This window comes from Schistocerca serialis, chromosome 5 (genome assembly GCF_023864345.2).
Source record: "Schistocerca serialis cubense isolate TAMUIC-IGC-003099 chromosome 5, iqSchSeri2.2, whole genome shotgun sequence".
Taxonomy (NCBI): domain Eukaryota; kingdom Metazoa; phylum Arthropoda; class Insecta; order Orthoptera; family Acrididae; genus Schistocerca; species Schistocerca serialis.
In genome coordinates this window covers 450,582,277-450,726,455 of record NC_064642.1, presented here as the reverse complement: position 1 = coordinate 450,726,455, position 144,179 = coordinate 450,582,277, and the positions used below count along the sequence as shown (strand labels likewise).

The 144,179-nt window shown below is 42.2% G+C and overlaps 1 protein-coding gene across 1 annotated transcript; it reads right to left on the bottom strand.

Moving 5' to 3' along the window:
- Positions 1-36,713: 36,713 nt before the first annotated feature.
- On the bottom strand, positions 36,714-136,097 carry LOC126481989 (proton-coupled amino acid transporter-like protein CG1139). Its single transcript, XM_050105953.1, has 9 exons — positions 136,035-136,097; positions 110,765-110,892; positions 105,464-105,538; positions 102,411-102,683; positions 94,914-94,998; positions 70,067-70,339; positions 59,500-59,678; positions 37,203-37,378; positions 36,714-36,961 (listed from the first exon to the last, which is right to left on the bottom strand). Exons 1-9 carry the CDS (start codon positions 136,095-136,097, stop codon positions 36,714-36,716), a joined length of 1,500 nt encoding a protein of 499 aa, XP_049961910.1.
- Positions 136,098-144,179: the final 8,082 nt, after the last annotated feature.

Below are 144,179 nucleotides of genomic sequence, written 5' to 3'. Positions count from 1 at the left end.
TGGCAATTTGAAAACACCAGAATACATTGGGCAAAAGGGGAAAAAATTTAAATAGCCGGTATAGTATACACGACTGGCCATTAAAATTGCTACACCAAGAAGAAATGCAGATCAGAAACGGGTAGTGACTGGCGTATTGTGAAGAGCCAGTTGCTCGGCCACCTTTGACCAGACGTTTTCAGTTGGTGAGAGATCTGGAGAATGTGCTGGCCAGGGCAGCAGTCGAACATTTTCTGTATCCAGAAAGGCTCGTACAGGAACTGCAACATGCGGTCGTGCATTATCCTGCTGAAATGTAGGGTTTCGCTGGGATCGAATGAAGGGTAGAGCCACGGGTCGTAACACGTCTGAATTGTAACGTCCACTGTTCAAAGTGCCGTTAATGCGAACAAGACGTCACCGACACGTCTAACCAATGGCACCCCATACCATCACGCCGGGTGATACGCCAGCATGGCAATGACGAATATACGCTTCCAATGTGGGTTCACCGCGATGTCACCAAACACGGTTGCGACCATCACGACGCTGTGAAGAGAACCTGGATTCATCCGAAAAAATGACGTTTTGCTATTCGTGCACCCAGGGTAGTCGTTAAGTACACCATCGCAGGCGCTCCTGTCTGTGACGCAGCGTCAAGGGTAACCGCAGCCATGGTCTCCGAGCTGATGGTCCATGCTGCTGCAAACGTCGTCGAACTGTTCGTGCAGAAGGTTGTTGTCTTGCAAACGGCCCCATCTGTTGACTCGGGGATCGAGACATGGCTGCACGATCCGTTACAGCCATGCGGATAAGATGCCTGTCATCTCGACTGCTAGTGATACGAGGCCGTTGGGATCCAGCACGGCGTTCCGTATTACCCTCCTGAACCCACCGCTTCCATATTCTGCTAACAGTCATTAGATCTCGACCAACGCGAGCAGCAATGTCGCGATACGATAAACCGAAATCGCGATAGGCTACAATCCGACCTTTATCAAAGTCGGAAACGTGATGGAACGGATTTCTCCTCCTTACACGAGGCATCACAACAACGTTTCACAAGGCAACGCCGGTCAACTGCTGTTTGTGTATGAGAAATCGGTTGGATACTTTCCGCATGTCAGCACGTTATAGGTGTTGCCACCGGCGCCAATCTTGTGTGAATGTTCTGAAAAGATAATCATTTGCATATCACAGCATCTTCATCTACATCTACATTTACACTCCGCAAGCCACCCAACGGTGGCGGAGGGCTTCCCGTCGTTTAAATTTCGCGCCTGTAGCACGTAATCTTCGTGGTGTACCCAGTAGTGTACATATTATGAATAAACAGGAGAAATGCGTAGGGTTAGCATTCTTTGTGACCAGAGACGAGTACAATGAAAATAATGTATCTACAGGTACAAAGTTCAGGACCCATCAAGGCAATGGTGCTACATGCGACTGAGACGATAACACGAGGAAGACATTGTGCAGAACAACTATAGAAAGAGAAAATTACTAACGAAAATACTGACTGCAAGAGATGTGGCGAGAGGTTGGTGCAAAGATCTAGTGTGGAACTCTACCACAATATGAGAGCAGTATCAGAAGATATCAGACGGCAAAGGGCAAGATTTTTCTGACCTGTGTTGAAGATGAGCTATCAAAATATTATGAGAAGAAACTCATGGAGGAATGTTAGGAATTGAAGATAAATTTTGGAAGAGAAGAAAAATTTTAGAAGCATGGACACACCGATCAATATGACAGAGAAAGGATGAAGGTTCAAATGGCTCTGAGCACTATGGGACTTAACATCTGTGGTCATCAGTCCCCTAGAACTTAGAACTACTCAAACCTAACTAACCTAAGGGCATCACACACATCCATGCCCGAGGCAGGATTCTAACCTGCGATCGTAGCGGTCACGCGGTTCCAGACTGAAGCGCCTAGAACCGCACAGCCACACCGGCCGGCGAAGGATCAAGGAAAGGATACAGAATCGTCAGAGGAGAAGGAACTGAACTCGTAAGAAAAGGCTGAGTAATAAAGAGGAAGGATGGATGGAGATTCTCGGAGGAGAATAATGAAATGAAGTCGATGAAGGATTCCATCAAGGAAGATGAAGTTCCTCAGCGTTGCCGTGCGGATTGGCCGCGTGGTTAGTGGTGCTGTGTCACGGATTGCACTTCCCCTCCCGCCGGAGGTTCGAGTCCTCCCTCGATGTGTGTGTTGTTCTTAACGTAAGTTTAAGTAGTGTGAGAGTCTAGGGACCGATGACCTCAGGAGTTTGGTCCCTTAGAAATTCACACACATCTTTTTCTCAAGCGTTCTACAGGGTGAGTCACGTTAGACGTAACACCCTTTTCGTTTCGTGAAAGGTCCCAGTTACCGAAACGAGGTTTTAGGCAGATGATAGTACGCTAACGGGCACGTAATTTTCTTAGTAATACAGAACCTTACCTCTTTTACCATCGAGACACTGAAGCGAGTATGATTTTTTTAAAAAAATAGAATGCTGTACTTTTCTTCACGGCATTCTAAAGCACGAGAAGACGAGTGCAATCATATAATGCTTTTTGTTTTGAGTGTGAAACTCTTCGCAACGGATCCGAGAAATATTTTAAACTTCAAAAGCAAAACGGCCGAAGCCTGCTACTACGTTGTAAACACGCTCATGCCAGGCTATGTTCTTGTCTCGGGCCTTCGATTGTTTACTTTTCTGCCTGCGGAACTAGCAGGGAATGTGTTGTCCACCGGCAAGTCATTATTGCTTCAGCATTTCTTGCGTGCAGACGTGTACACCGATGAGGAGAAGTTACACACGCTACTTCTATACGACGAATGTCAAACAAATGCGATCGAAATGGTAATGAAAAACTCTCTGTCGAAATTGTACTTGTTCTCACAAAAACTTGAGAAGGTATGCACATTTGAAATAACGGTTGAAATGGCTCTGAGCACTATGGGACTCAACTTCTAAGGTCATTAGTCCCCTAGAACTTAGAACTAGTTAAACCTAACTAACCTAAGGACATCACACACATCCATGCCCGAGGCAGGATTCGAACCTGCGACCGTAGTGGTCGCTCGGCTCCAGACTGTAGCGCCTAGAACCGCACGACCACTCCGGCCGGCCGGACATGCATCATGTTGGAAGTACATCGCCATTCTGTCATGCAGTGAAACATCTTGTAGTAACATCGGTAGAACATTACGTAGGAAATCAGCATACATTGCACCATTTAGATTGCTATCGATAAAATGGGGGCCAATCATCCTTCCTCCCATAATGCCGCACCATACATTATCCCGCCAAGGTCGCTGATGTTCCACTTGTCGCACCCATCGTGGATTTGCCGTTGCCCAATAGTGTATATTATGCCGGTTTAGGTTACTGCTGTTGGTGAATGACGCTTCGTCGCTAAATAGAACGCGTGCAAAAAATCTGTCATTGTCCCGTAATCTCTCTTGTGCCCAGTGGCAGAAACGTACACGACGTTCAAAGTCGTCGCCATGCAATTCCTGGTGCATAGAAATATTGTAGGGGTGCAATCGATGTTTTTGAGATTCCCGATTCTCGCACAATTTGTCTGCTACTGATGTGTGGATTAGCCACAACAACAGCTAAAACACCTACTTGAGCATCATCATTTGTTGCAGGTCTTGGCTGACGTTTCACATGTGGCTGAACACTTACTGTTTCCTTAAATAACGTAACTATCTGGCGAACGGTCCGGACACTTGGATGATGTCGTCCAGGATGCCGAGCAGCATACATAGCACACGCTCGTTGGGCATTTTGATCACAATAACCATGCATCAACACGATATCGACCTTCACCGCAATTGGTAAACGGTCCATTTTAACACGGGTAATGTATCACGAAGTAAATACCGTCCTCACTGGCGAAATGTTACGTGATACCACGTACTTATACGTTTGCGACTATTACAGCGCCATCTATTACAAAGCGAAAAAGCGGTCCTACTAAAACATTTGTATTTCTTTACATACTACACGAATATGTAATGAAATGGTGGTTCCTATTTAAATAAACGCAGTTGATATCCGTTTGACCTGTGGCAGCGCCATCTAAAGGGCCAACCATAGCGCTATCTGGTTCTCACCTTCAAGCTAGACGAGTTCCGTTCTTTGTAGTTTTTTAGTTTGATGCTATTTCATGAGATATTTGGCGCGGGCACTATCAATTGACCACCCTGTGTATAAAAAAGTAAAAAGAGTTTAATTGCAGGATATCCATTGCACTTAGAGCAAAAGATCACATCCCTCAAGTATTAAGGTCGGCAGCCGGGTGTAAGTGAGAGGTAGGAGCGGAGTGGAGGTGTGTGGCAGCTGGAGTTTACGGCCGCGGCGACAGCGTGGGCAGGCAGGTCGGTAACTCTGCACCCGGGAGACGGCGCGCTGCCCTAAGTGGCTGCGAGTGGCGCGCGTCCATTACCAGCTGGCCAGCGGCGATTTGCGACCGCGACTGGCGACTAGCGAGAGGCAGCTTCTGTCGCCGCAGCAGCCGAGCTACCAGACGCCTAACAAGTGCGGCGCCGGCCGTTGTTTACTGCACAGTGCGCGGACAGTCGCGCGGCTAGAGCAGACTGCATGCGATGCGGGTAGTCGCCGCCGACGCGACAGGGGCACGTGGACCCGATACGGAGCTGCCCGGCCGTCGGGAAGGGACGGCCGTTGCCTATTCGTCATCGAGGTGCGAGCACTACCTCGGCGGCTCATGTTGACGTTAGAGTGACTAATCAGTCCAGCTGTAGTATTAAAAATTATCAAAATATTAATTTCGTTTGAGGGTTTATACAAAAATACATTTTGTAGAATCTTCATTTATTATATTAAGTTGGTGAATAATTTCGTAGCGTTTTTCCGTAAGTTCAATGAACACAACAGATACTGAGTCCGCCACTGCAGAAATAATGTGGGCTGAAAGCGAAGAAATTGTCGAGCCATGTTAAGGGCGCATTTTTACCCGGAAAGAAATTTGCTTGAAAGCTGTTCTATAGAGAGCGGGGAAGGTGAAAATCTGGGGGCGCAAGATCAGGTGAACGGTGAGGAATGACTTCCCAACCTGGTTCCAGTATAGTGTAGCCGGTCTTTGTGGCCGTGCGGTTCTAGGCGCTACAGTCTCCGCTGCGGTCGCAGGTTCGAATCCTGCCTCGGGCATGGATGTTTGTGATGTCCTTAGGTTACTTAGGCTTAAGTCGTTCTAAGTTCTAGGGGACTGATGACCTCAGAAGTTAAGTCCCATAGTGCTCAGAGCCATTTAAACCATTTTTTGACAAAATTTTTTGATGTCAATAATGGCACATAGACCAATATCGGGCATCATAAGCAAGTACAGCTGTTAATGTGCTGCCAGTGATGATTGAGACGTTTTACAATGATGTTCCAACTGTTTGATGCGATGTGCTGTTGTATTGCTGACATAATGAGTCTTGTAAACAATGCTTAAATTGACGATATAAATCTCGGGTGAACGGCCTGGTGTGAGTGTACAAAAGACACAATATTTTGGCAATCGACCTTGTTGCCATCATCAGGTGTGCTGATGTACTTCCAGGTGTGTTGATGGAAGTACATCAGTACACCTGATGATGGCAACAAGGTCGATTGCCGAAATATTGTGTCCTTTGTACGCTCACACCAGGCTGTTCACTCGAGATTTATTTCGTCATGAAATACGCCTGGAGAAATTGAAGAATCATATGCTTAAATTGTATTTATTGAGTACTGTTGGCCAGTAGGTTTTTTATACGTAATGGAAAGAAGAAGGGGTAAAATACAGGGAGCGAAAGCTCATTTACAGCTTGTACTGAAACCAGACGGCAGTTACAAGAGTCGAGAGGCTTGAAAGGGAAGTGGTTGAGAACGGAGTGAGACAGGTTTGTATCCTATTCCCGAAGTTATTCGATCTATACATTTGGTAAGCAGTAAAGGGAACCAAAGAAAAATTTGGACCAGCAATTAAAGGTCAGGGAGAAGAAATAAAATCTTTGTAATTTGCCGATGACATTGTAATTCCGTCGGAAACAGCAAAGGAGTCGGAAGAGCAGTTGGACGGAATAAACAGCGTCTTGAAAGTAGGATATAAAATTAACTTCAACAAACGCAAAACTAGGATACTGAAATGTAGTCGAATTAAATCAAGTGACACTGAGGGAATATGATTATCGAACGAGAAACTAAAACTAGTAGATTAGTTTTGCTACTTCGGCAGCGAAATAGCTGACGATAGCCTAAGTAGACGCGATATAAAATGTAGACTGGTAATGGCAAGAAAACCATTTCTAAAAAAGAATAATTTGTTAATACCGAATATGGATTCAAGTGTTCCGTCAAGCGTAGCCTTATATGGAAGTAAAATGTGGACGATATAAAGCTCAGACAAGAACAGAACAGAAGCTTTTGAAACGTGGTGCTGTAATGAATAGAATTAGGGAGAAATGAAGTTTGTGGCACAATTTAGCTAAAAGAAGGGATCAGTTGACAGGACACATTCTGAGACATACTGACATAATTCGAGGGAAGTATACGTGGTAAAAATCGTAGAGGGAGACGAAGAGACGAATAAAGTAAGCAGTCAGAAGGCAGTAGATTTCAGTAGTTAAGATCAAGAAGCTTGCAGAATGGAGTAGCATAAAGAGCGGCATAAAACCAGTCTTCGGACTGAAGACCGCAATAACAGCAACAATGGAACCTTTCGTTCGTATCCACAGAATTAAAACACTTGTAACTACTTATAAGGTTGTATAACATTTGCGGCTCACATTATTATAAATGATCTGTTCATATGTGTTACAGGAGCCGTAAGTGGTAGGGGTAGTAAACATTTGCATTCCAGCTGTTGCCGGTACATGATTTTTGACAAATGTGTGCAAGACGTTGGGCGTCAACTATCGAAAACATAGAAACGCAAGAGCCTTAAGCCGTCGTCATACGCCTATGAATTCGAATGTGAACGGGTTACGTGGCGAGTTTCTGGCATAAAAGCGTGTAAAAGGCACTTTCCGAGTCTCTCCGAACGTGCAGAGCAATATCAGGCGTATCAGATATTCTGAACGAGCATTCGAATGTGGACTAGTGAAATGTAAACACGCCATCTGCATCCCAAGTTATGGTCGCTCCTCGTTTCTACACATTAATAGTAATCTCAGACTTACTGTAGGTGATGCAGTTATCTGTGACGAAGTACTATCTGAAAGAATCTCTATATTCAGTCAGATCTTGATAAGCTTCCAAATTGTGCAAGAGCTGGCAACTTGCTTTAAATGTTTAGAAATGTAAAATCGTGCGCTTTACAAAACGAAGAATAAGGTAGTATCCTATAACTATAATATCAATGAGTCACTGTTGGCATCGTCCAACTCACACATATACCAATGTGTAACACTTTTCAGGGATATGAAATGGAATGATCACATGGGCTCAGACGTGGGTAAAGTAGTTGGGGCCGGCCGGTGTGGCCGTGCGTTTCTAGGCGCTTCAGTCTGGAACCGCGTGACCGATACGGTCGCAGGTTCGAATCCAGCCTCGGGCATGGGTGTGTGTGATGTCCTTAGGTTAGTTAAGTTTAAGTAGTTCTAAGTTCTAGGGGACTGATGACCTCAGATGTTAAGTCCCACAGTGCTCAGAGCCAGCCAAAGCAGTTGGGGCAGTGCGATTAGTCTACAAAGGGGATTGCTTACAAATCACTCGTGTCACCGGTTCTAGAATATTGATCAGATGTGTGGGACCTGTATCTAGTAGGACTAATAGGGGATATTGAACGTATACAAAGGAGGGTAGTACGAATGGGCACAGGTTTGTTTGATCCGTGGGAGAATGTCCTAGAGAGGCTGAAGGAACAGAACTGGAAGACTGTTGAAGATAGACGTAAACTATCCCTAGGAATTCTATTAACAAAGTTTAAAGAAACGACTTTAAATGATGACTCTAAGTGCCCACATAAGGATCGTGAGGTTAAGATTAGAATAATTACTGGCCGCACAGAGGCATTCAAACAATCATTCTTGCGGTGCTCCATACGTGAATGGAACGGGAATAAATCGTAATAGGTGGTACAATGGGACGTATCCTCTGCCACGCACCTCGCGGTGGTTTGCAAAGTATAGATGTAGATATAGATGTAGGTAGACAGCAGTGTCTCTGCGGCAAGAATTATGTGTTTCGTGATAGATGCATTTAAATATGAACAATGCCTGTACCACCATCATAAACATTATCGTGCAGAGTCTGTATTCCGTGTCTTTAAAACAGTGAAAAGCTAGTTTACGTTTGTTCTTTTCTGGGTACCGTATGTAGGTTACGCGTGTCAGCGACAGCAGGCAATTGCCGCTGCAGTGCGCTGCGGTCGCATATGCTCAAGTCACGATATATGTACCGTATATACGAGACGGATCGTGTCTGAGCGTTCATAAGCATGGTGAAAACCACGTCAGCGCGCTGCACACGGGGAGCCAAGTCCCGTGTAAAGGTGGTTTTGTTTTGTGAGAGAGAAATGGTTCTGAGCACTATGGGACTTAACTTCTGAGGCCATCAGTCCCCTGTAACTTAAAACTACTTAGACCTAACCAACCTAAGGACATCACACATATCCATGCCCGAGGCAGGATTCGAACCTGCGAAGTAGCGGTCGCGCGGTTCCAGACTGTAGCGCCTAGAACTGCTCGGCCACTCCGGCCGGCTGTGAGAGAGAATTATTGTGAGTAGAGGTGTCTGAGCCAATGACTTGCAGCAAAGTACATGAGCGCTTCACAGAGGAACCGCCTGCCACACTGTGAAGAGAATGGCACGGGACGAGAGGGACGCGTAGGTTGCGGTGGGGAAGCGCCCATCTTCAGGCTCGGCGTGCACCGCGGCGAGGTGTGCGGCTAATGACGGCGCACCGTTAGGGTCGCGGCCCCCGCTACACGCGCGGTCGCTCACGCAGCCACACGTCTCCCTCTGCCGCACGTTCGGCAGTCACAGTTACTTTTTTGTGACACTGCGGATGACATCCACTAGCTGCTCATTCTCTACAAAAGCTAATAGGAATGTAGAGTGTTAATAAAGATTGCGCCTCTCGAGTCGCGGCGCATCGGAAAACTAAGACGCTTGACACTAAGGAATAGCTCTTCGCAGTTCTTTGTCACTTTCTTTCCACAAAAATCTACAGTTCAGACAAATATCTTCAGTAAACACTACTCAAAACTTAAATTTATAGCAATTGTTTCATTTATTTTTGCATTTTCGTGGAGTCCACAGCTTCGATGTGGTCTGAGAATGAATACCTGATCCAAGCAGGCTGTAATCTATTGATTATCGTGCAATTAGCCAATTTTAACTGTAGGTCATTTTCTGGCACCTGCAATACATTCATAAAATGGGGACATTGGTTTATATATTAATAGTCTACGACGGAGTGAGAATGGCCGTAGCCAATCCCCGGTGTTATTCAATCTGTATTTTGAGCAAGCAGTAAAGAAAAAAAAATTGGGAGTAGGAATTAAAACCTAGGGAGAAGAAGTAAAAACCTTAAGGTTTGCCGATGACTCTGTAATTCTGTCAGAGACAGCAAAGGACTTGGAAGAATGGTTGAACGGAAAGCACAGTGTCTTGAATGGAGGATATAAGATGAACATCAACAAAAGCAAAACGAAGATAGTGGAATGTAATCGAATTAAATCAGGTGACGCTGAGCGAATTACATTAGGAAGTGAGACACTTAAAGTAGTGAAGAAGTTTCACTCTTTGGGGAGCAAAATAACTGATGATGGTCGAAGTAGAGAGGATATAAAACGTAGACTGGCAATGGCATGGAAAGCGTTTCTGAAGAAGAGAAATTTGTTAACATCGAGTACAGATTTAAATGTCAGGAATTCGTTTCTGAAAGTATTTCTATGAGGTGAAACACGAATGATAAACAGTTTAGACAAGAAGAGAACAGAGCGTTTTGAAATGTGGTGCTACAGAAGATTGCTGCAGATTAGATGGGCAGATCACGTAACTAATAAGGAGGTACTAAATAGAATTGGGAGGAGTTCGTGGCACAACTTGACTACAAGAACGGATCGGTTGGTAGGACACATTCTGAGGCGTCTACGGGAGTGGAGACTAAAAATCTTAGAGGGAAGCGAAGAGATGAATACACTAAGCAGATTCAGAAAGATGTAGGTTGCAGTAGTTACTCGGAGATGAAGAGGCTTGCACAGGATAGAGTAGCATGGAAAGCTACATCAAACCAGTTCAAAATGGTTCAAATAGCTCTGAGCACTATGGGACTTAACATCTGTGGTCATCAGTCCCCTAGAACTTAGAACTACTTAAACCTAACTAACCTAAGGACATCACACACAGCCATGCCCGAGGCAGGATTGGAACCTGCGTCCGTAGGAGTCACGCGGTTCCAGACTGAAGCGCCTAGAACCGCACGGCCACAACGGCCGGCATCAAACCAGTCTTTGGACTGAAGACCACAACAACAACACAGTCTACAAGCTCTCGTATATACATATACTTCATGAAACCAGATATATATTTCAGTCTCCACGATTCATTTCATACTTTACGACGTCGTTAGTATATGTGGACAGGTGTACAACATATTTCTATGGGTATATGGTAAAGAAACAATGAAATAGCGTACATGATTACGTCAATTCGCCAATACATGCTTACATGTACATTAAGTGTCCACAAATTCCTGTTTTTCAGAAATACTTTTCTTGCTACTGACAGTCTGCCTTATAAATCTCCACTACTTCGGGTATCGGTAGTTATTTTCTGCACAAATACCAAAACTCATCTTCTACTTTTAGTGTCACATTTTCTAATGTAATACCCTTAACATCACTTGATTTAATTCGACTGCATTCATTACCCTTGTTTTACTTTTGTTAATGTAGATAGAGGCACAGAGTTTTTAAATCATACACCGATTTTAATCACTGTAGGCTGTCAGTTTTATTCCTTTATTTTAATTGACAGCTCACGGTGTTTAAAATGGGTCCATCATTTAGACGATACATTGAAGCTGTGGACATGTACATGAAGAAATTACGGAGTTACTTGTTCGCGATTTGTATTGGCCTACGTCAGCTAATACTTCGTTGGTGAGTACCTTATTTGACTCCACCACGTGGGATGAGGTGCGTCCAGGGTGGCTTTTTAGCACTAAAATTTTTTATGTGTTTATCTACTCTCTCCGGTATGGTCATCTACGAGTTCTCTATAGTAGTTTACTAACTATCTGAAAACAAGTTAGAATACAAGTACTGTGGGGTACGTCCTTCATTAAATTTGGGGAACAAAACTGACTGCACAAACTGAATTGCACATGCATTGCCCTATTGTTTGGCGATAACGGCTCGTGTAAACTTCGCTGGTCGCGCGCGGTCTAATTGAACCATGTTTTTTTATGTTAGTAGTTTGGTTCAAAAAACGGCTCTGAGCACTATGGGACTTAACTTCTCAGGTCATCAGTCCCCTAGAACTTAGAGCTACCGAAATCTAACTAACCTAAGAACATCACACACATCCATGCCTGAGGCAGGATTCGAACCAGCGACCGTAGCGGTCGGGCGTTTCCAGATTGTAGCGCTTTGAACCGCTCGGCCACTCCGGCCGGCAGCAATTTGGAAAAAAATTATTCGCAACAATAAGACATACATGGTAACCTTGCTTCTGTCTTTCCTCAAGACACAGTGACAGTAATCTACAGGACATCCACGACCGTCCACTCTTATTACTCTTTATCAATTTCATTCGCCCTGAGAGTTTTATCATTGACACGGCTACAGCCGTTACGTCAGCTTTGGCTGTGCTGTCTAATAATCCTACAATTCTCTTAATGCTCCCTCAGCTACAGGATTTATAGCAGCTCCTCCTGTGCTGTATTCCATATGTCTTTCGAACATCAATCACATTTTCCTGCTATGTCACATATTTTGCTTGGCCACCTTTTGCTGGCAGATCTACCGCTATCATGAACATTACTTCTCGAGGGACCTGGAGCGGTAGAGATGATTACATCAAGGTAAGTAACTAGTCTCGCATCCTTTGGTATACCAGAGATTTGCTGTTCTGAGAGAATGCCACATGTTGTCAGGACAGTTGACACTAACTAAACAATTCTATCAAACTCGTTATTATTGTTCCAGTTCACTGGTCCCGTAGCACGACATAAACTTCTCTTATCGAAGTAAGTAGTACTTGTTACCTATGAGGGCAGTCAAGTGAGAACCTAACACTCACTACAGTGGTACTATGGAATGGTTCTCTTCGAAATCAGTAGCCGGCCGCTGGCTGACCCACAACCTCACCCACTCTCGCACTTCCTCCTATGACTGAAAGCGACGTCCACGCATGTCTTTCTTCAAGCTGCCAAATATGTGTAAATCACACGGTGAAAGATCCGGCTGTGTGGAGGATGTTGCAGTGTCTCCCAACCAAATTGTTGAAGCATAGTCTTCGTCAGATTGACAGAGTGAAGGCTGGCTATATTGTGCAACAGAATCATTCCGTACGATAGCATTCCGACAGCCTGAGGACAGACGGCAAATTTAAAGTGGAAACTGTGGTGTCACCGCCAGACACCACACTTGCTAGGTGGTAGCTTAAATCGGCCGCGGTCCATTTAGTACATGTCGGACCCGCGTGTCGCCACTGTGTGATCACAGACCGAGCGCCACCACAAGGCAGGTCTCGAGGTACGATATAGCACTCGCCCCAGTTGTTCGACGACTTTGCTAGCGACTACACTGACGAAGCCTTTCTCTCATTTGCCGAGAGACAGTTAGAATAGCCTTCAGCTAAGTCCATGGCTACGACCTAGCAAGGCGCCATTAGCCTTACATAGTTTGACAGTTATCGTATGAAATGTCTCATCAAGAACGTTGTAAACCAAAGAAAGATATAAAAGTTAAGTATTCGAGGAACTGCATACTTTTCTTATTAACATTCACTACTTATCCTGTTCCAGAATTCACGCCCGTCTGCGTTAGATAGCGTGCATTTCGGCCTCCTCTATCTACAAGGTGTTGGCACATTTGCCAACACATCATTGGCGACGAGGCAACGGAAAGGGTGTTGTTCTTTCTAATTGCTTACATTTACTTGTGTCATGGCTTCGCCACAATCTCCCAATGTACTGTCCGAATTTTATCGCTTGCAGAATCAGCAGACGCAGGCGTTATTGGATGCCCTTGGACAGCTCGTCCAGGGTCAACGTGCCATTCAAACCGATGCGGCAGCCGCCGCTTCACCGCTACTGCAGCCACAACTCGCAGTTGCACCGCCTCTTAGGCCCTACGACCCAGACGTGGAATCCTGGACGGAATGGTCACGCCAGTTTGGATTTCATCTCACCGCCTACAGAATTCAAGGTAACGAGCGGCAGCCTCATTTATTGGCGTGTGTAGGGGTGCAAACGTACCGTGTGATAGTGAAATTGTTTCCCCGACGCGACGTAGCAACTCTGTCCTACGAAGAAATTTTGTCGGCATTGGACGCCTATTTCAAAGAAACAGTTAATGTAGTTGCAAAAAGGTATACTTTCTTTCGTACAAAACGTACGGCTGGTCAAACTAATAGGGAGTGGGTTGCAACTTTGCAAGGCCTTACTAGGGATTGTGCGTTTGAATGTGACTGTGGCCTTCCTTATTCAGATACTATGGTGTGTGATGCAATTGCACAGAACGTTTCTGATGTTCGTATACGGGAGCAAATTTTGAAACTAGTTAATCCCTCCCTTCAACAAGTGATAGACATATTGGATAGACAAGACACGCTTGACTTTGCTCAGGAATCATTTGCAACTGCGCCGGCCGTGTGTCACATTAACCGGCCCGCCGGGCGCGCTGCGCAGCCCGGTACACTGCCCTCACGCACGTCAGCGAAGCTGCCGCCACGCTCTAAACCGGGTGTGCCGCGCCAGCGTACAACTGCAGTGAAATCACGCCCGCGGTGTGCAACTAGACATTCGCGTGACAATTGCCTGTCACGACAAACTATTGGCTTTTTCTGTAATAAGAAAGGACATGTTCAAAGTGTTTGCCAGAACAAGCTCAGATCAGACACTCTTAATCATTCCAGGCCCTTTGCTTCGCGCCGGAATCGAACCAAGGACACTCAGGCTCGTGGACCTTCCCCCATGGACATTCATGTAGTTACTTCCGCTTCGTCCAGTCCCACTTTCTCAAACAGTGATTGTGTTCGTCCCACAAAAAGTGTGCGTCGACGTCGCCGGCAATCACGTCAATTAGCGAGTGATGCTGTACCTGTATCAGTTCAAATTGCACGAGACAGTCGCTCTTGTCGTCAGCAGGACAATAAACTTTTTGTAGATTTGGACTTTAATGGCAAGGTCATACCATTCCAGCTCGATACCGGAGCTGCAGTTTCATTGCTCAATCACGACACGTACAAACAGCTGGGCAAACCTCCGTTGCGTGCCGCAAATGTTCAGTTAAAAAGTTATTCAGGACAGCAGATCCCTGTGTTAGGACAGTGTACTCTTCTTGCAACATACAAGGGACAAACAAAACTTGTGTCATTTTACGTTCTTCGTTCTTCTACTGCAGTGAACTTGTTTGGTTTAGATTTATTTCAGTTGTTTAACATGTCTATTGTAAATCAGGTCCTATCAGTGAATCAGACTGTGCCTTCAGACAGTGTTTCTCGGCTATGTGAAGAATTTGCAGACATTTTTGCACCGGGCCTTGGTTGCGCTAAAAACTATGAAGCACATTTGGAACTGAAAGTAAACGCGCAACCAAAATTTTTCCGAGCGCGCAATGTTCCCCACGCATTGCGTGATGAGGTCGCACGAACATTAAACGATTTGGAATCACAGGGTGTAATTGAACGTGTGCAAGCGTCTCTCTGGGCATCACCCTTAGTAATTTTGCCAAAACCTTCCGGAAAACTGAGACTTTGTGTGGACTTCAAGGCAACAGTGAATCCACAACTCGTGATTGCTACTTTTCCCTTACCCCGCCCGGAAGATCTTTTTGATAAACTGTGCCCGGGTCAATACTTTTCCAAGTTGGACCTAGCAGATGCGTACTTGCAAATCCCAGTGGACGCCGAATCCCAGCGCGTCTTGGTGGGTAACACGCATCTGGGTTTGTACCGATTCAAAAGACTGCCATTCGGGTGTGCATCCGCCCCTGCATTGTTTCAGCAATATTTACAAACTATTTGTGCGTCGGTCCCTACTGCTGCGAACTATCTGGACGATATAGTGATCTCCGGACAGACAGAAGAAGAACATCTTGCGAACCTACGAACATTATTTCAGGTCTTGCGACAAAATGGTCTTCGCTTGAGGAAGGACAAATGTGTGTTTTTTGCTCGTGACTTACCATACCTGGGCCATGTCATCAATGCCCAAGGCATACATCCGAGTCCAGAGCACCTCCGTGCCATACAAGATTTGCCTTCGCCACAGAATATGAAACAGCTACAGAGTGTGTTGGGTAAAATTAACTATTATCATCGCTTTCTGCGCAATGCCTCTTCTATTTCAGCTCCGCTCCATAGCTTACGCCGTAAGGGTGTTCCGTTCGTCTGGACGACGGAATGCGAACGTGCCTTTCGCCAGTTGAAATCGGCGTTGCTTTCTAATACTTGCCTTACGCCATTCGATCCCCAGAAACCCCTTTTGTTGATGGTAGATGCATCGGATTTCGGGATCAGTGCTGTGCTTGCGCACAAAGTTGGCTCGTATGATCGCCCTATTGTCTTTGCGTCAAAATTGCTCTCGTCTGCGCAAAGAAATTATTCACAGATAGAGAAAGAAGCTTTGGCTCTCGTGTTTGGTGTTACTAAGTTCCATGATTTCTTGTATGGTCGTCACTTTACCATCATCACAGACCACAAACCTTTGACGCCGCTTTTTCATCCGAACAAGCCTGTACCTCCGCGTACAGCGCAGAAATTCATTCGCTGGTCTATTTTCCTCTCGCATTACCGCTACGATATCTTGTATCGGTCCACTGCTAAGCACGGAAACGCCGATGCGTTGTCCCGTTTGCCTGTTGCTGAGGATAAAGCATTCGATTCTTCCGAACTTGCTTGCAGTTCATTGATTCGGAAACCGATGAAGTGGTCGAATCGTTTCCGATTGATTTTCGTCGTGTAGCTACAGCCACAGCTGCTGACCCTGTCCTTGCTACCGTTTTGCGTTTTGTTGCTACGCAATGGCCTTTGTCACAGTCTCGGATCGAGGATCCGTTGGTTCGCAGATTTTTTGCTCATAGGGAGAGACTTTTTGTCCGACGTGGTGTTTTGTTGTTGCGTTCTGATAATGATCAGTCCAGAGTCGTGGTCCCACGTTCGTTACAGTCCTCTGTTTTACGGCTTCTTCACCAAGGACATTGGGGTATAGTGCGAACGAAACAACTTGCTCGTCAGCACTGTACTTGGTTCGGAATCGATGCTGCGATTACGAATATGTGTTCTTCTTGCATGGCGTGTTCCGAACAACAATCTGCACCACCGCGGAAAGTCTTTGCATGGCCAAACGCCACTTCCCCTTGGCAATGCTTGCACATAGATTTTGCTGGTCCATTCTGGAATGCTAGATGGTTGGTTCTGGTAGATGCCTCCAGTAATTTTCCTTTTGTTGTCCGGATGCCTTCCACGACGTCCTCTGCCACCATCCAAGCATTGTCTGCTATCTTTTGCATTGAAGGTCTTCCGCAGACTATTGTTTCCGACAATGGCCCACAATTCATGTCCGCAGAATTTCAGTCATTCTGCCAGGCCAATGGTATTCAACATCTGACATCCGCGCCGTTTTCGCCTCAGTCAAACGGTGCCGCTGAACGATTGGTCCGGACTTTCAAGTCACAGATGTTGAAGTGAAAGAGTCGCATTCTCGGGAGGACGCCTTGTTGCTCTTTTTGTCATCGTATCGCTCTCAGCCCCGAGATGGTCGCTCGCCGGCTGAGTTGCTCCACGGTCGTCCTCATCGAACCTTGATATCTTTGCTGCATCCGCCGCATCAGGTTCCTGTGCAGCGGCAGACTCCTGCTTTTGCTCCAGGCGACGTTGTATTCTATCGCAACTATCGCGGTTCACGGCGTTGGCTCGCAGGGCGCATTCTTCGCTGCCTAGGCCGCGCGATGTATTTGGTTTTGGGGGCCTCTGGTGAGGTGCGTCGGCATCTCAATCAGCTGCGCCTCTGTCGTCGCACGGGTTCTGCCGCTCCCCGTCTGCTTTCAGCGACGGTGCCGTCCGGTCAGCGCCCTGGGGACCCATCTACTGGCTCGCCTCATCCCCAGGTGTTACTGACGATGCCTTCCATTTTGCCTCATGGCGACGCGCCGCCGCAGCCGCCGCCGCCGCCTGTTCTCCCGCCGGCGCCGCCCGCATTCGACGCTTCGCTGCAGCCGCCAAGCGCCTCCCTGGGTCACGCGCCGCCGATCGCTTCCCGTGACCAGCTGTCCTCCGCCATGGAATTCTTGCCCGCTCCGGACCACAAGACGTCTTCGCGCGTCGGCTACCCCGACGCAATGGAGGTCGACCCTTCGGATCCTCCTGTCTCTTTACGGGCGCATACACCGCATGTTGACGTGCACCCTGTACTAGGTTTTCAGGCGTTTCCTAGATCCCCTCGGATCGAATGGCGGGGTGCGGGTGGCACAGCCTCGCCTGTTGTTAGGCTCCCCACCTCATCGCATACGTCAACATGGGGTCCTCCCCACGGCGGGCGGAAGCCTTATAACACGACCGTTCGCCGATTTGCGGGGGAGGAATGTGGTGTCACCGCCAGACACCACACTTGCTAGGTGGTAGCTTAAATCGGCCGCGGTCCATTTAGTACATGTCGGACCCGCGTGTCGCCACTGTGTGATCGCAGACCGAGCGCCACCACAAGGCAGGTCTCGAGATACGATATAGCACTCGCCCCAGTTGTACGACGACTTTGCTAGCGACTACACTGACGAAGCCTTTCTCTCATTTGCCGAGAGACAGTTAGAATAGCCCTCAGCTAAGTCCATGGCTACGACCTAGCAAGGCGCCATTAGCCTTACATAGTTTGATAGTTATCGTATGAAATGTCTCATCAAGAACGTTGTAAACCAAAGGAAGACATAAAAGTTAAGTATTCGAGGAACTGCATACTTTTCTTATTAACATTCACTACTTATCCTGTTCCAGAATTCACGCCCGTCTGCGTTAGATAGCGTGCATTTCGGCCTCCTCTATCTACAAGGTGTTGGCACATTTGCCAACACATCAGAAACATCCCATATCTCTCCTGCCAATGGAATCTAAACCTTTTCACACAAGTTCCAGTAAGGTCATGATAACCTCCTTCTTCGACTGCAGGAGCCCTTGTTCTTCAAGTTCCTCGAGCCTGCAACCACAATAAAGGGCAGCGCTGTGAGAACACTTCGCAGAAACTGCGACGAGCCATAAAGTCAAAACGCCCAGGACTACTGTCGGACTGCATGGTTCTGTTGCACTATGACGCCCGCCCACACACTACCAATTAGACGAAAACTACGCTCCAGCGATTTTGTTGGAAAACACTGCAACATCTTCTGTACATCCCGAATTTTTCACTGTACGACTTTCACATCTTTGGTGAACTGAAGAAAGGCATGCATAGTGTTCGGTTTCAGTTGAAAGAGGATGTATAAGAGTGGGTGCGGTCGTGGATCAGTCAGCGGCCGAACGCGTTCTACGAAACAGGAGTTAATCGTCTCGTCTCTCAAAGGGATGAATGTCTAAACAAGTGTGGTGATTTCTTTCGAATGGTACCATTCCAAGATCCCACTGTGGAGTGTGTTCGGTTTTTGTTTGACTACCTCTTATACTTTCCCTGGGTGTCACATTGTCCCCAGATTACATGTCCTAGTGTTGCTGGCTTGGAATCAGTAGCTATGACCACAAAATCTGCGTAATACTTATCTTTAACTACTGACAAATGGTACTTATATTGTTGGTAATTATCCTAAAACATCCACACCACGGCATGAAGTGTTCAGTAAGAAAACGTAGCTATTCTGGCTTATCCTTAAAGATTACCTAAGTTTCAGGGAACCAAAGGTTTCCCTAGCCTTAGCCAAGTGATCTGTCGGCACTGGCAGGTTTAGTTCCCTTTCGGGCGATGTACACAGCACATTATTGTGTGACATTTGGTGTATGGAGTCGAGTGTCCACGTAGACTGCCCAGACTGCGTATGACAGATGTTAACTGTTCATCTATCTGTCCTGTACCGAGTACTAAAACAATACCTCACTGCGAATGCGACATTACGGAAAAATAGGCAGAGGCCAAGCCCAAGGATATAGGACCCACGAGTGGTTAGAGTCCAAGCTGCTGCTTACAGATGTTGATGTTGTACACGACGATCCTTCAGCACTCTGTACTTCTGCAGAAGACTTCGTTCACTGTACACCATTAATACTTCCTCTTCGCCGTCATCTGTATCTATCTTCATCTCCATCAATCAATCTTCTTTTCTATTCAACACATTTCTGACACCGAATATGACAGGGCGTTGGGAACGTGCGCTAGAGATTCGCTGCCAGAGCCCGTGGATACAAATACATTTTACTCTTTAATAGCTTGTTTATGCCTTCGACGCATGTACTGAGCACACCTCCTCCTTTCCTCCCTCTGTCATTAACCACATCCTCTCATCTCTGTCAACCCCTCCTCCCTGCTCGGCCTCTTCATCTCCTCCTCCCTCTCTCTTTGTCCATTTCGTCCGCTCCTCTCTCCCTGATCATATCTTCCTCCCTCTCCCTCTGGCCATATCCTCCTTGCCCACTCTCTCACAATTGCCTCATGCATCTCCCTCTCCTCCGACTCGCTCTGTCCATCTCCTCCTCTATCCATCTCAACCTGTCCCCAGCCATGCTAATTAGCACTTGTAGCCCTTGCAATACAGTTCAATAAAGCAGACCGATGCAACTACCACAAAATGCCTACCTGCAATATAGGCTGCAGATCTGGGGCTTAAAAATCATTTATACATAGTGGCTGCTATGCAAATCAGGCCGATAAAGCAGGCTGATACTACTCAAAGACAAAGTGCTTTGTCATGCAAGGCAGCCTACACGTCGGGGCCCGTACAATAATTTATTGCCCTGCAAATCAGGTTGATTTGGTAGTTCAATACTGCTTCCACACTACATGCCTGTCGTTCAGGGTTCAAAAAACACGTATTTGCCGGTATCTCTGCTCCTATTAGAACTACACTACTGGCCATTAAAATTGCTACACCATTAATATGACGTGCTACAGACGCGAAATTTAACCGACAGGAAGAAGATGCTGTGATATGCAAACGATTAGCTTTTCAGAGCATTCACACCAGGTTGGCGCCGGTGCGACACCTACAACGTGCTGACATGAGGAAAGTTTCCAACCGGTTTCTCATACACAAACAGCAGTTGACCGGCGTTGCCTGGTGTAACGTTGTTGTGATGCCTCGTGTAAGGAGGAGAAATGAGTACCATCACGTTTCCGACTTTGATAAAGGTCGGATTGTAGCCTATCGCGATTGCGGATTATCGTATCGCGACACTGCTGCTCGCGTTGGTCGAGATCCAATGACTGTTAGCAGAATATGGAAGCGGTGGGTCAGGAGGGTAATACGGAACGCCGTGCTGGATCCCAACGGCCTCGTATCACTAGCAGTCGAGATGACAGACATCCGCATGGCTGTAACGGATCGTGCAGCCACATCTCGATCCCTGAGTCAACAGATGGGGCCGTTTGCAAGACAACAACAATATGCATGAACAGTTCGACGACGTTTGCAGCAGCATGGACTATCAGCTCGGAAACTATGGCTGCAGTTACCCTTGAGGCTGCATCATAGACAGGAGCGCCTGCGATGGTGTACTCAACGACTACCCTGGATGCACGAATGGCAAAACGTCATTTTTTCGGATGAATCCAGGTTTCGTTTACAGTATCAGGATGGTCGCATCCGTGTTTGGCGACATTGCGGTGAACGAACATTGGAAGCGTGTATTCGTCATCGCCATACTGGCGTATCACCCGGCGTGATGGTATGGGGTGCCATTGGTTACACGTCTCTATCACCTCTTGTTCGCATTGACGGCACTTTGAACAGTGGCCGTTACATTTCAGATGTGTTACGACCCGTGGCTCTACCCTTCATTCGATCCCTGCCAAACCCTACATTTCAGCAGGATAATGCACGACCCCATGTTGCAGGTCCTTTACGGGCCTTTCTGGATACAGAAAATGTTCGACTGCTGCCCTGGCCAGCACATTCTCAATATCTCTCACCAATTGAAAACGTCTGGTCATTGGTGCCCGAGCAACTGGCTCGTCACAATATGCCAGTCACTACTCTTGATGAACTGTGGTATCGTGTTGAAGCTGCATGGGCAGCTGTACCTGTACACGCCATCCAAGCTCTGTTTGACTCAATGCCCAGGCATACAAGGCCGTTATTACGGCCAGAGGTGGTTGTTCTGGGTACTGATTTCACAGGATCTATGCAACCAAATTGCGTGAAAATGTAATCACATGTCATTTCTAGTATAATATATTTGTCCAATGAATACCCGTTTATCATCTGCATTTCTTCTTGGTGTAGCAATTTTAATGGCCAGTAGTGTAGAAGGTTATAAAACTCACTCGTGAGGCCTGCTGTTTCTGTGGCAAATTTGGCTGAGATCGGTCCGGAGGTTGTGGAGGAGATACTGGACATACAAAAATACATGCACTCTACTGTGTATATACAGGGTATTCCATTTATCTTGCTCATCAGAAAATAATTTTTTCTGATGCGTTAAGTAAATAATTGTTTTAAAAATGGTTTTTAACATCATTGGGAAGTTCTTAGTGAGAATATGCGTTTTATGTATCCCCGCAGATGTAGGAGATATGGGGTAGAGGCTCAATTTTTTAAATGGAAGTACGTACGCTTTATTCAAGAATATACACACCCTCTCCAAGAGCTATTCAAAAATGTATCACACTGTACCATTTTATTCATGAATCTAGTAGCTATGGATATGATAAGTAGTACATAAATTCTCTTATTTAAACATCACTTCAGTGCATTTCATCAACTAAATCATTTAACCTCTTTAAGTCGCGTTTGAACATTTTACAAATTACCAATTAACATTGAATGCAGCAGTACTGCATTATATAGTAACCGGATCTTGTTTTGTACAGTACCGTATTACAGTACATATGACGATGTAGAAGTAACATTTCCCTTTCTAGTCACTTTTACTGCGATACTACCACAACATGACAAACAGAGGGCTTACATCACATGCTCAAAATAGTGGACATTGGCATTCATACTAGGGTCACTCTGTGGATCAACGGCGCCCTGTGATGACTGTAAAAGCATCAATAATGCGTTGTTTCTCGTTATAATTGGTCACTCTCCTTTAAAATTACCTTTTTTTTTTTATAGAAATAACCGATACTAAGTAAACTCTCGATTCTTGTATAGGTGAACATTATCGGCTGTTTAACTGAATAAACTACATATGAGATTGTGTACGATGTATTATATTTGAGGCTAAAATGTATAAAAAGAAACTAATGTGTTACAGTCGATATGTACTAACAGTTAAAGTAATTCTTCTTTCGGAAAAATTTGAAATTACGAAATATCTGGTATGCTGCAAATTCATTTCATTATTGGCACAATCTAACGCGAATTACTAAATTTATTCCTGGACCGGTTTATAAAATAATGTTATATTTTGTGACGATTCTTCTGTTGACAAGAAAGTTTGTAAGCTCTTTTGTTTTGTAAACTCTTTGAAATATATTGTGACTACCGCAGGACGTAGGTAGTACTGGTCATGCCTCTAATGGAATCTGACGTGTTTTTGATTGTGTCACTAATAATGTTATTGAAGGTCTTATGAAAGTGAAAATTGTAAAGTCGGTGTGATTTAGAAGAAAGAGATAGAATAAAAAGAAATTCATAGCAACAGGCAAATATTCATCAATTTATTCCGTCTTCAGGAGCTCAGAACATTAAATCCAAATTTCAGCTACAAGAATGTACCCCTAGACAAGACTTTGAGCCAACGACAACAACAACGAGATATTGAAGATAAGTAAAAAGTTTTGCTTTTGTATATCTTACACCTCTCGAAGCTTTTGGAAATATTAAAGAGGCTAAGAGAATTTAATAGTGATGAGTGGAAGGATAAGATTACAACGTCCTGTCGTGTTGTTAGAACATTTTGGTAGACAGCATCCTCGAATGCTCCAAACAGAAAAAAACCTCCATCAGTGTAAGATCCGGAAATCGGGCAGGCCAGTTAAGTAGCCCGCCATGTCCAATACACCTACCAGGGTATTTACGGTCCAGAATTCGTCGTGCTCGTAAGGCGTTACGTGTTTTCCATCATACTGATACCACATGACAGTCCTGTGCTTCAGAGATACGGCGTCCAAGAGAACAAGAAGAGTGTGTCTTAAAAAGCGGGCATATTGTCTGCATTTTGATTGCCATTTGCCGAACCAAACATTAGCGTTCAATGAACGCCGACGCTCTACCTGTCGCAGCCATTATAGATTTTTGGTGGACCAGTAATGCATATTTCTAATATTGCTATTTGGTTGTTGGAGAATGACGTCTCGTCGGTAAAAATAACGTCTGAGAAGAAATTAGGATTAGTCAGAAGTTGTTGCTGAGCCCACTGACAAAACTGAACCCTATTGCTGATGTTATTTCCATGAAGTTCTTTGTGTAAATGAACATGAGAAGCATGGATTTTATGACGTTGCAGAATGCGATGTGTACATGTTTTCGAAACACTAATTTCTCACTGGACTCGCATTCGGGAGGACGACGGTTCAATCCCGCGTCCGGCCATCCTGATTTAGGTTTTCCGTGATTTCCCTAAATCGCTCCAGGCAAATTCCGGAATGGTTCCTTTCAAAGGGCACGGCCGACTTCCTTCCCCGTCCTTTCCTAATCCGATGAGACCGATGACCTCGCTGTCTGGTCTCCTTCCCCAAAACAACCAGCCAACCACTAATTTCTTGTTGAATTCGCCGTGTGCTGACTTGAGGATTCACAGCTACGACAGCGAACACAGTGACCTCAACAGCTTCGTCTGTTTGTGTTATAAGACGATATCGAGATCATGAATTTAAACTGCCCAGTTCACTTGTCGAGAAGTGAAGCGACAAAACATCCAGTGAGAGGGCGATGGCTCGTCAGGGAATCGTCTACTGTACAGTACTTCTGCCTGAACAGAATTTCGCCCACCTACAGCAGATTACAGTAAATATATGTATAGTAGAATACAAGATAGATATAACAACATAATAATCATAATGTATCTAACAGTACTGAACATAAAAATGATAGTTACTAAATTATTTCCTGTCAACGTACCTTCTCTGTAGATCAGCAGCGTTTCTACCTTATCGTAATGCGTGTACATCACAAACCTTTACACAACAGAAATTTTATTCATAGTGTGTACTACCGCCATGCAGTTACTAAGTTACTCTGACGCAGGACTATAGTGGTATGCAGCGTACTGTACGCTAAAGCAACATCAAATGAGAACAGTGACTCCCTGTTCTGCGCTCATACGCAGCACACTGCGCCTGGTACACGCGACGCTCGGGGATCAAAGCACAGCTACAATACCTGAGGACGGGCTTATAACAGTCCGAAACCGGTCGTATGAAAGTAAAGTAATTTACAACTGAAGCGGTATTTTCAATCTCTGCTATAATGCTCAGTTGCGGATGTTTTTCCAACAGGATTGTTTGTAGTAATTATGTCGGTGTGTGAGAGAACCTTGGAAAACTGAAAGCACGAGTTCGTCCACACCAGGTGTACCGTCTCCTTCAGTATGAAAATACCAGACCTCACACGTGCGTTGCAACATGTACAACAATCGGACGCCTTCGGTTCACAGTCATCGATCATCCTCCACACAGTCCCGACTTTGCCTCCTCCATTTTTGATCTGGAGAACACGTTTGAGGACTTTACTTTGGCAGTAATGAAGCAGTGCAAGCAGAGGTGAGGTTGTGGCTCCGTCATTAAGTCAAACATTCTACAGCGACGTTATTAACAAATTAGTCTTTCATTGGGAGAAATCTGTTCCTCACCACGGTGATTATGTTGAGGAATAAGTATGTAACCGTGAAGTATAAAGATGTAGATTGTTAATAAAGTTTGTTTTATTCAAAAAGCTTTGAGAGCTCCCACGTAAAATATTCGGAGACATTAGTTTTCAGCACGGACTCGTCACTCAGATTCACTGTCAGAAACCTGGCAAACCTAACTTTACGCGTTTAACCATCAGCCACATCATTAATACCTTCATTTATTAATACAACAGACTTCTTCAGTAGTAACAAGTGAAAGATCTTATTCAATTTCTTTCCAGTACTCTACCACAGGGCAAATATCTGTCAGAAAGAAAATGTTACTAATTATGTAAATGTGTTTTGGCACTTAAGATATACGATTTATCGGCTAATGGTGGGACAGTGTCACAGAAATTATCATGAGTGTAGCATCCAGCACTTCCAAGGCTCGTCGTTGTATCACTACATGCAGCTCAGAGATCTCCCAGCGTAGGCAATTCCTATAGCTCCTTTGTCGGCCACTCAGCATTCAACACTGGGAAATTGACTGACAGAGTGGGTATTAGACCGATAACAAAAAGCAGATAACACAGTGGCACAATCAAGACGACGATGTGACTGGTGATACCGCAAGGGGACAACAGACAACCCTTTGCCCTCACCTGCACTCTGTAACTGTGTGACTCCGGTTTGTGTTTCGATTCTCACCGATGGAACTTAATTTTTCTAGAAAATAGTAAAGAAACAATGACTCTGGAATCTCCTCCTTCGTGCAACCGGGAACAATAGTCCTATTTTCCTTGTGAAACCACCAATATTCTCAAATAGAAAGATAATTGCCAAATGTACTTACCCTGTGTGGATATGGTGAAATTTTTATTATTTAGTTTTTGGTTTGTTTATGCTGGCAAATGAAGACTGTGGTTTTCTATCTTAGTTTACAAAGAAAACATACACTGCAGATACGCTGAGGTGACAAAACGCATAGGATACCACCTAATACAGTGTCAGACCTCCTTTTTCCTGGCATAGTGCAGTAACTCGGCACGGACTCAACAAGTCATTGGAAGTCCGCTGCAGAAATATTGAGCCATGCTGTCCCTATAGCCGTCCCTATTTGCGAAATCGTTGCCAGTGCAGGATTTTGTACAAGAATTGGCCTCTCGATTATGTCCCATAAATGTTCGATGGGATTCATGTTGGGCGATCTGGGTGATCAAACCATCCTCTCGAACTTTTCAGGAAATTCTTCAAAGAAATCGCGAACAATTGCGGCCCAGTGACGTGACTTCGTTGCTATATAACACAACGTTCATGAATGGCTGCAAGTAGCCAAACATAACCACTTCCAGTCACAATCGGCTCAGTTGAACCAGAGGATCCAGTCCATTCCTTTTACACACAGCCCACACCATTATGGAGTCATCATCCTCCTTGTTGATAGCTTGGGTCCATGGATTCGTGAGGTATGCGCCACACTCGTATCCTACCTTCAGCTCTTACCGACTGAAATTGGGGCTCATCTGACCACGTCACGGATCTCCAGCAGTCTAGGGTCCAAACGATATGGTCGCGAGACGAGGAGAGACGCTATACACATATCGTGCTGTTAGCAAAGGTACTCGCCTCGGTCGTCTGCTGTCATAGCTCATTAATGGCAAATTTCGCCGCACTTTCCTAACGGATACGTTCGTCGTACGTCCCATATTGATTTCTACAGTTATTTCACTTGGTGTTGCTTATCTGTTAGCTCCAACAACTCTACGCGTGTGTCGCTGCTCTCTACATTGCCCGCAGTTAGAGATAATACCTGAAATATGCTACCTCGGCTCACTCTTGGCACTTTCTATCTCGGAATATTGAATTTCCTAACGACTTCAGAAATGGAATGACCTATGCGACTACCTCCAACTACCATTCCGCGTTCAAAGTCTGTGAATCCCCGTCGTGAGGCCACAACCACGTTGGAAACCTTTTCACATGAATCACTTGACTTCAACCGACTGCTCCGCCGTTGCACTGCCCTTTTATAATTTGTGTAGGCGACACTACACCATTTGCATTTGTGCATATTGCTTCTCCATGACTCTTGTCACGTCAGTGTAATAGCCCTATACGAAATGCTTGTCCCATAGTTACCGTAATGCAAAAATTATGAAAATCTTTAAAAAAATGAGGATTATAGAGAAAGATAAAAGGCAGAAAATGTATAAAAGCGACTAAGATAATGGGTTACAAATTCCTAAATATTAAAGTTTATGCAGTGCAAGAAATCAGTGACTGTCATGGACGATATATCATTATTTCAAGAAAAGAAAAAAGAAATTTTACGTCACGTCGATGGGGGAGATCATTAGAGACGGAGTACAAGATGAAATTGGGAAAGGATGGGAAAGAGAAAGAGCAACGCCTTTTCCAAAAATATGGACAAACACACGATGATTTGAACTCCACTGCCCTCGAATGCGAATTCAGTGTTTTAATCACTGACTGACACCCCTCGGTTTATTTCGAGAGATAAGTAATTAGTACTTTTTTGATACTGAAGAAATACTCTATTTATTAGATGTATTGAGGTAAATTATTACGCTATCAAATGTTACTTCGCATATGGATATCCGTAGACACATGACGTGCGACGAGTTTGAATGTAATGTAAACTGAAAGGCCTGCGGGTCTCTGGTATTGCTGATATTTTAACTGTAGATATTAAGTTAAATATGTGTAGTGGTTCTTACTTGGCAGATGATGGTGCAAAGATTGTATGAGGCAATCGTGCCTTCTGGTTGAATGGGTTAAAGATAGTTATTTCTGGAATCAGCAACCGCATAATGTTTTACCCTTTTACTACACGTAAGATACTTATGTTTTAGGAAGTTTAGTTTATTGTCTCATTATCATCACCAGTATCAGCAGCAGCAACAGCATCAGCAGCCGGGTGGGATTCACAGCAGGGTGCAGTTCTCTTATAGACTTTTTCGTTCGTTACGATCTTCAGCGACTGGGATTTACTGTACTGTACCGTAAAATTTCGCTAGACAATGCTACATTTTCGGACCCATACTCTTCACATTATCAGGGATTTTAAGGAAGTGACAAGAAGTAGACTAGTGGAGCACTGTGGCACACAGGATATCTACAGCAGATCGGCGAACTCTGTTAACCTTCTCTATCAGTGTGTGATTAATGAAATATCGTACAAGAGCTAGCCAATATACGAGGGTCACTCCAAAAGAAGTGCACACCATTTTTGTAAAAATACAGTTTTCATTCTGCAAGTTTTACAGCGTGTAGTTACATCTTTCCCGTTTGTTTTCAAACTTAGTTCAACCTGTTCCCGTGAGTGGCGCCGTCAAAGCCTGTCTTCAAGATGGCTGCTACGCTTGACGTTCGTAAGCAACGTGCTGTCAAAGAATTCCTGTGCAATGAAAACGAGACAGTGGGAAACATCCACAAGAGATTGAAAAAGGTGTATGGAGATGCTGCTGTAGATCGTAGTACAGTTAGTCGGTGGGCAAGCAGGTTACGTGATGAAAGCGGGCTTGACAATATTGACGATTGTCCTCGCAGCGGCTGGCCTCGTACTGCACACACTGCAGACAATGTACAGAGAGTTAACGAATTGGTGACTGCTGACAGACACATCACAGTGAACGAATTGTCAAGCTACATTGGGATAGGGGAAGGTAGTGTTTGCAGAATACTGAAAGTGTTGGCATTAAAAACGGTTTGTGCTTGGTGGGTTCCCAGGATGTTGACAGTGGCTCACAAAGAAACAAGGAAAACGGTATGCAGCAAACTTTTCGAACAGTAAGAGAATGGTAGAGATGAATTTCTTGGAAGAATTGTGACAGGTGATGAAACATGGCTCCATCATTTTTCACCAGAGACGCCAATCAATGGAGTGGCATCATGCAAATTCACCCAAGAAAAAAAAAATTCAAAACCACACCTTCTGCTGGAAAAGTTATGGCTACAGTGTTTTTCGATCCCGAAGGACTCTTGGACTCTTGCTTGTGAACATCGTGCCAAGTGGAACTACCATAAATTTTGATGCATATGTGACGACACTGAAGAAACTTAAAGCTCGACTGAATCGTGTTCGACCACATTGGCAAAAGCAGGATGTTTTGCTGTTTCACGACAATGCACGGCCACACGTCAGTCAAAAAACCATGCAAGCGGTCACAAAACTCGGACGGACAACACTGAAACACCTGCCTTGCAGTCCTGACGTGGCTCCGTGTGACTATCGTCTCTTTGGAAAACTGAAAAACTCTCTTCGTGGAACAAGGTTTGAAGATGATGACTATAATTTTACCGCGCGGGTATACAGGCGCCGGTCCCGAGATGGCGTAAGGCAGTGGAGAGGGATGGAAATTATGAGGAGAAATGAAAATATTGTTCCTAAAGGATGTATCTACACACTGTAAAACTTTCAAACATGTAGAATAAAAGATGGATTTAAAAAAAAAATAGTGTGCATTTCTTTTGAAGTGACCCTCGTATATGCAAGGGATGATTTGATAGGGTGTATAATATGGCAAATAAAACAAATAGTTGCTGGGACTTTGAAAGCTGCTTTCTCTGTCGTAGAGCTTACAGCATCTGTGAGTCATTGCCCGTCAATATAACTTAATCACTAATCTTTATATGTGTTCAGCCATATCACTGTGTAACTCAGCATACAGCTCTGGTGTTTGTTGTTTCTTAAGAAACTCTATTAACGTAAAACAAAGGCTAGTCGTGGAGTGTTTACCGAAGCTATATTATCGGCATTATCGCATCATTTTTGAAATCAGTATGTTCACCGTGACACCGTAAGTGAATCTTTCCGCTCGCGTCATGCTTCCTCTTTGTCCACCCCTGGCACTCCCCTCTCAGCAACATCAGCCAGAAAAATACTTCATGCGGCAGCTGCTGCATCATCTTCTGTAAACCAGTTTGTATCGTATGATCATGGCGACGACAGTCAATTCACCTGACGTTCTGCTTAAAGAACTGCAGTGTTATTTGAATCATATTGAGTATTTTGATTTCATGTCGATATACAACTAAATAAATGCAGTATGTACTTTGTTGTAAGCGTTTCATCTCAGTTTATTAAGAAATTTCTTCATCGCTAGCGTATGTTGATTTTGACGTTACTTAACACTGTTGGTATAACAAAAAGAAATAGTTGATTCAATTGTAATAAAATTCTTAATGCAGTTGACCTTTCGGTCATCACAGATATAAGGGCAATCATATAGTATGGCCACCTAAGGAATATATTCGATAAGAATTTGAATACTGGTAAGAACAGGCCACAACCTGACTCTCCAATTTTTTTAATGTGATGGCTTTGTCCTATGTATGGGTAAAGAGATTAAACAAGAAAACAACGAATTTTGCAACACTTCAAAGTTACTTCTGGATTGCTACAAATTTTTTCTCATCAGATAGTGCACCTCATAACAAAACCACGATTACAGTAAATTAATTAGATTTTTTTACTTTACTAATAAAGTTTATTTTTGCATAGGCCCTCGATTTAATGGTGTTCATTTTTCAGGCAACTTCAAAGTGATTTATTAGCTATCACATTTACACTGCTTATAATAATTGCAAATTAGATATCCTAGAAGGACGAAAGACATGAGGTTCATTTTCACTAACTGAACCTGTCAACCCGTCTATTGTAGCCTAACAACGTACTAAACGGGTACACAGCTCGCTGTTTCGTCTGCATGATACTTTCTGTAAGATCACAAAGAATTGGAGATTTTCGTGGTATTGGCTTTGGTAGTGAGTTCATGATTTTTACCAGTTATTGTTCATGACTTTCATAAAAGCTGCAAACAAGAGAGCAAGCTGAGCACTTGTGGTTTCATTCTTAAATCAACAACTAGCCTACGCACAGTAATTCTTGGTACGTTGTGCCATTCTGCCGAAACTTGAACGTAGATTTTTTGCTGTAAAACACGTTGTACGGCTAACTTTATGTTCGTTTCAGATCACTGACAGGCGCTTTTTCTCTCTGTTCCCTAAAAATAAAAAAATAAGAAAGATCAAATTTATAAATACAGTTCATACTATGCGAGCTATGTACGTACCATATTATCTAACCAAAGTTGCGTCGTATAAACCAATCATAAATTTTGGACATGTGTTCTAGACTTACTTATGCATGTGCTAATTTTGTTAGCTTGTTTATTTCCTACTTTTTTCCATACAATGAGTCATCAAGAGTAAGTCTGGACAACCACTTGCAAGCACAAAGGCAATGTAAATACATTACAACTTGGTTCGTAACACTGACGTCTGCTGATTGTCCACACGCAAAACACTAAAACTACTGCTACTTGCTGATTCAGTTTCCATATGTGAGCAATGTCATATACTTTCTCTACTTACAGTTGCTTAAATTTCATAAGTGATCGCAGATCGCTGTGTTTTATGAAATATTTGGCCAAGTTTTTGAGAGTATTATTTGTGATTGATTTCTAGAGTTTATAGCTGTGTCTTAGCAGATGTTAGTGATTTCAAGTTTAATTCTTTTAGGCATCTATACTTTGACTTCGATTCAGTGGTTACCTAATTACCTTTTCTACATATAACTTGAAAACTGAATAGATAACCCCTTGTCTTGATTACAAACGGAAAGTACTCCCAAGAATTTTAACGATTGATCCTGTTTTGGTCAAAGTCAGCTGCAGCTGTTCGAAATTCCTTTCATCAATTTTTAATCCTTCTAGTGCATTAAATAATGAACGTCTGTTCAACAGCTGTATGTGGAGCATGGCTTCATATGGGATAGAGACCTGGAATTTCCAAGACGAGGAAAGATGGCTGGATGTACTGAAATTGTGGTCATGGAGGAAAATAGATGATGTTTGAGAAGATAGGGCTAGGAACGAGTACATGTTCAGATGAACTTGGAAGAACAAATTCCTTTCAGACATCACTGACTACGCCACATCTCAAGAGGACAGTGACCACTCCAGCAAGAAATCAAGAAATTGAAATTAAAGGTTGTAAGCTGCCACTGCTTTCAAAACTAGCACGAGCGTTCATACAAAGTTATGAACCCGGTTATATGCCCTCAAATGTACCCTCAGACAGTGAATATGAGCCACTGATACCGCGATCTGAAGACTGAATTGCAGTGGGGAAAGTTATCCAGAAGTAATATAGCTGAACATTAAAAGAATACTGAACATGAGTATGGACTGCAAATCACATGCTAAACAGACTCAAAGTATAAAAATCACATCTTATACATACGTTTTGTGCAGTGACAAACGTTTTTGTCTTCTGTTACGTAGCCTGACTAGTAACCTGAAAACATGGAACTTGTGTAGCGAACATGATTATTTGCAATTGCGTCGTCGCAGTATGTCTGGAAGAACTGCTTTAGCGTCATTTTCCTGGACTGCTGAACATTTCTTCCGAAATATAAACGCAGGAACGGCGCGTATGTTTAATGAAATTGCTGAGCAAAATGCAGCGTAAGTGTGTGGAACACGGTTCCCATAAACCAAGTTCAAAAACTGAAATACAGAGGCAGAATTGGAAGACCAAGGAAAAAGACGTAAAGTAATGAATTTGTGAGGTCGAAGTGTATGAGAAACCCAGTATTAGCCACAAGCAGATTAGATGTACTGATTAGCCGTGGTGGTTATAAGTAAACATCGAGTCAATATATCTAAAATCGCTTTCGAACATCATATCAAAGGATTACAAATAAAGAAGATAATAAAACAACTTTACGAAAGGTTAAGAATCACAGTGGCACGATTTTGCATTATAAATAACACCCGAAAAAGATACGATTATACCTTACTTGAATGTTATCCTGAATCCCAATCATACGAACGCAACTGAAATGCTTGCTGCTTGCTGCAGTGTTACCATTAAACCAAAGGCGGCTGGTCGAATGCACCCGTTTCGGATATTAGACAAGTGCTATAGCGTGCTGGTCATGGTCAAAGATGAAACGAGAGTGCCTTTATATTTCAAACTAAAGACGGAAATAAATTAACGCAGCGGAGTCAGTGCTGCCATCAGCTAGTTCCTTCTTTTGCAAAGAAGCGTCGTCCTCACTGGCTGAGGCGACAAGTGGCTGACTGTGAATCAAAAAGTGACTTCAACAAGGTGTGGTGTAGTTTCCGATGTATGAAAGACGTTCCCTACAAACGGCTACCTTTCGAGGCAAAGAGAGGGTGAATAAGAAGAAGACGTCAAGTAACACAAACACGAAACAAACAAACAAGAAACGTAATAATTACGCAAGCCTGAAGGAAACTGCAAGGCAGGAGTGATGGAATAGTACCATGCAACTGAGTTGCTGCAAGGCCGAAAAATTGCTCATGATGTTTGCTTACAAAGTCTTTCGCGACGGAGTCCTCGAGGAAAAGTTTTCGGTAAAATTGTCGCGTCAAATTCGGATAGAATCCGAAACTTTTGAGGACTATCACCATCATCGTCGTTAGGGGCTATATCTGATACACTCGTGATATATGTCCAGACCATCTAATTTCTTGAAATTTAGAGTGTGCCTACTTTTTGTTTGGATTTACAAATTTGAAGAATTTTTTTAGATGTGGGAGCTATTGTGAATCTGATCAGCTTTGAATTGTTACCTATTCTTCTCCAGTTAGGTGGCCTACTTGCTTTTATGAGTTATTATCGTACAGAGAAGTGTTCACTATTTTTGCAGATTTTATTTGAATTAGGGTTTCAACAGACTGCCAAATTTGTTTGATAAACCACCAATTTTCGGATCTAAGGTGGAAGGCTTTCTTTTGGCACACTCCTTTTGTTCTGTGCAGGAGATACACTAGTTTAGAATGTTGTCTCTAGCACAGTTTTCACATTCATTGAATTTGTATAACACATTTTTCTTTCTCAAATTTCTTTGAATTATGTGATGACCTGAACTGTTATGTTAAACTAAAACCTGGTAATAGCAATAGCTTCGAAAGGCTCAATAGCCTGGCGCAAATCTTTCAGATGTAGCGACTTCAGTGGCTTGCATGTCCCTAACGCAACCCAGTTATGCAACCAGGGAATCAGAACCTAAAGTTTAACGTGGCATCGTTTCTGGCGAATCTTCTCGTCGCTGAGAGGTGAGAGCTAGGCTGAAAGGCAGACTGAAGAAAAAAAAAAAAAAATAACGCATAGAGTGCACAGACTTTCCGCTAGAGTTATCTACATCTGACCTCCACCATTCTTGTAAACTGGATGTATTAATGATCCTTTAAACTGTTAGAAAACTCTTTTCTGAGTATGCCAAATTTAGTATTTGGTCCAGTTTACCATTTTTACGTAGGTGATAGTATCTGTTGACGTACTTGGGTCATCCGGTAGCTGCTGCATGTAAGGTTGAGCATTTACTTTAATAGCTGAAAAGTTAAATAACAGAATAATAATGTTTAGTGTGTATTTAATACATGACATACTTTCTTCAATTCATGCAAGAAACAAAGTATGATGATTTTTTGCAGCATACTTTAGATTCAAACAGAATCCTTCTTCACATTTGATTCTGGAAGTAATACGGTGCTGATTTGTATTGTTGTATTTGTAGCAGCATCTTGAGTAGCTGTTGTGAGAGATATTTGTGTGGAGTGCAGAAAGGTATTGATGTAACTTCACAGAACAGTAATACTGGAAGAATGTAAATGGAATAAAATGATTCATAGCAAGCTATGATTTAACATGTATACAAATATCATCATAACTCGACAAACTCTCAATGACCATTGGCAGCTTTATGTGAAGCTGTATAATAAAACACAAAATTATATCAACTGTCAGTGTACCATCTTCTTACATAATGTCATTGTTGTTGCCTCAGTTTTTTCTGTTAGGTATTTTCAAACTTCCGAAAAGGGATATCTTTTGTTGTTTCGTACATATTTTCACCATTAATAGCAGTTGTCCATCTGAGTACTAAGAAAAATGCGTATGAACAGATACATATTATTCAAATCATACATTAATAATATATCAGTCACAATAATCATACAGGAATAAGACAATATATAAACATTCACAGTTACAGCATATCGATACATACTGAATAATAATAACATACAAGAGTAGATTTCTTTCTGTAGACAGACAAAAATGTATCAGACTAGCAATAAGGTAATCAAATCTATTCGAAAACATTCTACTGATAATGAAAGTTATATAGCTTTCTATGTTGACAGTCATCACTATTAATTAAAGGCAGTACATCAATTTTCACTCTAAAATGTGTAATACTGACGATGTATGCCAGTCAGTCATAATACTGGGCAGTTGCATAAATAAATTCTCCTGCAGGAAGACTAAGATTATATCCTTATCAATTAAGGGAGTTTAAAATTAACAAACATTCCTATATACTGATAGAAACATTCATTGTTACAGTCACAAACAAAGAGTAGTAATTGTAAAATATTATTTAATATGTAACAGAAATTTCACAGTTACATTGAAAGCTTGTTAACACAATGATTAGGTATTTAATACTTTCTTATTAATAGTTCTGTCATTACCATGTGTATTATTGTTAGGGCTGTAACGAAGTATTCACCTAATTACAGACTATTCATATGTTAATGGCCTTCAGTTTTCTATTAAAAATGATAGTAACTGGTAAATTTCCTGATAGGTTTCCAAGTTCTCCAGTTCAGAATTTTTATTATTGTCATTCTAAATCACAAATATCTGATGGAGCTGCAGTGTATACTTCCTTTCCAGTTAATGTGACTTGCAATGAACTTAAACAGTGGATTTTAAATTTATATTGGTGTACACTTGGTACAGTTACTTCTTCATACATTTGATAATTTATAGTGCCAAATTAGTCATTAACTTTTGATATCTTACGATTACTCCATAATGGAAGTATTTTTTAGATTCTGAGGCCATGAGCAGTTACACCTGCATACTGATCATATATCATATTGCTATCTTTGAATAAAATGGAACAAAAACATTTATTTTTGTTCATCTGAGACTTGAGAGAATATTCTATGACAATCCTGTATACATTTTATTTACAGAGGAAATTTTCATTTAGGCAGAGACTTCAGTATAAGGTTAGGGTCACTGAAAGCATTTCTTTATGACAGATCTTCAGGGAAATGTGCTCACAAGAACACAATAACTATTTTTGTGCGCTGGTGATGACTCCACTCTACATTGAAATTTTTAATTAGTGTTGACTTTATTTATCATAATGTACATTTTGAAAGTGGATCTTTTATAATCCAGTTCTCCATAAGATGTAACTGTGCTATGGTTTTTAGATTTAATTCATTATTCTTTCATAGTGCACAGGTTTTAGAACTTACTTTTATAACACCTGAAACCCATTTGTAGAAGCACCTCAGGTGTTCTATGGATATGGTAACTACTTTCTATGTGCATTTTTTGTTATATTGTCTCAGTTTGGAACCATCTTTCGATCTGTATGTGCCCCATGAACTCATACTTTCACTGCTCACTTAGCAGACTGAAACTTAAGACATGTATATGTAACTGACAATTTCTTGAACGCCATATTGCATAAGGAGAAACAATCACTGATTATTCCTGCTTAAACCTATTCACTTTCAATCACAGCCATGACAACACCTCTGCCATTGTACCTTCTTCAGTGAATTCTTCAGTGACATCAGCTGAATTCAATAACAATGTTTAAAAGTGATGTGTAAGTTCCTAAAACAAGTCCCAGCACAGCAAACAAGACTATAAAACCAGTTTTCATTATCAACAAGACAAACTTGAATTGAGTTGTTTCTTCGTTCCAGATGCTAAAGCAATATATTATGGCTGGGAAAGCAATACCAGTAGCTGACAGGCAGAGTGCACCAAACAGAGATATAAATAGCTCCAAATTTGGAACTGCCACTGCCAAAGCAACTGTGAACATAACAAAGAAAATACTGTGAATCCCACGATTTCTTCATGATATAAAAAAGAATGGCTATGATTATCTAGGTAATTACAAAATATGTTCATCTCTATGAACTGGAACAACATCATAACTTTAATTTCAGTTAGCAAGTTCATAGTTAGTATTGTACCCTCCTGCATATGTATGAAACATTATGACTTAATTTACTACAACAACTTTCTTGTGTATGAAATTTGTAATACTCACACGAAACAGTGACAAGAAAAATGCGAGTGAGATATTCAAAAACCATTTTATATGGATGTTTCTCAAACTTTTCAAGTAGGTAACCATTCCACACGATCTCAATATTCACATAGTTCTGGAGACTATGTGTTATGAAAATTGCAATAGCCAACATTATTTTAACAGACTGTGCAAGTCTGAAACAAAAAGTAAAAAAAAATGTCATTACACTTTCAGTTGGAGTATAATCGAATATATTCTAGGTTTATACTATATTTTAAGCCTTTAGTTATATGAATCTGCAATAAAAAGTAACTATTTCTTATGGTGCTGAGTAATGGTAACATTTTTGTACGAAATTCTACATTTTTGTCTTAGAATAACAAATACAGAAAATGACTGCTATCAGGTTCTACAATATACCTCTGCAAAAAACGTTGTCACATTATAAGAGCAGAATAAAGAGTAGCAGAATTAGCATAATTGGAGTCTCTAACAGAATCTGTCATACTTAAATCATCATCATCGTCATCGTCATCAGCCATCTGACATCTGCTTCTAGGTCCCTCTAGACTTCTGCATGCTGTACAAAGTTCAGCTACATGCCTCTAAGTTTTTCCTGTTTGTATAATAACCATTTACCTTCGTTTAGGCATCGTCTCGGTCTTTTCGTAGCTCTTAGAATGCAACGAACGACTTTCTTGGTTCGTCCACTATTAATTTGCTGGGCAGGATGTACCACCCACTCTCATTTGTTGTTTATTACAGTAATACATTCGTTCTTCTCTTCAGTCGTGTCCCTGCTTCAGTTATTTGTATTCCTTTCTATTATCGTTGTCCCCAAGGTGAATTTCTGGGAGCTCGCTGAGAAATTCCGTTTTCGAATCGTTTTTGCATTAAAAGTCCATCTCTCATTACTGTTAAGTCGAAACTGGCAATAAAAATTAATTGCAAACCTTTCTGTTCAGACACATTGTAAGTTTAGTTTTGGATGTAAACTGTTGATTACAAAATTGAGGGAATATTTCGTTCAGACAACAAATTGTTGTTTGAACGAAATATTCCCACAATTTAGTAATCATTTGGTAAAAATGTTCACATTGCAGATTAAATAAAACAGAAAGCCACTGACTATGGCACAGAAGTGCTGAAACACGTTTGAAAACTTGTAAAAAACGATGTTTTGCATAACTGGCGGATCTTACATCCAACAATTTTAACTGCGAATAGGTAAATACAAGGAGCTGGAAATCCAAATGATGAACATTTGAAAACATTGTTTAGTTTACAAAAAAACAGTGTGGCCATTTTTACTCTTTCTATTTATTTCTTTTCCCATCCATCCAGTTGCTCCAACTGATCAACTACCCATAGTACTATAACTACACTGTTAATGTGTGGTATTTTAGTTCTGATGTGTTCACTGAAAATGGATCTCAGTCACAATTTCGTTCCTGCTCTATTAAGTTCTTCCAATCGTTACTGAAGATTAATCATACTAGAGTCAAAGGGAATAAGCTTTTCCTTATTTATTTATTGTTGGCGTCTAGCATGACATTTCATCAATCACAAATTAAAAAGGACTGAAATATATAGCAAGGTATCATTTCAACATACATTAGTAAATTTGTCTTGAATCTGAAAAAAATTTGCACGTATTCCACTTGACTACTAGAGACATCTGACAGTTAGAGAAAAATGCTATCAGCAAAACGAAGGCTTTTGAGATATGTCCCGTTAACAGAATTTCCTTCTGTGTTTTCTCACTTTAGGGCTCTAAAACATTTCTCCAGAACTAATGATACTCTTAGCGCTATCTTATTACTTGACGCTCATTCAGTTATAACATTCCCAGTGACATGAGGAACATTAATGGAAGTTTTAGTGTTGACGAACATATGCTTCAGTATTACCGCATGGGTTCAATTAATGCCTTGTTTCTCAGAGGCTGCAATTATGGACTTCATTATAACTCAGCGAAAATCCTTCTAAAAAGCGATGAATCCCAGGAAAAGTGGTAATTCATACTCATTGATCCATTCTATAATTTAGTTGACGCATTACAAAAGCTCCTTTATACTCTATCCACCTTTGAAGCCAAGGCCTTCTTTTGCAGGATTAAGACCTTAGGTTCCGTTGTGCTTTTAGTGCATGTTTTCGGAAGGAGGCTGATATGTCAATAATATTTTTGTCTCTTATCTGTCTTGTTTCTTGTGAATCACAATAAGGACCGAGTTCTTGCAGTCATTGGGAATTGTCTGCCTCTGCAGACATTCTGTAAACAATTTTGCAACTTTATTCAAACTTTTGCTCCTGCTTTAAGCTTTTGAATTTAAACAGCGTCACCTCAAGATACTTTTCCTTTATTCATACCACGAACGGCTTCTTACACATAATCTGAAATAGCGCCTAAAATGGCATTTTTTCATTAGGTGTATTTGATTCTGATTCATCTCTTGAGGTATTCAAACATGGGCACAAAGACTTCGAAAGAACGCAACGTTTTCTCTCCATTGTTATTTGTTATGTCATCTTAACCGATGGAAATGGTATCTACGCAACATATCTTATATTGTTTTTCGTAAATACTTTTACAGTTGTTAATTGTCTTTCTGACTGAATTTTTATTACACCATCACATATCCGCACGATGACTTTTCCGAACAATTTTGTTTAACACAATATGTTTTTTTTTCTTTTGAAGTATGATGTAAACTCTCAACTCTTTAATATTTGCAATGTTCCATTAGAGATGTTCAAGTCCTTCATTTTTTTAAATATGGACAACATATTTTGCTGTTTACAAAAGTACTCTGTTTTCTCCAGTCCATGGTTCTGAAAACTGGAGGAGATACTTATACAAGCCAAGATAACCCATTAGAGAGCGTAAAAGAGCTTTAATCTTAGATGTTGGCCAAAAACACATTTCACACTGTGTTTTCTCAGAATACGACCAGTCTTGTTGGAAATGCTACCTCATATATCTTTGGAGCCCCTCGTACACACACATCACAACCTCTCTATTTTTAAGTAAACTCTCATAATCTTCGTTTCAGGCTTTCTGGCTGATGAGACTTTCTTGTCATTCTGACCTATTTTTATCCTGAATTTTAAAAACACATGACCATTTTCAGTTTGAGCAATGTTTAGACCTGACATCTTCTGTTTGATTTCTTTAGAGTTTGATAAAATATATCTGTTTTCATTTTTACTTCCATTTAGTCTTCTCCAGGTATAGCTTCTGCTACTTTTCCTGTGGAGTAACGTATTATGGACAAAGATGTTGTTTCCTTAGGTAAATTCTGTAACTTACGACCTGCATCATTTCCAGTACCATATCGGATCAATGTATACTACTAATTATTTCAGGATATGGAACATGTTCTTCTGTTCATCTAAAACAATTACTCTTACCTAAAAAAGGCCAGAGTCATTGCAGATGCAACTGATGTATTATGGGTTCACTAAGTGATGATTTTTCTGAAATATCAGCTACAAAAAAGGGTATTGCCTTCTCGTTTGTCATCTTACCTCATTCACATTTTGCATTAATGTAGTTGCATAAAAGGAATGTTATTGTTACTCAGATAAATCTGTATATTATAGCTTTCTTTTCCTGAAACACTGTTTTTACACAGGATGGCAACAAAAGTGGTCGTATAGCAGATGTCTGCCAAACGTTTGCAAGCTATTTGCAGCATTTAATCTCTCTACAAAAATAATTGATTCTGGCACTTAATTCTCTTCCTGTGGTTTTCAATGAGTTACATTACGTCACAGTGTGTCCTTGTCGACTAACATACACTTCTCCCTTCTTCTTCCCCCCCCCCCTTCTATCTCTCTCTCTCTCTCTCTCCCTCTCTCTCTCTCTCTCTCTCTCTCCGTTGTGCAGAAGTAGCTGATAATGAGATCGAAGTACAACAACTTATGATCGAGAAGCTGAAGTCGTCGAGGCCCTGGGAAAGTCACACACAATAGCTGATTATATCTGATGATTAGAATTTACGTGTAATTTTGTAGCTTGTGTTATCACAAAAGCGTTGCAAACTCTTGTGCAGTCTACTTAGTATATTTAACACGGCACTAATGCCATAAACTGCTACATTACCGTCATCCTGTGGCACTGAATTTGGTGAGTGAGAATTTCATCTTTATGCAAATTCAGTTTTGGCATTGCGAAATGTGCTTTGAGTAGAGCATCACAGAAGTCAAAACCTCACAAAGTACTATATGATGTGTGAGAAGGCTGCCCTTGCCTTGGGGCTCGGGGAGGCCACGAATCCCCTAGTTCTCAGGGACAGGAAACGATATAGTGCAACCTTGTGGTTTTCTTTCAAGCAAATGATTTAACAGTCGGCTCTATGGAGACGTGGTTCAACCTTAAAGTATTTTTACGTAGCTTTTCTTACACAGGTAATTCATTTTTTTTGTATGAGTTCAAGTGATCCCAGGGGTGCTGTACAGCGAGAAAGAGTGTACAAGCGCAACATCGCTGACGAATCATTCCCCCCTCCCCTCCCCAAACCAAACCGAGTGCACACGACAACAAAAAACAACTATGTGCATGTTCACTGATAACGTGTCAAAATCCAAGTTTTTTCACTATAAGTCTGTAGCTTCCTACTCTCATTTGGTCTTAGTATGGTGCAAGTGTAAACAACTTTTAAATAAATGCAAATAAAGAGCTGGAAAGTGCAGATAATTAAAACATAATTGTTGTTACATAGTGTTCATTATCCTTCATCTTTCGTCGCATCGCCTCAGAATATTTACACTTTTTCAGGTGACTACATTTCTTCATAAATAATGAATTTAATTGTATCTGATTAAAAAAAGACACAAAATTCGTAAGTCGGTTTACTACGTCGGGTTTGAGATCCTCTTAAGTGGTTACTGTTTAATATTTTGAAGTTAAGTTTCCTTTTATTTATTACAGGGATGGAATGAAGAATTTCTTTCGACAAAACGAAGTTTCTGCTACACTGAAAAAGATCCTCGACAATTCAATAGAAGTTCCAGATTTAACTTCGAAATTGCATCCCAAACAACTTCTAGTTTATTCTCAACACAAGCTTTCTGCTTAACAGAATCTCCACCTTTGCTAGTTATCAGAAGTGTCATTGCCATAATGTAAACCCATCAACTCCTTTCTCTGTTGTCAATAAGCCGGAGAAATTGCATCCATTAGCAGTTAATCAAAGCTTTGATTTACGAGAATGCGTAAATCATTCAGTGTCAGACGATGTCAAGTATCAGTTACTAAATAACCTATGTGCTCTAAATCAGTCTCATTATTTCAAAAAGGACACTGATGAGAAAAACCCCAGCTAGAAAATTATTCATGGCTGATGCACTCGCCCAAGTTGAAGGGATGGCTGTGTAAATTTCGTACTCTTTTCAAACCAGTTTTAAAAAGAGTAATATTTGATGCTTTTGTGATAAAAGATCACCAATGTTATAAACCCTTTCAGGAACATGTTCGAGGCCATGAAACGAGCAGTTGGCATATCGAGTTTACAAGTAAGTCCAAACGTTATTTTGAGCCCTTAAAAACGAGAAAGAAAAACGTACCTGAACAGTCAATAAGATCACAGAGCTTGTAAATACCAATAAAACAACTGAACTCAATTCTTGCTACTTTATTATTTTGTGACACCAATGACATATCTATTAGAGGAAATGATTTTGTTTAGAGTAAGTGGTGGCGACAAAGTGTTTGAGGACCACTTACAAAACCATTCTTGAGAAGTAAAATATACTTCATACAGTGCTCAAAACAATTTAATAAGTACATGTGGTTCTGTGGTTTAAAACGAGATTGCTGATGAGGTAAACAGATCACCAGTGTTTACATTACTGCCCGATGAAACGTCTGACATTAACAGGAAAGAACAGCTTTCGGTGAGAACAATTTGCAGGCAAGAAATTGAATTTTACACTAAAAGAAGAAATTTTAGGGTTTTCAGAACTAGTTTCGTTGGACGCTGAGGGTATTTATTGAACTGTTTTAAAAATGATTGGAAATTTGGGCCTTGATATGAATAAGGTGATTAGCTTGACCTTTGATGACTGTTCGATGATGGCAAGCCATGAAACTGCAGTTCAGGCTAGAATCAGAGGAACATATCCTTGATCTGTTATTTCGCCTGGACATAGTATAGACTAAACTTAGTTTTCAGTGATCTTAACAATGTCCAGGGAATTCGTAACAATGTCGCAACAATAAAAGAAGTTATTAGGTCCTTTAGAGAAAGTGTACTGCGTATGAGAACGATACCTAACATTCCAGTGTTCTGTGAAACTAGGTGTCCACACAAATATTATTATCAATCAGGGTACTCAAAGATAGCTTCTTAACAAAAAAGAACAACCTCACTCAGTTTGGGAATAACAGTGGAAACAACCAAGACACTAGATCACGTGCCAGCCAACTAGATAACGCAACGTCATCAGCTACGCTTATTATTTGTCAACATATTACATCAAGGTATCTCTCATATCTAGAATCAATAGTGAACGATCCCCAGTATACTGATATGGCTCTCCACTCAACAGGTACGTCAAGACAACCCTGCTATCCAGTGTTTTCAAAAGCAGAGAGCAATTAATGACGAACTCACAAACATTTTCGAGGCAGGAAAATTAGATTGCAAGGGACTTCACATAGATATATAATTCCAAAATCTGCAGGAAGAGACTGGCTACACTACGCTTGTCCGTCGACTTCTGGAGTATTACTGCGTGAAGTGGGATCTGCAACAAGTAGGACTGAAAGAGGACATCGAAAAAGTTCAGAGAAGAGCAGCTCGTTTTGTATCATCATGGCGAAATAGGGCAGAGAGTGTCATGGATATGATACACGAATTGAGGTGGCGGTCATTAATATAAAGACGTTTTTCCTTTCGGTAGGGTCTCCTAAAAATGGTTCAAATGGCTCTGAGCACTATGGGACTTAACTTCTGAGGTCATCAGTCCCCTAGAACTTAGAACTACTTAAACCTGACTAACCTAAGGACATCACACACATCCATGCCCGAGGCAGGATTCGAACCTGCGACCGTACCGGTCTCGCGGTTCCAGACTGTAGCGCGTAGAACCACACGGCCACGCCGGCCGGCGGTAGGGTCTCCTCATGAGATTCCAATCAGCAACTTTCTCCTCCGAATGCTAAAATATTTTGTTGGCGGACACTTACATAGGGAGAAATGATCATGATAATAAAATAAGAGAAGTCAGAGCTCGAATGGAAAGATTTAAGTGTTCGTTATTCCCGCATGCTGTTCGAGAGTGAAATAGTGGTTAAGTAGCATGAAGGTGATTCGATGAATCCTCTGCCAGTCATTTAATTGTGAACTGCAGGGTATCATGTAGATATAGAAGTTGATGCAATTTGAACTTCCAGTGCTCATTTCCCGAAGACTATTTTGAAGTGGCAATCTGCAACCCATACATGCATTCTACAGTCACATCACAAAATTTGAAAAAGATAAAGAAATATTTTTATTCGATGAAATTCTTCACACACACGTAACGTAAAAGGCGAAGACAGAAAATTTCGCGAGAAACATAAAAATTTCCAAAAGTTTTAGCAAATCGACAACTTGGAAACAGAAGTCAGATTATGGTATGACGTCTGATCAAATAAGAAGTGTTTGGAAGAAAACAAAGCTCCGTGATATAATTGTGGGAACTATGTTTCACCAGCGGTAAGGAGGTTGTTCATATTCTACCAAACCATATTGTCCACACAGCATGCAACTAGAGCGTTCCTTCAGCAAACTGCGTAGAGTGAAGACATGGCAGAGAAGTACTACTGGCAGAGATCGTCTGAAAGCTTATGCCGTTTTAGTGTCCGCACAAAAAGAGCGAAAAATCCTGTTTTCGAGTTCAAAGTGACTGAATTGTAAGCAAGAAGAAAATTAATTTACTGTTTGCTTATTCAGCTAAATATTAGTGTCAGCTCCATGACCTAACCTTTGAATAACAATTTTCCTTTCGGTTTGCTTTTTGTATTCATATCTCATCTTATGAGGTGTGTATTAAAGTATAGGAACTTTGTTCCTGCATTTGTGTTGCTAAATATTCAGTGGCTTCAATGAAGTGGTTATTTTTTTTAATGTGTCACTCTTTCTTACAGAGTATGAGGGTAATGGCCCACTATATTAATGAGAGGAAAAGTTTTCAACAGTCAGAAACGGAACTTATTTATAGCTACTTACAAAATGTTAAAAATACTCCTGACTCCTGCGTAGACCCCAACCCTTCTACAAACTATCTTAGGTTACACGTGGCGAATGGCAGGGAATATATAGCACGATACAATCTAGTTGTAGCCGGCCGGAGTGGCCGTGCGGTTCTGGGCGCTACAGTCTGGAGCTGAGCGACCGCTCCGGTCGCAGGTTCGAATCCTGCCTCGGGCATGGATGTGTGTGATGTCCTTAGGTTAGTTAGGTTTAATTAGTTCTAAGTTCTAGGCGACTGATGACCTCAGAAGTTAAGTCGCATAGTGCTCAGAGCCATTTGAACCAATCTAGTTGCGTCCACAAGGTAAACGACAACATCACTATTGCAAATAGACTTTTGGGGCTCCCGATAGTATCCACCAAATCATTGTATATACAACACACCCTTACATGTGTAACACATCCTTGAATGTATCCAAAAACGCTTCCTACTTCCCTGTCTTCAGGTGTTTTCTTTTGAGGACGGCTTTCTAAGCTATATTTCTTGGAAAGTCTTCAATTCAGTGACGTAGTTAGTTACATATTCCGTATGCTCTTCCTTTATTCTCTAGTAAGCAGTGCAGAACTATGCAGAATGCCTCCCAGAAACCAAGGAGCTTGGCTTCAAGCTGGTCACCACAATATGCTTCGTGTTGGATCTCGTGAAGGAAAAGAGCGAGCTGATATTCACAATTTCGCTACTTTCGGAGTCCAATTACTGCAAAGGGATGTTCAAACAACTTACAGGAATGCAGTCGAGTAACGTCTTCGACAACCTTCGATATTTCGACGGGTTCGCAGCCCGTCATTTTTAAGGTACAAATGCACCTACAGGAGGTATGCAAGAAAATTTAAAAACTCGGTTTGCAGGACATATGTAGAAAGAAAACACAAACATCACAAACACTAGCACCATTACACTACCAAAGACGACCGACGCCATTATTAAGCATTGGGTGAGGAACCAGCATCAACTCTGTCCCTTTGTTGATTGACCAGGGGAAGAGTACAATTCTAAGAAGAATTTAAACCAAACCCTCCGTTACACTTATAAGATGATTTGCTAATTTAACCTCGGCTGCTTTCTTAACAACTTGATCCCAGTAACTAGAAGTGCACGACGGAGAGCATCTGTGTTATTACATTCCATACGATGACTCACCAGTCGTCATACGGAACGTTTTGCAAGAGCAGATATCCTCAGGTGTCAATGCGTAAGTGCTAGTTAAGCTCAATACACTGGTCTTCCACAGTCTTTTTTAATGGTGTCGGCAATGCACGATGTACCACAGCTGCAAAGGATTCGCCAATACACCTCATTATACAAACAAAGATCGTCCTTTACAGACCTTAAAATGATTCTAATCTGAGACTGTAATCAAAAGACACACTCATGCTACCTGTATAAGGCAAGAGTGCCGTAGACTTAAGTGCCACCTCGTTATTTTCGTCCCTCACCCCGTTTACTTCTATACGATATTGCATGCATGCCCAAAGGAACTTTGCATTGTAATCAGAATAACATCGGCACGGCAATATCGTATTTATCTGCCGATACCGGACAAGCGACTTTCAAGTAGAACGTCTGATCTGTACGGGAATATACATAATGGATGTTCGAGTACAAGTTCTAGACGCATGGTTGACGACATATGGAAGGTTGGGTCCGGTCGTGGGTGGTGCACGGACAGCCAAATAGTAAGGCGACTACTTGCGATAAGCGGGAAATCCGGGTTCGATTCCAAGTTCAGCACAAATTGCCTTGTCGCCATTTCATTCTACAGCTGATGATTGTTCTCATTCGCAATTGCGAATTCATTTACCGCCATTCACTTCTAGTCGACAGGGCAACGTGCATCTGACCTAACAGTCACTGTTAGCATTATGACTTCGATTGTTTAAGGAGTATTTCGAGGAATGGCACTGGAATAGGAGACACTGAAATCTGCATGTTTTCTTTTTCAGATATGTAGGCGATACTCTTGATGTTTTGCGTCATAGAAATGAGGATTCAAACAGCTTTTTGGAACATCTGAATACAATCCACCCGAATATTCGCTTCACAATGAAGGTGGAGAAAGATGACCACCTTCCCTTCCTATAAGCGTTGGCCAGGTGGAAGGCTGATGGTAGGATGGAACCGTGCCCAGCTCACATTGATTTGTATCTTCAGGCGGAAGTTGTCGCCATCCGGCTCAGCTTGAAGAGGTGCTTTGTATTTTGGTTCATAGTGCTCACATCATTTCGACCCTAGAAAGCTTATCAGCTCAGTTAGCCGACCTGGAAGTCAGCTTTCACCAAAATGTCTATAGCGAAAGACAGCCGCGTGGGGTAGCCACGCGGTCTTGGGCGCCTTGTCACGATTCGACAGGCTCTCCCCGTTGGAGGTTCGAATCCTCCCTGAGGGATGAGTGTTTGTGTTGTCCTTAGCGTAAGTTAGATTGAGTAGTGTGCAAGCCTAGGGACCGATGACCTCAATAGTTCGGTCCCATGGGAAAAAAGAAATTAAAGTCTTAAAGTGAAAGACAGATCTGACGCGCGTTGCGCTATTCGATCGTGAATCGAATGAGTGATGAAAATAATGCGGTGGCACCTTAGTATAAACGTTTTTGCCTTACGCATGTAACATTGTCAACAGAATTGGGGGATTCTGTGGAAGAATGGTATGAAGTGTGTTTCTCAATTGCTGTGTAAGATTAGGGGCCTTTCAGGTTTCGCAAAGGATGATCTCCATTTGTGAACGACGTTGTCTGCAGTATCCTTGCAGTTGCGACATGTTATACATTGGTGAGGCCATCAGGATTTGGAACATCGGATCGGCGTATTGAGCTTAAGCGTCACACACTTCTACCAACAACTGAGAAAAGCTGCTATTGCATAACAATACCATCGGCACCGGTCGTTCGATGGAATATCACAACACAGAGATACTTTCGTCCACTTCTAACTACTGGGATAATATTATTAAGAAAACATTTGAGATTAAATTAGAAAGTGACATTATAAGAGGAGGGTTTTGCTTAAATTCTGTGCATCTGCCAACCCTGTGCTCCCTCACTGGTCAAACAAAACGGGGACATCTGGTCACCCGTGTTAATTAATATTCAGTATCGATAAATTCTGAAATTGATCATCTTTGGTTGTGTGGTGACGCTAATGTTTGCAGAGTATGCGTTGTCTTTCTGCATACAACCCGCATGGAGAGGTTTTAAATTTGATTGCATAACTCTCCCTCATAGTATCTGTGGTCTGAAAGTAACTGGGTGTGCGCATGTCGAAATATCGCCAGTTGTCGAAGTCGTCACCCAGTTGCGAAAAAATGGTTCAAATGGCTCTGAGCACTATGGGACTCAACATCTTAGGTCATCAGTCCCCTAGAACTTAGAACTACGTAAACCTAACAAACATAAGGACATCTCACACATCCTTGCCCGAGGCAGGATTTGAACCTGTGGCCGTACCAGTCACGCGGTTCCAGACTGAAGTGCCTAGAACCGCATGGCCACCGCGGCCGGCTACCCAGTTGCAATCCCGTAGGATGTTTAAACATTTTCTACCCCGGGAGAAATTGAAACTTCACACTACGGAGGAGATTTCGATTAATAGAAACGTAAAACATGTTCCGCTATTCTATGTCAAATGTATACAATATCCCCATCTGACTGAACAGCATTCTTCGAAACGAGAATGAGCAACGCTGCATAGCAATCGCTTGTTCACGTTGCTCCAAAGGCTTACGAAGAACTTCTACCAGGAGAGGAGGAAGTTCTTGAACATAATCTATATCTATAAGATACCCACAGGTTAAATAGTATTTGTCTATTACGACTTTTAAGTCGGTTACGACTTTTGCGTGTACTGTCAATGTATTTGTTAGTTCAGGGGCCATACGACAGCCGGAAGGAGACATCAAAGTACTGCCTTCTACCTTACTCATTCAAACAATTGTCTTTCATACTTCTTGTCGGTGTAAGTTAAATGCCGCCCTCGGTGGCCGAGCGTTTCTAGGCGTTTCAGTCCGGAACCACGCGACTGCTACGGTTGCAGGTTCGAATCCTGCCTCGGGCATGGATGTGTGTGATGTCCTTAGGTTAGTTAGGTTTAAGTAGTTCTAAGTTTTAGGGGACTGATGACCTCAGATGTTAAGTCGCATAGTGCTCAGAGCCATTTGAACCATTTTTAAGTTAAATATTGAGAGTTTTGAAACATAACTTCGATCTAATTAACTTTAAACTGCAATAATTTCTTACATTCGTTGTCAGTTTCACAGACAAAATATTACCTTTGAATTCTGCGAATGCTTTTGGAATGCTCTAATAGCGCCTGGACTAGGTTCAGCATTTGTTTGCCACAAAGATGAAGTTCTTACTACGATCATAACGATAAATCATCTACTGAAACTAGGACAAATCTCTCTCGCCCATCACAAACGTGCTTGACAAGTACATCTCTAAGACATTGAGAGGTTCCTTTTCAAAATACGAGTATTTTTTATTGATATTGTGAGTAGAGCCTAGCCCTTCTACGTATGTGCACATTCCTTCTTTAATTATGTATACACAAATTTCGTTTAAAACGATACTGTAAAAAGCAAGAAAGTAAAGTCGTACGCCATGAATGGCTGGGAGACCTCGAAGGGCAGGTTCAGCCGCCTAATTGGAAAGGTTTTTCCTATCCTTCACGCCCGCAGGCACCTTTCCTTCGCGAAGTTTGAGGTCTGTTTGCGTACGTGTATCTGTTAAGTGTAGGTGATTGTAGTGGGGCAGTGTGTGTACTGTACTGTTGTGTTGGTGAGAGAAGCGAGAGGAGGAATCCCGGTGCCAGTACACAGCCTATTCCTCTCGAAGAGCACCAAGGGAGCCACCAAGCTTTACGCCGCCATCAGACGCACGGATCGCCATCAACAGTGCCACTTGCTCTCCGCTCATGAAACACTGCGGAGAGGTTTGGTATTTAAACCAGGATATTGGCGCAAAGTCTGGTGATCAGAAACTTTGCGCCACCACCTCACCTGTCCTCCCCCTACCGGTCAAATACTGACACTCAAAACCTCTATCACCACCAGGGTTCCGAACTTTTTTTTTTTTTTAGCGGAGGTTCACTTCTATCATGTCTCACGTCTTCGGCGCGGTGGGATTGAATTATTCAGTAAGTGTCTGTGAGTGTATGTATTTTTCAGTGACTTTAAATAAGATTAAACTATTGTGGGTGGCTTATTTTATTGTTATAATTTACAGAATACTTCCCTTTTTCTCGAATTTTTAAATGCATATGTATTTATAAGCTTTTTTTCATAGTGTTCAACGGGTGGAACAGTGAAGCCGACAACGAATTGTTGGAAGACGTAACGACCGAAGACGTACCGTGTTCAGTCATTCATTTGCCTTATTGCTCATTTAAAGCATCTTGCAGTAGTGTTCGTGCAAGCCATGCTAAGAATGAATCGGTCACTGGTTTCCAAACAATAACGTTGGCCATCTTCAAAACGTAAGACACAGGCCACACTGTATTGTTTTAATCGATGGTGGCAGAGAATAAGGTCAAGTATTTTCACAGAGCATTCTCTAATGAACACATGTGCTTTATTTTCGAAGCACGAACCCCGTGCAACAAGAGAATCACGTACCACCATCAAAGGAAGTGTGGTTCTCTTGTGGCGGTTGTTCTCTGCATCTGTTACATACACGTCATTCAATGTAATTCAGTTCAGTCGGTTCTCTGAAAACTTCACTACTTCAGAGAAAGCGAAGGGAGAACAAATTTCAGCATATTTCCTGATACTATTGAAATTTTTCCATTGATCCCCTCATTTTCAGAATCAGATAATGTGCAACTAGCCGCTCGTCGTAGCCGCGCCGTCTAAGGCATGGTTCGCGCGGCTGCCCCCGTCGGAGGTTCGAGTCCTCCCTCGGGCATGGGTGTGTGCTTTGTTGTTAGCGTAAGTTAGTTTAAGGCAGATTAAGCAGTGTGTAAGCCTAGGGAGCGATGAACTCAGCCATTTGGTCCCACAGGAACTTACCACAAATTTCCAATGTCAAGTTACACACGCTTTCAGAGGAATTAATTTATTCGTGAAACAGGGGCTCTACCTGCTTCACAATTGATGACGAGATGAAGAATGAGATGGAACAGTGGCACGGAGATTTATAGCGTTCATGTGGACGAAGGTGGCCGACTCTTCACACCATCGGTTTGAACGGGCAATTGTTATACTGAAACAGGGTTCGAAGCACCTCCGTAAAATACTATTTCGGCTGGTACTCAAGTCTTATGTGCCAAAACGTCCGTAAACCCCAAGTATTTTTGAACTCTATCGACAGGGTAGCTGACCGGAGGGGAAGGGGGTTTGTGAAGAGATTCATAGTTTTCGTTTCATTGAACGGAACGAAAATATACCCGAAGAACTAATACCAGTCTTTATTCTACCCACGCAACAAGGGCCTAAAAACAATTCACCTAAGTAGTCTCAAAATAACCTGAAAGAGTTACCTGAAGTCTTCATTCAGACTGCTAACATCTCAGGTTTCTCCAGCTGAGAAATACTTCCTTAATGAAAGTATGGTGAACTAGCCAGGTAGTGTATTGGTAAGTACACTAGACTCGCATTCGGGAGAACGACGGCTACAATCTGCGTCCGGCAATCCTGATTTAGGTTTCCCGTGACTTCTCTAAACCGCCTAAGGCAAATGCTGTAATGGTTCCTTTGAACGGACACGGCCGATTCCTTCACCATCCTTACCTAATACGAATTGGTGCTCCGTCTCTAATGACCTCGTTGTCGACGGGACGTTAAGCACTAATCTCTCCTCACAGTATGTTGCACTAAGCAAATACTCAAATAAATTTATTTAGACGCCAGGTCGGATAAAAAGGCTATGTAATACTTATTTTGATCAAAACACTGAAAAAATAAAACTTTTTGTAGCTGTTACTTTATTGTCAGCATCTGGAGCTATTCACATTCGAAATTTCTGCTAAAGTTTATTCATTGCATTTACTCTTGTTACAGGTCATTCAACTGTGTAGTCAGTGGTGATTTGGTTGCCCATAATATGGAAAGTTTTGTGCTCTACTCGCCACGCATAATTTTATTCTAGGAGACGCTTAAAAGCTCGTTAATACCGAAAATCCACAGACGATAACACTAATTGGTCTCTTCGGTCTTCCTTAGGCGAGACACCATACACAGCTATCCGAGGCTCGCACTTACCGGCTAAGTCACACCCAATGTTTAGGCACTCGGTTTACCGCAATGTTCACCTCTTTCAGCCTCAGCCTTGACTGCACGCATGAAATGGCTACAACGGACTGTGTTACTGCCTCTAATGGCAATACGAAGGGCGTTCAATAAGTAATGCAACACTTCCTTTTCTCGGACAAGTTCGGTTGAAGAAAATGCAGATTTTGTTGTGGGACCTCATGGAAAATTCCATCTTCAACCCATATTGTTTCATGAAGTTCCGATAGGTGGCGGCACTACATGTAGCCTTCAAAATGACGTCTGTGACGGAGGTGCGTTCGAAGCACAGAGCTGTCAATGAGTTTTGGCGAGAAACCAGAGAATCGTAGATATTCATAGGAGCTTACAGAATGTCTACGGAAACATAGCAGTGAACAAAAGCACGGTAAACTGTTGGGCGAGACGTCTGTCATCATCGCAATAATGTCGCGCAAGCCTCTCTGATTTCCAGAGTGCCGGAGTGCTTTAGAACGTGCGGACACTCTCATTCTAGGTGATCGACGGATCACAATCAAACGCTTCGCTGTACAATTGGACGTCTCTATTGGTGTTCCTGATACACTCATCCATCAGCTGGTGGTATTGAAAGGTGTGTGGCCGCTGGGTTCCTCGCTGGCTAACAGAACAAATGGTTCAAATGGCTCTGAGCACTATGGGACTTAACATCTGAGGTCATCAGTCCCTTAGAACTTAGAACTACTTAAGCCTAACTAACCTAAGGACATCACACACACACATGCCCGAGGCAGGATTCGAACCTGCGACCGTAGCAGTCGCGCGGCTCCGGACTGAAGCTCCTAGAATCGCTCGGCCATAGCGGCCGGCGCTAACAGAAGACCATAAAGACCAACGAAAGACCGTCTGTGTGGAATTGCTTACATGTTACAAGGCTGACAGTCACAATTTTTGCAGAACATCGTCGCAGACGATGAAGCGTGGGTTCATCACTGAAACGGCAATCCACGTAATGGAGCCACACCATCTCTCTTTCGAAGAAAAAATTAAAAGCCGCACCCTCAGCTAGTAAAGTATAGCAATGGTCTTCTGGGAAGGGGTTATGTTGTTTGATGTCCTCCTCATGATGCTACGATCAACTCTAAAGTGTACTGTGCTACTGTAGGGAAATTGAAGGAGCGACTTCAACGCGTTCGTTATCACAAAAATGCAAACGAACTTCTCAATGACAACGCAAGAGCTCACAGAAGTCTATGCACCTGAGAGCAACTCACAAACTTCACTGGACTGTTTTTCCTCTGGCCGAATGAAGGATGCACTCGGCGGGAACCAGTACGTGAATGATGGGGAGGTTATTGATGCAGCAAGCCGTTTGCTCGAACGTCAACCAGTACCATACAGGCCCTCCCAGTATGGTGGCCTGTTAGATTGAACGTAAATTATGCTGAAAAATTTAGTTTTGTACCCAAAAGAGTGGGAAATAATATGATGTACTGGAATCCTGAATAAAACAAACCTCTTTCCAGCAAAAAAACTGGTGGATTAATTGCTGAATGCCCTTCATACTAACATAGCCATTTCAGTACTTTCTTTCAGCATTGCAGCCCAGTCAGCAATCGTGATAATCTAATATATAAGAAACTATCAGCCTCGATTGCGGTAATGAAACCAACCTTTATCCAGGTTTCAGCCCAAGTAATTGAGCCTTCTTCAGAAGATACATCTGATTCTATAATATGTCTACGAGGACAAGGTCTATAAATAAAACTAGAAGATCCTGAATAGACGTAGGTTTCACGTGAGCTCCCGTCCATGGAGACGAGGCGCTCGCCGGAGGTAAGTTCTTTTTTTGTTATGGTTTTAGGGCGCAAAACTGCTACGGTCATTAGCGCCCGGTCTATGACTTAGGAAAAGGACAAAAAAAAAAAAAAAAAAAAAACGAAACTGGAAACCAGCAGCAATGGGAGCGAAACTCAAAGAAGTGGGGAAACTAAAAACGGAAGGAAAGCTTAAAAAAACACCATAGAAGGGGGGTTGTTTGTCCCCAAAAAGAGCTTTAAATGACTGACGTCATCTCTTGTTGGTGACTTGATACATATGTACCGCATTTTTAAAATGTGGCTACTCCTATTGAGGCTGTTTTAGTTTTATTTCTAGACCATGCCGTCGTAGACGTGTTATAGAATCAGGTATATCTTCTGAAGAAGGCTTAATTATTTGGGCTGAAACCTAGGTGAAGGTTGGTTTCATTACCGCAATCGAAGCTGGTGGTTTCTTATATACAGAGGGGTCCAAAAAAATGTATCCACTGTTTAAAAGTCCATAACTTTCAAACTAATTGACGGAGTTGTCTCATTTTTGGTGAAAGTGTAGCTTAAAGTCCAACTTAAAGATATCACTGTAGGTGTTCGAAATGGTCACCATTAATATCCACACACAAACGATGCCGACAAACTGCAGCACGAGCTACTGACTGCAACGTGTTCAGTTGGAAATTTGCACATGAATGTACGATGGATTCTCGAAGTTCATCCAATTAGCGTGGCTTTTGTCAATAAACGACGTCCTTTAGTGTTCCCCACAGATAAAAGTCTCACACCAGACGAGTGTAACTCCTATGTTTGCGTGGTAGAGTAATGGTGGTGTACGCGTACGTGGAGAACTTGTTTGCGCAGCAATCGCCGACATAGTGGAGCTGAGGCGGAATAAGGGGAAGCAGCCCGCATTCGCCGTGGCAGATGGAAAACCGCCTAAAACGATCCACAGACTGGCCGGATCACCGGACCTCGACACAAGTCCGCACTTTGGATTCGTGCGGAGACCAGGCGCTCCTTCCCGCTCCGTAAAGCCGTGCGTTAGACCGATCGGCTAACCGGGCGGGCTGGTGCAAATGGTAGTGAGACACGTCTGGCTCATACCATGTGTTACAATCGGAATTTGAAGCATGTATAGAGTGCCACTGTTGCAGAAGGGCGGGCGCCGCTCGCTGTGCATGGCCACACCAAACCGAGACGTTAATGAGGAGTGCAAATGTTTCAGTATGACAGCATCCATTACGTCATTCTGCGACCCACACAGTGCGGAGTAATAACATGTAACATCTGAGCTCAGTCACTCCTCGACATCACGGCCATCATGGAAAGTGCGAAGGCAGGGTAAATCGATAAATAATTGAGACACCATAATGGGGACTGCTGAGGTATCCTGGTTGATAAATCGTGATGTGGTGCCGGCTGCCTGATTGAAGACTTTGCCCCCTCCGTGGCTGCAGCCAATCGGCTGTGTCGGACTTTGCTGGTAGTACCTGCCACTGCTGTTCGGTCGCCTGCATGAATGATAGAGGATGCGAACGAGCTGGGCCTTCGGTGACGGGCCTTACCAAGTTACTGCAAGCCACCGCCTTCAATCCATTGGGCGAGGCACTTGAGAACTGCTTCCCTGGCTTTAAGCTGTGTGGGGCCTGAGATTCTGCCTTCATGACACCTACCGTCCGTGGTATACTATTAGTATTATAGTTCAATTCTTTTATCTTGGCGGCCTGCGCGTGCCCGTCCAGACGCGGGGGGTTGCTGCGTTGCCAGTTGCAGACGACGCACGCGACAAGAGAAGCAACGCCATAGTATAGTATAGTTCGCAAACTTACGTTTAGGGGGAGCGCGCAGTCTATGAAGTAAAGCCACCATGGCGGCATTAACCCTTTCGCTGCTACAGAGACGTGCTCCTCGCATTCAGCGCTGTGCGCGATTTTGTCATCACTGCACTGCTCGCCTGTGAAGGACGTGGTGTTCCGACTGCTTTGACACACTTATCATTCGATTTCACAAAAACTATTTGGCCCCAAAATTAGAAAAACCGAAAACTTATTAACATTATAATGAAGAGACAAAGCACTACAAATTTCAAAAAATTACTTTCAAACGAATAAAATTCATGAAGTAAGACACTTCGATATTGTTTTTAAATAAAGAAAATGTTAAGCACCGAAGAAGCTTAGAACTTTTTTTTTTTTCCTTTTTTTTTTTTGCACTTTGTTCGTTGAGCCAAACACCTTATCCATTACACTAACGCAGCTCGTCATTTAACAGAAGTCCTGGAGAACTCTAAAGTATCACGCAAAATAGTATGACTATGAGTTAAACACGTTTCATCGAAGTATAATAGGAAATAAACAATTACCGCTGTTCTTTATTGCAAAGAAGTGGTTCGTGAGAATGATACAAACACCTTTCCTTGCTATCGCCTGAATTAGGAGGCTTAATGCTTGTTTGGTTTAATTAATTAACAGAACATGAAGCAGCTGGTATAAAGAATGCTTTTTCCAAACTTGCTGTAAAAGAAAGTCTGCCATCAAGACATTGCTTTTGCTCAATTTCTTTATTTATGACTGAACGTTTCTAAAACTGAAGACACTCGCCCGTGCTCTGCACTGCTGTCGAGTTCTGGCAACGTCATTCTCTGTTCATTGGCTGACTGTATTTTGTGACGTCAGATGCGCAGAACGAACCTAAACTCGGCCGCCGTCGTAAATGACGCACACTATAGTAGATGCCTAAGCACGTGTCCATATTCGAGTGCTCTGGACATGCCGCACCCATTGTTGGTGAGCTGCTGTAGCCTTGCGCCTACCGGACTCCTGATCCGGCAATCTGCTCGACATCGCTGTTGGGGCAGTGCCTGCAACCCATAGAGTTCTGTGTTCACATTCCTCATCATGCATGGGTGTACGCCTCAGTGCACCTTCTGCTGAGCCAGATAAAGCAACCCGTGTTGCAAGATCACGAACAACAAATGTGTTTCCTGAGAACGCTGCTTAACTAATGCCTTCGGGAATAAGGCAGTCACCCTCGCGGACTCCCTAATTGTAAGCTCAACATCCTACACGTTGAACTCAACTACATCACCTACTCGGTTTCTAAAACTTGAACCTGAAGGGTGACCGCTGCAGTAATTTCAGAACGTTAGCGAATAGTTTCTACGTTGAGATGATAATAAGCTGTGGCACAATTTACTTTGCTTCAGTGCATGTAGCTATCTGTATTCGACATCTCGCGATTGTTTCGGGATTCTGATTTCTGGAGGAACTCTCGCATGGATAGTTACAAGCCCGAGCACGTTGGCGCTAGGGGAGGCAGCGAGACCAGCGCCTTGGGTGGGTACACTGAGCGCAGAGGCTCGGAGAGCGGGTGATGGATCTGGAGAGTGAACGCTCTTCCCTGCTGAGAGTAAACGTGGAGCAGCTCCAGATGCAACTTGCGGAACAAATCATTGGCGATAATAGGTGGAATGTGGTCACCTTTCGATGGGCCTGTAAATATGCTGATATCCATCGGAATAAAATTACTACACTAATGGTGTAGTTCCCAATGAAATTTTGACTGTTTGTAAGCACTTAACCTGTTCCAGATATAGCCTGGATGTCGTAGTAAACCGAAGTGATGACCACAGACCACAATTTCGGTGAGGTGGTTTCGGTTTTTCTTTTTTTACTTGAGTGATTTTTTCTGGTGCTCACATAGTTGATGGAAAGCAGTACACCAAATGAATAAGGTGCTTTTTCACAATACTTAAATTTGCTAGTTGTTACCATTGTGTTGCGAATTAATCCGGCCGGCCGGTGTGGCCGAGCGGTTCTAGGCGCTTCAGTCCGGAACCACGCGACTGCTACGGTTGCAGGTTCGAATCCTGCCTCGGGCATGGATGTGTGTGATGTCCTTAGGTTAGTTAGGTTTAAGTAGTTCTAAGTTTTAGGGGACTGATGACCTCAGATGTTAAGTCCCATAGTGCTCAGAGCCATTTGAACCATATTTTGAATTAATCCAATTTACTGTGTTAAGTAAACTACGGTGTCCACCGTTGGTTATTGCCAACATATTATTTGTTATTGCTCTAGCTGTTCGGTACAACTGTTGATTAAAGCAAATAATGTGCAAGGAACTTATGGTGATTAAATTGATCAATACACTTAGTTGTGGGATCCTTTTATTGTTGATTAATAAAAATTCCTGGAGATTTAAATTTTTTGACTGATATATGCTCATTCTGGGTTTTTGGTTGTTGTAAGTGCTTAACAGGTTTTAGTTTGCACCAGCTATTGCTATGTGCTGAAATTTCTGCTATTAAATTGATATGCCAACTGTCAGCCATAGAGGACTTATGTATTAGTGATTTGAGCAGGTGCTGAATCTAGATTTCTGCCAAAAGGCCTTATTCTAAAGTAGAGAAAAACACATTCACCATCTCCTCTGTATAGTGAGCAGCAGTCTGTTCTTTTCATAATACTGTCATCATTCCAGCCCGGATTTTCCAGTGCTTGATTTTCCCAAAGGTCATAAAAGTTATTAGTGACCTGTTGCCATTATTTTCAAATTATTATGTCTCATTGTGATAGACATATACTATTTCAATCAATACAGTGAGCAATGCACTTCGCCTATTTTCTATACATAATCTTTCAGAACAGTTGACATTTGCAGAAGGTGCTGCCACTTTATCACTCAATACATAACATGAATGCTTTGTGTGTTGCCTAAACAAAAAGGTCAGGCAAACAGATTGGAAACACAGACCCACTTTACGTAACTTGCATGCAAGCTGTGTTGCTTACAAGTCGTAAGTGTGCTTATCAGGACTTAACAGCATCACGGAAGTCAGTTAACTGTCTTATTATTCCAATTGCTTTGTGTAAAGTACGATACCTCCATTCTTCACTGATGATTGTCTATAATCTTTGTACTCACATAGCGTTATTATATCGTTACTTTATATATGAGAGGGCATTTTAAGTTCAGGACATATTTCAGTATATGTACTTGCATGTAATCTGACTTAAAGGAATTACAATATGAATTTATTGGAATGGTGAATGGATTTTTGTGGACAGACATTTTTCCACATTACTCACTTTTCCTCCTTGGGCAGGCTAAGCGTTATGCTTCCTTCTGCACGATCCCCATACTGCATGTAACCAAGGAAACCGGTTACAATGAACAGAGTGACGACGAGAACCATGGCAACGTTAAGCACTCCAAACGTTCCACGGAATTTCTTTGGTGATTTCATGCTGTTCTCTAGCGGCAGAATCTGTAAGTTTAAGATATGAAACGATTACACAGGGCACAAATGTTCCTAAATTACAGGTAATGAATCCGTTTTGGCTTCAATAGCTTCAAAATAATGAGCAAGTCTACTGTTTCATTGTTTTTTTCAGGGGGTGTTAGATGTCCTCGGCAAGATAACCTCCTTTATCTCTTTGTGCATTTCGGGAGGAAATCACTTTCTGTTCATCAAACTGTGATTTACTATTTTTATTTTGTTCATGAACGGCTTTAGATCATGGTTTTCTAAACTGTTCTACAGAACACTGCTGCTCCGCAGGAAGTGAATAAGTACCCCACGAAAATCTGTTAATAACATGCCTTTTCTTTCTTCGACATTTCGACAGTACTAATTGCTTTTTAACATTTTATTATGATTTTTCTGTTATTAACGGTGATATAAATTTGAAGAGATTACTGAATAATGTAAATTTTTCTCATTTTAAAAAAAAATATATTTATATTCGAAATAAACAAGGTGCTCCATCAGAGTACCAGAACTGTCAAAGTAGTCCGTCAGAGGAAATGTTTGAAACTACTGCTTTAGGCTGGTGTTCGAGTGATTCCTTACAAAATAAAAAAAAGACAATATTTGCTTCGTCCTAATACAGGTGAGCTATACATTCATCGCAAAGACCTTGGCTCTGACAGTGTGCAGAGTAGAAGCCTACCTTAGTGAATAATTTATTTTCTTATTAATCGACTCCTTTATTAAAAGTCCTTTTGCTTATTGGATAAAACAGCTGATCGTTGCAGAAAATGTGTAAGCATCAGAGATATTTGAAAGAGGTTGTGATTTAAAAAATATCTAACGTTGTAACCTCTTGTAAAACATTAATTCGCTAAACAAAATAACGGGTCATCTCTTGCAGTTGTAAAGTCTCTGCACACCATAGCAGCCTATTTATCTTTTAATTTCTATTATCGTAGTTTTCAGTGTGTATTATTGTGTTATTTTTTCCTCAGTAAAACACAGAGCTTTCAGTTCTTTGTTTATGAGATCATTGTCTGTCAATGCCCTGAGTAAATCGATTTCACTTGAACGACTGTCTGTACATTTTCAGGGAAGATTAGACAATACTTTGCAAATTACAGTGTTTGGTTCAAAACAGCTGGCAACCTGATGTGATGATAAATTTCTAATTCAAGATATTTTGATAGTCACCAACTGTAATACCTGAAAGAGGCACAAAATCAGAATGTTTTCTTCTGGGAATGGACAATTATAAATGCTTTATGTGTTGCAATGGCCTCAGTTCTGTGTGTATATTCAATTAAAATACTGAGTAATTCGAACATAGCGTAATTAATCAATTGTGCTGTTTGTAGAACTGTACAAAAAAATTGAGAAACTCAAAATAAAAATTGTCTGAATATTTTCAAATGCAGGAAGAGTTTCATTTTCAAACAATGCATGGGACTATAGTGGCATCAAGGGTACTGCCCATTTTCTTTTAAAGAACACCTGAGAAATGTGTAAGATTGATCGTTAAATATCGTGAGGGTGGATGGGAACTACTTTTCCTTTACCAGAAGTAGAAGTATGAGTGAGGTATATTACGCCACTGTAGAGTACATTAACTCAAGCAGAGCACTACCTGTTGGTAAAAAATTGAAACATTTCTCTAATTTGGAATAATGTTATGTTTTTTTCTGTGAATCATATAAACTGAATTGTAATTCAAGATGTCATCAACCGAAAAAAGTTCAAACCATTTGGAAGAGACATAATACTTGCTTAAGGCAGAGAAGTGGCAGTGATAGGTTATTCCACTCTGCACGCCCATTGCTCTCCTAGTTAATAAATTACAATAATGAAGGAGAGAAATAATGAAGTGCAATGATATGTATCTGTATGTGGAGCTAAGACATCAGGGAATGATTTCCGTGGTACTAGAGGGATCTTTAGAGGGCAAAAACTGTAGGGGAACGCAGAGATTGGAATACATCCAGCAAATAATTGAGGACGTAGGTTGCAAGTAATACTTTGAGATGAAGAGTTTGGCACAAGAGAGGAATTCGTGGCGGGCCGCACCAAACCAGTCATAAGACCGATGACACAAAAAATAAAATAAAAATAAAATATGAGGAGTTTCATTAGAGTAAGTTCGGTGAAAACAGTATCGTGATCCAAGAGGTAGATCACGAGATATTTCAATTTTAACTACGCACTGAAATTAGAACTGTTAGGTCCGCAGCGCGAAGGCAGTGCGCCCGAGAACGTCACGTCGCGGTGACCGCTCTTTGAATTCTGACGAATGCTGTTGGCTACTCTGCATAAATGCTGTCAATTCTGTACACCAACTTACTTGGAGGACAAGGGGCCTCGATAATAGAATTGATTCACCAGATTAGTTTGTTCTTCTTTTGCAGTGTACTGACCTCTCCACCGAGTGTTATTATAGTGATGCAGAGTTCAATTACGTGCACAGTTGGAAGCACAGAGCAGCTAAAACTGTTTCATAGGTAACAACAGGTAGGTTTAACAGGTCGATGTGTGCGACTGTGATTTAGGGATGTAGTATCTGAATGCAGGCCTGTGACGAAATTAAGTCCCACATCCCTTTTAGATTGCCCCTTACCGTCAAATGCAAGTTATTCAATATTACGTTTCAGAGCGGGGTACTGGGCTGGTACTTGGTCTTGATGTAAACTGATGTACATAAAACGCTGCGACAAATTATCCGGGAAGGTCTGTCCAATGGAGGCTCTATTTTCATTTAGCCTCAGATTGATAAACCATATTCGTTAAATAACCGAGAGATGGTCAGCCATATTTCAAGGTATGTGTGCATTATTTAAATGTATTAGAGCGCCCTATACTGCATGTGTCAAAATCAACAAACGTTAATTTATTGTATCAGTAGGAGCTCTTAAATTGTGGTGGTGAAGAGTTTTGTAAGCCAGAGGCCAAACAAATTCAAAATAGCATATCCACGTAACATTTGGATGTTTGAGTATGTTGGTTCCTACTGCTTATTAGGATGAATGCGATCAGGTAAACGATGTGCCTTTCACGTATTTTTTTAAATCGATTTCTTTTGCAACTGGCTCAGTACCTCTCAAACATCTATCATAGTTCCAGCGTATTGATATTACCTAATCATATCTCTAAATCTTTCGCCTTCCTAACTTCAGTCTTATGGCTATGGAACAATCAGCTCAGTAATGTACATGTGATCGAACCGCACGCAGCCGGCCGGAGTGGCCGAGCGGTCCTAGGCGCTACAGTCTGGAACCGCGCGACCGCTACGGTCGCAGGTTCGAATCCATCCTCGGGCATGGATATGTGTGATGTCCTTAGGTTAGTTAAGTTTAAGTAGTTCTAAGTTCTAGGGGACTGATAACCTCAGCAGTTAAGTCCCATAGTGCTGAGAGCCATTTGAACCATTTTTGAACCGCACGCTCCGTTCAAGAGAAAAGTAAAGGTTTTTATATTCCGCTAATGCCTCCTTCCTGTCAACAGTGAACTGATAGCTTATAGACGACACCTCTTATTTGATTATTTTTATCTTTAACATTGCTATTATTCACCTAAAAGGCCGACGTTACGGAAAAACTCTGACGTCAGAGGACGTGCGGAAGACGATCCTTGGAAGGACAAGAAACAAATTATGTCAGATGAACATGTGCTCAGAAATGTACGGTATCAAGTGGTAAATGCCATTTCATTCATGCCATGAACACCCAGCCTCTACATTCCATGCACGAAACTTTGTTTTTAAGTTGATCACCTCGTTAACATTTTCTAGGGGTACATAGATTCCGTTGTTTGCCATGCATCCAAGGGGAGTCACCCGGAACCTGGACAGGAGCCAGATGACTGGAGCTATTTTTATTTAATTTCTGAGAGTACTTTTCACAAACAAAGATAGAAAGCACTAGTGTAGGTGTTTCTATGCGCCAGAGAACAAAGTTTATGACGTGGTCAATATACAGGGTGATTCAAAAAGAATACCACAAATTTAGGAATTTAAAACTCTGCAACGACAAAAGGCAGAGCTAAGCACTATCTGTCGGCGAATTAAGGGAGCTATAAAGTTTCATTTAGTTGCACATTTGTTCGCTTGAGGCGCTGTTGACTAGGCGTCAGCGTCAGTTGGTGCTAAGATGGCGACCACTCAACAGAAAGCTTTTTGTGTTATTGAGTACGGCAGAAGTGAATCGACGACAGTTGTTCAGCGTGCATTTCGACCGAAGTATGGTGTTAAACCTCTTGATAGGTGGTGTATTAAACGTTGGTATAAACAGTTTACAGAGAATGGGTGTTTGTGCAAAGGGAAAAGTTCTGGACGGCCGAGAACGAGTGATGAAAATGTAGCACGCATCCAGCAAGCATTTGTTCGCAGTCCAGGAATTGGCTGTTCCCTCAGCTCGAACAAGAGGCACAACAATTGATATTTCAGCAGGATGGAGCGCCACCACATTGGCACTTATCTGTCTGTAACTACCTGAACGTCAACTACCCGAGGCGATGGATCGGCCGCCAGGCAGCCCGTGACAGAGCACTTCATCACTGGCCTCCAAGAAGCCCTGATCTTACCCCCTGCGATTTTTTCTTATGGTGGTATGTTAAGGATATGGTGTTTCGGCCACCTCTCCCAGCCACCATTGATGATTTGAAACGAGAAATAACAGCAGCTATCCAAACTGTTACGCCTGATATGCTACAGAGAGTGTGGAACGAGTTGGAGTATCGGGTTGATATTGCTCGAGTGTCTGGAGGGGGCCATATTGAACATCTCTGAACTTGTTTTTGAGTGAAAAAAAACCTTTTTAAATACTCTTTGTAATGATGTATAACAGAAGGTTATATTATGTTTCTTTCATTAAATACACATTTTTAAAGTTGTGGTATTCTTTTTGAATCACCCTGTATATTGTACTATGTGGAAATGAAAATTGATTCATGTACACAAATAAGTAGAAACGCAAAGAACTGGATTCCTGTGAGCTGGACGGAGAACCCATCATGTGGAAGTTGCTTCATCCAACATCTCAGGCAGTGTGTCCTGCAAGAATAGCAGACCTACCGTGCCTCCAAGGTTTCGTGAAGGAGCAAGGGTCCCCTGACAACAATAGCCGCGTACACACTGAAGCTGAACCGGTTCTGATGTGTCCTGGTCACCATGTCAGAGGGACCAGTACAGCCCATAAATTAGTGTTATCTAGGTTGGTGTTTTCTGCCAGAACATGCTATAAGGTAGTTGTACGACGTCGGTAAAATGGCACCTAGCACAGTACCCACGCATGACAAGAGGTGTTTTGATAAAGCATTATTTGTTGCTTATCATCTGCATCTTGACTCATTTGTGCTGCATGAATGAAGCAGATTTTTGGTAATTTATACAAAATCATAAACAACGTACCTGTACTTCGTTTAATCAACAACACTGATCTGATGCAGCTACACACACAAGTCTCTCCTGCTGCACTGTCGTCGTCTCTGCATAACTATTCAGATCTACATTCATTTTAGCCCATCCACTTTAGGCGAGCCTTGTCTCCCTCTATAATTTATACTAGACTCATCCTGCTCCCGATACTTCTCCATTGCCGAATTACAGGGTGGTTACAATTAAATTTTCGCTACCTGACAAGGCTTCCATGATAAACAAGTGATAGTAGGACAAGGAAACGTTGTCGAAACATAACGAGTGAAACATTGAGAGAAATACATTTTTATTTCCAGTATGAAATATTCACTCTGCAGCGGAATGGACGCTGATATGAAACTTCCTGGCAGATTAAAATCGTGTGCTGGACGGATGCTCGAACCTGGGACCTTTGCCTTTCGCGGGAAATTTCTCTATCGACTGAGCTATCCAAGCAAGACTCAAGACCCGCAATATCCTTTCTTCCAGGAGTGCTACTTCTACAAGGTATGCAGGAGAGATTGTGCGTAGTTTGGAAGGTGGGAGACACCAGGGAATTAAAGCTGTGAGGACAGGTCGTTAGTCGTGCTTGGGTAGCTCAGACGGTAGAGCACTCGCTCATGAAAGGCACAGTTTCCCAGTTCGAGTCTCTGTCTGGTACGCAGTTTTAATGTTCCACGAAGTTTCACATTTTTGTTTCGACATGAGAGAGTAACATTAGTTAACTGTGTACCATGTTTTCGTTCCAGATTACAATTGTTGTTCAGTGTGACGACCATCCGGATCCACGAAGCCAGGAAACGTATTAGAGACTGGTCTACCATCTGAGCTGGAGTGTCTGCTGCCTCCAGCGCTGCGTGCATCTTCATCCTCCAACCTCTGTTAGTGTCTCGCTGATAAACCTTTTCCTTCAGGTAGCCCCACAGCCAGAAATCAAACGAGTTCAAATCTGGTTATCTCGGTGACGTGGCCGTTTGGAACAATCGGACAATTCGGTACTCTTCAAATGTATTACCGACTAACCGAAAGATTTCACGAACAATGTGAAGTGGGGCTCCATCGCTGCATCTCGTTAGTCCTTGGAGTACGAGTTCCTCAAAGAGAAAATGGGTCAGTTGTGGCAACAGTAACTTCTTCAATAATTTGTTTTACAGAAGTTCGAAATTTAGCTCTAACGGCTTTGCGAGATTCTTTTAATCGTTTCCACATCGAAACCTTTTCTCGAAATCTGGCAGAAAACCCTAAGAGAATTTGGTCACATGTAAAGGACACAGCGTCAATAGGCGGTCAAAACCTTCACCGTGCGATAACAGGGGTGATGTCACCGATGATAGTGCCGCTAAAGCAGAGCTACTAAACACGGTTTTCCGAAACTCCTTCACCAAAGAAGACGAAGTAAGTATTCTAGTATTCGAGTCTAGAACAACTACCAAGTTGAGTAACTTAGAAGACACCCTCGCTGTAGTAAAGCATCTTAAATCACTTAATAAAGGAACGGCCTCCAGTCCAGATTGTATACCAGTCAGATTCCTTTCAGAGTATGCTGATACAATAACTTGATACTTAGCAATCATATAGAACCGCTCACTCGTCGAAAGTTCCTTACCCAAAGACTGGAACGTTGCACAAATTGCACCAACTCCCGGGAAAGCAATACTGTGTTTGAGTATTATGAATCACCTCGAAGAAAACGATTTATTCACAAATAGTCAACGTGGATTGAGAAAATATCATTCTTGTGAAACAAGAAGTCCCACGAAGCAATGAGTGCTATCAGCAGGCGATGTCAAATTGATTCCATATTTTTAGATTTCCAATAGGCTTTTGACATCGTTCCCCACGAGCGACTTCTAATAAAATTGCGTGTCTGTGGAGTATTGTCTCATTAGCGCGATTGGACTGGAGATTTCCTGTCAAAAAGATCATAGTTCGTAGTACTTGACGAAAATGCATCGAGTAAAGCAGAAATACGAGATATCTGACGATTCCCAAGGAAGTGTTATAAGCCCCAAGCTGTTCCTGATCCACATAAACGATTTAGGAGACATTCTGAGTAGTCTTCTTAGACTGTTTGCAGATAATACTGTCATATAACGTTTAGTAAAGTCATCAAATGATCAAAACCAAAATTCAGAATGATTTACACGAGATACATGGTGTGTAGAGTGGCAATTGACTCTAAATAATTAAAAGTGTGAAGTCATCCTTATGAATATTAAAAGAAATCTGCTAAATTTCGGTTATACGAGAAATCATACAGGTATAAAGGTTGGAAATTTCTACTAAATTCTTAGGGATTACAGTTACGAATAACTTAATTTGGGACGATCACATGGATAACGTTCTAGGGAAAGCAAACCAAAGGCCGTGATTTACTACCAGGACACTTAAAAAGTGCAACAGGTGAAAGACGTGCACTTCATTCACCATTCAGTGCTCGTAATTCATATTTCTAATCCCAGCATTCTGGTACTCGGTAAAAAAATAATTGAGGTAATATTAATAATTTCTATGGGTTGCCTGATTTGTTTGACGATTTTTACAGCTTGTATCACACTGATCTGTGAGAGGAGCTTGGCGCTAGAAATTTTCTTTATTTATGGGCGAGGGCAGCAGTCTCCCTAGCAGCCATGATGGCTTCCCGTTTCCCATCCCTTTTCCGATCGCCTGGGTAGCACGTACTGTCGTTTGAACATTCAGTAGCGGCCAAAGTTTCTCCTGTTCTCAGCCCCCTAACCCGCCTTACCAACCTTGTAAACGCAATTTCTGCTCAATTTTAACGTCGCGAGGTCGCCTCCCTGTGAAATTCCGGCCCTATGATTGGCCAGTTCAGGTGCGCGCCCGTTTTCCGCGGGCGGGCGCCAACCGCCCTCCGCGGATGGTTGGTGGACAAAGGGGCAGTAGCTGGCAGTTCTAGTGTGGCCGTGCCGAAGACCGGAGGTGCCGCTTCCAGGAGATGAAGTTCGGTAAGAATGAGCGCTGGCGTGTACTGCAGATTCGCGCCCTGCGGCCCAGAGGGAACCTTATAGGTCATTGTGAATAGTTTCGCGTCTTTTGGGTTTTATTGCTTTAGTACAGGAGGCTACCGAGCGATTCGCGCACAGTAGCATCTTCTTAGTGTTTGGCTAATTCCTGGTGGTGGTGGTTGCACGCCTGCAACCCCTTCCTTTACTAAATGAGATTCTATCTGATAATACGGCGATCGTTACTAAAATTCCTTTGCTCCTGCTATCGTGGCTGGTTATGAACGTACGTTGGGGCAGGCTGCTGAACTCGAATCTTTCTTCCTGCCACCCCCAATTGGTTGTATTATTGTTCGGTTCTCAACTGTTTAATAAATGAGTCCGTTAATCTTACATTCTCTCTCTTTTCTTACGTGAACTCACCCACAGTGTAACAGAATATTGCAGAACTATAACGGTTGCTATAAGGTCGTGCAGGTCTCGCGCCACTAACGATAGTATAAAGATTCAATATCGCGCGCCTGGCACGACCATTGCATGCATGGCACCGATTACAGTAGTAACCATGTTCAACTATTCCCATTGATAAACTGGGAAGTGTTCACGGCTCAGTGTGAGTACGTGAGCACTAAATCCACTTGATGTGGTGGAAGTAGTGGCCTCTGTTTTGCCTTGCTGGTTTAGACCAAAAAAAAATATCAAAAATCACAGCCCCTACAGCAAGGAATAGTAACCTGTAAAATAAAAACGAGCCACCGCTTTTTCAGGTCTTCTAAAGAGAGTGCTTACACCACGCTTGTCCGTCCACTTCTCGAGTTGCTGTTCCGTGTGGGATCCACATCAAATGGGACTGACGGAGGACATCGAAAAAGTTCAAAGAAGGGCAGCTCGTCTCGTATTGTCGCGAAATAGAGAGAGAGTGCTACGGATATATGATACGTGATTTCGAGTGGCACTCATTACAACAAAGCCGTTTTTCGTTGCGGCAGGATCTTCTTGTGCAATTTCAATCACCAATTTGAAAAAATATTCTATTAGCATCTATCTACATAGGAAGAAACAATTATCATGACAATATAAAAGAAATCAGAGATCGCACAGAAAGAGTTAAGTGCTCGTTTTTCCCGCTCGCCATTCGAGAGCGAAATGGCAGCTAAATAGCATGTAGGTAGTTCGGTAAACACTCTGCCACGCCCTAAATCGTGAACTGCAGAGTAATCATGTAGATGTACGTAGGTGTTGTGCTCCAACTGGCCGTCGGCATCTGCCAGGAGCAATTCCAAAATCGTCAGTTACTGCGAACTTCCGAATCATCATGACCTCTCAATATTCCGTTAATGCGTCAATACTAGAGAAGAACAGCAGCACGTTTGCTGTTGTTTTGGTCAAACAGGTTTAAGAATAAAGCCCTGCTCACCTTGTTCACACACATGTTGACAGTCTTCAACTTCAACGCACACTGATGCTTCGTTTCGACCCTACGTCGTTCTTCCTTTGCCGGCGCTTTATTGCAAGTCATGACACTAACATTAGTAACAACGCAAATCCGGCAGGGCACGGTCGGAACATCAATCCTATAAAGTTGGACAAATAGTTTTCCGTCTACAGTGATTCAAATATCGAAAATTTAATTATAACCACCCTGTAACTGTCAGTGGTCAAACTGGGTCAAATTAAATCAAACAATAGTAGCTCTATTCATTTCAAGAAAGTATGGAAGGTATCTACTTTAAATCCGTAAACTCGAATCGTCTTCCACAACTAATTATTGCTTAAACTCACATTATTTAATATCGCCATATGCGTTAATCTTCTTATCTTTGAAGCTTCTTGGCAGATTAAAACTGCGTGCTGGACTTGAGACCTTTGCTTTTCGTGGGCAAGTGCACTACTGACTGAGGTTCCGAGTTCAAGTTCCGGTTAGCCATACATTTTTCATCTGCTAGGAAGTTTCAAATCAGCGCAAACTCTGCTGCAAAATGAAAATTTCATCACGTATTTTCTTGGCCAATATATTTTCTTCGTAACATACTTACAACTCCAATCGCCTCTAGTGAGAAGAGAACCGTTCCGATGAAGAGAGGAAATTCTTCGAACGTTCCAAATGGCTGTTTGTCGTCGAGAGTAGGAGAGTCGATCACCAGGTAATAGAAGGTGATACCGAATCCTGCTACGGTCAGGAGGCTGGCCAGCGTTGTGAATGGAGCCAGGAGCTTCAGGTTGCGCACCATGTTTATCAGTATGAGTGGCAGCAACAAAATTAACATGTAGATCCTCAGGTCCAGCCCACTATAGTACACGTCCACAACCTGTGAGAGTATAGGATTAATTCTTACTTAACGTATTGTCACTGTACGAGCAATCGTTTCTTATATAGCTATAAATGTATGAACTGTGACAAAATAAGAAGTTATTACTTAATTACTATCGAAGTATTCATTATTTTCACTGACGTATTATCTCACAATGAATGACACACGCACACACACGCACACACACACACACGCACACACACACACACACACACACACACACACACACACACACACACACTCACCGGCGGTCAAAACACAGATAAAGTGAATTAATTCCCAAAGACAACAAACAGGCAGGCCGCAAACTACGATGGAGAGTCACTGGCTGTCCAAAGAAAACGTGTCGAACGCCTGTGATAAAGGCTAGCGTGGTCTGTGCAGCGTATCTTGACCATAGGGAGAGCTGGCTAGAGATGACAGCGCGGTCGTTTGAGACGGAGCACAAGCTCATATTACGGAAGGATGGTGAAGGAAATCGGCCGTGCCCTTTTCAGAGAAACCATCCCCGCGTTTTCCTGGAGCGATTTTCGGAAATCACATGAAACATAAATCTGGGTATTATAAAGTAGTACTGTACTGGAGCTCAATACGTCGCTTCAAAAAAGTCATACAGCCGATGAAGAACGACTTTATTATTCATGTTGGTCATATGACGCATTTCGGATTTATTTCGATTATCAGATATGGTTCAAATCGCTCTAAGCACCATGGGACTTAACATCTGAGGTCATCAGTTTCCTAGACTTAGTACTACTTAAACCTAACTAATCTAAGAACATCACACATATCCATGCCCGAGGCATGATTCGAACCTGCGACCGTAGCATCAGCGCGGTTGCGGATTGAAGCGCCTAGAACCGCTGGGGCACAGCGGCCGGCCATTATCAGCTATCCATGTTCACAGAGGTTTACAGGATACGAGCGTTACTCTATGTACTTGTAGCCAAGCAGACAGTTGTAAAATGTAGGTATAGTGACGCCCGTATCCTGTGATCCTCTGTGCACTTGGATATCTGATGATGGAAATAAATCCGAAACGCGTCAAGTGAGTAATGTGAGTAATAAAGTCCACTTTTACCGCCTGTGTGACATTTTTTAAATGACCAATGAGCTTCAGTATAGTGGTGCATTGTAATATAACGATGATCGCCTGGCTCCTACGAGATTTCATGTCTCTATTATGTCGCTAAATCTGGATGGTCGGACGAGGATTTGAACCATCATCTTGTCGTGGCATCGCTATGCTCAGTGGTCCCGTTCCAGTTCTCTCAGTAGAAAAAATTCGAGGCAGTACCTGGTTGTTACGCATGGCAACCAGAAATGTCTGACAAATCAGGGAACAGTTGCTAGTAAATATTTTTTATCTGTTTCTAATTACATATCTGTTGCATTTCAGAACTTTTTTGCTGTTGTGTGTTGACTGATTCAATGTGGACGTTCCACACAAGTTGCAACTGCAACCAAGACACTCTGCCATTCAGAGGTAACGACCCATTCCAGAGTCGTTGCACTACTTCTTATGCACTGACCAGCACCTTCAATCTGTCATTACCTGATCAAGCGTTTTAGAGCCTTCGGAAGTTCTTCTGCACGTCTCGTTGGACTAACACGTGTGGATAAAAATATTTTGCGGAGGATTAAAGATTTATTCTACAATCAATCCCTAGGCCGTGGCTAAACCGTTCTCCACCGTATTCAATTCCCCAGGATAGCCAGTCCAGTAAGGTGCACGCGGAAACCTTTAGGGAGATAGGCTACACACTCTAACACCTTTGAAGCTTTGAGTCGAGAGAGGAATCTGATACCTCAGTTTCTACGACTTTTGTCTGCAAAACGGAACCTTATCACAGATATATACGCAGTAACGTGCAGTAGTCTCTCACTACAGTGTTACAGATATGCTTAGGATTGAGTACAAGAGGAATGGGGGTCACTTAAGGATTCTCGTATCTCTGAAGTGTTCCTTAAACTGTTGATACACAGTTCACGGTCTTTCTGAAGGTAAATGTCACCCATAGCGTACAGTAGACCAAAAAACGGCTGCATATGAGCAGACTGTAGCCATTGATAGGGAGTGGAAAACGTATCAGAGGCACAATTTCATCCCATGACAACCCATGCGACAATGCCCACACCTCTTTCTGGAACTGTGACCTATTTACAAACTACGTACGTCCTCTAAAGTGTTTTGAATCCTTAAGGACCTGCACGACGAGCGTCTGTCAACCTGCACAATAGCTCTTGAGTCCAGGCAGCCTATTCCGTCGCTTGGAGCATCCAATAGCGATTTTCGTGCGCCTCTATGCGTCACCGAACGGATAATCCGATGCACTGAGCGGGATACCAGTTGCAGGTTGCCCGTCTATTGGTTTTTAGGGGCGAGAGAAACCTGATGTCCAATATTTCATATGACTAATGACCGAATTTACGCTAAAGGATTAACAAAATAAATGAAGTATTAGAGTTAGAACTTGTGTTCATGTCTTGAGAAAGCGTCACTCACTGCGCGCAAATCACCCAGATTTTGAGAATGGGAGCACCTAGAGACTTCCGACAAACTTTTCCCACAGTTTCAAACCTTTTCGAGACTTTTTATCGCTTAAACTCCCGACAAAATGATAAACGGAAGGAAGTTCATCTCTTAATATATTTTAGCTGTTCATGAAGTAAAACTTCAGCATCAGGCATGATTTTTCAATTTATTCTTACTACTACTAACTGTTTTCGCTTCATATTTGGCAGAGACTACTCGCATGTAGCACTGAACGTAACTGCAAAATTATGTCACCGGATTACTCAAAGTTCGGACATAAACAGCGAGATGCGTGAAAAACTAGATGTTGTTTAAATGGAGTTCAGATTACCCAAACTGTAGTCATCCGGTGTTGGATAACGAGAACACTTAGTTACTTCCAACAAACTTTGTAATTTCAAACTTTTTCTACACTTGGAGAGTCCGACGATTTGCTGCACTGTGACTCTTCCACAAGCTATTACAACATGCGATGTTCTAAAAGAGACTCCTGTTTATAGAACGTGCTTTCCCACGTTACTTGAAGCCGGCGGCAACGGTTTACCCCGATAGTTGCGCGCCCTTGCCGTGGTCAGACGTGCAGAGTCCAGGAGGTCCATTAGCTCGGAGGTACACTATCCAGTGCGTTTCGCACCCAGAGATTAGTTACGCTGAACAACTGATACTGTGTTTGAACTTTTGTAAGCGTCGGGCTGCGCTGTGTTGCTATGGCGGTGTCAGCTGGTGTGCTTAAGGTATGATAGGGTTTTTAGAAACTTTTTTAAAATTTCCCGTCTCCTCCATGCACGGGATGGTTTATTGTCGTAATTTTTTTCTTTCAGTTAGGCCCACCTCTCATTCACCTGTCATTCCTTACGACTATATGACGGATGGGTTTTATACGAGGGTGAGTCGAATGAAAATCTTAAATATTTTTTTAAATATTATTTACTGTGCAGAAGTGGTACGAAGCTGTATCACTTTTCAACATATTCTGCCCCACGCTCAATGCAAGTCCTTCAGCGCTTACAAAGTGCATAAATCCCTTTAGAAAAAAAATTCTTTTGGTAGTCCGCGCAACCACTTATGCGCTGCATGGCGTACCTCTTCATCTTTCGTCCCATTGCGTCTTTGAGTGGTCCAAACTTATGGAAATCACTTGGGGCAAGGTCTGGTGAGTACAACACATGAGGAAGACACTCAAAATGCAGGTCTGTGATTGTTGCAACTGTTGTATGGGCAGTGTGGGGCCTTGCATCGTCATGCTGCAAAAGGACACCTGCTGACAGCAATCCACGTCGCTTTGATTTGATTGCAGGATCTGTGTATGATGCACTGGTGACAGTGGTACCTCTACGCGTGCAATGCTCCAAAATGACGCTTTTTAGACCCAAAAGAGAGTCAGCATAACCTTCCCTGCTGATGGATTTGTTAGAAACTTCTTTGGTTTTGAAGATGAGGAATGGCGCCATTCCTTGCTCGCTCTCTTCGTTTCCGGTTGGTGGAAGTGACCCCAGTTTTCGACCCTAGTAACGATTCATGCAAGGAAGCCATCACCTTGTCATTCAAAGCGCTGCAGAAGTTCTTCACAAGCATCAACACGTCGTTCTCTCATTTCAGGAGTCAGCTGCCGTGGCACCCGTCTTGCAGACACTTTGTGAAACTGGATCATATCATGCACAATGTGGTGTGTTACCCCATGACTAATCTGTAAACATGCTACAATGTCATTCAGTGTCACTCGGCGGTTTTCCTTCACAATGGCTTCAACTGCTGCAATGTTCTGTGGAGTCACAACTCGTTGTGCCTGACCTGGGCGAGGAGCATCTTCCACTGAAATCACACTATTTGCGAACTTCCTACTCCATTCGTAGACTTGCTGCTGTGACAAATATGCATCACCGTACTGAACCTTCATTCCTCGATGAATTTCAATAGGTTTCACACCTTCACTACGCAAAAACCGAATAACAGAACGCTGTTCTTCCCTGGTGCAAGTCGCAAGTGGGGTGGCCATCTTTATACTGATACTGCGACGGTATGTGTGCATCTGCATTATGCTGCCACCTACAGGCCATTCTGGACGCTGTTTGTAGCACGCTTACCAACTTACAGGATAACGGCGCGAAATTTCAATTTGTTATTACAAATTTAAGGTTTTCATTTGACTCACCCTCGAATCCAGTTACTAAGTTTAATATACGTTGTTGTTTATTTAGTCACGTAGCCGTGCAGGATAGGACCATGCCTCTCGCTGTATTTGTTTTTAGTGGACTGTTTTAATGTTTTGTCGACAATTTGATGTTGCCCTAGAAGAGCCAAACTCGTTATTTGAAAAATGGTTCAAATGGCTCTGAGCACTATGGGACTTAACATCTATGGTCATCAGTCCCCCAGAACATAGAACTACTTAAACCTAACTAACCTAAGGACAGCACACAACGCCCAGCCATCACGAGGCAGAGAAAATCCCTGACCCCGCCGGGAATCGAACCCGGGAACCCGGGCGTGGGAAGCGAGAACGCTACCGCACGACCACGAGATGCGGGCTCGTTATTTGAACTGAGTAACTTTGTAACCAAGATTGGTTTTCAATTTGCCATAATTCAGAAGGGCTGTTGTACCAGGCAGACAAAGTGGAATGGAATAAATTTTAAAATGTGGTTCTCCTTTCCTAAAATTTGTATGGATTACAACTGAAATTCTGCCTTTCAAGTTATAAAGAAATTATCAGAACAGGGAGAATCTTAGTGTTAGAAATAATATTTTATATAGAGATTTTACATATCCTTAATAACATGTTTGCGGCGAGACGTCTACATCTACGTGATTACTCTGTTGTTCACAATAAAGTGCCTGGCAGATGTGGATGGAATTGAACAACAGGTAATTTATGGAAAGTTGGTCACAGTAGGTAGTCCATTCAGCAGTTACACCACTGACCGCAAACGGAAGTGGCAGACGTGCATGTCCAGTATCACAGCCACAGCCTGGCTAAACAAGTCCAGACCTGGAACACGCTCGTATATTGATATCACACATTACAATCTTGAAGATTCTGCAGCCAGTCACGTCTTGCTAAATACCTGAGCTGATCATCAGTAGGCATTTATTGGACATACAGAAATAGTTTCTCAGCATAGTAAAGGAACTCATGAAGTGATCGATTCACTCCATGGATTGTGGAGAGGCACTGTCAAGGTACCACGTGCCAGTCCATTGTGTGTCCCGATAATTATGGTGAGCGTCTATGAATAGCGACAATGAAGAATATCCGTCATCTAGAGCTCTAACTGGCTGAGCAGTGAATATAACACAGGCGATACCAATATCGGACTGTGGTTGATGTGTGCCGCACCATTTATGGAGAGCAGATAGCTAGCTGTGTTGTGTGGTCCATGTGAGACGTCTTGGGCCATCTCGTTGGCAGTGATGTACAGTCTTAGACATAAAAACTGACCGCCAGCCGGCCGCCACAGAGACTAAGTCCGAGTCGTTCACTTAAGATGGCCAATAAAACTGACCGCCCCTGACACCTCTGAGTCCGGCCATCTGCACAACCTGGCAACACTGTGAGATGCGGAAATGTTAGGAGGAAGTGTTGTTTACTTCCAAGTTGATATGGATGGAGTGAGCCCGTAAAAGTTATGAGTCTGATCGAACATCCAAGACAATTCGCTTGACACTCTACCCACCCGCAATAACAAGTATTCCTGAAACAATCCCACAGGACAGCTCGTGGCTGCGTAGCGATCATAACAGCTTACGCTCGAGCGTTTCCTCGTGCTGCAGCAGCTACCGGCCACCGGCCAGACGCCACCCGCCACCTGAAATCCGGCGCCGCCCAGGTGAACGCGGCGCCACGCTGTCAGTGTGTGTATCAATGCCATTTTCGAATCTGAAGTTCTAGTTATCATCTTGCAATTAAGCATTGGATTTTGCATACTTGAAAATCATGAACTACAGTTAAGCATTGTAAAATTGAGTCGCAAGTGGAAAAACACAACATTTGATTTGGTATAACAGAGGGGTGAATATAGAGGACGCAGCTAGAAAGATTTGAACTCTGTTTGGAGCGAGTGCTTTTGGGAAAAATACGCCAGAAAAAGATATTCTTGTGTCAACAAAGGTCGTTCTGGCATGAATGATTTTCCACATTAAGGAAGTCTCGACTACTGATTTATGTGACAGATTACCATTTTACCATCATGCGACATTTACATTCAACAGGCTAAGTTCAGAAGTCTGGTGTAGGTGTACTGCATGCTCTAATTCGAAACAACAAAAATCAACGGAGTGACTATTATTGAACGTCATCAGGTCACTCATCGAGCATTCCTATGCAGTACTGTTACTGGTGACGTGTTATGATGCCTTTATCGTTAACTTCCTAAGAAGAAATGAAAGGCTGAGCCCCACCAAAAGACGTAGACTAGCGTAAAGAGTAGTGTGAACGTAATATTTTACATCTGGTACCTCCAAAAGTGTGTTTTGGGCTACGAATTCTGCCCCATGGGGTGTGTGCAACACAGATGTAATTTGTTGCCAACAACTGAGACACCTTTCGGTCGCAGTGTAAGAAAATCGAGCAACAAAACTACATCACCTATGATACTGCATGATAACTCACTCTGTTGATTTGAGAAACAAAACTGTCCAGGAGATTGATAGGAATCTCTCAGGCACTTGTATTGATAGGGAAGTCCTCTCTCAAGCACTTGTCCCTCTCGTCATATATTCGTAAAATTTTACCTTTCACGCTATTAGCCGGCCGAAGTGGCCGTGCGGTTAGAGGCGCTGCAGTCTGGAACCGCAAGACCGCTACGGACGCAGGTTCGCATCCTGCCTCGGGCATGGATGTTTGTGATGTCCTTAGGTTAGTTAGGTTTAACTAGTTCTAAGTTCTAGGGGACTAATGACCTCAGCACTTGAGTCCCATAGTGCTCAGAGCCATTTGAACCATTTTCCCGCTATTCATCGATCAACCGTCAAGGCAATTCATTTCTAGACGAAAATACTCTTAAAACTATACTGGTTTACTGGTTTAATGACATCGTTAGAACCAGTGGGTTTTCTACAGGCGTAGAATTTGCAAACAACATTAGCATTATCAGATTGTTGTAGATATCGTGAAAGAAAATTCAGCTGCTGATTAATTTCTCTTTGATGATTAATGTTGCGATTAGTAAACTAATGGAAAATGCAATTAAAATATTCACTGTACTAATACTAATTAAATTCAGCCTACTACAGAAACATCACGACGGCAATCTATCTTAATAAAGCATTATGTATCTGTATGACAATTGAGCCTATTTTAACACGAATTAGTAGAATATTACCGACTTTTGACTTCGAAAAGATCTGTATTTACTTCATTTCCTGTATCATTCGCAAGTATTATGAAAATGTGGCATTTCATAGATAAAATTATGTATTCACAACAACAAAAAATATGTCGGCAGAAAACAAAAGTGGCATTATGAAATTGGCAGTACCGTAAGGTTTCCGCTCTGACACTAAGGGTTACTGAAAGTACCAAGACGAATTTTGCTCGAGCGTTATCTTACGATACCCTTATTGATTTGTATCTGCCTCAGCTACAAAAGAATTAAAAATCTGGCTTTCAGCGAGTCTCGAAACGCGAACGAAAGCAGCTTGCACCTGGTAGCCAAGCATGTTTCCTGGGAGCTGGTTTTTTCCTAAAGTGGGAAGACATCCTTTTGTAGTTGAATTGTTGGCAAAAGTCAGTCAGCCGTGTGCCGTTGGTCTAAGCGTTTCGGTATGTTGAATTTGTACCAATGATTTTTCTACAGGTTTTTTCTCTTCCAAATAGAGAGTTGTTGTCTCCCATTAGTATTTTCACGTCATCTTGGTGAATTTTGTTCCTAGTATTTCCGAGTGTGTTCCAGAATTTTTCGACATTTTTGGTGTTTTTCTTATTTTCGATGTTGGTGGAGGTATGTGCATTGATGAGTGTATATTTTTTACTGGAGCTCTGAATGAGCATAGTCATAAGTCGATTGTTGATGGGTGTGATTTCTATGACAGAGTTGATGATAGATCTGTGTTCGAGAAAAGCAGTGCCGAAAAGTGGTACGCCCTTCGCTACCATTTGTTGTATTTTGCTCTTGAAGATGCAATGGTTTCCGTGATGCAAGGTTTCACTGTCAGTTAATCGTGGTTCGTGAAGAGCAATGATGAGAATTTTTTGTTGGTCGATTTCTTTTGTGAGATTATTTAGTTTTCGTGCTTGAATCAATGTACCGATTTTTAGTTTCCAAATGCTTGTTTTCTGCTTTTAGGGAAATTTACCAGAGATCTTCGATATTCTCTGCCGTGCTAACCTGGACACCCCAGAATCCGAAAATCCAACTGCCGCCTGTCGACAGCCAGGTTGTGTACCACCTGTGGTAAAGTTGGCTTTGTTTACACAGTTCTAGGGAAATTTACCAGAGATCTTCGATATTCTCTGGCGTGTTAACCTGGACTCCCCAGAATCCGAAAATCCAACTGCCGCCTGTCGACAGCCGGGTTGTGTACCGCCTGTGGTAAAGTTGACTTTGCTTGCACAGTTCATGTTTGCTTGTGTTTCGTTGGTTTGGCTTGGGTGATACCAAGACCGGACAGGACCAGAGGTTGTTGAAGCCTTTGGATGCAAATATTTTCAGCCGAGCTTATTGAGCTAACAGACCGTGACCAGAGTAGCGGTGGTTTTCACTCAGACGTGCGTGGAATTTGAGTTCAACGGATTGAGTAGTCGTTGAGGATTGTGTTAGTATTTGGTTCACCCCAAGTATTTCATTTCGTCGGTACCACCCATATGGGGTAGGGTTTCCCCTATCGGCCCCACGGGATTATTATTATTGTTATTATTATTATCATTATGTAATCAGCAAATCCGATATGGTGCACATTCCCACCACTGAAATAGATGTGCATTGTTCGATTCAATATTTCTATCACATAAATATGGGTTATAATTACGTTACATTGCTGCTAGTAGACATATTTCTCACTTTTTCTTAGGCAGTTGCTACCTGTTACTCCATCATAGGAATTTATGTGCGCAGCATTGTTTCAATACAGACGTTCGATTTATCCGATTTCTGTAATTTCATTTCGATACCAGATCGTTGTAATCGGATTCAGACAGTGGGGCTTAATGTGGATATCCGAATACGACTCTCATCATTTGATAGACTGGGTAAACCACATTCTTAATCGGACGGTTGAATCTAGATCACTTATTTATGACAGGGCCTGAATTCTTAAACACTGTGGAAAATAATAATACAATGTGCTTATTACTAATATGTTATTTAAATATAAATATATGAACGAACGAGATAACAGTTTATTTACAGGAGCCGAGCCCCATCCATCACAGCAGAGCAGTGCGAGATTGGTTTCAGGGCCAAGAGAGGATAAAGCTGTTGCCGTTTGTTCCACGATCACCGAACATCAACCAGATAGAGAATATGTGGGCAGAGGTAACAAGGTCATTGCCATGTGGACCTACAAATGCAAGCGATCTTTGGACGAATATAGAAACCGTATGGTGGGAAGTAAACCATCACGTTACACTGTTGACGACTTAATGAAATCAATGCCCCTACGCCTTTGAGAAATCTTAGGTAATGATCGTGGGTGGGTTGGTTACTAAAAGTATACTCGTCCACAAATCCATGTGGACAATTATCTGATAGTCGGTCAAGCTTTGCTTTGTCGCAGCTCTTTACATACAAGTTCATTTACTTTCAGTCTCCTCCTTACAATTCTTGCCATGCAAGGTAATTGAAAAATCTCATCCACCCGACACCAACTGAGGAATTGACTGGTGCATGTGTTGTTCAACACACACTAGTTGTCACCCTGACTGGAATCAATGACCGTTTGTGTTTGTGTGTGTGTGTGTGTGTGTGTGTGTGTTTTCGTGCTCACGCACAATCTGAATCAATACTATTAACATTAGAGAGACAACCAACAATAAATATTGCTTCAAATATGACTGTAAAGTATTTTAATGCGATGGGAAGTTACAAACTGAATTTTTACCCAACCCACGACCTGCATATTACGTTACGATAAGTAAGATGTATTAACTCCATAGTATCGTTAGCAGAGACAGTGCGCTCTTGTTGTCGAGGCTCGCGACAAGCGCAGTGATTAGCAGTGCCCAATGCTGCCGCGATTTGTTTATCTTGGCTGAGCGTGGACACTGCAGCAGACGCTTAGCCATAAACAGAAAGAAATCACCTTGGCTCTGACTAATGGCTCTGAGCACTATGGGACTCAAGTGCTGAGGTCATTAGTCCCCTAGAACTTAGAACTAGTTAAACCTAACTAACCTAAGGACATCACAAACATCCATGCCCGAGGCAGGATTCGAACCTGCGACCGTAGCGGTCTTGCGGTTCCAGACTGCAGCGCCTTTAACCGCACGGCCACTTCGGCCGACTTGGCTCTGACTGCAGAGAGCGGATATCACTGCCTGCGTGTTCTTATAGTAACCAACGTGAGACTCTACTCACAGGTACCATGGAGCAATTGCAACGGGTATCTGTCATTAGTCATCAGAATATTAACTAGTGATGAAATGTCCACTCTATTTGAATCCCAAGAAAATAGGAACCTTCTCACAAAGGAATGTGAGGTAATATCAAAATTTATCCAACATACGAAAATTAACTGCAGGGCTTTCATGTATGCTGTAGTAGCACACAAGGAAATATTATGTCTTGGAAGCGTATAATTCATTTCCTCTTTTCATATTAACGCCCTTGTTTTAGTATGAAGTGAGAAAATAGACACGAAAAACTAAAGTTCCTGAGAAGCATATAAGTCATTTCCACTTCTCATATCATAACTTTTGTTTTAGTATGAAGTAAAAAAACAAACAGTTTAAGGCTGTGAGGCATAATATGACACCGGATTCTTATCGTAGGCCTATCGGAAACGCAAAACGCAGGGAGCTGTCCATTCTTTCGTCCAACAGTCTGTCTCCTTTCATGCATTACTCCCGCTAGGAGATTCTTATTTAAGGACTTGTGGGCATCAAGTTCTTCAGCAGAACAAGCCTTATGTTATTGTGTTAATTACGGTATGGGAAAAATGCACAAAGACGATTTCCCCTAAAGCAGTGGGGATACTTGCAAATGTCTGTATTCAGCAATGACTGCCACAACACTTCACAGAATCCATGCGGCAGGTAACACAACTGTGCGTGCACTTCAGACTTCATTCAGTAAGACTGCAGGGGATGGATGGAAACGTCAAATTAACGTCGCTTTCCAAGTCGTATTCATTTCAGAATGAGGTGTTATTAAGGTAGTTGAGCGTTCTAGCAATTACACTTTTATAATTCCCATATGAGTATTCCGATAGCCAAAAGAACCCGTTTTGGAAAACTATCGGGAACTGGATTAATATCAAACTGAAAGAACTTGAGACAATACGTGGACTCTTCCCTTCGCTTGGTGACCTATTACTGTTATATGGCTCAGGTTGTCTGTAGTTGTGGTGGTGTTATGCTGTCAAACTGCTTACTGTAATGTTATTGAAGGCACACATAATTTAGCGCTGACTACGTACTTAAGTAAAGATAGTGTTTTGGCGTCGTCGCTTCTCTTTATTTGGCCTCAGCTTGAGTAATCCGATTTAACGAACATAGTACTCCATTCGCGGGCTGCTAATGATACAGTATGACTACAGAGATCATCGTGTTCGTATTACATTAATTCTGCAATGAATTGCTTTCCAAACATTACCCTCAGCTATGCAGTTGGAATGACTCGTTACACAGGTACTCTATGTTGCACTTGGTTAAGGGATCAGTTCACTGCAATCCTGCTTCTACTGTTCGTAAATACTTGTATACTTCATAAATGGTTGAAATGGCTCTGAGCGCTATGGGACTTAACTTCTGAGGTCATCAGTCCACTAGAGCTTAGAACTACTTAAACCTAATTAACCTAATGACTTCAGACACATCCATGCCCGAGACAGGATTCGAACCTGCGACCATAGCGGTCGCGCGGTTCCAGACTGTAGGTCCTAGAACCGCTCGGCCACCCCGGCCGGCATACTTGTATACTGACCATTCGTTATTTGACTAAATATGAATTACAATCTGATTCGTATATATATGACATGGGTTAGCGCCGGCACAAAACAATGACCAAGGGTTGGCTGCCGTTGAAGTCCCGTTACACTGATGGCAAGACAAATGTTCGCAAATCACCTCTATTGCCTCAAAAAACAATTGCTTCTTATATATCGAAGGACCGACGTCCACACTGTCACAGCGCGTTGAAATACAGCTAAGACGGCAGATGAATATTTGTGACCGACTGGGCTTCGAACGTGGACCTCCTGCTTACTAGACAGACATGCTGATCACAGCACTATTATTTTTTTAAAAAATGTTTGAGAAGACTTTCAGCACCCGGTAGGCGGAGGCAAAGAGGGCAGGGGCCGAAGATCCGAAGCCTGGCCACAATGCCTCTCCATACCTGTCACTGAGCAGCTGTACTATTCACATGTATTCCATGTTTGCACCCATATATACCTTTAAATTGTGGAACAAAACTGAAGTAGTAATTAAGGTAAAATAAATTAAAGATTCCCGCCTCCAATGGCGTGCGTTCCTTGTAGAACATAGCTTATAACAGTGAAAAGGGTGACGGAAAAATACATAACAAACATTGATTCAGAAATATACTCACAATTTAAGTTATTTTGCACTGGATGCATATGAGGTCTGTAAGGAAGCCATATATTTTTCCACAAATGAAAATAATTTCGGAGCCGGAAGGGTTTTGCCAAATTAGAACAGATCTGATTTTAGAACCAACGTAAAAGAATATTCCAGGAATAAAAAAAGTGAAAGAATAGTGTTCTGCTTCTAATCAAAAAAACTGTCCACCTCTTCGTAGCCCACATAAAGCAATAGATAAAAAAATTTGAAACCATTCCTTATATTTGTTATTCCTCTTCAGCGTAAAATGTTCTTCTGCAGTATAAAACATGCACTCTTCTAAGTTCTGTTTGATACGACGTAAAACACAAACTGTCCCAGAAGCCATGAATAACTGTTATTCTTTGCGGACGGGTAACATTTCCAGTCGGGTTGTAAAGCTTCAGTTATCGGTATATGACTTTCTGCGGTTCTGTTGATAGTGCTAATTTCTTCCTAGTCCAGTTCCAAATTCTGATTCTATTTTCACATAAGATGTGCGCTACAGTTTCTACAAGCCGACATTTGTCGCAGTATGGAGATGGTCTCAATTTGATTTTCCATAATCCTTCCGCTGAGGGTATGGTTTCGTTACAACGTCGCACCATACGGAACTGACACTAGTTTTATAATATTTTATTGTTGATATTTTTCCAGACGTTCCTCCAGTTTTTTGTAGGTTAATTTACTGGAATTGGTTTGTGAAGACGATATGTGGTAATATAATCATAGACGGTTCTAGTGTTGGTTTGTGCTGGTGGAAGTCTTATACAGCTCCGATCGCCATAGTGCTTTCGGACGTAATCTAGGTTGGCATGCTACATTAACAGCAGCGTTCCTATTCCCAGGATCTAACGAGAGGCACAGAAGTTTCGTGATGCCTATCTTAGTGGCATGTATTACACTCCTGGAAATTGAAATAAGAACACCGTGAATTCATTGTCCCAGGAAGGGGAAACTTTATTGACACATTCCTGGGGTCAGATACATCACATGATCACACTGACAGAACCACCGGCACATAGACACAGGCAACAGAGCATGCACAATGTCGGCACTAGTACAGTGTATATCCACCTTTCGCAGCAATGCAGGCTGCTATTCTCCCATGGAGACGATCGTAGAGATGCTGGATGTAGTCCTGTGGAACGGCTTGCCATGCCATTTCCACCTGGCGCCTCAGTTGGACCAGCGTTCGTGCTGGACGTGCAGACCGCGTGAGACGACGCTTCATCCAGTCCCAAACATGCTCAATGGGGGACAGATCCGGAGATCTTGCTGGCCAGGGTAGTTGACTTACACCTTCTGGAGCACGTTGGGTGGCACGGGATACATGCGGACGTGCATTGTCCTGTTGGAACAGCAAGTTCCCTTGCCGGTCTAGGAATGGTAGAACGATGGGTTCGATGACGGTTTGGATGTACCGTGCACTATTCAGTGTCCCCTCGACGATCACCAGTGGTGTATGGCCAGTGTAGGAGATCGCTCCCCACACCATGATGCCGGGTGTTGGCCCTGTGTGCCTCGGTCGTATGCAGTCCTGATTGTGGCGCTCACCTGCACGGCGCCAAACACGCATACGACCATCATTGGCACCAAGGCAGAAGCGACTGTCATCGCTGAAGACGACACGTCTCCATTCGTCCCTCCATTCACGCCTGTCGCGACACCACTGGAGGCGGGCTGCACGATGTTGGGGCGTGAGCGGAAGACGGCCTAACTGTGTGCGGGACCGTAGCCCAGCTTCATGGAGACGGTTGCGAATGGTCCTCGCCGATACCCCAGGAGCAACAGTGTCCCTAATTTGCTGGGAAGTGGCGGTGCGGTCCCCTACGGCACTGCGTAGGATCCTACGGTCTTGGCGTGCATCCGTGCGTCGCTGCGGTCCGGTCCCTGCTTCCAACTGTTACATGGCAAAGTTTATTGAAACAGCTAGAAGTTATTGTGTATGTTAGTCGACATTTCCCCAGCCATCGCCATACCGATTTGGGATTCCGTATATTCTAACTATATCCAGTTATTTCCAATTTTTAGCCTTTATGTCCCTGCCGCTGCCTCCATTTTAAGCCACAGGTGTAAGGCGGGCTTGTCTAGCATAATATCCATTCCAAGAGTGGATGTTCTGCTAATTCCATCCGTTTGTGAAAGCAGGCCAGTCTCTGCACTTTGCCAGACTCCCTATCAGCCACATTCTGTTCGACTTTGTTCATATTATAGGCCGATAAATAATCATTGGTCTTTTTGCAGGGATGTATATCCAGTACGTAATGGGTTTAGACCCCAGTTTACCCTACAGCAGCTTCTAGTGCATATAAGATTATCTTTCGCAGTGGAAAATATTCTTTATGTGAGGTGTTCATAATAGTTTTCCATCCAGGGCTACCTCTAGATACACTACAACCCTCTCTAAAGTTTCATCGAGAAACTTAATTTTTCAGTATGTGTGCTGGAAATGCTTCCCCATAAATAATACTACACCAATTTTCGTGGGGCTCGTCTTTAAATACTTTTTTCACAATGTTCAGTGCACATAGGTTTAACAGTATTAGCAAATTTTCTAAGTCTTTCTGTGAATAGATCGTCTACTTATTCTTTTCAAGAGTAGTCTCCCGCATTCAGCTCATCTATGAGTTCATTCACCACTAGGATCTTCATCTCTAACCATTTACTCGAAGGTCGTATTACTCGACATCCAGGAAAAGACAGAGAGCATCCAGAAAGGGTAGTGCTTCTTCCACCTTCCCAACAAGTTGGTGAAGTGTTACTTCACATGATTTGCATCGCAAGTATTATGAAAATGTGGCAGTTCATAGATAAACTTATGTATTCACAACAACAAGAAATATGTCGGAAGAAAACAAAAACGTGGCATTATGAATTTAGCAGTACCTCAAAGTTTTCGCTTTTACTCTAAGGGTTACTAAAATAAGCAAGACGAATTTTGCTAGAGCGTTGTCTTACGATATCCTCATTGAATTTGTATCTGCCTGTTTGCAGCTCTGCTACAAAACAGTTAAAAATCTAGCTTTCGGCGAGGCTCGAAAGGCGAACAGAGGGAGCATGCACCTGACAGGTAAGAACGTTACATGAGCTAGCGAATGGGCGCGGTGTCTTCCACTTACTTATTGACTCAGTAAGCGCAATGGCAGATAAACCGCAACATAAGAGGCGACATAGTTGTATTTCCCATGTGGAACGACTTTCGTGGACTCAAAAGGATTAACTGATATCCTTATGTCACATCTCAAGCGAAAATCACTCAGTATTAAATTGAAATGACACGATAATATCAAGTGAATTTAGCAGGATAGTTCTGTGCCATCAAGGAAGTAACTCATCGGTCACAGAGTTGCCAAATATATTCTGCGCTGTTGCCAAGTTTCAGTTATACCGCGAGGAAGGACACCAGCTGATGTGTTCTGTGAGTGACCTCAGAAGTGACTATATGGTTCAAATAGCTCTGAGCACTATGTGACTTAACATCTGAGGTCATCAGTCCCCTAGAACTTAGAACTACTTAAACATAACTAACCTAAGGACATCACACACAACCGAGCGAGGTGGCGCAGTGGTTAGACACTGGACTCGCATTCGGGAGGACGACGGTTCAATCCCGCGTCCGGCCATCCTGATTTAGGTTTTCCGTGATTTCCCTAAATCGCTCCAGGCAAATGCTGGGATGGTTCCTTTGAAAGGGCACGGCCGACTTCCTCCCCATCCTTCCCTAATCCGATGAGACCGATGACTTCGCTGTCTGGTCTACTTCCCCAAACAACCCAACCCCAACATCACACACATCCATGCCCGAGGCAGGATTCGAACCTGGGACTGTAGCAGTCACGCGGTTCCGGACTGAAGCGCCTAGAACCGCTTGGCCACCGAGGCCAGCGAAATGACTATAGCTTCCTTTCAAAGTTGCGGGTGGCAATGGCCGCAAGATCCTCATTATATGTCAATTAGTCTTATTTGCATTTCTGCAACTAGGTTTAGGTGCTAGAGTGCAATTACTCGCAATACATCGATGCACTGAATGCAAACTCAATGTCATAAATTAATAACTGCGGCAATTATAACACCTCATTCTGGAATGAATTCGACTTGGAAAGCGACGTTAATTTGACGTTTCCATCTATCTCCTGCAGTCTTACTGAATGAAGTCTGAAGTGCACGCACAGTTGTGTTGCCTGCCGCATGAATTCTGTGAAGTGCTGTGGCAGCTGGCAGTCATTGCTGAATACAGACATTTGCAAATATCCCCACTGCTTTAGGGGAAATCGTCTTTGTTGCATTTTTCCCATACCGTAATTAACACAATAACATAAGGCTTGTTCTGCTGAAGAACTTGCTGCCCACAAGTCCTTAAATAAGAATTTCCTAGCGGGAGTAATGCATGAAAGGAGACAGACTGTTAGACGAAAGAATCGACAGCTCCCTGCGTTTTGCGTTTCCGATAGGCCTACGATAAGAATCCGGTGTCATATTATGCCTCACAGCCTTAAACTGTTTGTTTTTTTACTTCATACTAAAACAAAAGTTATGATATGAGAAGAGGAAATGACTTATATGCTTCTCAGGAACTTTAGTTTTTCGTGTTTATTTTCTCACTTCATACTAAAACAAGGACGTTAATATGAGAAGAGGAAATGAAATATACGCTTCCAAGACATAATATTTCCTTATGTGCTACTACAGCATACATGAAAGCCCTGCAGTTAATTTTCGTATGTTGGATAAATTTTGATATCACCTCACATTCCTTTGTGAGAAGGTTCCTGAAGTGTCGGCAGAAGTGCCAACACCGTGTTGTTTGAGGAAGCCGAAATGCACGCTATAAGCTCACGCAGGATGGCGTGAGGTCTGAAACAGGATACGTAATGAATGCTATAAAGAAAAGTACGTAGCTGCTGGAATACTTAACTTTAATCCACAATTGGGGAACATTGGTCTTGTTGATACAGTATTATCATTTCAATATAACTTGGTGATGGCGCCTTGCTAGGTCGTAGCCATTGACTTAGCTGAAGGCTATTCTAACTATATTCTCTGCAAATGAGAAAGGCTTCGTCAGTGTAGTCGCTAGCAAGTCTTCCGTACAACTGGGGCGAGTGCCAGGACGTCTCTCTAGACCTGCCGTGTGGTGGCGCTTGGTCTGCAATTACTGACAGTGGCGACACGCGGGTCCGGCGTATACTAATGGACCGCGGCCGATTTAAAGCTACCACCTAGCAAGTGTGGTGTCTGGCGGTGACACCACAGTTCCTATTTTCTTGGGATTCAAATAGAGTGGACATTTCATCACTGGTTAATATTCTGATGACTAATGACAGATACCCGTTGCAATTGCTCTATGGCACCTGTGAGTAGAGTCTCACGTTGGTTACTATAAGAACACGCAGGCAGTGATATCCGGTCACTGCAGTCAAAGCCAAGGTGATTTCTTTCTGTTTATGGCGAAGCGTCTGCTGCAATGTCCACACTCAGCCAAGATAAACAAATCGCGGCAGCATTGGGCACTGCTAATCACTGCGCTTGTCGCGAGCCTCGACAACAAGAGCGCACTGTCTCTGCTAACGATACTATGGAGTTAATACATCTTACTTATCGTAACGTAATATGCAGGTCGTGGGTTGGGTAAAAATTCAGTTTGTAACTTCCCATCGCATTAAAATACTTTACAGTCATATTTGAAGCAATATTTATTGTTGGTTGTCTCTCTAATGTTAATAGTATTGATTCAGATTGTGCGTGAGCACAAATACACACACACACACACACACACACACACACACACACACACACAAACACAAACAGTCATTGATTCCAGTGAGGGTGACAACTACTGTGTGTCGAACAACACATGCACCAGTCAACTCCTCAGTTAGCGTCGAGTGGATGAGATTTTTCAGTTACCTTGCATTGCAAGAATTGTAAGGAGGAGACTGAAAGTAAATGGACTTGTATGTAAAGAGCTGCGACAAAGCAAAGCTTGACCGACTATCAGATAACTGTCCACATTGGTTTGTGGACAAGTTTACTTTTAGTTACCAACCCACCCACGATCATTACCTAAGATTTCTCAAAGGCGTAGGGGCACTGATTTCATTAAGTCGGCGACAGTGTAACGTGATGGTTTACTTCCCACCATACGGTTTCTATATTCGTCCAAAGATCGCTTGCATTTGTAGGTCCACATGGCAATGACCTTGTTACCTCTGCCCACATATTCTCTATCTGGTTGATGTTCGGTGATCGTGGAACAAACGGCAACAGCTTTATCCTCTCTTGGCCCTGAAACCAATCTCGCACTGCTCTGCTGTGATGGATGGGGCTCGGCTCCTGTAAATAAACTATCTCGTTCGTTCATATATTTATATTTAAATAACATATTAGTAATAAGCACATTGTATTATTATTTTCCACAGTGTTTAAGAATTCAGGCCCTGTCATAAATAAGTGATCTAGATTCAACCGTCCGATTAAGAATGTGGTTTACCCAGTCTATCAAATGATGAGAGTCGTATTCGGATATCCACATTAAGCCTGACTGGCTAAATCCGATTACAACGATCTGGTATCGAAATGAAATTACAGAAATCGGATAAATCGAACGTCTGTATTGCAACAATGCTGCGCACATAAATTCCAATGATGGAGTAACAGGAAGCAACTGCCTAAGAAAAAGTGAGAAATATGTCTACTAGCAGCAATGTAACGTAATTATAACCCATATTTATGTGATGGATGTACTGAATCGAACAATGCACATCTGTTTCAGTGGTGGGAAGGTGCATCATATCGGATTTGCTGATTACATAATAATGATAATAATAATAATAATAATAATAATAATAATAATCCCGTGGGGCTGATAGGGGAAACCCTCCCCCATATGGGTGCTACCGAGGAAATCAAATACTTGGGGTGAACCAAATACTAACACAATCCTCAACGACTACTCAATCCGTTGAACTCAAATTCCACGAACGTCTGAGTGGAAACCACCGCTACTCTGGTCACCGTCTGTTAGCTCAATAAGTTCGGCTGAAAATATTTGCATCCAAAGGCTTCAACAACCTCTGGTCCTGTCCGGTCCTGGAATCACCCAGGCCAAACCAATGAAACACAAGCAAACATGGACTGTGCAAACTGTCGATAGGCGGCAGTTGGATTTTCGGATTCTGGGGAGTCCAGGTTAGCACGACAGACAATATTGAAGATCTCTTGTAAATATCCCTACAAGCAGAAAACATGCGTTTGAAAACTACACGCCGCGCGGGACTAGCCGAGCGGTCTGAGGCGCAGCAGGCATGGACTGTTCGCCTGGTCTCAGCTGAGGTTCGAGTCCTTCCCCGGGCATGGGTGTGTGTGTGTGTTTGTCCTTAGGATAATTTAGGTTAAGTAGTGTGTAAGCTTATGGACTGATGACCTTCGCAGTTAACCCCCATAAGATTTCATACACGTAGAACTTTTTTTTAATAACAAATCATCGATACATTGATCCAAATACGAAAACTAAATAATCTCACAGAATAAATCGACCGACAAAAAATTCTCATCATTGCTGTTCAAGAACCACGACTAACTGACAATGAAACCTTGCATTACGGAAACCATTGCATGTTCAAGAGCAAAATGCAACAAAAGGTAGCGTAAGGCGTACCAATCTTCGGCATGGCATTTCTCGAGCACAGATCTATCATCAGTTCTGTCAAAGAAATCACACCCATCAACAATCGACTTATGACTATGATCATTCAGAGCCCCAGTAAAAAATAAACACTCATCAATTCACATGGCCCCACCAACATCGAAAATAAGAAAAACACCAAAAATATCGAAAACTTCTGGAACACACTCGAAAATACTATGAGCAAAATTCACCGAGATGACGTGAAAATACTAAAAGGAGACTTCAACACACTATTTGGGACAGAAAAAACCTGTAGAAAAATCATTGGTACAAATTCAACACACCGAAACGCTTAGACCAACGGCACACGTCTGACAGATATTTGCCAACAATTCAACCACAAAAGGATGTCTTCCCACTTTAGGAAAATACCATTTCTCAGGTAACATGCTTGGCTACCAGGTGCAAGCTGATGTGGTTCGCCTTTCTAGACTCACTGAAAGTCAGATTTTTTATTCTTTTGTAGTAGAGCTACAAGCAGGCAGATACAAATTCAATAAGAGAGTCGTAAGACAGGGCTCGAGCAAAATCCGTCTTGGTACTTTCAGTAACCCTTAGTGTCAGAGCGAAAACCTTACGGTACTGCCAATTTCATAATGCCGCTTTTGTTTTCTGCCGACATATTTTTTGTTTTTGTGAATACATAATTTTATCTATGAAATGCCACATTTTCATAATACTTGCGAATGATACAGGAAATGAAGTAAATACAAATGTTTTCAAAGTCAAAAGTCGGTATTATCCTACTAATTCGCGCTAAAATAGGATCAAACGTCTTACAGACACTTAATGCTTCGCCACGGTCTGGAACTGCGCGACCACCACGGTTGCAGCTTCGAATCCTGCTTCGGACATGGATGTGTGTGATGTCTTTAGGTTAGTTAGTTTTAACTAGTTCTAAGTTCTAGGGGATTGATGACCTCAGAAGTTAAGTCCCATAGTGCTCAGAGACCTTTGAACCATTTTTGAACTTAATGCTTTATTAAGATAGACTGCCGTCGTGATGTTTCTGTAGTAAGCTAAATTTAATTTGTATTAGTAAAATGAATATTTTATTTGGATTTTCCATTAGTTTACTAAACGCAACAGTAATCATCAAAGAGAGATTAATCAGCAACTGAATTTTCGTTCACGATATCTACAACAATCTGATAATGCTACATTTGTTTACAAATTCTACGCTCGTAGAAACCTACTTGTTTTAACGATGTCATTAAACCATAGTAGTTTTAAGAGTATTTTCGTCTAGAAATGAATTGCCTCGACGATTGATCGATCAAGAGTGGGAAAGGTAATATTTTATGAATATATGACGAGAGGGACAAGTGCTTCAGAGAGGACTTCCCTATCAACACAAGTGTCTGAGAGACGACTTTTCTATAAATCTCCTGGACAGTTTTGTTTCTCAAATCAACAGAGTGAGTTATAATGCAGTAGCACAGGTGATGTAGTTTTGTTGCTCAATTTTCTTACACTGCGACCGAAAGGTGTCTCAGTTGTTGACAACAAATTCCAGCGGTGTTGCACACAGCCCTTGGGGCAGAATTCGTAGCCCAAAACACACTTTTGGAGCTATCAAATGGAAAATATTATGTTCACACTAGTCTTTGCCCTAGTCTACGTCTTTTGGTGGGGCTCAGCCTTTCATTTCTTCTTAGGAAGTTAACGATAAAGGCATGATAACACGTCACCAGCAACAGTACTGCAAAGGAATGCTCAATGAACGACCTGATGACGTTCAATAATAGTCACTCCGTTGATTTTTGTTGTTTCGAATTAGAGCATGCAGTACTCCTACACCAGACTTCTGAGCTTAGCCTGTTGAATTCAAATGTCGCATGATGGTAAAATGGTAAAATGTCACATATATCAGTAGTCAAGACTTCCTTAATGTGGAAAATCATTCATGCCAGAAGGATCTTTGTTGAAACAAGAATAACTTTTTCTGGCGTATTTTTCCCAAAAGCACTCGCTCCACGCACAGTTCAAATCTTTCTAGTTGCCTCCTCTACATTCACCCCTCTGTTATACCAAAAGTAAACTTTGAGTTCCAGATGTTACACCTTTTTCCACTTGCGACTCAATTTTACAGTGCTGAACTGTAGTTCATGATTTTCAAGTATGCAAAATCCAATGCTTAATTGCAAGATGATAACTAGAACTTCAAATTCGGAAATGGCATTGACACGTACACTGTCCGCGTCGCGCCGGCTTCACATGGGCGGCGCCGGATTTCAGGCGGCGGGTGGCGTCTGGCCGGTGGCCGGTAGCCGCTGCAGCGCGAGGAAACGCTCGAGCGTAAGCTGTTATGATCGCGACGCAGCCACGACCTGTCCTGCGGAATTGTTTATGGAATACTTGTTATTGCGGGTGGGTAGAATGTTAAGCGAATTGTCTTCGATGTTCAATCAAACTCATAACTTTAGACCAAAATGTGGTAAAAAAAAAAAAAAACAGCTGGACGCGAACATGCGACTCTAAGTTTGAACGCACGACATGTACCGCAAGACCACGGGCTCACTCCATCCATATCACCTCGGAAGTAAACAACACTTCCTCCTAACATTTCCGCATCTTACAGTGTTGCCTGGTTGTGCAGATCTCCGGACTTAGAGGTGTCAGGGGCAGTCAGTTTTATTGGCCACCTTAGGTGAACGATTCGGACTTAGTCTCTGTGGCGGCCGGCCGGCGGTCAGTTTTTGTGTCTAAGACTGTACATGCAGTGATCTCCTTCTGTATCACTATCAGCTTTTAATGACATTATAGTAGTCCAGATTATTATCAGAAGTGATCAATCAGAAAAGTCATTAATCCGTCTGTTCCTCCGACTATACTAACCAGGTATCGCAGTTTCAGATTCCTCATACCAAACAATTACTTTAGCTATTCGTTACAGATACTTTATTCCGAACAAGCTTCTCTCCGTTGTTCGTCGGTATGCTCTTACTTTTGGATGAGTTGAGCATGTGTAGTCCTTATCTCAGTTCCTCTTATTAGAACTGACTGTGCACGCTATTTAGACAGTTAACATTTCTAGCACACTGTAATTTACTTTTGAATGCAGCAGTTAATTTAAAAAAATGATGCTTCAAAATATTGGACATTTCCACTTTTTTAGAGATATGGTGTACAATATTAAATCGTGCTGCACCTTTTTTATGGGACAGAGTAAGAGAAAACGTATGTTCAAATGGCTCTGAGCACTATGGGACTTAACATCTGAGGTCATCAGTCCGCTAGAACGTAGAACTACTTAAACCTAACTAACCTAAGCACATCCCACACATCCATGCCCGAGGCAGGATTCGAACCTGCGACCGTAGTAATCACGCGGTTCCGGCCTGAAGCGCCTAGAACCGCACGGCCACCGCAGCCGGCAGAAAACGTATGTATTTGGAGCAAAGAACATGCTCCTCCAAAGGCAGCTTATTGCTAAATTGTACGAAAATGTATTCCACAGTGTATACCTTGGCTTAACTATTACACTTCGATCATCAGTGATGAAAGAGCTCTTCTTCGTGCTCTACATATGGGCAGAACGGCCAGCAGACGCGATTAAGACATCATCTATTACTATTTTCTTATTTTACAGCATCCAATATTAAACAAGACATTGACATGTACTTACGTCCTTTATGTTGGTGCTGATGAACACCACGTACACACAGCAGCTTCCCAGTTGTAGCACTAACATGAAGCCGTTCACAACATGCCTGAAATATGTTTGGAGCATTAGAGACAATATCAGCACTTTTACAGTGTTAGGAATAAAAAGATTTGTTTTTTCTCCTGTACTTTTATGACTATCCAACCAGTGTTTGACCTAAATTTTCAACAGTGTCTTGAAATTGTCATGCCAACATAAATTGCATTCTGTAGTTTCGTTATTCTCTTGCGTATGTTGTGAATTCTGTAAGTCTCAAATGTTCCCGTTACAATTTGTGGCAGGAATTCGTTTTTTCGTGCTGATGTCAAATAAGTTAGTTCACAACGTCAGTAACTGCTGGACGAGACCAGGGCCCAAGAGGTAGCAACTGCCGTCCCCTCTGTTTAGACAGACTTAACGTAAATGTACGAATTAGTAAGTTACTGTCATTTGGACGAATGAGTGGGTGGTGTGTAACGAACTCGTTGTAGTGAAATAATTAACTGTCCCCCACTTCCACTTCTGTCCCCTTAAGTGTGAAGGATATAGCATTTATTCAGATTAATAGTACTGTTGCCAACAAGGGCAGGAAAGCTGCAATAAAAGGGGCACCAATTTGGGCCGTTATGCAGAGGGATACCAGGATTCCTGAAAGCCTAATGCCAAGGATGCATCACATAATGTGCGCCCGCTGCTTTCGGCAAAACGTGACCACGTCTTGGCAACTTCGTGACATACTTTGCTTTGGCTTGGGTAAGGTAACAGTGGGAGTGGTACTTTCAGGTTAGCTCTGCTTTAGTTGGCAGCCTGAGCTAGGTGGTGGACAAGCCGCTCAACAAATTAGAAAGAAGAAACTATTAAGTCGCCACTGTCTCATTGTTTACAGTTACTCAGTCGCTCTCAGTCAGTCTGTATTGATACCGCCGCGCCTACAGGGTGTTTCAAAAATGACCGGTATATTTGAAACGGCAATAAAAACTAAACGAGCAGTGATAGAAATACACCGTTTGTTGCAATATGCTTGGGACAGCAGTACATTTTCAAGCAGACAAACTTTCCCTCCTCTCCCCCTCCCCCATAGCCACTCCTCTCCTACAACCATTCGCCTCCTCATCCCTGCCATAGCGTAACCTGAAATGTTTACTGCAGCCTCGGGTATTTCATAAAACGTAGTTTTCTCAATTTTGTCCCTGATTCGTCAACCAACATTATAATAACTTTTTTATTTTCATTTATCTTTTCATATGTTAATTGAAACCATTCCATTCGTTCTTCGATTGTCAAATACAAAGACCTTCAATTCCCGTTCTGTGGCGTCTGGCTTCTGTTCATTAATTTACACGAGACCATCAAATAACAGGAATAACGAGAAAATTATTCCTTGAGGAAGTTTTCATATCTACTGCTAAAGTGTTGCGTTAACACCTGGGCAAATACCTAACATAGTTTGTGTAGTATTTGTAATCACCTTGTGCTTCTTTTTATTTTTATTTTCATGTAGCCGAACATTAATTTCAGCTCGCGTTGCTACTCGCTAGATGACCACAGTTTACGTGCAATAAACAGATTTCGTTTTGCGTATTATAATGGAGCAATACTGGTTGCCTTGCCAGCGTCAGATATTTCAGTACTTCAAATGAAAATAAGAAGAATACTGTGACAGTTTGTTTTGAACCAGCAGAATCAACGTTTACCCAAACTGTTTACTGGATAAGTATTTTTCTCCAGACTGGCCTGGTTGTATACCTGTACGATCTTAAAATATTCACAAAAGAAAGCACACAAACTAGTTAACTACACATGACTTGAGATTGTCTCAGCATGGTGGGACAAATGAAATTTCATCTGATGTAAGAGACTATTTAAATCCCTTAGCGCGTGATCTAATGAAAGAAGGTGTAGAAAATCTCAGATTAAAACTCCACAGTGATGGCAGTTGGTATGAGCTACACTGAAAGCTCAAATGGTTTTAAAGGAATTTAGGATTGTGTCCTGATACGTGGGCATATCTATTTGCTCCTGACAGAGTTTCTGGCCGTACAGAAAAATAACTAAGGAAGCACGAAACATATTTAAAGAGAAAAAATGTCGTGTGGCACCAGGGCAGGACCGGGAGCAAATCTCTCAATTGGACGCCATTTCGGCCACTTGTGGTCATTTTGGGAAAGTTTGGGTAGGTTAAAGTTTCTGGTAAAGACTGTTATAGTTACAATCTGAAATCAATCTCGAAAGGTACAACGAAAGCCAAACATCCTTTTACGACATATGAGGCAAGAGTGCTGCAGTGTGTAAAACCTACGACAATGCCTTTTTCAAAATACTTACTTTGGTTCACCAACAGACGTTGAGGTTCTAAAACGTGGAAAGAGAAGTGCTTCAATAATGTTTGAAGCATCTCAATTTTCGTCAGTGAATCACGTCAGCAAAAATAAGGGTAATGACGTGAAGAAGTTGACGTCCTATTTTGAAAAGGATTTAGTGGAAGTAAAGAGTTCTATTTAGAGTAGCATAAGGAATGATAATGACACTACAAACAAAATTTTGTATTATGAAGAATCTTTACATTAAACAGAACTTTGTTTCACTAGTGGTTTGGATTTCATACAGTTATTATATTAAAATATGTATTATTGTTTTAGTTGTCATTTAAACGCATCACTAAGATTTTCATAACAGGTTTAAGATCCGAGAAACAGATTTTATTATTGTGAAAAATTTCTCTTCATATTTTAGCTTACAAGAAAAAATATAAATTTACTAATACGTTGTTAAGTTCTTATTTGATAGTATTTAGAAAATGTAATAAACATAAAAGCACTTAGAGTTTAAATGCTTAGAATGTATATTTATAATACCTAGCTTAATAAAGTAGCTACGCAAGAAACTTGCATAAAAAGTGGATATTTTTAATTTTGTAAAAATTTGTAATTTTTAACTTTTTTCAATAAACCTTATTAGTGACGAATTTCAGTTATTCCTGCATGGACGACCAGTATTATATTCTTTAAATTTTTTGAGTTATCGGCACTGAGTATAACTAAAACAGTACAACTAAAAGTGCTCCTGCTGTAAAATTTTGTAAATAGTGTCTGTTTTAAAACAGACCTCAATTTTAAAGAGGAGAGTGGACAGAGGTGGACAGATAGCACGGGCTAAAGATGGTATAAGGAGAGAAGATAGCGTTGCAGGAAATGGAATGAGTTGAAGGAGTGGTAAAAAGAAACAAGATTGCATAAAGATGTACAGAGAACTTTCGAAATAAATAAAAAGTGTCAAACAAGGTGACCATCTCTGACCCTCTTCAAATGAAACTTGAGAAAACTCTAAGAATTTAGGATGAAAAAATAAAATAATATCAAATATCACGAATAAACGTGAAAGTTTTCTGAGTACGGTAGCACGTTACATTGTAAATAACTCTCATTAATGAAACCGTAGTAGATACAGTTGAAGGCCATAGCCGTGGCCGAAACGTTGGTTTAATTGGTGACAGTTGTTTACAACATGACGCGGTATTATAACTAGCAAACTTTCATGCTGACTGACTCTGGCTTTGGAATCTGACTCAATTATGTCACCGATAAAGGCTACCAAGAATGATACAGGTTATTGAAGTATTTCGAATCGCATTTGCAGGTAAAAGAAGAAAAAGTATTTCAACGAGATAATAAGGAATTACCAGCATGAATTCGACCGTGACTTTTTTCAAAAGAACTATCTTGGTATCTGGCGTTGGTGATTTAGTAAAACCACAGAGAAAATGAATCAAGATAATGAACCCATCTTCACCAGAATACGAATCCTGTGCATTGCTGTTGTGGTCTGCAGTCCGAAGACTGGTCTGATGCAGCTATCCATCCTAGCCTGTTCTGCTCAAGCTTTTCATTTCTGAATAACTACTTCAAACTAGATCGATTTGAACCTGCTTACTCTAGTCAATTCTTTGTCTTCTTGTGCATTTTTTACTACCTCCAATACCATCCGTTACCAAACTATCGATTTCTAGATCTCTCGGAATGTGTCCTGTCAACCGATCCATTCTTTTGCTCAAGTCATATTATAATTCCTTTTAATTCCAATCCGAATACATGTCATAATTACCCATCTAGTCTTCGGCATTGTCCTACAGCATCACATTTCAAAAGCTAATATTCTTTTCTTGTATGCACTGTCTATCGGCCATGTTTCACTTTTGTGTAAGATTACACTGCAGGCAAATACTTTCAGAAAAAACTTTATAGCATTTAAATTTATGTTCCGTGCTAACAACAAACTTCTCTTTCCCAGATTTGTTTTTCTTACTACTGACAATCTGAATTTTATATCCTGTCTACTGTGGCCAATGTCAGCTAGCTTCCTGCCAAAATAACAAGAAGCATCTACAACTTTTATTGGCTCATTTCCTACTCTGATTCCCTCTGAGTCGTCTGACGTAATTTTACAGTCTTCAAAATGGCTCTGAGCACTATGAGGCTTTACATCTGAGGTCATCAGTCCCCTAGTACTTAGAACTACTTAAACCTAACTAACCTAAGGACATCACACACATTCATGCCCGAGGCAGGATTCGAACCTGCGACTGTAGCTGTCACGCGGTTACAGACTTTACAGTCTCCATTTAGTTTCGGTCATGTACGTTCCATTGAGCTGCTCTTCCAAGGCCTTCGCCATCTCTGACAGAAATAAGAGGGGCGTTCAGTAACTAGTGCAACACATTCTTTCCCGAAAGCAGGTTGGTTATATTCAGGATCCCAATTCTTTATTCTCCAAAACACTATTTTTCAATGTAACGTCCATTCAATGCGACGACTTTACACCGCCTAACTGGGAGGGCCCTTATGCCCGAGTGGAATGACTCTATTGGTTGACGGCGGTGCCAACGTCCTGCTGCATCAGTAACCTCCCCATCACCCACGTTTTGCTTCCCGCGAAGTGCATTCTTCATTGGGGCAAACACATCGAAGTCGGAAGGTGCGAGATCCAGGCTGTAGGGTGGATGAGGAGTAACAGTCCTACAAAGTTTAGTAAGCTTCTCTTTGGCAACCAGTTTCCGCGTTTTAGTATGCCACCTTCAGGCCCCTGACCTACGTGTGGGAAGATTCACCCTCGGTTGAGGTCAAAACAGAGGCCAGTAGATTTTTGCTATAGTGAACAACCATTATCTGCCGATCAATGAGTGTGTCCTCCCGTTCCAACGTTGCAGTCTGCAGTCTTCAGTCGTGGTCCAGAGGCTAGCGCTGCTGCTTCTGGATCACGGGGTCCCGGGTTCGACTCCTAGCAAGATGGGGGATTTTCTCTGCCCGGGTATGAGTGTTTGTGTTGTTCTCGTTATTTCCTCATCATCATTCGTGACTGGCTACATTGGATTGTGCACAAAAATTGGACTGTGTAAAAACTGGGGCTTTGTACGGGCGATGATCACCGCGCAGTTGAGTGCCCAACAAACCAAACATCATCATCATCATCATCATCCAACATTGCAGGAATCACAGCTTCGTGCGGACGGCCGGCACGAGGGAGACCGGACAGGTTTGCACGACCTCCTTGCAATGATGACAGACGCCTCGCCCAACAACTGACGGCGCCTTTGTTCATTGACAGGTCTCAGTAGATACTCTGTAAGCGCCTATGATCATCTGCAATGCTCTGAATTTCTGCGAAAAAAACGCAATGACGTCTCTCTGCGTGGAGCGCAGGCTCCATTTTCAAAGCTACATATAGCGGTAGGGGCTCAAGAGGAATTATTCCATGATGTCCCACAACAAATGCAACATTTTTTTCATTGGAAATTAGCCGAGATAAAAAAAGTGCTGCATTATTTCTTGAAAGCCCATTGTACAATGTAGCTGGCAAATCTCAAAAATTTAATTTTTTCTCTGCAAACTCCCTTCTCAAGCACTGCTTCCCGTTCACGCGCTCAGACTATTGCAATTACATTCTGGTTTCTTTACAAGTTGTAGGTAACACTTCACGTACTGCAGATACCCCAATGCTTTCAGAATTTCAAAAACGTATCCTACAAATGTTATGAGGGTCATTCAATAATTAAAGAGACAAATTGGTCTGGAGAAAAAAGAGTTTATTTTTACAAAACAATACTTTTCACTTGAACATTTATGCACTTATTCCAACGGGCTACAAGCTTTTTTATTCCGGCTGCAAAGAACTCTCTATCTTGATGTTCGAACCAATTTCCTACAAACTTTTTCACGGCCTCGTTTTCCTAGAACCTCTTCGCACTTATTGCCTCTTTCAGTGCACCAAACAAATGGAAGTCACTACGTGCTAAATCAGGACTGTAAGGGGGATGAGGCAGTACTTCCTAGCACATTTTGTCGATGGTTTCAGGGGTTAGTTGACCAATATCAGGACGTGCGTTGTCTTGCTGGAGAGTCAAACCTCTCCTTGAGATCCACGGCGTCTCTCTCTCATGGCTGTCTAAAAGCAAATCCGAGTAGTATTGGCTGTTCATTGTACACGGATCTTCGAGATAAACACAAAAAAACTGGACCTTCAGCATCCCAAAACACCGCCAGAAAGACCTTTTCTGTTGCTTGGGTTTTGAATTTTTCAGTGTATGTTCACTGGTTTCTCGCCTTCAGCAAGTAAAAAACGAATAACAGAACGTCTTTTCAACTAATGTGGGCGTTTCAAGCGGACTCGCCTTCTTGTAATGTATTTCTGAGGTTATAAACAAAACAATGTTGATACATCAGCTGATCAGGGCTCATGCCAGTGATGCCAACTTAAAGTCACAAAAGTTCCAAACTTAACCTACTAACAGTTTTTTCCCCAGACGAATTTGACTCTTTAATTATGCCCTGGTACAGAAGACGTCATTTTGCACACAATAAATAAATTTTGAAAGGTAAAACGAGTATGGTTATTTTTGTCCCGCCCGGTTGGCCGTGAGGTCTAATGCACGGCTTTCCGGGCGGGAAGGAGCGCCCGGTCCCCGGCACGATTCCGCCCGGCGGATTTGTGTCCAGGTCCGGTGAACCGGCCAGTCTGTGGATGGTTTTTAGGCGGTTTTCCATCTGCCTCGGCGAATGCGGGCTGGTTCCCCTTATTCCGCCTCAGTTACACTATGTCGGCGATTGCTGCGAAAACAAGTTCTTCATGTGCGCGTACACCACCACTACTCTACCACCCAAACATAGGGGTTACACTCGTCTGGTGTGAGACGTTCCCTGGGGGGGGGGGGGGAGGAGGGGTCCACCGGGGGTCGAACCGCACAATAAACCTGGGTTCGGTGTGGGACGTCGGAGGGTTGAAGTGGACTGCGGTAGTCGTCGTGGGGTTGTGGACCACTGCGAGTGCGGCGGGGACGGAGCCTCTCTGTCGTTTCTAGGTGCCCGCTTAACATACAATACAATACATACAATGGTTATTTTTGATGGCCGTTCATGTTACAGCAACGTGATGTGAGAAATTTCTAGCACTCGACATACGCCCACAGAGTGACGTGAGGTGCCTCACCCGGCGTAGGGCGCCACAGGGCGCAGGCAGCGCGGCCCATCCTCCAAGGCCGCCACGGCCGTCTCCTGGTAGGTGAGGTTGGGTTCGCGACGCCGCCTGCTCAGCTCGTACTGCGCCTTCACCAGCATGTGCATGCAGTAGGTGCACAGCACGCCCACGAACAGCGTCCCGATCACACCGGTGACGTAGCCAGAGTGCATGAAAGCGTTCGGCACCGCCATGATGCCCGTGCCCAAGCTGCCTTTGAACACGTGCACCAGTGCCGCCAAGTATCTGTAATCATTTATGGTCCTATTTAAGAACAAGACTCCTAGTTTAGCTTCTTAGTTTCTGATGTAAGCTACCAACGAGAAGAAGTCGTACACAATAGATTAAGTAAACACGAGATGATGCGTGGTACAATAAAAAGAACACATATGCTATAATCGCTACACCTGTTTTGACATACGGCTGAGGGTCGTGTACAGTAAGACACTAAGGCAAAATGTGCATAAAAGCCACTGAAATTAAATTTATGTGGGGCATGAAAGGTTGCAGTCTGAGGGATCAGATAAGAAAGAATACATCCGAGCTGAGCTGGTACTTTGTTCAGATAGTAGATAGATAGATATTCAGCGATCACAGGCCCTGCAGACCACGCGCTACTTCCAGAAAATGCCTCCATTCCTTCCTGTTTTGTGCCCGGTTCCTCTAGGCGTCTTCAATTCCCAGGGCTGTTAGGTCCTTCGCCAGGTCGTCCATCCGGCGCTGCCTTGCTCGTCCAATGGGGCGTTTGGTGTTTGGTTTCCCCGCTAGTCCCATCTTCGCCTGTCTTCCATCTGACATACGGGCTACATGGCCCACCCATTGTATTCTTTTGCTCTTTATCTTCTGTAGGATAGTTGGTTGTAGCATCAGAAGGTAGATTTACTCGTTTTCCTCCTCCTCCATTCTCCGTTATCTATTATTATAATCTATTATGAAAATAATCGAGAGTATAATGGCTAGGACATATCGATAGAATGTCAGAAGGAAGGCTAACAAAGCAAGTAGTGAACTATGAACCATAAGAGAATCGAGATCCCTGAAGGCCACAGAAAGTAGGTATTGCAAGTGCCGTAATCCGATTTTCCAGTCGAAGACGAGTCGAACTGCGCGAACATGCGTCTCGGCTTAGCCATAGATACTCGACAGTTGCTGAGAAACGACGGACGAAGTTTTCGACGTAATTTAAATGTCTTGTGGAGCGGAATTGTGTCATACGAAATGGTGGCATACCGGCTAGTTGCAGCTTCTTTCTTTTGCGCCCTGTGTTTGACACAAGATTATTGTTTTCATTTATTTTACTTTTTATCTTTTCATTTATCTATCCATGTCCGTAGCAGGGTACGACACGAATGTTTTTTATCGTGTTACAGGATATATGGGCGTTAATTTACTGATGGAAGTACAACTAAAAGTAAACAACTACAAGTAAACATTATTATGTAGGCCCTAATATATGTGTTTATGCTATTTTCGGGTGTTACAATCTTTTAAAATTCTCATATCGATATATTTCATTCTTATATCAATTATTATATTAATTTTTATGTTTTATTCTTCTGTTTATTCGACAAGAAGGCTTGGTGCATTCCCTTCGATGATTCCGATCGCAGACAGATTCGAAAGGTAGAAACTACTAACAGCACGACCATCATGCAAAGGTAGGTTTGCCACCGTAGTATGAATCTAACTCTGGAAAGAAACGTCGTTAAGTCTGCTGAAGATTTCACCCACTGACAATAATTCAGCAGCAAACCATGCTTAACGTGTCACTTTCCAGGAAACCGGCGCTTGCATTGAACTATGAATCTAGATACACTACAGGAATTTCACCGAAAACAATTTCAAATAACTTTCGCATTCACGTATTGTTGTGTTTATTTCATTCACCAGGGATAGAATTAGTAGACGATTAAGTACAAATTTATGTCAATAAGCATTGAAAAATGCGTGTACTAATCTTGTACGGAAGCGGATAGATAAATGAAAAACGAAAATAAAGATAATAATAGGGTTTCTAAGACGGGGCGTAAAACTGTGCCATCGCTTCGGTTGTACCATTTATTCCATAAAAGGCACATGAAACACCTAGAAGAATTTGACCGTCATCTTCTCATAAACGATCGAGTATCTGCGTATAAGCCGAGACATGTGTTTGCTTATTTTAATCCCTCTTCCACTGAGCCAAGTTTCTGGGTAATCGGGTTATGGTACTTGCCCCGTTCTCCTCGTAAGATCCCAACGGGCCAAGAAACTACTGCTCGAAGTTAAGAAGAAGAAGATTATTATCATTTTGAAGGACGTGCAGTTTGACGCACAGGTTACTAGTTTGCGAAACAGAGGGGTCACATAGACCCAGGTAGAATTCGCGTTGCAGATTATTAACTGTCGGTACTGTACACTGGCCAGTCTAAGTGCGGTTCATAGGTAGATTTTCATTCTCGTTAGAAAATATGGTATTTACTGGGCTTATACTAAGTCTCTACCTCAGAAAAAGCGATAGCATATGGAATAAAGGTTACACCACTCCCAGACAGATGGTGCACACGATTTCCCTCCGTTAGGTAACTGTTGACATTGGCAGGAGGAAGGACGTCCAGCCGTGAAGTTAAAACGAAGTATATTTCAACTATATGAGGTATCAAGTTAGCTGTGAAAGGATACATATACTAACAAAATTTAGAAACCTGCATGGCAATATGGTAATACCAGACGAGAATTCTTCTCTACAAACTGCAGGCAAGATGAGGCGAAATTGGTGCTATATTTAAGAAGCTTAGAAGAATATCCCAACAACCAACACCAGTTATTCGAAGCAGCGTAATGTGAAAGACAGTTTGAGACCTTTAGGGTACTGTGTAATAAAAAGAATACCAATGAAACTCAAATTTTCTACTTTTTTAAAAACATCAGAGGCAAATATTTGTGGTTCTAAATTAAATCATGTTAAAATGAAGTAAAATAAATGTTAGACAACTTAAAAATTTAAAAAAATCATGAAATATCATGTAGGCATCAAAAGTACTTACGATATAGGCTGGTCGATGTCACGTCTTAAGTGTGGGTCATACTCGATGGAATAGGCACTGACCTTGTGCCTGATGCTGCAAGAGAAATAACTGAATTACAGGTATGTCAATCAATATTGTCAATATATGTAGCTCTCAGACACCAGATGTAAGAATTAAAGACCGTTGGCAAGATACGGTACAGTACCATCGATGATTGGGTTATTAAAGAAAGGGCTTAAGCTCAAGCTCGACTTCCACGAGTTATAATAGAAAGAGGAAGAGAGAGAGAGAGAGAGAGAGAGAGAGAGAGAGAGAGAGAGAGAGAGAGAGAGGGAGAGAGAGGGAAGGAGGGAGGGAGGGAGGGACGGAGGGAGGTAGGAAGGATAGGTGAGTGAAGATGCAATTATGCAGTGCGTGAAAACGATAAAGAGCGCTAAGCAATTTGGAAATACGTGAACAGATTAATAGTAGGAGGGGGAGGCCAAAGATACAAGGAGAGAACTTATTAGTGACTGAGAATATGAAATGATTTCATGTGAAAAATGTATCAGCGTGTCAGAAATTGGATGAATAAGAAATTAAAGACGAAGAAATGAGGACTGGTAGGTCACAAGTAGAGAAAGCTGCAGGAGAAAAGTGTGAGAGAATAAGTGTGAGAGAGAAATATGTGATATTCGTGTAGGAAGTAGTGTAGCTGCATGGTAAGTTAGCATGGGCTGAATATAACAATCAGGATGAGGAAAAAAGAGGCAATCAGGGAGGACGAGAGAAGGAGGTAAGAGGTATGCGGTGGTTTAATGCCGGCTGTTGACGAATGTGTGCTAAGTTCAAACTGTAAAAATGTGGACGATGAAGTTTAGCAGTCAGCGCTTCGATTCCGATGGACCTACTTTCACTGGTAATATGTTTATCAATCTATTTTCTTATCTCTCGAACAGCAAACACATTTCTAGTTTTTATGGCACTGACGTTCCTATGGAACTTTAATGTTGCAGATCGCATGCAATTTTGGTAAATATATTTCTTCAGATTTTTCTGCCAAAATGCGTGATTTCACATGGTTGTATCATCGTGATCGAAGTATGAAAATGTGTCAATATCTTTGGAATTTACCATATTAGTATGGTTCTAAGAAACTTTTCAAAACGGGTTAGAGAGTTGCTTGTGTTGTCTTTTTCCTACTGTTAACAGCTTGCCGTTAATGGCTGCTCATTCAGCTATATTACTCACGATCTGTTAAGCAGTCCAGTTTTGCGAGTACATAACGTTCTAAGTCGTTACTGGACTTCTCTCCTATAAGAATGACAAGATTTCTTCTATCGGCGTACTTCCAAGAAAGTCAATGATAAGAGCATCCAACAGGATCTATTTTTGTAAATTAGAACAATATATCACTATTATCACTGACGAAAGGACTCCTAGTATAGTGCACTATTGCGCTATTTAGCCAGTTCCAGTCAGCCACGATGCTTGAATGGGACCATACCAGTATAATGATTATTTGCTATTTCAAAGCTGGTTTAAGTACGGTTGGTTCCGTCATTTGAAAGTTCTTTTCCTTCCACGATTGTAGTATTCTGAGATTCAAAGAATTAGCTGTGAAAAACATTCTTTTGGAGATGGAAGTAGCTCTAGATCTTAAGAAGAAAACATAGTAGTCACACCAGCTTCTTCTCTTCTAACCGAAATGAACATACATAATAATAATGTACATTTTCTTCGCAGGAAGTGGACAGCTCGACACAATCACATTCGAAGCAGAAAGAATAGTAACAAAAAATTGCTGTGTTTGAGGTTTACAAGTGGCTCCAGGCGAGCGATCAGTCATGACAATATACCTACACTCCTGGAAATGGAAAAAAGAACACATTGACACCGGTGTGTCAGACCCACCATACTTGCTCCGGACACTGCGAGAGGGCCGTACAAGCAATGATCACACGCACGGCACAGCGGACACGCCAGGAACCGCGGTGTTGGCCGTCGAATGGCGCTAGCTGCGCAGCATTTGTGCACCGCCGCCGACAGTGTCAGCCAGTTTGCCGTGGCATACGGAGCTCCATCGCAGTCTTTAACACTGGTAGCATGCCGCGACAGCGTGGACGTGAACCGTATGTGCAGTTGACGGTCTTTGAGCGAGGGCGTATAGTGGGCATGCGGGAGGCCGGGTGGACGTACCGCCGAATTGCTCAACACGTGGGGCGTGAGGTCTCCACAGTACATCGATGTTGTCGCCAGTGGTCGGCGGAAGGCGCACGTGCCCGTCGACCTGGGACCGGACCGCAGCGACGCACGGATGCACGCCAAGACCGTAGGATCCTACGCAGTGCCGTAGGGGACCGCACCGCCACTTCCCATCAAATTAGGGACACTGTTGCTCCTGGGGTATCGGCGAGGACCATTCGCAACCGTCTCCATGAAGCTGGGCTACGGTCCCGCACACCGTTAGGCCGTCTTCCGCTCACGCCCCAACATCGTGCAGCCCGCCTCCAGTGGTGTCGCGACAGGCGTGAATGGAAGGACGAATGGAGACGTGTCGTCTTCAGCGATGAGAGTCGCTACTGCCTTGGTGCCAATGATGGTCGTATGCGTGTTTGGCGCCGTGCAGGTGAGCGCCACAATCAGGACTGCATACGACCGAGGCACACAGGGCCAACACCCGGCATCATGGTGTGGGGAGCGATCTCCTGCACTGGCCGTACGCCACTGGTGATCGTCGAGGGGACACTGAATAGTGCACGGTACATCCAAACCGTCATCGAACCCATCGTTCTACCATTCCTAGACCGGCAAGGGAACTTGCTGTTCCAACAGGACAATGCACGTCCGCATGTATCCCGTGCCACCCAACGTGCTCTAGAAGGTGTAAGTCAACTACCCTGGCCAGCAAGATCTCCGGATCTGTCCCCCATTGAGCATGTTTGGGACTGGATGAAGCGTCGTCTCACGCGGTCTGCACGTCCAGCACGAACGCTGGTCCAACTGAGGCGCCAGGTGGAAATGGCATGGCAAGCCGTTCCACAGGACAACATCCAGCATCTCTACGATCGTCTCCATGGGAGAATAGCAGCCTGCATTGCTGCGAAAGGTGGATATACACTGTACTAGTGCCGACATTGTGCATGCTCTGTTGCCTGCGTCTATGTGCCTGTGGTTCTGTCAGTGTGATCATGTGATGTATCTGACCCCAGGAATGTGTCAATAAAGTTTCCCCTTCCTGGGACAATGAATTCACGGTGTTCTTATTTCAATTTCCAGGAGTGTATAAACAGGCGACCAAAACAAAGGCATTTCTTGAAGATTCTCGAATCAAGATACATCTCACAGCCAAAATCTAGTCCCATGTTCCCAATTTCGAATTAAACCTGGAGGCATCGATCAGAACCCACGGAATCAGCGATTGTGTAATAATTTCATGAACAACCATTTGGAGTGAACTTTGTACTTTTAGATCATTCTGAAGCTCTCCGTAGCTAACCGTTATCTTTTTATGAAAGTCAATGTCTGGAGTACGTCTTTTAGTTAAGGATAATGAAACGGAAGTAGAGAATAAATAACTATTTCAGGAAAATCAATTACACCGATGAAAAGTCCTAGATATAGTGATAACCAGCAGTTTTTCTGAGACAGCCTGAAACTTGCTAATTTATAATATGCAGATCAATTTTCTCTGTTACCTACCTACTTCGTAACATCAACCATCTATATTAGTCAAACCCTCTCATTCTAGCCGCAGAAAATTGTTTAAAATCCACGAGCATTCGATCGAGAACTCGTCGACCGTTGCTATGTGGTGACTGCTGCTGTTCTTACATAGCGGCGCTATCACCCCTGACGTCATTGGTGACCACTCCAGGGCCACATAATGTACAGCAAGGCCACCACGACCGCTTTCAACATTCTGATGGTCGGGTCCCAAATTGTGCTTAACGGCAGATCACTGTCTTCAATGAGGATATTTTCAGAAATTTTTACCTCGATCGTTTCTGTCGTGACGGTGTCCCAAAAATAATTTGCCTGTTTAGTAATCGATATTTCGTCGATATTCAAAACTCTCGACGTGACTGGAAGATCGAGAGAATTTTATAAGGCTATAATACCGTGAAACCATGCATTCATATATCAGCCATTTGTATAACACTGCATATATGAAATACTGGAGTATTTACTACTGTACGGAGTACAAATGAAAATGGCGTAAGGGATAATACAAACACAAAATACATACTTCCTCCTACGGAGCATACTTCTTTAATTTAACGTGTGCTAGATTTGAATTTGCTGGCTGGGGCCTCGCGTTTGTGTCGAAGATTGGCATGTCGCAGCCAAGCGTCCAGCACGTCAGCCTACATCGCTAGGATCCATTGTTCTTCCTGACTGCGTCACCGAAATATCTTCATGAACACGTTGACGTTTACCGTCGTTGACTGAACCAAGGTTCTCGGGGAAGAAGTCAAGATCAGGGGCGAGAAAATAAACTGGGCAGTGACGTTGCAATCCAACTGTTTGCTCACAATAATACGTTTTTATACAACGTTCACATAGTCAGCAGATTTAGAATTTGCAAGAACATTGGATACGACTGATTTCAATACCACGAATGTGTATCTCTGAGCACAACTCAGCGAGTTTTGGAACTGGCTGTCAGCACTTATTTTTCTTACCCTTGGACCTATGAAGACAATTTCATACTGTAATATCAATAAATAAAATTGAAATCGTGAATATGTGCATGATTATTTGTAACTCTTAATTTACTTACCAAGTGAAAAACTGTTACACCAAAGGTTTAGGATCCCAAAATCTTCTCTAGATGCAGCAACACGATGCAAGTGCTGTTAATGCAGTTAACAATTACAGACCGCGCCAACGACTCAGGGACACCAGCATCAAAAGTGAAAAGTTCACATGCAGATTTTGCGTATGTTGCTGTTATTGGGGCCAGAATATTCTTCGTAACAAGAGGGCACAGTTAAGTCAAAGGGCAATGTGACCCCTTTTGACAAGAATTGCACTTGAATGTGTATTAATGTACACAAAAATCATATGCCAACGATGGTTTAATTGGAGTTCCAGTCATAACACCAGGGTAATTTATGGCGTTGCGTGTAAAATAATAAAAAACATGAGGCAAAATTTCAGACAAAGCTTGTTAAATGAGAAAGAGAACTTCGTTGATATCTTTTAGAGCAAAACGGTTTTTAGAGACACTGAATGGATTTAAATGCGTTTTGTAGTGCCTGTTCGATGGTAAAATATGATACCAAATTATTATTATTATTGATAAACTGTTAAGGTTTTTCGCATCCTCCAGCTTACCTGCCATACGGGGGAGGTTTATCGGACTCCGGCGTCGCTTCTGCACCGATGTCATCGAGGGCGTCCCGGTCGCCACCGGTGAAACTGACGACGGAGCGCTTCCCCCTCTCATTGGCCGTTGCGAACCCCTGAGGATGGAGACCGGCAGAATTCAGTAGCAACCTTAGCCTACTGTACACACACACACACACACACACACACACACACACACACACTGTGTCCCACTTGTCGGGGATAACAGAACTTCCATACCCGTCTGCTCTTTGGTAGCGTGCTCAACTGTAAGACTAATAATCCGGCGCAAGTCTTAAGTGGTTTTCGATAAAACTGTTGTACGAACAAATATACTAGAGGGTGTGGGGTTTGGTGTTATAAAACACATAGTAAAATAATGAATAAATGAAGGCACACTAATCAGAGTGTAATATGATTCGAAATCACGATGTTATATGCAGAATAAAATACACTAAAATTAAAATGAGGGGGATGGAAGGATCTAAGGCATTACTAAAACGTTTGACAGTCACTTAATTGTGGATGACGAAGTATTAATTGTAAAATGACAAATAAAAGACATGTTCTTAATGAACACAGAATTTTGGGGAAAACAAACACCGCGCGAAGGCCAGCTTCGAGCAGTAAACTGGGCTTCTCGGCCCGAAGTAGAGGCTTAAAGCCTTCCAGGAAATGTCTGCTTGCAACTTGAAGTCGATAATTTGAAATGTAGCTATCGTTTTTCCCTAAGTGTTTGAAAATTTCGTGCTCTACCCATAACTCTATTGTTCGGTCTTTTACTTCTTTCTGTAAGATTGCGGCTTCCTCTCAAGTCCTTCGGAGTGTGACCAGGAATAAGTAGATGTTCTGCAAAGATGCAACTGTATGCATTACTATCTTTCTTTCCTAACAGATGTAAGCCATATGACTTTAATGGCACAGTCGGCACATGTCATTAGATCTGTACTTGGCATACTTACGCTCTGTACGTTCCGATGGTTCGTTTTATATGTGTTTCAGGTGGCATATTACTCTTGCACGATCCATTGTCAAATGTGTGCTATTTTAAAAAGTTTTATGGGAAAGCTTTACAGAAGAGAGATACTACTTTTAAATAACGTAGTTTAATGGTGGTTAAGTGGATGACACGCACATGTACTAGACACAGTCAACGACTTCACATTGGATGTAGATAACATGTGGTTCTACGTGAGAATGCTTAACTAAAATTGTTTGTAAACATTTCCTGTAATTTTGTTTCTATTTTGCACACAATGTTTGTACAATACCTTCTGAAGAAGACACATGGTCAAGGTATTTCGCAGCTAGTTGGCTGTTATTTCCAATCCATTGAAGCTTTTGCATACACATTTGCTCAAGCACTGGCACGTTCAGAATCTTGATATAATTATAAGTTAACAGTTTTCGAATTCTTTCCTTCACTTGTACTGTGAAATCTTACTTCTTGTCAAATTCTGATTCCAGGTCAACTGAAAGTGCCCCATAGGTCTTGATGAATGAGTTTACGAGTACTGGAACTTACAGGATGGAGGAAAATCGTGACACGAAATTTTAACCTTGGATAGCTGATGCCAGTAGGAACAAAAATTACTAATGTTGTGCAGGTCGACAACGCACGATTTTTAAACTACGGGAACTTGGCACCACGCACTCCATTTGGCCGTGGGATTGCCCTGTTGCCGTTCGTCGGTTGACGAGCAGCGCTATGGTTCACACATACAAATGTCCCTCGCCGCGTCACTGCCTCAACGTGATACGCACACTTGTCGAATAGGTCTTGCTGTTCGTCTCCAACTCACGTCAGAGGCGTTCACACGTAAGCTTCGCTTCGGAGTGCACGCACGTCACCTGTGATTTAGTCATACAGTAAGCATGGCGGCAGACTATTTGTTTGAGGAACCACGACATATGGTTTTTTTTTATGGACTAGCCGACGGTAATGCGCATGCATCTCGACGGTTGTATGAGGAACGGTACTCAGCAAGACACCACCCACACCCGCAAACATTTACAGCAACTGAAACTTTCTGGCAGATTAAAACCGTGAGCCGGACCGTGACAGCAATTCACCGGCGACTTGGCGAAATGGGCTCTTTAGCGGGATACAAATGGTTCAAATGGCTCTGAGCACTATGGGACTCAACATCTGTGGTCATCAGTCCCCTAGAACTTAGAATTACTTAAACCTAACTAACCTAAGGGCATCACACACATCCATGCCCGAGGCAGGATTCGAACCTGCGACCGTAGCGGTCACGCGGTTCCAGACTGACGCGCCTAGAAACGCACGGCCACACCGGCCGGCTAGCGAGATACCATAGTGATGTTGGAAGACCTCGAGCACGACGGGATACCGCATCTGAAGAGAGTGTTCTCGAGCTCTTCGAGGAAGCACCTACGACTAGTACTCGAGCGGCTCGACACGACATGGGTGTTACTCATCGGTTAGTCTGTGTGGTTTTGAGCGATGAGGGCCAGCATCCATTTAGTTTCCACCCCGCCCAAGACCTAAATCTTGTGGCGGACTATGAACACTGGGTAGGGTTTTGCCATTGTGTTGTTTACCGACGAGTGCACCTTCCATCGGGATGGCCTTTACAACTCTCGAAACGTTCATTACTGGTGAAGGGAAAATCCGCACGTCACCTACGTCCACGGACACCAGGAACGAATTTCACTCAACATTTGGGCAGGCATTATTAGTGACCATCTGTCTACCTCCTCGACTTACCGGGGCAAATTACCTTCACTTTTTGCAAGAAACTCTATCCGGCCTGCTGGAAGATGTTCCCCTGGAAATTCGGCTATGCATGTGGTTGCAGCACGATGGAGCGCCCGCACTTAACAGTGGTGATTTGCGCGGATATTTAAACGAACTCTTCGATGGCCGGGTAATTGGCAGAGGTGCTCGTAGGACATGGCCCCCGCGATCACCAGACCTCACGCCACCGGATTTTTTCCTGTGGGGATTCTTCAAGGTTCTGGTTCACGCACCCGGACGCGAACCATCTAGAAACGAAGTCGAACTAATGGACCGCATTCATCATGCTGTCAATCACATCAGGGCAACGCCAAAATCTTTGAAAGAGTTCGGCAAAACACCGTTCGACGTTACCAAGCTTGTGTCGCATCTGAGGGTCGCCAGTTAGAGCATTAAGTAAACAATGTCCTAGCTACAAAAAAAGGCACTTTTTAGGGCCGACACAATTTGTAAAAGAGTTTCTGTACGAGAACTTACAGTTGTTGACGGATTTGTTCCCAGTACGTCTTATCATGAAACTACATTGGATGTGTGGGGCCCCTGGTGAATCCGTCCCCAGGCTCCCAGTGGCTGGTTCGCGCGCTACCACCGAGAGTGCGGGCAGCCTTGGATGCTCTGCGAACTCCAGTAGGCAAAGCATTCGCGGTCATGCGTTGTTCACATGGCTCTAAGCACTATAGGACCTTACGTCTGAGGTCATCAGTCCCCTAGACTTAGAACTACTTAAACCTAACTAACATAAGGACTTCACACACATCCATGCCCGAGGCAGGATTCGAACCTACGACCGTAGCAGCAACGCGGCTGCGGACGGAAGCGCCTAGAACCGCTCGGCCACAGCGGCCGGCATGCGTTGTCTAGAGCATCCCTCAACAGGGCAGTCCCGTGGCTAATCGGATCGCATGGCGCCAAGATTCCATAGTTTGAAAATTGTGCGTTGTCGACTTACACAACATTATTAATTTTGGTTCCTACCCAGGGTTAAAATTTCGTGACAGTTTTTCTCCATCCTGTGTAATATAAATGGCCGTATCTCTTGATTTCATCGATTTACAGCCTTAAATTTTTCACGGCGCCAGGGGACCATAGACTTTAGTATGTAACATAGATTTAAACTTCGTAACCCTATATGTTCCTGAGATAAAGGGGTCTTGACAGTCGGACAGACAAACGGACAACAACGTGTTCATATAAAGGTTCCGTTTCTACCGATTGATGTACGGAACTGTAAAATATACCCGTTATAGCCGATTTTGAAGCTGTAAGTGGCCAGAAAGGATTTCAATGCGCATCAACAAAAATTTTTGATCATTTGCCGAGTAACATAAAATGTCTGACACGCAGCAAAGAAGTTTAAATATAGTCTAAAATCACATCTTCTGAACAACTCTTTCTGTTGCAGTGACAAACCTTTATTTAAGAAGTGGTAACCCGTAAACAAAGAAAACAACTGGTTTTTAAATATTGTTGCATGAAGAGCGTTGAAAATTACTACGTTGATTAACATTCAAACTTATAACATATATATATATATATATATATAGTGTAAACCGATTCGTTACATTTCATCTCGATATAAAATTGTTCAGATTATCTTCGAACATGTAACTGATTATCTAGAGGATATTTACAATGTACTATTTAGCTTTTGGTAAATGGAGAGAGGGAGAAATGTGGAAGAAATGGGTTGGATTGATTTGTTTTATTTATTCGTATGGCAGAACAACAGATACTTCCAAAGTAAAACCACTGGACTACATTGTGGAGGCAACAATCACAGATCTATACCCAATATCCTGGCGCTAGCAGAGTGCTGAACATTTCTGGCTACGGTTAAGGGTACTTCAGAATATTTCCACAGAAGGAATTCTTCGAGCAGTTGTTCCACAGTTTTGAAGTTTAGACCAGCTCCAAGTTGGTGCATCTTGCGAAACTGAACGTTAATGCAGGACGGTGGAAAGTGTACACAACTGACGACCGAACTACATCATAGATTTCTCACATGCACTGGGTTCAACAACACAAAGCAGTCGGTTGATTTCCGCTAACATCAGTGCCGACCTGATTAGCTCCTATAGCAATGGAACTTCTGTCAGATTAAAAATGTGTGCAGACCGGGATTCGTACGTCAGATATTTGCTTATCGGTAGCAACTGCTCTGTCAACTTTTTTTCTCTTTTTGACCTCGTTTTGTTCGTTATCGTTTGTTGAATTTGTTCTGGGCGGACGTGCTATGACACTGATTCAAGTTCGTCTTTGATCTATTCACTCAGTTTTTTGTTACAGAGGGTAGCTAACCTTCTGACGGAACATGCTTTGTTTTTTTTTTTGTTCTAAATTGTTCGTTGGTTTTGGTCTGGGCGGACGTCACAAGAGATCCGTTCAAGTTGATCGTTGATTCTTTAACTCAGTTTTTTTTATTACAGAGAGCACGCAGCCCTCTGACCGAACCCGCTGAGCTACGGTGCCGGCTGCCAACTGAGGTACTCAAGCGCGACCGACGAGCTGTCCTCACAGTGAGTACTTCACTTCCTGACTTGAAATGTTCGCGTCTCTTGTCGTATTTGTAATGTATGTGAGTCGACAAGGGTTCAACAGTCATTAATGCAAGCTGCCTGCCGTAGTGGTGAACACACAAATGGCCAAACAAACGATCCTATGCCCAGATAGAGTCCAACACAATTGCACAAATGTTGAATTGATAATTATTCACACTGCTAAGTGCTACTGCAACTGAAGTTTCATTATCCGCAAAATATAATTTGATTCAATTCATACAATGAAAAACGAACCAGCTAACGTTCCATATTAAATGAAAGGACTATATTTCTTGTAATGGCACCTATATTTCATTGGAAACACCGTCACAGTGAGACTGCAATTCCGTGAGCTAAAATTCCCTGATAATATTTATTTTTCATGGTAAGGATCGCCTCATCAGAGCGTTGTGGGAGGGAATTTATAAAGGGAAAAATTATCTTAAAATACTAATTTATTTGCTCTCCGTCAATAATGTTCAACTTGGGGCTGGACTAATCTACAATTACTTTCATCAAAAAGTGTAAATAGCAATATGGATACAACATTCAAATTTTTCTGGATCACCAACATGATAATATCCGGATTTTTAAACACTTTATCTGTGCAGAAGTCTCCGGAATGCTCTTTGGAAGACTGTAAATTGAGATGAAAATAACTTTCCAAAGTCTGGGCAATTCACAAAAGAAACATATAACGGGTGGCTGAAGCACGGCACCGGACAGCAGCTCTTCAGCTATTAGAAATGAAATGCAGCCGTGAGCTCGCGCCAAAAATGGAGTACTCAGTTCCTACTCTCACACTTCTCAAAATTATTCGTGGGAAGGGAGGAAGACACAAGATTTGCCACAACGGAAAATCTCGCTCTTTCTCTTCCTGTATGCAGGGAAAACTTGCAGAATTTTCTCCTTCCGCACTTGTTGTATTCTCTGTCAACAGACTAAAAGTTGGCAGTGTACTGGTCATCGTCTTATGATTGGCGGAACGATGTCTAGGTGTGGAAATGCAGCTCACTTCCCGCAATGTTAATGGAAACATAGAGTTGGCTCTGTTGACTGCTTCCGTTTTTAGGACGACCCGTGGACCTTTGCTGAAATCTCTCGGGAGCTGATGGAGCTCGCACTGCTTTGAAAGGCGCTTATGAAGTCTTTTGGGTTAAGCGATACCAACTCCCCGCTAGAGTTCCTTGTGGGAAACCTCCTGGATTTCCGCCATTGTCTATCCACCGTCTATAATTTGCAGATGGTACGTCTCACAAACACTGAGAGAAATACGAGCTAAAGAATGCACAGGCCCTGCTCTTCCATTCCGAAAGTTTATGAGAACACAGCTTAAAGCGATTGCGTATATTGTCGCTTAGTAACCAGTATTGTCATAATCTTGCAAACTTTACAGAGGTTCTGCTGTAAAACCTGTTGGACTAATATTCCGTGAAGACAGGATGTTACAGAAACATGGCGGATTGTTTCCAGAATGAATATTTCAATCTGCAGCGGAGAGTGCACTGACGCGAAACTTCCTTGCAGACTAAAAGTTTGCTCAGAACCAAGCCTCCATTCCAGGACTTTTGCCTTTCTCAGGCAAGCGCCCTACCAACTGAGCTATCCAAAGACGACTGACGAGGTGTCCTTACAGCCTTACTTCCGGCAGTACCTTATCTCCTAGTAACACTTCACCGAAGTTCTGCATAACCTGCGATACTAGGACTCCTGGAAGAAACGATATAGCGGATGGTAAATGCGGTACTGGCGGAAGTAAAGGTGTGAGAACAGGCTGTCACTTGTGATTGGGTAGTTCAGTTCGTAGAGCACTTATCGTGAAAGGCGATGATCCTGGGTTCGATTCGCACCCGGCACAGTTCTGTTTTGGCAGGGAGTTTCATATCAGCACGCACCCCGCCGCAGTGAAAATTCATTCTGCTATAGCGATGGATGGCTAGAATGACTTATAAATGTCATGGAATCGCTAATACTCTATGTAGCATCACTTATCGAGATGTGCGCAATAGAGCACCTATGGTACTATACATGGGTCTGCAGTTAAAGGTCATCAGTAATTTTTTAAATGTTAATCAACTAGTAGTTGTCCATCATCAACTTCAGACTCGCAAACTTGATTTCCGGCATAGTTAGTTAACGTTCGAAAACCATCTGGTAGTCACTCGGGTATGAGCGTCTTCGTGATCTTGCGCGTGCAGTGCCTTCCACAAGAGGTCGTAAATTTATTCTGGAGTACAAAGTACACGGAACCTAAGGGATGTCAACCTAGTTTTATACTAAGAAAACTATTTCACGTTTTCTTAGTTGTCGGTAATGCAAAAATTTTAGCTGCCAGGATAGCCGTTTCAAGCAAGTATCTCTTGCAAATTTTTATGTATTATTTCGCCCTAAGTTTTGAAGTTTGAGTAGACGAGGCTCAATAAAACTCTTTATATCCATATCTGGATTCACAGAGCGAATAATGTGCACTTTCGATATTGAAAATCATAGCTTTGATTTTCCACGTAATTATCTCGGTGTTCACAATGTGAATTATATCCATTTTAGAACAAAAATTAATTTCTGAGAAGTTGCATAGAACAAAATTATTTTCGAAAGATTCTGTCCGTTCAGGTGTAATGGATGTAATCTTGTTTACAGTGATGGTTATACGACGTGATTAGAAACAGTGTGAAGAGCTTGTAAGGGTGTTTCAGGATAGGCTGTGCAGGAAAATTCGACACTTTGAACCGTTTTCGAGTTAATTGGATTAAAAGTAGCCGAGTAGGCAGTTGAGTGGGGAAAATTCAAGCATCCCGCCAGATACGATTAGAGTTAGTTTTTCTCATAGCGTAGATAATAGTGCAAAACACAGCTCAGCCTTTGCCTCAGGTCCGACCCTTATTACCTCCCCATATCTGATGAGCCGCTTGAATCTTGGCGCGCAATGACGTGACTGGCTAACCTCAATACTAATTAACTCAGAAGTAGAGTAACGAATCGATTTTTTTTCCTGCAATTACTTCCAAGGACAGCCTACCCAGCTATACACTTACAAGCTTTCTAGACGGTTTGTGTCCACGTTGTATATCTTCAAAATTATACATTTAGTGAATGGGTGTGAAAAAGGAGTTTGGTGCACATCTTAAAGTTATGCGGATAAAAACTTGTGAATAGAGATGTATGGAGGTCGTCCGGATAAGAAAAAGCATATGCAGCAAAGACATAAGGATACGGCATGTTTTAAAATGAATGTTTAAGTAGAATGTGAATTTTGTCTACTTTGCTTTAAATGCTTTTCTTCTCGTAACTTTCATTTTAGATTATCTAAGGTATCTTTTCTCAAAGTCTACTCATCAGAATTCAATTTTATAATGATTCACACTCACCAGTAAAAGGATAAAAAATTATGAAGGAAAAAGTTTCTAAACTTTCTGATTTTAAAAACGTTTTTCTTTGTAATTTCTTTATAGTTTTCATCATTACCTGAAGCATGACAATTTTGTTTCATTGGAATGTGCTCTAGATATTTTCAGACGGTGTCGTAAGATCCATCCTTTTCTCGTTAGTTCTTTTTCAGGCAAGATATAAGCTGTAATTAAACTACAGCAGTGAAACTATAAACATTCAGAAGCTTAAGTTGGTAACATATCAGAGTTTTGGGTTGGATTATTGTTGTTAATGAGTTAATGCGTATGTAGTGCTGGTGCCAGAGTCTAGAGAAGATGGTAAGAAAGTTTGCCAAAAACGGAATTTTAAATTTTTTGGAAGAATTACACTCAAAGTTAAGTCAACGTCCGTTGTTTCTGAAAACGGAAACGTGTGATAAAGTTGCGTTCTGTAGTAGCGTTTGCAGAAGATTGTCGGAGGATTAAAGTGCAATAAAATTCTGAAAAATGTATGCTGTGAGAATAGATTAACAGATACGAGGACGCCAGCACAGTGCGTAGAGATATAAACCGCCAAATAGAGGAATGAGACAGATGAGAGAAACGCTCTCCTACAGCACCAGCCAGGCACAGCACTGTGTTACCTCGGTCTTCTTCAACAGAACAAACACGTCGCAGTTACAAGATAAACTCCCGGACTTTAAGGCTGCTGATGCATACCTCTTTTTGGATAGAACACAGTGTGAACGTTGCGTTACAGTGAAGAAAAACACGTTGTGACAATTGGCTTACAAGGAGACTGCACGAACTTGCCCTCACCGATTTGGTTCATATGGACACGGTGTGTAGGACACGACTGCGACTTCATTATATACAAACAGGAAGACAAAACTCACAAGCGTTTTCGAGAAAATCGTGTTTGGAAATTTTTGGCGTATATATACTTTGTATGCTCATTAGCATTCAAGAACGATAGCTCAACGGGTTCGATGAGTGGGTTCGTTGCCCTCTGTGATAAAAAAAAAAAAAAAAAAAAAAAAAAAAAAAAAAAAAAAAACTGGATGAATAGACCAACACTGAACTGCAACGGGTGTCATGGGGTGTCCGCCCCGAGCAAAAGGAAATTAAGAAGAAAAAAAAAGAAGAGCGAGCAAGGCCTTAGTTTCATATGCGCGAAGTCTCTGGGTCTAATCATGCTGTGGGTACTTTTTTTTTATTCCCACTTAATTCTAAAAGCAGATTTATTATGAGTGTGCAAAGTACCAATGTCCAATAAATAATTTATAGTTTAATTATCTTTACCCTGAAAAATCAGTTTTCTCTAAAGTTTTGGAAGTTGGTTCCCATTATACAGTATTTGGTGTTCATTACGTGTGCTGTATGTCGCAATAATTATTGTCTGCAATTTTTCTACCATCAGTATAGTCCCTATTCGTGCAATCTTCCATAGAGTACCCATATACTTGTCACAAATTTCGATAAAATAACACAAATAAAATGAATATACTGATGTGACTGAAAATTCATATGTATTCTTTTTTATCTCCAATCTCCCCACGAAAAATTTTCTCTCTTTCTTTCAGCATGAAGATTATGAAACATTACATAATGATAATTTGAACAGTTATAATAAATCCGTTGTTGGAATTTCGTGGCAAAGAAAAAAACTCTGCGTTAGCGATATTCGATCCAGAGACTAAGCGCTTATGTAACTCGATCGGCTGCGGACTCGTGCACTATTGGTAACCACACGAAGTGTACAGGGTGAATCACTAACTATTGTCACCTAGAATAACTCCGTAAGTATGATAGGAGCTGAAAAGTTTGTGGGACAAAAGTTGCAGGGGACAACGGGGGGCATAATATGACGTTGGTCTTTTGTTGCGAGATGCGGTCGTGTCAGAGATACGAAGGTCAACTTTGTTGTTCTAAATGACATGCTATAGTTTGGTACTTATTTTCTGATAGCGGCTACCGAGACGAATCCAATGTTGTGTAACAATAACGTCTTTGAAGGTCAGCGAAGGTAAAAAAGATGGCATGAATGCCCATTGACAGAAGGTGTTTGATGACCAATGTGATCAATGCAGTGCTACAATCTTCTTATCATGGACTCTATGCTATTCCTTATCACTTCGGCACTTATCGAAGCTCATGCTCTGACAGTTCTCTCTCGTATATCATGCAAGCGGTAAATATTCGCTGAATGCGGCGTATCCATCTAACGTTCCATTGACATGTAAACACCATTCGACGGTTTCGCAATACAACACTGACAGGAACCGTAAGCCTAGTGTCGTCGAATCAAGAAAATGTGAATGATGTATTCCTTCGAAGAACAAGTCGATATGCTTCTCATGTACGGACAATGCCAACGAGATTCAGCGAGAGCTAGAGATTTATATACTGAAAGATATCATCAACGTACTCACCCTATACATCGTACATTTAAATATGTGTACAGAGTTTCAGGGAGAGCATAAGGGAACAATTGACAGGAATGGGGGAAAGAAATACAGTAGAAGAACAATGGGTAGCTTTGAGGGGTGAAGTAGCGAAGGCAGCAGAGGATCAAGTAGGTAAAAAGACGAGGGCTAGTAGAAATCCTTGGGTAACAGAAGAAATATTGAATTCAATTGATGAAAGGAGAAAATATAAAAATACAGTAAATGTAGCACGCAAAAAGGAATACAAACGACTCAAAAATGAGATCGACAGGAAGTGCAAAATGGCTAAGCAGGCATGGCTAGAGGACAAATGTAAGGATGTAGAGGCCTATCTCACTAGGGGTAAGATAGATACTGCCTACAGGAAAATTAAAGAGACCTTTGGAGATAAGAGAACGACTTGTATGAATATCAAGAGCTCAGATGGAAACCCAGTTCTAAGCAAGAAGGGAAAGCAGAAAGGTGGAAGGAGTATATAGAGGGTCTATACAAGGGCAATGTACTTGAGGACAATATTATGGAAATGGAAGAGGATGTAGATGAAGATGAAATGGGAGATATGATACTGCGTGAAGAGTTTGACAGAGCACTGAAAGACCTGAGTCGAAACAAGGCCCCCGGAGTAGACAACATTCCATTGGAACTACTGACGGCCTTGGGAGAGCCAGTCCTGACAAAACTCTACCATCTGGTGAGCAAGATGTATGAAACAGGCGAAATACCCTCAGACTTCAAGAAGAATATAATAATTCCAATCCCAAAGAAAGCAGGTCTTGACAGATGTGAAAATTACCGAACTATCAGTTTAATAAGTCACAGCTGCAAAATACTAACACGAATTCTTTACAGACGAATGGAGAAACTAGTAGAAAACCTCGGAGAAGATCAGTTTGGATTCCGTAGAAACACTGGAACACGTGAGGCAATACTGACCTTACGACTTATCTTAGAAGAAAGATTAAGGAAAGGCAAACCTACGTTTCTAGCATTTGTAGACTTAGAGAAAGCTTTTGGCAATGTTGACTGGAATACTCTCTTTCAAATTCTAAAGGTGGCAGGGGTAAAATACAGGGAGCGAAAGGCTATTTACAATTTGTACAGAAACCAGATGGCAGTTATAAGAGTCGAGGGACATGAAAGGGAAGCAGTGATTGGGAAGGGAGTAAGACAGGGTTGTAGCCTCTCTCCGATGTTGTTCAATCTGTATATTGAGCAAGCAGTAAAGGAAACAAAACAAAAATTCGGAGTAGGTATTAAAATTCATGGAAAAGAAATAAAAACTTTGAGGTTCGCCGATGACATTGTAATTCTGTCAGAGACAGCAAAGGACTTGGAAGAGCAGTTGAATGGAATGGACAGTGTCTTGAAAGGAGGATATAAGTTGAACATCAACAAAAGCAAAACAAGGATAATGGAATGTAGTCTAATTAAGTCGGGTGATGCTGAGGGATTTAGATTAGGAAATGAGGCACTTAAAGTAGTAATGGAGTTTTGCTATTTGGGGAGCAAAATAACTGATGATGGTCGAATAGAGAGGATATAAAATGTAGGCTGGCAATGGCAAGGAAAGCGTTTCTGAAGAAGAGAAATTTGTTAACATCGAGTATAGATTTAAGTGTCAGGAAGTCATTTCTGAAAGTATTCGTATGGAATGTAGCCATGTATGGAAGTGAAACATGGACGATAAATAGTTTGAACAAGAAGAGAATAGAAGCTTTCGAAATGTGGTGCTACAGAAGAATGCTGAAGATTAGATGGGTAGATCACATAACTAATGAGGAAGTATTGAATAGGATTGGGGAGAAGAGAAGTTTGTGGCACAACTTGACCAGAAGAAGGGATCGGTTGGTAGGACATGTTCTGAGGCATCAAGGGATCACCAATTTAGTATTGGAGGGCAGCGTGGAGGGTAAAAATCGTAGAGGGAGACCAAGAGATGAATACACTAGGCAGATTCAGAAGGATGTAGGTTGCAGTAGGTACTGGTAGATGAAAAAGCTTGCACAGGATAGAGTAGCATGGAGAGCTGCATCAAACCAGTCTCAGGACTGAAGACCACAACAACAACAATGATAAATTGAGAACAACTGTATCTTTAACACATCGGAAACATATCCGGCAAAGGAAAGTTACTAACGAGGAAACGGAAATAGGTACTCTTGCCACTGTGGTTCGAGATCCTTGTGTTAGTTCGCGTCAGATCTGTAGGGAATCTGGCTTGAGTCAGTGTAGTGTTGTTCATGTTCTGCATAGCCATAGCCGGCCGCTGTGGCCAAACGGTTCTAGGCGCATCAGTTCGGAACCGCGCAACTGCAGCCGGCCGGAGTGGCCGTGCGGTTCTAGGCGCTACAGTCTGGACCCGAGCGACCGCTACGGTCGCAGGTTCGAATCCTGCCTCGGGCATGGATGTGTGTGATGTCCTTAGGTTAGTTAGGTTTAATTAGTTCTAGGTTCTAATCGACTGATGACCTCAGAAGTTAAGTCGCATAGTGCTTAGAGCCATCTGAACCATTTGCATAGCGATAAATATCATCCTTACCATATCAGTCTCCACCAAGAATTAATTAGTACGGATTTTATGCGTCGCACTGAATTCTGCCTATGGGCTCAACTTCAGATTCAGAGAGATGACACATTTATTAATTTTATTTTATTTATTGACGAGGCTACATTCACGAACCATGCAAACGTTAATTTGCATAACGTGCATATTGTGCAACTGAAAATCCATGTTGGCTGCAGCAAGTTGCACACCAAAAACCGTGTTCGGTGAACGTATGGTGTGGGATTCTGGAGGACAAAATTATATGACCCTATTTCATCGAAGTCCGCCCCTCCGTGGTCTCGCGGTAGCGTTCTCGCTTCCCGAGCACGGGGTACCGGGTTCGATTCCCGGAGGGGTCTGGGATTTTCTCTGCCTCGAGATGACTAGGTGTTGTTGTGTCGTCTTCATCGTCATTATTCATCCCCATTACGGTCGGAGGAAGGCAACGGCAAACCACCTCCATTAGGACCATGCCTAGTAAGGCGGTGCGAGTCTTCCGCATCGTTCCCCTACGCTCTGTAAAGAAGCATGGGACTTCATTTCCATTTTTTTTCCATTTCATCGAAGGAAATCTTAATGGTAGGATGTACACCGCATTCCTGCAAGAAACATTAGGTCTGTTATTGGAAGAAATACCTTTAGGAACAAGGAAGAGAATGTGGTATCAACACGATGGGTATCCGGCACATTTTTCGCTGATGGCTAGAAATGATTTGCGGAGACAATTCCCAAATCGTTAGACTGGACGCGGAGGAGATGTGTCGTGGCCGTCTCGTTTGCCAGACTTGAGCCTCTGGAGTTTTTCTTGTGGGGATTCGTAAAAGACATTGTTTATAAAGACGTTCCAACTACACCTGAAGAAACGCCAGCTGAAATTGCCAGAGCATGTGCTTTGATAAGTGCCTATTTGATAAGGATTCAGATGGTTCAAATGGCTCTAAGCACTGTTGGACTTAACATCTGAGGTCAACAGTCTCCTAGATTTAGAACTACTTAAAGCTAACTAACCTAAAGGCATCACACACATCCATGCCCGGGGCAGGATTCGCACCTGCGACCGCAGCAGCAGCGCAGATCCGGACTGTAGCACCTAGAACCACTCGGCCACAGCGGCCGGCTGTGATAAGGAATACCACTCAATCCATGATAAGAAGAGTGCAGCACTGCATTGATACCAATGGTCATCACTTCGGACCCTTACGTAAATGGACGTTCATGCCACCTTTGTGACCTTCGTGGACCTTCAAAGACCTTACTGTTACACATTACTGGATTCGTCTCGATAGCCGCTATCAGAAAATAAGTACCAAACTATAGCATTCCATTGAAAGAAAAGAGCTGAACATATCTCTGAAGCGACCCCACCTAGCAACAAAAAACCGTCATATTATGGCCCCCGTTGTCCCATGCAACTTTTGTCCCACAAACTTTTCAGCTGCTATCATACTTTCGGAGTTATTCTAGGTGGATAGTGACTCACCCTGTATAGAAACGCCTAAAATTTTCGAACTCGATTTTCTCGAAAACGATTAAAGGTTTCTTCTTCCTATTTAAATATGTTACAGTTCTAGTCGTGTCCTACGTAATTTACCATATGAATGAGTTCTGTGAGGGGAAGTTCGTACCGTGCATGGCAGCACTTTAATCAACTGTGATGTCATTTCTTAATATTTTATTTTGATCTGTACTCAATAAGTCATCTTACGGTGGTGGTGCGCACGTAGTGACCAGTAACGTCCGTCCCCTATACCCCCACCATCCTAGCCCATTCTGTGATGGTAAGCGGGATGAGATACTTTCGATAACCCTTTGCACGAGCCCGAATAACGTCGCGGTCATAACTTACAGAAACTAAAACACCTAATGAAACTAGCGAGGTTGTATGATTTTAAGTAAGTCTTAAGCACGATTTTGGAATTGCGTACCCTGTTGAATTACAGAAGCTGGCACCGCTGCAGAAACCTACGATCACAAATATTAAAATTTTAAAGGTCGTTCAAGTAAAGGGAAACCTACACAAAGCCTGTTACATGGAGAATGTTTGTCATTGGGCCACGACATGGCAGCGTAGCGGAGCTGGCAATGTGAATTAACAGAGCAGAACGCGTGAGTTTTCAAAAACAATTGCTCTAAACACGACAGTAATTTTGTGTCCAGAGAAATGTAAATCTAACGTCCAGACAGCTATAATACAGGGTTATTCAATTTTTATGCAAGGAAAGTGTGACGACTATTGAAATTTATTGGTATGAGCTTTTGCGATGGATCCATACAGATGATGCTGCGTAGAGAACTATGGTGTAAGAAATATTTTGCTTCTTAAGGGCTTCGACACCTTAAAAAATTGCAGAATGACTCCTGAAAGGGTACGTCCCTAGAACATCTGATCCGACACCAGATGTAAAAGCATTCTAATGGCTTATTGTGCATGTGGATGAAATATTACGTCGGTATTTGCAAACCGCAATACAAAAGATGTGTCAAGAATGAAGACGTTCGTCACCAGCTTGGGCAAGAAAAGGTCAGTCAGCTGCTGTGGCAGGAAGGGTCAGTGTTTTGTAATTGTGGCATAATGTCACGCACTAAGAATGCGTTCATATTTCAAACTGATGGGAGTGTTGCACAACTACTGCAGTAGTCACTAAATAAGAAGCCATCAGCTCATAAGCCAATGACTTTACCTGACGCGTTTCAGGTACAAGCCGTCATCAGATTGTCTGAAAAACAGTAATACGCAGTAAATAACAGAAAATATAAGCATACCAAGAACGCACAAGAGTTTGAAGCAACAAGTATCGTCAAAAGCAAACAGCTGAAATACACAACATGAACATCTTCGTGGCCAGATATATAAAGAAATTAAGTAACAAACAAATTTGTTCTGGGGTTCGAGTTCGCGAAATCCTTGATAATCTAGTACTATAATAATTACAGCTCGTGTAAAGAATAGATTGTTGTTACCGCTTAACCTAATTCTTTTGGAAATTATATTACGGCCTCTGCTTTCCATTCCTAAGGTCTTTTAGTACTACGTTATGTATTTTATCTATAAAGGAGTTTTAATTGTACAATCTCCCTCACCTAATTTTGCAGGGGGTTGAGCTGTTGCCCTGTCTTACGATTTCTTGTATTATTTCTATTTTATTGTGTCTTTTTAAATCGTTCTTCTAAACTGCTTTGTTTATGTTTGTGTGAAGGTTTGAATTTATGTAAGTGTTCTGGAATTTTTAATTCTCTTTATCTGTCAGTTTACATGTATATATTTTTCTGTCAAAGGTATTTTTTATGTAATGGTAAATCTCTATTACTCATTCATTTTATTATTCACACATCTTGAACTTCTGTAAATGTTTAATTTTATGTACTACATTTCTTATGGGAAAGAATAATGTTTCCTGCTTTTGTCGCTACGTAGTGCTACCCGCCGCCTTCTGGTGGCTTCAGTTATCCTCCGGGTTATCGCGTTGTAGCCAATCAGTTAGTCTGACATGGCAGCTTTGTTACATACTGTCTTTATGTATCTGATCACTATGATGTTCATGGTGTGTATTTCAGCTGTTTAATTTTGACGATACTTGTAGATCCATACGCTTGTACACTATTGGCCATTAAAATTGCTACACCACGAAAATGACGTGCTACAGACGCGAAATTTTACCGACAGGAAGAAGATGCTGTGATATGCAAATGATTAGGTTTTCAGAGAATTCACACAAGGTTAGCGCCGGTGGCGACACCTACAACGTGCTGACATGAGGAAAGTTTCCAACCGATTTCTCATACACAAACAGCGGTTGACCAGCGTTGCCTAGTGAAACGTTGTTGTGATGCCTTGTGTAAGGAGAAGAAATGCGTACCATCACGTTTCCGACTTTGATAAAGGTCGGATTGTAGCCTATCGCGATTGCGGTTTATCGTATCGCGACATTACTGCTCGCGTTGGTCGAGATCCAATGACTGTTAACAGAATATGGAATCGGTGGGTTCAGGAGGGTAATACGGAACGCCGTGCTGCATCCCAACGGCCTCGTATCACTAGATGACAGGCGCATTGACGGCACTTTGAACAGTGGAGGGTTGGGGTTGGGTTGTTTTTGGGAAGGAGACCAGACAGCGAGGTCATCGGTCTCAACGGAATAGGGAAGGACGGGGAAGGAAGTCGGCCGTGCCCTTTGAAAGGAAGCATCCCGGCATTTGCCTGGAGCGATGTAGGGAAATCACGGAAAACCTAAATCAGGATGGCCGGACGCAGGATTGAACCGTCGTCCTCCCGAATGCGAGTCCAGTGTCTAACCACTGCGCCACCTCGCTCGGTTTGAACAGTGGATGTTACATTTCAGATGTGTTACGACCCGTGGCTCTACCCTTCATTCGATCCTTCCGATACCCTACATTTCAGCAGGATATTGCACGACCGCATGTTGCAGGTCCTGTACGGGCCTTTCTGGTTACAGAAAATGTTCGACTGCTGCCCTGGACAGCACATTCTCCGGATGTCTCACCAACTGAAAACGTCTGGTCAATGGTGGCCGAGCAACTGGCTCGTCACAATACGCCAGTCACTACTCTTGATGAACTGTGGTATCGTGTTGAAGCCGCATGGGCAGCTGTACCTGTACACGCCATTCAAGCTCTGTTTGACTCAATGCCCAGGCGTATCAAGGCTGTTATTACGGCCAGAGGTGGTTGTTCTGGGTACTGATTTCTCAGGATCTATGCACGCAAATTGCCTGAAAATGTAATCACAAGTCAGTTCTAGTATACTATATATGTCCAATGAATACCCGTTTATCATCTGCATTTCTTCTTGGTGCAGCAATTTTAATGGCCAGTAGTGTATATTTTTTGTGTAGTTACATTTTATGTTATTTGCTACGTATTTCTCGTTCACAGACAATCTGATAATAGGTTCTATCCAAAATGAAACAAATAAAGTCATTGGTTTATCAGCTGGCGGTTTCTTTTTTAGTGACCAATACAGCGTTGGTGCAGAGCTTCTATTTAAACGTCACGTTCATATATTTCTGTATCCAGGCCATATTAATATTCGACTAGTTGCCAGTTGGGACCACAATCAGCTGTCCATGCTATTGTACCACTTTACAGAAGTACCAAAGGCAAATTCTTCTGAGTTGTGATTTTCCTTCGTGATAACGCAAGGTCAGATACCTAACACTGCAACACAATTCTGCGTTCTTTCGGCAGCACGACTTATCGTCTTGTGTTTGGTGCCTTAAACATGGCCCAGAAATGGTAACACTTCAACTGATATCTTGTGCTTCGTGACGTCGTAGAAGAATAGCTTGATCATCAATGATTATCCACCTTCAAGGAGGATGTAGAAAAACTAGTGCGACATTGGGAGACATGCCTGAACAATAAGATAGTTATTCGCAGGCTCTCTGAAAGCCTCATGACTATGCTTCTTAATTCCTGCAGTGTTTATTTATCAGCAAAGATCCTGTTTCACTTCAACAATCCTTGAATTTAAGTCGTTCTACATCCAGATGCTGCATTCAGTTTTCATGTAGGAAGGGAGGGGTAATTAATAATTTCAATATGTGCCTCGCACCTTTTGTTCTCCTTACAATCACCGATTTGTTTTGTCACAGCAAGAGCCACCAAAATGTTAAAGAATTGCAGGGGGAAACTTACTTTAAAAAAATCTGAAACCCACATTCGAATATGAGTCAGCAAATGTATTTTTTCCTCGAACTCATATAAGACGTAAAGGTGAAACGATGGCAGACCCGTCGAACACGCCCACACGTACCCTCCGCACACTATAGCAGCAACAACACTTACGATATTACAAAAACAAACTAAAATACGTTTCCAAGCCTGTGTTATTCTGAAATAGATCTGAAGATGACGCGCACTAGGAGCAATAAAGTAGAGAGAGAGTGAAGGAATACAAAAATAAAGAAACAGAGAAAGACCACTCCTTCATTCCACAGTGGAAAATAAGGAATGGTGTTTCTCAACTTGCTCGGGTTAGAAAATTGAAACAGTACAGAACTATTACACTTTCAACGAGTTCTGTTTACAAAAAACAAGGGCTACCAATAGATCACCCATCAATTGTCCACTTGCAGACATATTTCTAAAACTGAAAACTAAATATTGAAAAAAATATTACAACCAAAACAATACCAGGTTAAATATTGGTACCGTTATGTGGGTGACACCACTTGCTAGGTTAGATGAACATAACACCCAGATAAAACAACTACACAGCTACATAAACATAGTAAACCAGAAAAAAACTGGCATTCTGCGGATCGGATCTTGGAATGTCAGATCCTTAATCGGCAGGTAGGTTAGAATATTCAAAAATGGAAATGGATAGGTTAAAGTTAAATATAGTGATAATTTGTGAAGTTCGGTGGCAGAAGGAACAACACTTCTGGTCAGGTGAACACAGGGTTATAAATACAAAATCAAATAGGGATAATATTGGCGTACGTTTAATAATGAATACAAAGTTGGAGCGCGGGTAAGCTACTACGAACAGCATAGTGAACGCCTTACTGTAGACAAAATAGAAGCCCACACCTACCACAGTAGCACAAGTTTATATGCCAACTAGCTCCTCAGATGACAAAGAGATTGAAGAAATGTATGATGAGATAAAAGAAATCATTCAGATAGTGAGGGGAGATGAAAATTTAATAGTCATGGGGACTGGAATTCGATAGTAGGAAAAGGAAAAGAAAGAAAAGTAGTAAGTGAATATGGAATGGGGGTAAGGAATGAAAGAAGAAGCCGTCTGGTAGAATTTTGCACAGAGCATAACTTAATCATAGGTAACACTTGGTTTGAGAATCATGAAAGAAGGTTGTACACATGGAAGAACCCTGGAGATACTAAAAGGAATCAGATAGATTATATAATGGTAAGACAGAGATTTAGGAGCCAGGTTTTAAGTTGTAAGACATTTCCAGTGGCAGATGTTGACTCTGACCACAATCTATTGGTTATGAATTGTAGACTAAAACTGAAGAAACTCCAAAATAATAGGAATTTAAGGAGATGGGACCTGGATAAACTGAAAGAACCAGAGGCTGTAAAGTTTCAGAGAGAACATTAGGGAACGATTGACAATAATGGGGGAAAGAAATACAGTAGAAGAAGAATGGGCAGCATTGAGAGATGAAATAGTGAAGGCAGCACACGATCAAGTAGGTAAAAAGACGAGGCTAGTAGAAATCCTTGGGTAACAGGAGAGAGATTGAATTTAATTGATGAAAGGAGAAAATATAAAAATGCAGTAAATGAAGCAGGCAAGGAGGAATACAAACGTCTCAAAAATCAGATCGACAGGAAGTGCAAAATGTCTAGGCAGTGGTGGCTAGAGGACAAAAGTAAGTATGTAGAGGCATATATCACTAGGGATAAGAGAGATAGTTCCTACAGGAAAATAAGAGAGACGCTTAGAGGAAAGAGAACCACTTGTATGAATATGAAGAACTGAGATGGAAAACCAGTCGTAAGCAAAGAAGGGAAAGCAGAAAGGTGGAAGGAGTTTATAGAGAGTCTATACAAAGGTGATGTACTCGAGGGCAATATTATAGAAGTGGGAGAGGACGTAGATGAAAATTAAATGGGAGATATGATACTGCGTGGAGAATCTGACAGAGCACTGAAACACCTAAATAGAAACAAGGCTCTGGAAGTAGACAACGTCTCATTAAAATTACTGATAGTCTTGGGAGAGCCAGCCCTGACAAAACTCTACGATATGGTGGACAAGGTGTATGAGACAGGCAAAATTCCCTCAGATTTCAAGAAGGATATAATAATTCCAAGCCCAAAGAAATCAGATGCTGACAGGAGTGAAAATTAGCGAACTATCAGTTTAATAAGTCACGGCTGCAAAATACTTACACGAAATCTTTACAGACGAACGGAAACACTGATAGAAGCACACCTTGGGGAAGATCAGTATGGATTCCGTAGAACCGTTGAAACACGTAAGGCAATACTGTCACTACGACTATATTAGAAGATAGATTAAGGAAAGACAAAGCTACGTGTCTAGCATTTGTAGACTTAGAAAGGCTTTAGACAATGTTGACTGGAAAATTCTCTTTCAGATTCTGAAGGTGGCAGGGGTCAAATACGGAGAACGAAAGGCTATTTACAATTTGTAGAGAAACCAGATGGTACTGCACCGAGGTGCATGAAAGGGAAGCAATGGTTGGGAAGGGAGTGATACAGGGTTGTAGCCTATCCCCCATGTTATTCAATCTGTGTATTAAAATAGCAGTAAAGGACACAAAAGAAAAATTTGGAGTAGGAATTGAAATCCATGGAGAAGAAATAAAAACTTTGAGGTTGTCAGATGACAGTATAATTCTGTCAGAGACAGCAAAGGACCTGGAAGAGCAGTTGAACGGAATGGACATCAACAAAAGCAAAATAAGGATAATGGAATGTAGTCAAATTAAGTCGGGTGATGCTGAGGGAATTAGATTAGGAAATGGGACACTTAAAGTAGTAAACGAGTTTTGCTATTTGGGGAACAAAATAATTATGATGGTCGAAGTAGAGAGGACATTAAATGTAGGTTGGCAATGGCAAGGAAAGCGTTTCTGAAGAAGAGAAATTTCTTAACATCGAGTATAGATTTAAGTGTCACGAAGTCTTTTCTGAAAGTACTTGTATGGTGTGTAACCATGTGTGGAAGTGAAACATGGACGATAAATATTGTAGACACGAACAGAATAGAGGCTTTCGAAATGTGGTGCTACAGAAGAATGCTGAAGATTAACTGGATAGATCACGTAACTAATGAGGAGCTACTGAAGAGAATTAGGGAGAAGAGGAATTTGTGGCACAACTTGATTAGAAGAAGGGATCGGTTGGTAGTACATGTTCCGAGGCATCAAGGGATCACCAATTTAGTATTTGAGGGCAGCGTGGAGGGTAAAAATAGTAGAGGGAGACCAATAGATGAATATACTAAGCAGATTCAGAGGGATATAGGTTGCAGTAGGTACTTGTAGAAACTTGCACTGGATAGGGTAGCATGGAGAGCTGCATCAAACCAGTCTCTGGACTGAAGACCGCAACAACAGTAAACCCTACAATGAAATTCACCTTTGAGAAAAAAGTAGACAGTTATATTTCCTTGACATGACCGTACATGAACTGCAAACATCATTTTGTTTTGTTCAGGAAACCCAGCGTCACAAGTTCAACCGTTCACAACCAATCCAATCACGCAGTGATACACAGATAGAAGTCTGAGAGACGTTCTACACAGGCTCAACAAAACACTGAACAGACTCAGTTATACACAGGAACTAATCACAAAACATGCAAAACACAATAGCCAGAGATAAATGGAACAACGCCCAAATAATAAACTGAACAACAAAGAGGACGAATTTCAAGAAGATCAAACCACGGATAAATTACGAGCCATAATCAAGATCCAGGTAAATCAACATATGACAAACACAGAGAACACAGGGAACCAGGAACATCTTGCAAAAATTGCAGCATGGCACATACTAAAATATAAACATACACAACGTGAGGAACATTCCGAAGAAACCTGGACCACAAATATAGTTACACTCAAAGAATACAGCACAGAAAAATCTAAACACTAAGAAAACATCCACAGACAGAATCTAAGCTGGAATATATCAGTTAAGCTGTAGTCCATGCCAGTTTTTGTAAGTCAAGCATGTAAAAATTTAAAAACAAAATATTCTGAGCCTCACTCCAATTTTTCAGTTCGTTTCATACAAGAAAACCATCACCCACTCAACAAAAGATACACAGAAAAAGGAACAGTCTCTATCAAAACCTCACAATTGAGGAGAACTACCACAGACAAAAAGCAGTGATACCAGAAAAGAAAGTATTAATCGAAAATTCAACACCATACAACAAAACACCGTTTTCGAGTCTCATTCAAGTATACGAAGTCACATCGCCATATAAAACACGTCAGTCATCCTCGAATAACCAGAAACATATTCTTCTCTAATCGCTCCTCCCTTTCTCTCGCCCCGCCCTCCTCTCTCTCTCTCTCTCTCTCTCTCGCACACACACACACACACACACACACACACACACACACACACACACACATCATTTAAGTTCTTCCTCAAGTGACACACACAGCATTGTTTTCACCAAACTTTAAAAATTTGCGCCACACCAATCGAAAACAGATCGAAGAACAAGTGAGTGGCGACAATAACATAGTGCATCTCTATGAATATGGCGACATAAGTATTTAATCAGATACCATGTTTTGTAAAATACGAGTGAAAACAGCCGCGAGTGAAACATAAAGAAGGTATGGAAAAAAAGTGTACAAAATCGCAAAAGAAAACCCGCGAGAGATGCACAGCTGACGAAAGTCAGTAAGTACAGTAACGTACACTGTCAGTACTCACGAAGACGTATTTTCATAAAAAAGCCAATTTCATTACGATTGCTTTGCAGATGACATACTATCAAAATGATAAAAGGAATAAAGTAAATCATTTTCACAAGCAATGTAGTTTTAGGTGAGCAATCTGAACAAATTAAACAAAATGCATGGGTTATTGTTGTAGGTCTAAAATAGAAAAACAGCCATGAACTTTGTGTGATATTTTACAGAAACAAATTGAGACCCACAGAAGATGAGACACGGGTGTCGAAACACATCTTCGTACGTAGAAAAAGAGATAAATTTTGTGTATTAATTGGTTATACAAAAGTAACCTTTAATTGTGAAAAGGGTAAATAACTTACCGAAATGTTTGATACAGCACTGAATGCAGTATCTCTCCAAGTCTTATTACTGCCTAACAATGTTAGTTCCCGACGTTCCCACTAGGTGACATTCGCGACTGAGTTATTACAAAAGTCATAATGGAATCGTATAACAGTGAAAGTGTGCCCAGTGTTGTTTATGGTTTGGTGAATCCAAATCCTCTAATACTGTTCGGAGACAGTTCAGGACTAAATATCGCTAGCCAATACCTCAAAGACAAATTATTATTAACTAATACAGTTGTTTCATCGAAATTGGCTGTGTATCACATGGGAAACCAAGACTGGGTCGGCAAGCAGTCTCTGACGTAGCAAGTGAATAAGTTCTGCACTGTTACAAAATGAAGCCAAATTGAACCTTTGCAAAACTGGAAGATGTACTTCATTCAGTGCTAAATCAAACATATCTGTAAGTTGTTTACCTTTTATCGATTAAAGGTTACTTTTGTGTAACTAATTTATAAACAGCCTGCACATTGTGTTTTGCATAATTAATAAAACCTTTAGTTCACTGCCTATTAACATTTTTATTAATAACGCAAATTATTATAGTTGTGATTATTAAGAAATATTTTTGGAATGTGTTTTTTCTGATCAGAGGTAAGAAAGGGCCTGAACGCCTTAATCTCTTTAGGCTAAATAAGCAATAAATAAATGAATGAATAAACTGCCTGGATCCTCTCTACTTTTTCTTGATTTTGGAGAACTGAAGACAGAGTCAACGTAAGCAGCATAAAGGTTCAGTAATCAAGTTTCTCATTGAAATTTGCACACTTTTAATTAGTCGCAGTTATGTCATCATCCCTTGTACTTACCGGCACCTCGCTGTCATTCTCGTGCGATGGCTGGTCTGAAGGGGGTGGCTTATCCTGGCTCATTTCCAGAGAGTTAACAGTTCAGACGTCTTCTCTGCAACAGATGTTCGACGTTTAGTCCAAACAGGCGTTTAGACTGTTATCGAATATGGTCAGACTCAGCAAGGTAAAAATCAAGTTACAAGACTACTGAAATTCGATGTTTCAGATCAATGACAAGCTTCAGGAAAGGAGTGAGAACTCTGACTCTCAGAAGAGCATCTTGTAAAATCTCTACATACACTTTCTTCTTCGGGTAGTCTGCTTAATATCTTATTGTTTTTAACTTACTATTCAAACTTTAAAAGGTTTCTCAGTTTCGTAGTTCATATGTGTTCAATATTTTCCATTTCCTAAGTCTCATTAGGATTCAGCGCTCTTTAGTTCAACCAGAATCTTTACCATGAGTAGGAGAATGTTCAATGTCACTACATATTTTTATTTAGGAAAGCTTTCTTCGCCATACACCAATATTATGTCCCGAATGAAATGGTGAAATTGTTAATATTGACAACATAAACGTTTTCCAGGTGTAAAACAGATAATGTTGCAAAACAGCTGTCACAGAACTCACATTTTATCCACAGTTGCAGGGACCTGGCTCTGGTTGTACTAATGGATGGTGGGCGTGCTTTGGGAACGAGCTGCGTTCACATAACCGTCTGCTTAAACAGATTTAGGTTTCTCCGTGCTTTACCTAAGTCGCGTAAGACCGATACAATCCTGATTCCTTCGGTTTCTTATTCCTGTAGAAAGATGTGAATGAACACCTCATTCGGCAGTGATTCATTATTTTGAAATTATCATTTCCCTATGAGCTACCTTTCATACTAATGCATACACATCGGCGGTTGGCCGTACTTATAAAGTTTACTTCGTCAACGAACTGCAGGTCATGACCAAACTTGTGGCTGTGTCAGTTAATATAGATTAGCTTGGAACGTAGATAATGATAAAGTACGTATTTAAAACCTGACTGATATTTGCGATACAGACGTGAAGGTCAACACCCTGCAGGACGAACATTAAAACTCATTTGCTTCTGCCTGCGCGATTCCGTCTGAATGTCTTAGAGGTTTTCAGTATTTGACACCTTCTGCATGAAGTGTTTACCTAACGTGAACCGTGTTATTCACATCGGATTTTTCTGTGCTTCTTAAAATTGCCTTGTTTTATCTTGACTGCAAGTGGACTACATTTTGTGGCGGAAGATTTCACAGCTGTTCATTTTAATGAAAGTTAATTAAACCCAGTCACAGTTTCACGGTATAAATGACTGACGTTAAGTAATTTATGACGCACAGGTGAGACTGTGATAATCAGCTTTTCTTGACGGCGTTTTCGATATGTATGTCGGGTAAATTCTAAGCGTTTATTATCTGCAGAGCTTTTATACAATAGTCTGAGCATTAATTCTTCTTAAGTGATCTGTAGAGTAGGCATCTCGTATTCGTTACATTCGAGAGTCCCCTTCCGTTACTCATTCAACGTTTTTTAGCTTTATGTTCCGAGAATATTTAATGATACCTTATTTCTAAAAAATGGTTCAAATGGCTCTGAGCACTATGGGACTTAACATCTATGGTCATCAGAACTTAGAACTACCTAAACCTAACCAACCTAAGGAAATCACACAACACCCAGTAATCACGAGGCAGAGAAAATCCCTGACCCAGTCGGGAATCGAACCCGGGAACCCGGGCACGGGAAGTGAGAACGCTACCGCATGACCACGAGCTGCGGACCCACGAGCTGCGGACCATTATTTCATACTCCCTTTCTATTACTGAATGACAATCTACACTGACCGAAAAAAAAAAATCACGACACCAGCAAGGAACTGGCTACATAAACGTAAGTTCGTTGGTGTGTTTGTAGAAGGTCATGTTACTCAAGTATCATGCCTGTCGCATAAGCAGGGCGCTAGTAGAAAACGAGGTCGGGTAATAGGGCTATAAGAAATTGGATGTTCTTCTGTTGTACTGTAGGAAGACTTGGCGGAAATGTAGCCACTGTGTTTGGTTGCTGGGAGCGATAGTCACGGGAATGTAGGTTGCAAATGGACCCGATTCCGGACGGCCACGTGACATTACCGGAAGGCGTACGGCTCTGGTGCATCGTACTGCATCTGAAACAGCAATTTGGGCAACAGGTGCATCGTACTGCATCTGAAACAGCAATTTGGGCAACAGTTGGCACCAAAGCGACGCAGCGAACCGGTACAAGTCGATCACTTCAAGGACCACTCCGAGCCAGAAGGCATGTAGCATACATTCTATTGACCGTAGCCTATCGCCATTTGCCACTTCAGTGGTGTCTACCGAGAGTGGCCAGATTGGAGGTGTATCGTGTTTTATGGGAAAAGCTGGGTCTCCTTTGGTGCCAATGATGACTTTGTGTTGGTTAGAATGGGACTAGTTGAGAGCCTGGAACCAGTTTGTCTGCATACTAGACACACTGGACCTATTCCTGGAGTTATGGTCTGGGGCGCTATTTCGTATGACAGCAAGAGCACTCTCGTGGTATTTCCACGCACCCTGACTGCAAATTTCGACGTCAATCTGGTGATTCGACTTGCTGTGCTGCCATTCATGAACAGCATTTCAGGGGGTGTTTTCCAACATGATAATGCTCGTCCACATACCGCTGTTGTTTGCAGAGTGTCGACATGTTGCCTCGGGCTGCGCGATCACCAGATCTGTCAGCATACGAGAACATATGGGACATTATCGGACGACAATTCCAGTGTTATCCACAACTAGCATTACCCGTCCGTGTATTGACCGACAAAGTGCACCAGGCATGGAACTCCACCACTCAAAGTGCCATCCAGTACCTATGCAAAATAATGAAAGCACTTCTGCGTGCTTGCTTTCAACATTCTGACGGCTACACCGGTTATTACTGTACCAGAATATTACATTTACAATGGCTTATCTCGAGCTTAGTTTAGACAAAAAGAGAATAGAAGCATTCGAAATGTGGTGCTACAGAAGGATGCTGAAGATTAGATGGGTAGATCACATAACTAATGTGGAGGTATTGAATAGAATTGGGGAGAAAAGGAGTTTGTGGCACAACTTGACTTGAAGAAGGAATCGGTTGGTATGACATATTATGAGGCATAAAGGGATCACCAATTTAGTATTGGAGGGCAGCACGGAGGGTAAAAATCGTAGAGGGAGACCAAGAGATGAATATACTAAACAGATTCAGAAGGATGTAGGTTGCAGTAGGTACTGGGAAATGAAGAAGCTTGCACAGGATAGAGTAGCATGGAGAGCTGCATCAAACCAGACTCTGGACGGAAGACCACAACAACCTCAAGCTTACATTAACCTGTGATCTTGCAGTGTTAGTGACTTAAATATGTTACCTAGACACATATATTCCCGAAATTTTATTGCTCCGTATTAATTATTTTTGGTGTTCGGTTTTTTTCAGTCATTGTATGTTATTTTTAGTCCAGCAGGTCCTACCGATTTCGAAAAATTTTAATATTTGTTAATTTGCCAGTATTTACTTCGACGAGTGCTCTGCATTCTTCCATTTCCTTTTACATGTGTGTAGTGTTTCTCGCTATTACATATCGATCAGAACTTAACGTGGTTTAGCAACAGAAGGTTTCTTGTGATTTTTTCAAAGTTGTGATTGCTTTTACGTATTGGAATCCATTCAGTTCGATGTTGTGTTGTTGCTTTCTCCGTGAATCTCCTACTGTGAATTGTGGTTCAAAATGGTTCGAATGGCTCTGAGCACTATGGGACTTAACTTCTGAGGCCATCGGTCCCCTAGAACTTAGAACTACCTAAACCTAACTAACCTATGGACATCACACACACCCATGCCCGAGGCAGGATTCGAACCTGCGACCGTAGCGGTCGCGCGGTTCCAGACTGTAGCGCCTAGAACCGCTCGGCCACCACGGCCGGTGGTGAACTGTGATCTCGGATTATGTGTACATTCCCATGTGTACGCTGTGTTACAAATGTCACTCAAAAAAAAAAAAAAAAGTGAGAACCTTGAGAATTGTTTAATGAACAAGTAAATGAATTACAAGGTATTTCATGAACTGACAACGAGCATATGTGACCAACGTTATAGCGGACAATGCGTCGCTGATTTTATCTTGCACTATCGAAAATGCAAGAAAGTGTTGCACTGCCTCAGCGAATGGTGCAAAATATACACGGATATAATTCACAAGTTTGTATAAACCGTCATGAACAGAAGTTGTACGATGGTTTAGAGGAGCTTGAAGGTGGCATCGGTCACATTCCTTCAGAAGCACCCACTGTTTAGATAACAGTAGATAACCATTTCTTATCTTCTAAATGCTTCTCCAGATGCTGGTACACCTTATCTTCGGTCTCGTATCTCCTTATACAAGGCGTGTAATTTGAAGATAATGCGCTCAGTCATTACCTTTCGAGCTTTGTTCATCAATAAATGTTTTCCACTGTAATAGTACTCCGGTCTGTTGTTAGTCACTAGTCCACTTTGTTTACGTCAGTTCACAGGCACGTATGTGGCACGCCTGGACGGGTCTTATCGCCAGATAAAGTAAGTAGAAAATGATTGAATAGTGACTTAGGAAAACGAGAGTCATGTCTGTAAACTGTTTTAATTCTCAAAATTCAAATAACTTCCGGGAATTCAGTCAGGTAACACTTTCAGCGACCGCCGATATTTCGGCAGGAAAACACCCCGCCATTTTCAATGTAAACTGCAACGGACATGCGACATACATGCAAATTTAAAAATTCGGTTCTCGGACTGATGCAGGAAAAATAACACACGCTGATCACTAGTGCCACCAAAGATGACCAAAGTCAGAGCTATCGATAGAGACTACGAACTCGCAGGTGAGGTAGCATTGACTCTGTCCCTCTGGTTTTTGACAAGGGAGAGAGCCGGATTCCAAACAGAGTTTAAACAAAAACCTCCATCCCTGTTAACGAGGTTGCTTGTTAATTTAATCTCAACTGCCTCCTTAATAACACTGTCCCAATAGGTGGACGAGCATAGCAATATCTCGGTGTTGTTATATATGTTCGACAAAGCAGATCTACTTGGCTGCTGTAATCGTGTGTGCCGTTTATGCTCAGTACATCGGTCCTCCACGGTCCTGATAGTTTGACCAATATATGCCATACCGCAGCTACAAGGAATGCTATAAGCACCATCCTTACACAGATCGAGATCATCCTTAACAGAATTCAAAAGCGCTCTAATTTTGGATGGAGGTCGGAAAACACATTTCACATCGTATTTCCGTAAAATACGACGGATCTTGTTGGAAGTTCACGGAGAGAGACCCACATTCACACCAGCCATGCTTGCCCATACCAAACGCATGCATGCTCCCAACACATGTCTCAGTAAAAATAAACTGATCTGATGTTGCAATAGGTTTCTTAAAAGTACTGTAGAATTTCTAAATTGGTTCTCTGCTCTACATTTGGAAAGAGTATGAGTACTGTACGATATGCTAGAGACAAGAGCAAATATTACTGCAGGACAGAGTTCACTGCGATGTATTAAGGAGCACTAATCATGACACACTTAAACTACGATCTGGCCTGTAGCAGTAGTTGCCATGGCTAGATGTCAGAGATCGCCAAAACACACACACATCCCAAGTGCTCATGTCGCGATATCCACATGGAGCATGCCAACCCCATCATACACCACTTGCACCAGTGCTCAGAGGTCAGTGAAAACTTCCACCATGATCACAGTTGCAGTTGTAGACATGTGTGGGTGCCAGAGTGCACCACCCCTGGCCGCAGTGGGTGTTTGGGGGTGACTGCAGTGGTTGTAATTGAATGTTACCAATATGTCCAGTGCAAACACCCATCATTTTGAGTTGTCTCTCACGCAACTCACATGTCCGCTTCTGTCACATCCATCCAGCACACCGGTAAGTTTGCAAGCCTCTCTGCTGTGGGAAAGATCAGACAGGACGCATTCTTTGTGCCCATGACAGGCTGAGCTAATATGTTACTTCTGGTTGCCAACTCCTCGCAACAATCGCTGCAACCAGCCACAGTGCATAGCAAAACAAGCAGCTGCAGCTTAGATGTTGTCTAATAATTCCATCTAAACATAGACCTACCATTTAAACAACCCACTTTACCCAGTCAGAGACAGCTCTGTTGTTGACATACAACTCGAATTTCTCATGTGAAATGTACATTTCTCCAATTTATACAAGCTACTCTCGAAAACAGAAGAAATCGAGACATACACAGTTTTCACATCGCTGGAGTATCATTGCTTGTTGTGAAAATCCTTTAACGTTATAGAACAGTCAACATTTCTTCTAACCATTTTCTCATCAGGTTGGAAAAAATCTTTTCTTATCTGTTACGTCATGCATCACAGGACAAGTGTATTCAACTCACTTTTGTCTCTCGTCACAGGATGCCTCCTCACTTTTGAACCCTCTCTTAACGTAACCAAATGAATCGCCACATCCAAAGTTTCTTAAAGTAATATCACAGAGAAGTTGTAAATATCAGGTTTATACCGTGTATCAATTTATAAATTCGGTAATCCAGCTGATTTTATTAAGATGTTTGTCTCTCTCAGAGTACGCCGAAGACTGAAACTTCAAAAAAGATATCGCCGCAACGAAAAAAAGGCCAGTTATTGGTCCACGTCACGAATGATACCTGTCGTACCCTAGCCATCGCTTCAGCCCACCAGACTACACGACGTTGATATCAAACTTATAGACTAGTTAATTAGATCGATCATGAGAGTCACTTTGCATGGCGAGTAATTTTCCTCTAGCAGTCGGATTACACTCACTGTGTAGTTCAAATGGGAATCGCTGCAGGGACGACGATCTTCTTTTCGAGGAACACTATTGAGAACTGACATTTGAAGCTGACCGCAGATGGTTTTCACCACCAGCAATATATATTTTACGTAAGGACAGCGCTATTAAAAACACTATCACAATGACTGTGTTACTGTCAGCCGCATAAACAGTCAGTCTTTGTTCTACAGGCACATGCAAGAGTCGCTGATAGTGTAATGTTTCCTGTAGAAATACTCTCTGTAGTTTTGAATCAAATCTCTCTATTCAACCACATCGGGTCCTACAGAGATGTCTTTTAACGATTACAGCCATTAGTGAATCACCTTCATGGCACACTCATATCTCAAAATGAGTCACCTTTCTGGAAACTATCTGCTGCAATAAAACTCCAACATGGATTCAAACAGCTCCGATGCATCTTATAACTTCTCCTCAGTCTTTTCAGTTCTGTCTAGGCAATCGTTTAAATGTAAGACATGCTGCGACCTGTGGAGAAACAGGGTGAGCTGAGTTAATTTGACTGGACCATCTTTTTTGACCATTTTGTGGTTGCGGTGATACCTTTTACCCAAATTTCAATCTTCCACCTCTTCAGGGAGAGTAAACCATCGTAATAAAATCAGATGTATTACTCAATTTATAAAATGATGTGAAGTATAAACCTGACATTTGCAACTTCTATGTGCTGTTACCTTAAGATACTCTGTATGTGGCGAGGCATTTAGTTACCTCAAGAGAGATCTCGAAAATGAGAAGGCATCCTGTGACAGTGGGAGATCTTAAAACCCTTTCATGAGTCAAAGATGAATTGAATATTCCAATCCTGTGGTACATAATGTAACAGATAAGAAAAGATTTTTTGCTACCTGATAAGAATACACTTAGAGGAAATGTAGCCTATGCAATACCATTACAGGATTTTCACAACAAGCAATCATACTTCAACGATGTGGAAAAACATGTATGTCTCGATTTCTTCTGTCTTCGAAAATAGCTTGTAGAAAAGGGAAAAATCTTTTCTTCACATGAGAAATTCGAGGTGTGTGGTTATTGGGGAAAGTGCGTTTTTAAACTGGTGGGAATATGTTGGGGTGGAATTGGTTAGATACACTGTATACATCCAAGCTTCAGCTGCTTGTTTTGCAGTGTACTTTGGCTGGTTGCAGCGGCCGTGAGGAGGAGTCGGTAACAAGAAGTAATGCATTAGCTAAGTCTGTGATGGGTACAAAGAATGCGCCGACCTGACTGATCTTGCCCATGGCAGTGAGACCTGGTGA

Coding starts and splice junctions, on each gene's coding strand:
- LOC126481989 (XM_050105953.1), bottom strand. CDS start 136,097: ATGAGCCAGGATAAGCCACCCCCTTCAGACCAGCCATCGCACGAGAAT. Junction 110,893..136,034: donor AGAATGACAGCGAGGTGCCG/GTAAGTACAAGG, acceptor CTCCATCCTCAG/GGGTTCGCAACGGCCAATGA. Junction 105,539..110,764: donor AAACCTCCCCCGTATGGCAG/GTAAGCTGGAGG, acceptor TTTCTCTTGCAG/CATCAGGCACAAGGTCAGTG.